Source organism: Zophobas morio, unplaced genomic scaffold, assembly GCF_036711695.1.
Source record: "Zophobas morio isolate AGI-343-1 ecotype UQ-CSIRO unplaced genomic scaffold, CSIRO_AGI_Zmor_V1 ptg000229l, whole genome shotgun sequence".
Taxonomy (NCBI): Eukaryota; Metazoa; Arthropoda; class Insecta; order Coleoptera; family Tenebrionidae; genus Zophobas; species Zophobas morio.
This window is the reverse complement of record NW_026972333.1, coordinates 24909-169087: the sequence shown is the minus strand read 5'-3', so window position 1 is coordinate 169087 and position 144179 is coordinate 24909. Positions and strand designations below refer to the sequence as shown.

At 26.1% G+C, this 144179-nt stretch overlaps 8 protein-coding genes, 7 long non-coding RNA genes and 2 other non-coding genes across 18 annotated transcripts; 8 read left to right on the top strand and 9 right to left on the bottom strand.

Annotated features, from left to right (window-relative positions):
• Positions 1–8449: 8449 nt before the first annotated feature.
• On the bottom strand, positions 8450–8837 carry LOC135146494 (uncharacterized). The gene is made up of 3 exons (XR_010283842.1): positions 8774–8837; positions 8639–8705; positions 8450–8476 (listed from the first exon to the last, which is right to left on the bottom strand). It is a non-coding gene; the product is annotated as an uncharacterized LOC135146494 (long non-coding RNA).
• A 20448-nt stretch (positions 8838–29285) lies between these two features.
• On the bottom strand, positions 29286–31802 carry LOC135146481 (tubulin beta chain-like). Its single transcript, XM_064078621.1, has 5 exons — positions 31743–31802; positions 31493–31643; positions 31276–31346; positions 30414–30567; positions 29286–30160 (listed from the first exon to the last, which is right to left on the bottom strand). The coding sequence occupies exons 1-5, from the start codon at positions 31797–31799 to the stop codon at positions 29286–29288; spliced, it is 1308 nt and encodes a 435-aa protein (XP_063934691.1). The 5' UTR covers positions 31800–31802.
• Positions 31803–33295: 1493 nt separating this feature from the next.
• On the top strand, positions 33296–35545 carry LOC135146492 (tubulin beta chain-like). The gene is made up of 5 exons (XM_064078632.1): positions 33296–33363; positions 33419–33569; positions 33802–33872; positions 34440–34593; positions 34653–35545. The coding sequence occupies exons 1-5, from the start codon at positions 33307–33309 to the stop codon at positions 35543–35545; spliced, it is 1326 nt and encodes a 441-aa protein (XP_063934702.1). The 5' UTR covers positions 33296–33306.
• Positions 35546–39386: 3841 nt separating this feature from the next.
• LOC135146491 (tRNA (uracil-5-)-methyltransferase homolog A-like) lies at positions 39387–45173 on the bottom strand. The gene is made up of 12 exons (XM_064078631.1): positions 45111–45173; positions 44739–44825; positions 42572–42713; positions 42305–42364; positions 41829–41925; positions 41414–41547; positions 41243–41340; positions 41129–41185; positions 40937–41073; positions 40719–40874; positions 39562–39655; positions 39387–39501 (listed from the first exon to the last, which is right to left on the bottom strand). The coding sequence occupies exons 2-12, from the start codon at positions 44771–44773 to the stop codon at positions 39387–39389; spliced, it is 1125 nt and encodes a 374-aa protein (XP_063934701.1). The 5' UTR covers positions 44774–44825; positions 45111–45173.
• A 35-nt stretch (positions 45174–45208) lies between these two features.
• On the bottom strand, positions 45209–46438 carry LOC135146483 (uncharacterized). Its single transcript, XR_010283840.1, has 3 exons — positions 46359–46438; positions 46167–46271; positions 45209–45286 (listed from the first exon to the last, which is right to left on the bottom strand). It is a non-coding gene; the product is annotated as an uncharacterized LOC135146483 (long non-coding RNA).
• Positions 46439–50854: 4416 nt separating this feature from the next.
• Positions 50855–52685, bottom strand: LOC135146480 (tubulin beta chain-like). Its single transcript, XM_064078620.1, has 5 exons — positions 52602–52685; positions 52425–52453; positions 52139–52363; positions 51874–52027; positions 50855–51824 (listed from the first exon to the last, which is right to left on the bottom strand). The coding sequence occupies exons 1-5, from the start codon at positions 52627–52629 to the stop codon at positions 50932–50934; spliced, it is 1329 nt and encodes a 442-aa protein (XP_063934690.1). The 5' UTR covers positions 52630–52685; the 3' UTR covers positions 50855–50931.
• Positions 52686–55319: 2634 nt separating this feature from the next.
• On the bottom strand, positions 55320–56311 carry LOC135146477 (uncharacterized). Its single transcript, XR_010283838.1, has 3 exons — positions 56165–56311; positions 55455–55515; positions 55320–55403 (listed from the first exon to the last, which is right to left on the bottom strand). It is a non-coding gene; the product is annotated as an uncharacterized LOC135146477 (long non-coding RNA).
• A 12969-nt stretch (positions 56312–69280) lies between these two features.
• On the bottom strand, positions 69281–72790 carry LOC135146485 (uncharacterized). Its single transcript, XM_064078624.1, has 19 exons — positions 72745–72790; positions 72579–72639; positions 72311–72401; positions 72128–72254; positions 71931–72068; positions 71825–71874; positions 71520–71573; positions 71322–71433; positions 71070–71195; positions 70794–70987; positions 70623–70724; positions 70471–70544; positions 70320–70413; positions 70209–70241; positions 69995–70065; positions 69865–69914; positions 69744–69807; positions 69445–69481; positions 69281–69381 (listed from the first exon to the last, which is right to left on the bottom strand). Exons 2-19 carry the CDS (start codon positions 72588–72590, stop codon positions 69314–69316), a joined length of 1497 nt encoding a protein of 498 aa, XP_063934694.1. The 5' UTR covers positions 72591–72639; positions 72745–72790; the 3' UTR covers positions 69281–69313.
• A 5147-nt stretch (positions 72791–77937) lies between these two features.
• LOC135146490 (AP-1 complex subunit beta-1-like) lies at positions 77938–97682 on the top strand. Its single transcript, XM_064078630.1, has 19 exons — positions 77938–78014; positions 78122–78241; positions 78299–78390; positions 78483–78626; positions 79257–79388; positions 81714–81832; positions 82905–83040; positions 84638–84715; positions 85798–85899; positions 85952–86044; positions 86749–86858; positions 88905–88981; positions 89114–89304; positions 89357–89441; positions 90388–90497; positions 90743–90869; positions 95641–95707; positions 96580–96642; positions 97568–97682. The coding sequence occupies exons 1-19, from the start codon at positions 77978–77980 to the stop codon at positions 97680–97682; spliced, it is 1998 nt and encodes a 665-aa protein (XP_063934700.1). The 5' UTR covers positions 77938–77977.
• Positions 97683–99174: 1492 nt separating this feature from the next.
• LOC135146489 (WD repeat-containing protein 5-like) lies at positions 99175–107892 on the bottom strand. The gene is made up of 11 exons (XM_064078629.1): positions 107858–107892; positions 107747–107795; positions 106241–106366; positions 105769–105870; positions 105514–105636; positions 104313–104419; positions 103914–103978; positions 103527–103584; positions 102250–102364; positions 102044–102125; positions 99175–99275 (listed from the first exon to the last, which is right to left on the bottom strand). The coding sequence occupies exons 2-11, from the start codon at positions 107783–107785 to the stop codon at positions 99175–99177; spliced, it is 918 nt and encodes a 305-aa protein (XP_063934699.1). The 5' UTR covers positions 107786–107795; positions 107858–107892.
• A 517-nt stretch (positions 107893–108409) lies between these two features.
• Positions 108410–108492, top strand: Trnal-uaa (transfer RNA leucine (anticodon UAA)). Its single transcript has one exon. It is a non-coding gene; the product is annotated as a tRNA-Leu (tRNA).
• A 668-nt stretch (positions 108493–109160) lies between these two features.
• On the top strand, positions 109161–114746 carry LOC135146475 (uncharacterized). Its single transcript, XR_010283836.1, has 4 exons — positions 109161–109236; positions 109643–109803; positions 112931–113035; positions 114660–114746. It is a non-coding gene; the product is annotated as an uncharacterized LOC135146475 (long non-coding RNA).
• Positions 114747–118466: 3720 nt separating this feature from the next.
• On the top strand, positions 118467–118698 carry LOC135146476 (uncharacterized). The gene is made up of 2 exons (XR_010283837.1): positions 118467–118516; positions 118606–118698. It is a non-coding gene; the product is annotated as an uncharacterized LOC135146476 (long non-coding RNA).
• Positions 118699–121101: 2403 nt separating this feature from the next.
• On the top strand, positions 121102–121174 carry Trnar-acg (transfer RNA arginine (anticodon ACG)). Its single transcript has one exon. It is a non-coding gene; the product is annotated as a tRNA-Arg (tRNA).
• Positions 121175–123835: 2661 nt separating this feature from the next.
• On the bottom strand, positions 123836–129658 carry LOC135146484 (V-type proton ATPase 21 kDa proteolipid subunit c''-like). Of its 2 annotated transcripts, none has more exons than XM_064078623.1 (7): positions 129621–129658; positions 129309–129482; positions 128501–128543; positions 126402–126541; positions 126142–126222; positions 123947–124056; positions 123836–123888 (listed from the first exon to the last, which is right to left on the bottom strand). In XM_064078623.1, the coding sequence occupies exons 2-7, from the start codon at positions 129400–129402 to the stop codon at positions 123862–123864; spliced, it is 495 nt and encodes a 164-aa protein (XP_063934693.1). In that variant the 5' UTR covers positions 129403–129482; positions 129621–129658; the 3' UTR covers positions 123836–123861. The 2 variants fall into 2 exon arrangements, with proteins under 2 accessions (XP_063934693.1, XP_063934692.1); XM_064078622.1 differs by having other exon boundaries at positions 129595–129636.
• A 423-nt stretch (positions 129659–130081) lies between these two features.
• LOC135146473 (uncharacterized) lies at positions 130082–131366 on the top strand. Its single transcript, XR_010283834.1, has 6 exons — positions 130082–130142; positions 130723–130815; positions 130871–130909; positions 130967–131073; positions 131161–131221; positions 131281–131366. It is a non-coding gene; the product is annotated as an uncharacterized LOC135146473 (long non-coding RNA).
• Positions 131367–133938: 2572 nt separating this feature from the next.
• Positions 133939–134335, top strand: LOC135146478 (uncharacterized). The gene is made up of 3 exons (XR_010283839.1): positions 133939–134023; positions 134079–134213; positions 134265–134335. It is a non-coding gene; the product is annotated as an uncharacterized LOC135146478 (long non-coding RNA).
• The last annotated feature ends 9844 nt before the right edge of the window (positions 134336–144179 follow it).

Below are 144179 nucleotides of genomic sequence, written 5' to 3'. Positions count from 1 at the left end.
TCACTTTAACTTATTTCAATTTTTTATATAGGTATCTTCACGTAAATAGCATATCATCAATAGAGGATAGCTCTTTTGCCGAACTAAGCACTTTAGAATATTTGTAAAAGCCCGTTATAAATTTATTTTCTAATATTGTGGCTAACTGCTCTTGCATTGTACAAAAAGAGATTTACATGGAAACCAACTTACTGCCCTCCGAAAAGCAATGTTCTCCTCCTTGCAAAATTTAAAAGATTTGTAAGTAAACATCAGAAGGGTTGATTTTATATTTAAAGGAATTCATAGTTAGTAATAACTCGAGTTTTTAAACAAATTTACTCACCTATAAGTCTACAACTGTATAAACCGCACCCAACCATTTAAAAACTAGGAAAGGTCTAGTTTAGTAATAGTGAAGTGTGATAGAATATTACCTTTCTTTTCTCTTTGCCTTATAAATGCTTTATCGATATTCACTTTAACTTATTACACTTTTTTATTTAGATATCTTTACAGAAATAGCATATCATCAATAGAAGATAGCTCCTTTGCCGAACTAGGCGCCTTAACGTATTTGTAATAGCTCGTTATAAATTTCTTTTCTAATATTAAGGCTAATATTTTATGCGTTCCACAAAAAGACATTTAAGTGAAAACCAACTTACTGCCCTCCGAAAAGCTATGTTCTCCTTACAAAATTTAAAAGAATTGTAAGTGAACATCAAAAATAAAGTGGTTGATTTTATATTTAAAGGAATTCATTGTTAGTAATAACTCGAGTTTTCTAACAAATTTACTCACTTATAAGTCTACAACTGCTTAACCGCACCCAACCATATAAAAGCTAGGAAAAGTCTAGTTTAGTAATAGTGAAGTGTGAAAGAGTATTTCCTTTCTTTTTCCTTTGCCTTATAAAATGCTTTATCGATATTCACTTTAACCTATTCCACTTTTTTATTTAGGTATCTTGACAGAAATAGAATAGCATCAATAGAGGATAGTTCCTTTGTCGAACTAACCGCTTTAGAATATTTGTATAAGCTCTTTATAAATTTATTTTATAATATTAAGGCTAACTGCTCTTGCATTGTACAAAAAGAAATTTATATCTATGGAAACCAACTTACTGCCCTCCGAAATCCAATGTTCTCGTCCTTGCAAAATTTATTATCTTCGTAAGTAAGCATCAGAATGGTTGATTTTTTTTATATTTATAGGAATTCATTGTTAGTAATAACTACAGTTTTCTAACAAATTTACTCACTTATAAGTCTACAACTGCCAAAGCCCCACTCAACCATTTAATAACAATAATAAGTCTGGTCTTACTATAAATCCTTATTTAAATAAAGTATTTACAAATCTAAAGTCTTTTCTATAGTTGTACGCTTTCTGATTTATTCGCACAAAAGGAAAGATATAAATGAATTTATCTTTTTAATTTTATTTTCTGACTTATAATAGGGACTTAGAAGGTAACATAACAATTGAAATTGAGCCTGAAGCTTTTATTAATAAAACTAGAATGTAAGCAAAATAGTGGTTTTTTATTATGTTCTGTCCTATCTCTAAGTTTAATCTAAACGTCTGTAAGATTTATTACTCTTGATGAAAATTTTCTTTGCTGCTCTCGTCTTCATTATGAGAATTTAAGTTACTAAAGTGAACAATGCACTTATGAGGGCGAAATTAAAGGATACAACACTTTTGATAGTAATAAATGTAATGCTTGGAAAACTCCCAGTTCTACTTATCAAAGTACGTTTACTCCCGACCATCCCCCGACGGACCTGCCCTCCTCTTTACACAGCACTCAAACCACTACACCGATGATCCCAGCTCTTTCCTCAACACCCAGGGCAGCGGCAGCATTTAGAATTTCTAATTTTTATGTATCGCTAGCGCTAGGCTTGGTCCTTTCCTGCTTATCTTAAGTTAACATAATAAATTGCGTGTTTTCATAAATTCGTTCTTTACCTGGTCTTTCTATCAGAATTTTGGTTTGTAGAGAAGGTCTTACACGTAACTACCAGACCAGAAAAATGCGTGTTGTGACAGACGGATCGTATCCGCCGCCTTGAGACTGAGCGACAAAATGTCTAACCACTGAGCTACGCTGACGACTCACATCTTCGGTCCTTAACTTAATGTATATACAACTTTTATTACCCTTCGTTCCCTTTAGTCTTATAAAGCTGTGTTACTCAGGATATATAAATTCCCGCATGATGACTAAGACCTTCGAAATGGAAGGGTAAGAAAGAGTGACCATTTTATTGTCCCCTAAAGAAGAGGTAGTCATTATCTTCTGTTTTTTTTTTTTTAAAGACTTTGGCGGGTCGCCGGTAAGTTAAGCGCAGGCTATTGAAAAAAGAGTAACTTGGTGATAATACCAAATTTGCATTGTGGAGACAAAAATTACCTCCTGTGGATTCTTATAGTTAAAATTTTTAACGTTACAAACCTTACAAATATTGTCTACTAAAATATTGTTATAATGAACTAACCATAATAGTTAAAAACTTTGAACTACAACTTTGTACTTTTATAAAGCCTACAGCTACAAATTCTTAAATTATTAACTCCGACTTAGGGGAAAAATAGAATTAAAAAATGAAATAAAAAGTGGATAATCATATATCTAAATATAAAGAAAATGTAACATAAACAGTTAAATAACCAAGACGGCAAAAGACCCGCAGAGTTGTGTCTCTTATTTACTTGGATTTTCATTCTTAGTCTCGTCTTCGCTACTGAAGGCATGTTATTTTCGAACACTTATCCTTTGTGATATACTTGAACAGCTTAATTTATTAAGAGAAAGAGCACAAGCTATACTGATCATGGTGGTTATTGAATCCAAGCTCAAAACGACGCGCAGAACATTCCACTCTATTGAGATAGATTGAACCTAGGATGACAGAGATTTTTAGTAAAAAGGAAAAAAAGCAGCACCATTGAAAATGCCATACAGTAGACAAATAATTCTCTCAGGATTTTTTTAAAAGGAAAGTTTTAGTAGATATTAGATTATAGAAGCTGTGGACACATTTTTGTGCCACCCATTAACCCTGCGAGGCAAACAGTATAAATTTTAATAATAAAAAATAAATCCCGTATAAAGTTAAAATAAATAAACAAGGCAGTTATTGTCAACTATATGATATCTTCTTACAACCATAGAATTTAGTTGACACCGAACTTGATAGGTACAATTTAATTGAACCCCTGTGTTTAATTTAATTTTTTTTTTAAGTATATATATATATAATTTTACGATGATTAAATAAGAGGGTTTTTCTCTTTTATTCCTGTTTTTTGCCTGTAGTTGTCTGCGAGGTATTTTGCCTTGCTTGTTTATTATTGGCAACCTGGCAATTCAATGAAGGATATTGCACAGGTTCGGTTTAAGAAAAAACCTTGTGGACAGACTATAGATAAAACCCCATGGATATTTCAACATTAATTTCGATTTAATTTAGTATAAACTTCATAGTTAAATGACCCTAACCCTAAAGGACTAAATATACTTTCGGCTTCAAAAGTAAAGTCAAAGTCTGTTTGAGTGACGAGCTTTCAAGTGCCTATAAAAAAATATAACTAATAAAAATAAGGAATTAAATAAAAATTTATAATGAAAATTAACACAGAATTAAAACTTTAAAAATAAAAAAAAAGTTTAAGGGGAGTTATATTTTACATAAAAATTTGCTCGATAGCTAGATTTTTATGTAATTATATTCCTAGTGCATATTTATAACTGTTTTTTCTTATATATATAATATTTCAATATCTTTTTTTTGTATTGTAAAGATTATAAATTCCTTTCTATTTTTTATACTTTATACATATTTTTTTTTAATAAATATTATTACATTTTCTCTTTTTCCTTAACCATACTTTACTATGTAATATACTTATGTATATATTACACATATAATGTTATTAGAAAATTTAATTTTTAAAAGTATAAATTTTTTTTGTTAATATTAACTTTTTGTAAGCACGCGCGGCGGTCACACGTGAATCTCAATGGCGAATCGAATTTTTTTTATCGTTTACTTTGCGCCAGCAGCAAACTATCGTGCTGCGCTATTTTGCGTTGTGAGGCCGGCCACTCATAAAATATGCACCTGCTGTCTAAGCCAATAGTCTCTTCGCTGCACATGGGCCATAACAAGCTTGTCTCGCTCGATGCCGGAGGCGATGTGGAATATTTGAAACGATACTTTACATCGTTGCCATATAATTTATGAACGGTTTCTTCTTTCCTCGACACACCACCCAAAAACTCGCAAAAAAAAACTAATGTACCAATTATTGGAGAGCGTTTCGTTAGCGCCCACTGCTTCTTAGGCGTCTAGAATTTTTGTTGTATGTATAATACAGGAGAGCGAGAGGTAACAAGATATATAAATATATATATAATTTTGTTATCAAAATGTATATAAAAAAGATAATAATATATATTAATATCTAGCATCTTTATCTCATATTGAAAGGAATGATTAACTAATCTGGGTATGAACACTATTTTACCCCTCCAAAGGGTGGTATTTTGTATATTTAAGCCCTTCAAAAAGCATGTATAAGAGAATGGGAAAACCTCCTTTCTCGATGCTCGCGCCGGTGCCAGCGTTCTTATCTTTTAATATCCTCAACGCTTGTCTTGCGCGGGCATCTTTCATTGCCATGTGGTCACAGCGATCTAGGATATTATTTGGTCTTAATCTAAAGTTAGTTAGATCGTAAGGCCAGTGTTATACCTCAGCTTAGGTGGTTGGGCTCTGAGTAGGAGACCTGGCTGTTGGCTATCCTCGGCGCTTTCCTGCAATGTTGTACACTCTTAATAAAGTAACGATTTAACACAACAACGGCGTAGGTTACTATCGTTAAGCGACCGAAGAAAATTAGCCCTAAGGTGGAATTCCTCGTTGGACTCAACCTATAGGATCCGGTGTGACTTCAAACTTCACCCTATGATGTATATGTGTCGGACGCCATCCAAGGAAAAACGGCAAGTGAAATGTAGTCACTATATTGAAGGGTGCTGACTAACTATATTTCGAACTACTTGACTTGACTTGAGCTGAAATTATACAGTAGGCTCTCGTAATTAATCATCCTATCTCTTCAGTTATATGATCAGAACACAGTAGGCAGTAACATGGTTATCGTGCTTTTGAGGGTAAGTGATTAGAGTTACCGTGCACTTTGATGAGTCTTAGGGGAGAATAGTCTAGTCCAACAGCCAAAAGTCTTCTTGGGCCGATAGACTGCTCTTAAAAATGAGAAAACTAATAAGTCACTTGAGCTCTTTAAAAGGTCCCATTTTTTTAAGTTCATTAAGGGTTATGGCGAACGGTGTCAGACTAGAAAGGATTTACAACTTAGCTTTTAGCTTACTAACATTCTCTCGATAATCAAACCGGTGTTGATATACTAGGACTATTGCCTACTCAACCGTTTTTTTTAGACAAAGGTGTAGGTAGGTCCTTTGATTTTGTGTAATATAAGGCTAAGTGGTAGCAATGCCTGCATCTGGAGTGAATAGGTGCGTCCGAAAGCCTGTGGTATTTTCTTGAAGTATATCTTTGTCTTGTACTGTTCGGAACTTTGAAGGTTGCTAGCATGGGTACCATAGATAACACTATTTGCATCGATTCAAGAAGCTTTAGGATTACCTTGAAACCGGTTCTGAAATAGTACATAATCCTATTATCACACTAAAAATTGCATTAGTCCAGCAAAGTGAGAAGCTTATTAACTAAATCATAACATTTACATTTAGATTGGCACGGTTTAAACTTACTTCGAACTACATCGAGGCTGAATATATGTACAGTTTGTTGTGGTGCGCTAAAGAGAGCTTACATCTCATAAACGGTAGCGTCCTAGAATAGCATTAGGACATTACAGTATACGGATAGTATTATTTACTAGTATATACTATATTAAACGTGGCCGATCCCAGCCTAATGCGCCTCTGCGAAACCGCTCATTCATTTTGGACAGTCACGATAACCCTTTGGGAAAAGGCACTGGTGAATAATAATTTATTAACCCCCGAGGCGGGGGAATTTAAATCAGATTTTACAGTGCTTCTAAATTAGACAGTAGTAAGCCAGTATTGAAAAAAAAAGATAAAAACATTCTTGAAAGGTCATGCCGTTAAGTGCCCATTGACCTTATAAAAAAACGAACACCATAATTTACACAACATAAATAAAGTCTTTAGATTTTTTAGCAGAGCTTGACCCTTTAAAGAGAGTTGTTGATAAAACTAAAAAGTATATTTTTGTGGGAGAACCATAAATTTTATTACTTTTTATTTTTCCTATTGGTTGATGGCTTTGTTTATATTTGTTCTGGGTTAAAATTAAACTGTGATGGTGAATTGGAATTTTGTATGCCCTTGTTTCAGGGTTCATTTGTGTATCTTTTTTCACTTTAAAAAAAAAAAAAATGTTATCCCTACCTTTTGTTTATTACAATCTATGTTTTCAGCTATATATTTTATATACACTCCAAACTATATATCCTTTTGAAATAGGTTTTGAGACCATGTGAACCGTTTTACAAACTTTTGTTGGTATATCTATTAGTAGTAGTATAAATAATTTACTAAGTGACTACATTACTTTTTTTTTTAATTACTTTTTTTCTTAGCACTTCTAGTGTCCTTTTTATTTAGTAACTCTTTATTCTTTGACTTTATTTTACTTCGTCGAAGCTCTTATATTTATCCGTTTTATAGAATCTATTATATCTTAATTGTTGGTCATACAAAATCTAGATTTTGCAGGTGTAATAAAAGCAAAAATAACTGACGTTACCTTTAAAATTATTAGTAATTCTTAAAATTTAGTATTGTTTGCATATTTATAACTCTAAAAAAAATTATAGCTTTTTAAAACCTAATTTATAACCTAATTTATAAGTTCAACTTAGTTAAACAAAATATTTTAAATAAAGACTTAAGCAAAACCTTAGAGAGATTCACTAAATTGTAGGTGTTAGTGTAGCTTACAATATACAATTATTTTGTAAAGTGTAATACACCTAATTTACTTAGCAACTAAAGTTCCATTCAAACCTAAAAAGAAGAACTCTCTTAGATTACTGTAACCAGATTTATGAAATCCTATAACCAAGATTAAATAATTTACCTAATTCTAACTTAAACTATAAAAAAATTTAAAAAACTATAATTTTTGTCTATAAAAAGAAGATAAATAACAGAAGTTCAGCTTTATAGTTATTTTTTAATATAAGCTTTATTGATAATAATGATTTTATTACTTTCAGTATAGAACTGTAAAAATAGTTTGAAATCTTATAGTATATAAATAAATTTTAGAGCCTTGCTAACTAAAATATTTTATTGATAATAAGGCCCGCCTCAATAATTTTATCTGCAGAGGTTAAATAACAGGCCCTGGGAGTGTGTTTATAATTTATTGTAAAAACATTCAAACCCTCAAAACGCCTAACAACCCCAAACTTTTGGAGACCTGAAAAAACCCCGGGGCATTACAGAACTTGGAACCCAAACTGGTATTTCTAACTTTTCTCGTGAAAACCGGTTCTCTAGGGGTAAGAGCATGTTTCTTTAGTGTACCAACCGATGTAGTAACTTAAAAACTTTTTAGTATACACACTATGTCATAAATTCTTTGAAGTTAGTATATAATTTTTGTTAGTGGCTATCACAAGCGTAATTTAATTGGTGCATCTATTTATTCATCTTCCATCATTGGCTTTCATAATGACATCGTTAACAAAAATTCTATTAATTTTTAAACATTTGCGTAGCGTTTATTGCATATCAAATGAAAATAAAATATTGGTGTTGGATCGACTGCTTGATACAAAAGTTCAGCTTTTGGTACAAACGTGCGCTCCTAGCCTGCGTGACGGGAGTGTCAGATTGTCGGACTAAGAACTCGGCAAGGTTGCAATTCTATACCCCCTATAAAGAAACGTTCATTTTATTAAGTTATTTTGTATAGCTGCAAAATGATGAAGTAATTAAATATTAATCCTCTTTATTATCCTCAAGATCAGAGTCCAAGTAGAACTGTTTATAAAACGCCAGTAAGAGAATCTACTGAATAAAGCGACCAAACACAATAACAATTTACTTGATCAATATTTTCTTTCGTAAATGCCAACTCGGTAATCTCCTCCAAGTAAAGAGCGTCGTTGCAACACTTTAATAACAATTCTTCCTTGTTATCCCAAAATGCATGCAGGACCTTCAAGACTTTTAATATTTATAATATTCATTGTAATTGATTTAATTGCTAACCTTCTCAGAGCATAAACGCAGTTACTAAAAGCTTCCCCGCGGGATATTAATAAATTATACAGGGACAAAAACCCTCGAATATGGTGAGGAGCTATTCCTAATAATTTAATTAAAAATTAAAAAAAGCTTGCTTCGGTCACCATATAATATGGAGTACCCAAAGGGGTCTCCTCAACTTCAGTGCTGGAGATAGAAGGGTTAACAATATTAGGCAATATTAACAAAATAGTAACGGGTATATAAAGTAATTTTAAAGTTAAATTTTTTTTAGTACTCTTATTTTAGTGCAAGTGCACTTAAGGTTGTAAGTTCAGAGAAAATAATTAAAAATATAAATGAACTGACCTTTCCGGATACTGCAAAAAGGAAACAAACAATTCTACTGTTAAAATGCTTGCTATAAAGGGAAGGCCTATTTATAAAAAATTAGCAGGTTTCCTCGGTATAATATCTTTTTTAGTTATTTTTTTTTTAGTCAACCTTTTATCCTGTTAAACTAAAACTGCGACATTGTATTACTTATATGTAGATTAAGGTAGAGGAAAGTTTTTACAAAAAGGTATTTTATTAGCACACGATTATTATATATTGCAAGCCCATAATTGCAATAGCTTAAAAAAAAAAAGTTAAAATTATAAGGGACGCCCACCATTGCATTATTGTGAATACTGAAGGAAGCTAGGCAGTAACATGTAGTAATTAGAGTGCATTCATAGTAGCAAAGTCAAGTTTTTTGATTTGATTAGGATGATATACTAGTGGTCGAAAATAGGCCTGGCCTCGTCAATGTGCACTACTGGTCCAATGTTCTGCTTTCAAAGAACTTGATGTAGATAATTAGCAAAGAGTCACATTAACGGTTTGTATAAATATTATGTTCACTGGAGCCACAACATCCGAACTAAAGTAACAAACTTAAATGAAAATAATTAAAATATTCAATTAAAACCTTTTTCTATACCGACTACTATCATAATTTTATCTTAATAATAGTTTTTTAATAACTCAAGCGTTTTTTAAATAGGATTATCGTAATTTCAATGGCGCATAACCACAAAAGAATCGAAACCCAAAGCGGCATTCATACAAATCTATTAGTTTATCCTCAACAGATGAAGCTTAATAAAATCTAAAAGCTGCTTAACTTTATCATGAGCCTGGCAAAGGACAGTGGGCAACCACCTGCTTTCACGACTATCAGTTAGCAAGAATACAGCGTGTTCGATGACAAGTTCTTCCAACCTAACCCTTTCACCTTCAATAATTTAAATATTTAAAAAAAGTCAACTCACCTTAGTAGGTAAACTTAACGTCTACGCTAGCAGAACCATGGAAGTAAATCAATAAAACTTTTCTCATGTTAAAAAATCGTTTGTTAGAAAGTTGCACGATTTTCAAAACTATTGACCAAATGGGAATTGCAAGACTTACTAGATATTGTAATCTCTCCTCAACCTTAACAGTAAACTTCCATGCTTTACTCGTTTACAAAGCTGAACCAAAATACTCTCGTATAACATCGCAGTGATACGTAAAATAGAGCTTAACAGACTAAACAAGAAAAAAGAATACTATTTATTTTGCTACAAATAATTTTATTTAACTAAAATGTGACAAACCCACCCTAGCTTGAGGTAAAAGAGCCTCTGTAATAAGTACAATGATTAATGACACTATTTAGTTCACGTTGCTTCGATCAGTTAGCTAGGTCGACCTTAACAACATGTCACTAACACTGATGCACTCCGACACCTTAGCCAAGACAGTATTAGTTCAAGGTTACTTGACCTATCACTAGATACATAAGCCAAATGCCGAAATGCACCGTTGACCTAGCAACGAGGCATACTATTATTAGTCACCGCTCATCGCCAGAGCAGCCACAAAGTTCGCTTTTGTCTTTGTAACTTGCGCCGACAGTGTGTTTTACTCTGGCAACTTAGCCAATATTGCTAATGTTTCAGTAAAGGCTCAAAATGCTCTTCATTTACTAAGTCTAAGAATAAATAGCTTCAGAAGTCAATGCCAGAATACCTCACTTCGGCGTTATTCTAAAAAGTTCAAGGTTAATTAGCCTTTACTAATTAATAGTCAATACCCTCTTAAGGTTGGTCATAGAGCTATACGGTTCTAATACCAAACACGAAGGCACCAGGCGCAAGGCTTGTGCATAACCATCACGTACGCTCCTTGACGCAAGGAAGATGACATCTGCCAAAGAAGTCAAGCTAATATGAAGGTTTTACCAATTTTAAAGGTCTATCTTTCGATACGACCAGTAAAGAAATTACAGCTTTCCAGAGTAACGTGCAGCCCTGAGCTTAAAGCACACCGCAGGAAGGTAACATAATCACGGTCCATTGGTTTGTAATTCCATTAAGTAACCCAAAGCATTAACTCGGATACTGCCATAATTTGCTATGAATGAGAATTAATAAGCAGTGAGCTTCCAAGAACAGCCGCCATGCACTGCCGAACAGAAGAGGGTGACCTGAGCCGCGGCAGATAAGCCTACATTTGCACGCCATTTCATCTCTGGATAGCACCCAATAGCAACACTACACCGAAATCCATCGTGAAGCCTAAAAGAATACCATCCATGGTAGACGCTTTTTTATATAGGGATGATTTTTTCCGACCTCTTGACGACAATGGCTTCGCGGCAAAAAGCAATCCTCGCTCCATTAATGAGTGTACGCCAGCACCGAGGATTGCTAACAGTCAAAGGCCTCAAAAGAAGTCTAGTGCTACCACTAACAGCCTAACCTACACAGCTGCCAAAATTGAATCTTTAAAGGATAGTCGACGCGTACCTCGCTGTGGTCGAGCCAATGGAGGATGCGACGCCAGCTCCTGCGCTGATACAAAAGATGCCACGTGCAGGAGAGAAAGAGCTAATTAGCTTTTATCACTTATACGGGTTTTTAAACGACTTAATTCGTTAATAACACGCCCAAAGTGTCAAAGACAGTGCTTATACCCGTAGAAAGATAGCAGGTTAAAGTTTTTGATGCTTATGGGTAAATAACACTAAACTAAAGACTAAAATAAGGTGTTGGCTAGGTTTCAACTGGCTTCTTCGCTCGGAGAGTTTTAGCAGTTAAAATTAACACCATACAAAATAAATTAATCAATATGGTCGCCTTATATATATAGTACTAGTAGCTAAGACTATAGTAACACACATTATTACAGTGGAGTTACACACCGACCAACAAGTCCAATGAGACAAGGGAAGAACCTAAGCTACAAGGAGAATCAGTCGCCGGCGGCCCTGGAAGGAGGCAAACAATCTTTTCTATCATCGCTCATTGCTAAACTAGGTTTCATGTTTGCTTTTGACCGCACCTAATTGCACTGAACAAGATCTTAATTTAGCAACTTAGCACAGCCCACCAAGGCTTCAGCCAAGGATTTCCATGCTTTTCCTCGGTATGTTACAAAAAACTGCCCCGGAAGGCAATGCTAGTACTCAAAGCGGAGCTGTCCTAATAAGTGAAACAGTGTGATCTTTTTGTGTGTTTATTATTAGGGTTTAACTATAAAGTTCACTTAGATTTCATCCGTTTAGGACCAAGTCTCGTTAGTGAGCAATACGTTACTAACCATAATGTTAAAACCTAAGATACAGATAAGATTTAACCTCCCGAAGGTCTTTACCCAACCTAGAGTTTCTACCAGTTTTAAAAGCAGATCTTTCGACCTGTGCGTCCTTAGTATATGTTTGATTGATTAAGTCAGCTAGTTATTGCAACTGTAGAACTCTCCGAAGTACTGCAGAAACCTCACAACACAGAACTCTAATAAGGAAGTTACCATAATCACGCTGCATTGGATTTCACTGTTAATTAACCGTTAGTGTCATAGCTGATCTCAAGTAGATTGCTTCAGTTTTTACTGACACTAAGTTCTGGCTAGGTTGCAGAGTAGAGATATAAATGACCCGTTGAAGTTAAGTTTACTTGCCCGCAGCATTCCACTCTTTGGGTGGCAACCCATTAAGTAACCTAGATCGAAACCATCGAAAACTCGTTGGGACTAACGCCTAAGTTGAGCGCTAATTTAATATATAGGGCCAATCTTTTTTGAACACTTTACGATAACGCTCTGGCGGCAAAAAGCAATCTTTGCACAGTTAAAGCATGTACAGTGAAATCCCGAAGCTTCATCAGTTAGGTTCAATTAAACGGTCAAAGGCACCAAAAGAGCACCTAATGCTACCATTAAATTGCACCAGCCTGCATAGCGGCCATGTATGGATCTTTAAAGGATAACTGACGCTAGCCTCGCTGTGGTCGCAGCGATAACCAAGGAAGCCTTGGACGTCCCGCGCTAAAAATATGATAAAAAGATTCAAAAGTTAAGATAAAATACTCGCACCGGACGAGCGAGTGCAACGAGGCCCGAGCGAAAAGCTCCTATTTCATATACGAGCGATTCTGATGTTTAAATATACTAGATAATAGCTCTGTTTTAAATAATAATAAAAAAGTTTAATAACATTGAGTATTATTAGTAGGTAACAGCACTCAAGAAACGTCACTTAACAATTATAACGATAACAATCAAGGATACTTTCTAGTTAAAAATAATCGCACTTACTTGCACGGAACACGAGCTTAACTGAGTAACTTAGCATGTTCACAAAAGTGTTCAACAAGGAAATCCCAAGACCTTTCTAAGCAAATTAAGGTTAAAACTGTATCTAAAGGGAGGTTAGTAGTCAACGCGAAGCTTCAAATTAAGTGAAAGGGTTGTTATCTCTTTGTGTGTTACTTAACTTTAAAGCAACATGGTCATAACTCTAACAAAACAAATCTAGTTAGAGAACGCAAAGGCGTCAAGCACAAGGTAAGCACCTTGAATGGATGCAAATAAATCTGTTAGAGGTAGCTATCAATGCAGAATGATAAAGATAAAGCTCAAGGACTCCCCACCTCACTGAACTTAATGAAATTTAGAGATCACTGTCCAGATCTATAGACCACTCGTCGATACTCGGAAATAAGTACAAGATTACTACCACACGAAGGAGATTCAGAAACAGGCAGCAGAGTCTCGATTTTGACTAGGGTCAAAGTTAGAAACCAAGATTACTTCCTAGTTGGTGAGATTATTACTAGTATCGACCTATTGAAGTTGAAGTTTTTAAGTAAGTTCTTTCACCTTGGAAGGGCATAAGACTCTTTTGGATTTGAACTCGAATGAGTAAAGTAGGACTCGAGTTGGGATAGCTTAATAAAACATATAAGATGAAGTATGCAAAAAGACCCTCCAAAAGGCAAAAACAGTACTATTACCCATAAAAGTGGAAGGAGGGGCCGCTACTTTTGTTTGCATTAGTAAAGGAAACAATACTATCATACTACTTTCTCTGATAAGTACTATCCTAAACTGCTGCCATTCATGATAATAAGTACTCTTTTATTATTCACAACTAACTCCACAAGTGCCCAGTCAGATTTAGCTCAAAGCTACAGTAGTTAGACACTACTTAGCCAATTTCATCAAGACTTTTCTTTAGCTACGGAGAATAATTAGGATATTTTTAGTTTATTTCGAATTGACACTTTTCATTATTATTCTTGGAGTATGATGCTAGAATTATAACCTATATAAGTAAGCACTATTTAAATTCTAAGAAAGGCGGTGCAAACTACGGTCTAACCATTAATAACTAGAGTTATACCCCTAAAGCTACCGTTAGCATGAAAGTCTAGTACCGAAATCCTGCTACTACTCTATTGAAGCCTAGTACCAAGTTCTAACTCTAGCATAATATTAATATTTTTTTTACAAGTAGTTCATTGCTAGTTTCCAGCTAGTCATAAAGCATCTCGAATCGATGCGAAGAGTATTTACTGACTTGACACTAAGCTAAAAGGAGTCAAAGTTAATCTAAAAATTAGCCTTAAAATTAGTCAAAATCAGCACAAATTTTAGCCAAATCAGTCTAACTCGTTAAGCACATCTCACAAATGGCAGATATGGAAATGAGTAAAATAGTGCACAATACAATGTTAGAAACAAGCATCTCGAACCGATGTTTATTGTGTTATTTAATACCACTCATCATAGCAACCCTCTTATTAGGGTAACCCAAAACGCTCTGTTTTTAGTTCAGTTAGTTAGCCAAACTTTATTCCAGAGTACAATAGAAGCTTTTGTCCGCAGCCGTTCACCATAGGTAGTCACTGGACATACTAGAGTCTCTAACTTAGCCAAAGACTAGACAAAGTCGAATGGATCTTACTAACCGTCGTGATAATGTCACTAACTAATACACTACTTTGAAGCTAGCTCGATACAAAGATACTTTAACTAGATAGTTAATTTTAATTTGACCTCGTAGAGTCCTTAGATGCTTTTAAAAATAGCGGAACGACAACTGATTGACTTCAGTCAAATAAGGATAAATTCTCCATAATATAACGACTATAACTATCTCTTATCTCTAATGTACCACTCAGCTTAAGCAAAACTAAACAGTAAATCTTTAGCTATCTTTTTGATTAACCTAGGTCACTGTGTTCGGGTAGTCCGTTATCGGCTACCGCTACACAAGGCGAAGGCTGATGCTGAATAATGTCATCTGGAGCCATAGTCACGCCTTACTGTGTTCAACTATTACCTTGAATGTAAGATTGAATAAAATAGCCCACTTTATCTTTTCAGCTAGAGTCAAAGAAAGCAGTAAATCAAAGAAATTGTTCACTTCAACTCGATTCTATTATTTTGCTATATTAATTAGATTATTTATTATTTTATTTCATTTTAATCATTTATAAGATAGTTAAAGAGAGTGGTAGAGAAAACTCTAACTAAGCCAGACAGAAAGGTTATTTTTCCTACTTTAATCGTAGTATTTGGGTTTTCCTAGTTTTTTTATTGGAGGATCAAAAACTATTATCCTTATAATCTTGTACTGGCCAGAGTCGAACTAGCTTCTTACTTTGAAATTTTACCATCTAAACACCAATACTAATTTTACTACTTTATTCATGAAACTATTCCAACTCTAGTGGGTTCCTAACATTAACTCATATGCTAACTTTAGTACTGGTGTTTTAGAAGTCCTTGACGACCAAATGGCCCCAACGCTGTATATATCCACAATGTCAGGGGTAAAAGCCACTCTTTTAACGTATACTCAAGGGAAACTTTAGCGCCTTTAAATAAAGTTAAAGTAGGTGTTTTTCTCCCTTTTAGACTTCGAAGTAGGCAATATATATATTTCCTACTCGAACGAGGTCTTTTTTTTCAATTGTTGATTGAGGTTTTTGCTTGACCGAGGACTTGAAGTTTTCGACGGGTTCTCTAAATGTCCCAAGTGTGAAGAAGAGGGATCTCAAATTTCACTAATAACATCTGCAAGACAAAGCACTCTTTTGCGGGGAGTAAAGATCAGAAGATATGTTTCTTTGCCGAGAGAATAACGATTTATGAACCGTTATTAAGACATCAGTCCTCACTCTCGAAAACTTAAGTATTGATGAACTTGAGGGGCCAACTCTTTTAGAACATATTTCTTGTAGAAGGGGAGATTGTACCAGCGCAGAAGTGTGCGCAAATAAAGAAAAGCTGTTCTTTAGACTTTAAAAAATATAACAAAACTGGTTATTTTTACATGTGGCATTCATTTACATTTTATTCTATGCCAAAAGAAGGCCGCCCCTTAACTAGTATGAAAGTTATCTATATGGCCTTGTGCAAAAAGATCTTCTGACTAAAAAATATGATAAAAAAATGGAATCTATTACTTTACTTACCATAAAGTGTTAATAAAAAAAATTTTAACTTTTTATTACTTTTTAAAACCAACAAAAAAATAGCCTTAGAATTTCCCCACTGCCTTTTATAAAAAAATTATAATTTTAAAAAAAAAGTTTTTTTAGTTACTTTTTCCTACTAAAGTAATAGCATATAAATTATTGGTCTTTTAGACACTATATATAACTTTTTAAGATATTATTAAATGCACAGCAATTTGCATAAAACAAAGAAAATCAAAAACTTACAAGTTAGAAAGTCACTACTTTAAAGATCCATAAGAAAAATTTAACCTATGTAAATCACAATTTGTATAATAGAACCAACCACCATGGGCAATTCAAGCTGAGAACTTTAGATCTTGACAACACTTTCCTAGCCCTGCTTACATCGCAACATGCAATAGCAGGTCCACGTCTTATTTTAGCAGGTCGGGTTTTTATTTGGTTTAATTAAATTTATTTTGAGCTTTCGGATTAGTCTGAAACATTTAATTGCAACAATTTAAATTCTGTTTTAAAAAATTACAAGCCCCACCCTAGGCAACCTGAAAAAGCTACTATTATTTTTAGGAATTACCAGCGTACTGATAAACCTACTAATGTTAAAGGCTCGACACCCGACGCTTAAATTCCAAATTTACTAGAGTCTTTGGAAGGAGATGAACAACCCCTTTTAGATTATAGATTTTTTTGAATGTCTTAGTCGAAAGTGTTTAAATAAAGTATCTAAATCTGTTTAAAAAAAATATATTTAGTAAAAGTATTTAACTTAGTATTTACTTAGTTGTCCTCTAGACTACTAAGCTATTTTTTAACTTCAGCTATAACGCCCTCTAGACGTTTAGTCTTTGTTTTACCTTTCTACACTAAAATTGTAACCTTTATAATATCACTGGTTCCTCTAGACCAAACGTAAAACTTAAACACTAAAGACCCGGTAAAAACCGAAAAGAAAGAAGGGAAGAAAGAGCAAAAAATATATGGCGAGCCATCTGTTTTATTAAAAGAAATTTGTATATACCATACATACCTTAGCAATAGATTATTAAAGGTACCTAATAAACATATAGTTACCCTTAAAAATTCAAATTTTGAATCCGTGCTGTGAGGTGGTAATTAAATACTGGTAAAAAAAGGGTTGATAGCATTACCGTGGATAAACAAGAGGGGACGTTAGGGCACGGCATAAGAGGTCTGAGGACAGAAGTCATAAAGTTGATTATTGCATTTTGGGAGTATCTCCTGATATGGGCCCTACTAGAAATCTAGTTAGACTACATAAAATAATAGAAGAAATACAAATGTTCTGGCTCTTTTACTTTAGGAGGATTTCTAAATATATTGTTTGATGCCCGTCGCAGGCCACCTGTAGATTTTATACGAGAAATTTTTATATTTTTAAGTAGATTTTGGCCTTTAAAAAAAAGTTGTTGATAAAATTAAAAAAGTATTTTTTTGTGGATAATCCATAAATTTTATTGCTTTTCGTTTTTCCTAATGGTTGATGGCTTTCATTATTTTTGGTCTGGGTTAAAGTTAAACTGTGATGAATTAGAATTTTGTATGCCTTTGTTTTAGGGCCCATTGGTGTGTTTTTTTTCCCCTTAAAATAAATGTTATCTCTACCTTTTGTTCATTACATACTATGTTATCAGATATATATTTTATATATACTTCAAACTATAAAATCATTTAAGGTAGATTTTTGCGACCAAGTGAATTGTTTACATACTTCTGTGGGTATATCTATTAGTAATGGTATAAATAATTTACTTGACTACATTACATTTTTTTGAATTACTTTTTGTCTTAGCACTTTAAGTGTTCCTTGCTATTTAGTACTCTTTACTCTTTGACTTTATTATCCTTCCGTCGAGGCCTTATATTTATCTCATTACAAGATCTTTTATAGCTATATAGCTTATCGTACCAAGTCTATATTTCGCAGGTGTACTAAAAGCAAAACAAACTGACATTACCTTTCAAATTTTTAATAACTGATTAAATTTAGTATTGTTTGCATATTTATAATTCAAAAAAATTCTTTTCTATAACATCTAATTTATAACCTCAAAATATTAGTAAAAAAAAAAGATAATATGTTAAATAAATAAGGACTTAAGTTGAACCTTCGAGTAGGTCTAGGAAAACTATAGGTGTTAGTGTAGCTTACACTATATAGTTGTTTCGTAAAGGTGTAATACACCTAAAGTACTAAGAAATTGAAGGTTCCTTTCAAACCTAAAAAGAAAAGTTCACTGAGGTTACAGTAATCAGATTTTTGAAATCCTATAACTAAGATTAAATAATTTACCTACTTCTAACTTTAACTATAAAAGAAGTAAATAAAAGATGTGAAAACCTGTGATTGTTGTAGACGATTAAAGATACATAACAGAAGTTTAGCTTTATGGCTATTTTTAATATTAGCTTTATTGGGTAATAATGACTTTTTATTACTTCCCAAATTGATTTGCTAAAATAGTTTGAAATCTTATAGTATATGAATAGATTTATAAACTTTCCCTAACTATAAAAATATTTTATTGATAATGAGACCTGTCTCAATAATTTTATCTGCAGAGGTTGACCAACAAGCCATGAGAGAGTGTGTTTGTAACGACATTTTTAGTAAAACATTCAAACCCTCAAAACTCCTATCACAGCCAACCCCAACCCTAGGGAGACCTGAAAAAACCCCTGGAATAGTGGGTCACCAAATCATTGAGAGTAAATGATGAAGCAAAAGTATTTGGATTGCGCTTGTTGGCTTCCTTAATCACTTATTGAAATTTATTCCAGCCCGTATACCTCTGTATATATTTCAAAGGGTTAAACTCTGAAGGTCAATTTCGTAAAGCACGGGGAAAAGGCCCGAGGAGAGATCCACTAGCGTGGTTAAGTTTGAGTTATTTCGTTATGTTTTTTATAATGGCAATATCAAGTACATCTGAGACCCCCTTTGTAAATATGAGTATCTGTTCTAAAAGACAGGAAACAAGAAAGCCTCTTTTTTCAGCGTAGTTGTACAGTTTAATCCATTAGGGTTTCCCACTTTACTATTCCAAGAAGGATATTTGCAGTTCAAATCCCTGGAAAGAATTCCAGTTACACGTTGGTTAAAAGTACTGACCAGTTCTTTAGGTAACAAAAGCAGTCCCAGAGACTTGCATGCAGGAACGATAGCCATGTTCCCTTGGCCATAAAGATTGACCTTGATAGTCACTGCTTCAATAAGTTTTAAGTTGGCAAGCGGTGTAAATAAATGAGCTATCTGCTTTTTAATTATAATAGCTGCTTCTCCTTTTCTCAAGTAGGTCCGTGTCAGTAAATCTCGTAATTAGAAAAAGTTATAAGATGTGTCCTGATTTTAGATGGTTCTCACTTTTTAAGGTATTATCAATTTTCTAACTATTAAGAAAGTGTTGGAATCCTTCTCTTTTGCACAAAAGACCGTCCGCGTTCCAAAATAACATGCGAGCATATTTAGCTGACATTGAGAGGTTATCATAAAAACTTTAGAAGAAGATCATATAACATTCTTGCCATTGCTAAAATGGTCGTTTTTATATTCTTTAAATGATGTTCATAGTCCTTTGACTTTGGCTTCATGTTAACGGCAATTGCGTAGCTCTTCTTGTGGGCTAGTGAATATTTTCTGAGAAAAAAGTTCTTTATTTTGAAAATTCTTGGAATATGTGCAATTAATTGTCTGGGAGTATGGCTCTGTTGTGATTTGTTGAGGTGCGCATTTGAGAATTTCTTGGGTGATAAGGGCAACCTCGACAGTCAATGATGTGCTTGCCTTGACAGTTAGCGCTATTCGGAGAGACATCAGGCGTCTTTGTGCAGCTACCATTTTCCTGGTTGCTTCCACATTTAATACACTTAAAGGCAGAGGTACAGAAGGTATAATTATGGCCAAAAAGTTGACAGCGGTGGCACCGGCAAATTACGTTTGAATTCTTGAGTCCTTCAAACGTAATTTAATAACGAACTGAAGTTATTTTATATACCGAGCCTTCAGATTTTGGCGGGTGTACGAGTACTAAAATAAGAACCTTTCGTTCTTTCCAATAACTTTCATACGAACAACCTTTAATGGATGAAAATGTTGACTGCGTAAATCTTCCTCAACTGCGCTACTGTCAAGTTCGGGAAAAATTACTTTTAGTACCGCTTTCAAAAGCCTATCCCCAGGAAACCGATAAGCTGTAAAACTCGTAATTACTTTCTAATAATAATTTTCTGGGTCAGTTGAAAATTATTAGAGGAAGACAGCAATAAGGATATTTTTAGAAGAAAAATGGTCACGTTTCTTATACGTAATAGGGAACTACACCTGGCCAACGTTGTTTCTCACGAATATTTTAAGGTGAAACATTTTCTTTGTCTCCGGAAAGTTTTTCGCAGTTGATATGTTAAGTTTTCTGTTCTGTGGGGTGTTGTCGATTGGAAAACTGAGTGATTGAGTTTTGAGTAGTTAAATCACTCAGTAAAGACGGTAATCCGTTTATATCAGTGCTTTGGCCTTGTAAGATAGACCAGAAAATGAATCTGAGCAGGCAGTGGGTAAAGGAGCAGGTTTGCAAGAGAATGAAATAGCATTTAGCTTGTTTTTGCTAATAGCTGTAAAGGGAACAGATTCTAGCTCGTTAATACTTTTTATAGCTTTTCATTTATGGCTAGTATCTCAGTGATGTAAGCTGCGGGATCTTTATCAGAAGAAACAAGAGACATGTTAAGCAATATATATAAGTAAATAAAGTGATATAGTAAAAAATAAAAATTAATATATCTAAGTTAATTGAGTAAGACAGATATATATATAAAGAGTATTGGCTTAGGCTTAGTTTATATATTAAAATAGAGTAGTGATTAAAGTTTTCGTTGTAGTAATAAAACATGTAAATAAGTATGTTATTAATAGCAAATCCGTAGTAAAAAGTAGAGGTGCACAGGTCACATCCAAAATCGGCAAGAGGACTGGGCAAGAAAAACGTTTCTATAAAGAATCCTGAGAACCTTTTAGCTTTATTAAAAGATATCAAACTAGAAAGTAAAGACATTATAGAACCGCTTTATACAAGTATTCCAATAGAAAATTGATGGATTTCTGTAGCATTCTTTCTAAAAGGGCCTCCAGTCCAAATTTTTTTTTTGTACATACTATGAAGCGATCCATCTTTTAATACATAATAATGTCTTTAATGTTATGTTATACCAAGAACTAAACGGGGAATCCTATGGGCAATTCCGCTGCCTCCAGCATTGGTTACTTCATATTCAGTGTATTATGAAGCTTTAAAGTTTCATAAATTCTCTCCTTATATAAAGTTATATGAAAGAAATATGGATGATATACATTGCTCATATGGTTAAAAAAAAAGTTCAACTTTCGGACTTAATCAGCCATATTTCAGATTGTACTAAGCTAAGCTGGCCTTTAGAGGTAAACCAGAACAATTCCATTTTTTTTTAAATTTATATATTTGGAAAGATAATAATAGAATTATTCATACAACTAATGAAATGGAACTCAATTTATATCTTTATTAGCACTCAACTTTTGTCCCGCACCCCCTTTTCTAACCATGAAAGATTACGAAGAAGCCTTTGACAACATGATGAGAGGAATCAGCTTAGCATTCCACTTTGATGATTTCTCTAATAATTTTGTCAAAAGCAATGTCAATGTGTCCAATAAAAATCTTCATACAGGACAATGTCCCGGGAGAGGTTATTGATACTTTCAGATGTCTAAAAGTTAATTTTTTAGACCACGTTCGAAAGTTTTACAAGAATAGAAAAACTATTCAAGTAGAATTTAAAATCTACTCAAACAATTTTCTTAAAGGAATTTAAGAATAACAAATATCTGAAAGTGATCAATACTGATAAAAACCAAGGCCCTGCATTAATGACCACAATACAGTATGTAAAATGGTGTAGCGACCATTTACAAATAAAAATTCTTATTTCGAAATTCAGAAGCGCAATAAAGAGGAGATATTGACAACGCGTCGAGATAAGATTCTAGGTTTTTATAAGCAGGTAAAAAGAACATTGGATAAAAATAATGACTTTATGAAACTGACCAGAATCATTTTACATCATCTGGAGAAGACTAAACTTTATTATTTTTACGGGTTAGCCAAGGTACACAAAAAAGGTTTTCAGTAGATGTGCACCAGACATTACATCATTAGCTGCTTGTGTTAATACACTTATTCCTGGTCTGTCGAAATGGTTCCAAGATCCCTTCTTATATCAGGAATTCTGATGATATCCTGACTGCTATTCCGGGTACCATTTTGTCGTCTCATCATGAAGTAATGTCTAGATATTTCAGCCTTATATACTTCCATTCCCCCATGGAAGCATATAAAGAGATTAAAAAATATATTCTAGAGCATTTTGTACCAATTCATGGTGGTTTGTTTGTAGAAGCTCTTCGTTTAATTCTGAGTACTGGTTATTTTGAATTCTATGACAAGCTCTACATTCAAACGAACGGCATTCCTATAGGGGGTCCAGCAGTCCCCAGTATAGCAACCCTTTATGTTGCTTCCTATGAATCTACCAAATTATACCCTCTTTTAAAATCCAATCTCATCCTATATAAAAGATATTTCGATGATACATTGGTGATTTTGAATGACAATGGTAGATTCTTAGAGAAAAAGATGCTGGCCATCCTTAACAGTATTCCTTGTCTGAAAGACTAAAGAACCAATGAAGGATGGTAAATTACTATTCCTGGACATCTGTATTCATACAGATGGTAAGATGGTATGGACAACATCGGCGGAAAAGGATACAAATTTATTTCTATATCCTACCCCTCATTCGGCACATCCGCCAGGAGTTGTAGAAGGTGTGGTGAGAAGCTTAGTTTCTAAATATTACCGACAAAATCCTTTTCGCTAGGATTTTGTATCATGTAACAAACTTTTTGCAAGGTTAATGGAGAGGGGACATTCCAAAAAAAGATTATATGTAATATTTAGATACGCTTTCTCAATGTTATCTAAAAAGGACAACAACGATAACAACCATACCTTTACGAAACGTTTCTTTTTTCATATCCGATATGACCCGAACGGACCGAGGCGAAGTTGGATTAGAAATGCGCTCGCTACGAATGTCATATCAGCTATGACAAATAATTGCCCTATAACGATTGGATATTCCAGACCTCGGAATATTAATGAATTATTGGGTTCGAATCGTTTCGTAAACTCGGAAAGTGGAGTATTATAAATTAGAGAAGGAGGATAGCTAGCTAGCACTGATTCTTTTTTATAATGTTCCTAAACCTAATATTAAAGTCATATGCTTTTTTATATGCTTTTTTATATGAAATGTCCCCGAACATTTCTAATTATTCTGGAAACCACTTTCCGAGTATAAACCTGAAAAGGTATAAAAGAGACTGAAAAGACCTCTTCTAGAACTTTTCGCTTTTTCGCTTATCAAGTGCCCTCAAATTCCACTGAAGAAGCCCAGGCAGCAGAAAGGATCCTGATTCAAGATACTTTTTTGAACAATCCGTCAAGCTTGATTCAAGGATACCTCTGGAGATTTTAGCGAAAAACTTTTATTAATAAAACTATTCTATACCGCATACGAAGGTTTATTGATAAAAGAAATAGTTTGAGTATCTTCAAGAAGCTTTAAGATAATTTTTGTTTGCAAAGATTATCATTACATCCAACCCTAACCCTAACCCTAACCTAACCCTAACCCCCTAACCCAATTAAAAGTTAAAAATTTTTGCATATATATTTTGAGCATCCTAGCTTTTTAAAAAAAATATATAACTGATTAATAATTATTAGGTTTTCGTCAATTACGTATAAAACTTACAAGCTTTTTAAACGCTGTGTAAATGTTAACATATATCTTTTAATAAGTTACCAGGTTTGCCTTTAAAAATTAAAGGAAGTTCATTCTTTTTTTTTTACTTTATATAAGATATATATTTATTTATACGGTGTATAAAAGCTGGATTTTCTTATTTTAATCTGATAGCTTTTCAATTTTAAAAGTTTATTATTTAATTGAAAATATACATTAATTTGGAAATTCCAAACTTTATTAAAAAATGTAAATTAAAATTACTAAATACTTTATATCTAGTAGCTCTGATGTTAAAATACTTCCAATATATGTTTTTTTGTTTGTATCAGCTTTATGTATCCTGTCTATAATTATATTCTGTATAACTAATAGAGTGTCTAGATGAAAAAGTCAGCTAAGTTTCTTAAAGTCTAATAAGTCTTATCCACAAAGTTTTATGGTTTTTTTTTTCATGACTTGTTCAAAAGTAACTGCTCTAGTAGACAATTTAAATGATTCTACGCTATATAAAAGAGTGTTCTTTTTTTTAAGTATGCTCACAGGTTTATCCATATTTAATAAGCTTATTGTTTTTAATCATAAACATTTAAATTAGAATAAGGACTGTCAACTAAAAACTTTAAGTTAATTACTATAATATGCAATCTCTTTCGTTCTTCGCACAAATAAGCGTAACTCAAACTTTTTTTTCAGAGTGTGGCCAGGCTCACGTACTAAACTATTAAAGAATGCGATAATATTACTTACTTGAAAAAGAGTTATCAATACTGAAACTTTAAAGTTCATGTCATCAATTTACATAAATTTAACGTAAAATTAACTTAAATAACTAAAATACTTCGGGTAAAATGTAGTACTACTCTTTTGATATTGTAGTTCCTAGACGGAAAATAAAAATTTTGAAACTTTTTTTTTTCAAATACTAATATAAATAAAGTGTAAATAATTTTAGAGTTACATGTTCTAGTTTAATAATGAAGCGAACAGAAAAGTGGTAAGATTAACATACTAAAATATAAACCTTATAAAGCTATTTTACAAAAATGAAAGTTCTTTGTGTTTCATAGAAGAATTCATTAAAAATAATTGAGAAAATTATATGTATATCCAATTGAGAAAATACTTATGCAACCTTTTTCGTTATAGAGCATAAGTATTATAATCTTAAAAAACCTCTACTTTTTATTATACCCAATTTAAGTTTTAAAATAAAGCAAATAGCTATTATTGCAAACCTTTCTAACTTCAGTAAATATATAAGAAATGAATAGCATCAAGTTGGTTGTCCCAATGGAATAAATTGCCCATCTTAAGGGTTTAAAGTATTAAACCAGTTCAACTAAATAGGTAATATGTTAAAAAATTCTACCATTGCAAAATATTGATACTTTAGATTCTAAGATAATAAAATAGCTCTTAAATTATATCTATTATTTGAAAATATTGGAGAGATTTTATCTATTTCCTGCAAATTTAGATCATCTGATTATAAATAACTTAATTTATAATAAAAACGTTCTCTATAATAAAGCTTGTTCAAGATAAGATATATAGGCTTAATCAAAAAATAGCGCTTCGCAAATATAACACTCGAAAGAACTGAGGAGAAGGAACGAAATAGATTACTTTAATTAGTCTTCTTTATAAGTTATATAATATAACGTTGATGGGTTTAGCTTTAGATTTTATATTTTAATAATTAGTTTATGGTGGTCTCTTCTGGTAAAAAGGATCGAATTTTTTTTTTATAATAGTAGTTTGTCTCACTACAATATTTTGAGATTAGAAATCGGTTTATAAAATAGGATTGTTTCTTTAAAAAAGTATAATGGTTTTTTTATGTAAATTTACTAAGCTATATGGTTGTAAAGTTCTGTTACTCTCTGAGGGGGTAATTTATAGCAAATCTTATTATTAGCTCGTTTACATTAATGTTGCAAAAGAAATTGACTTAAACTTTTTATTATAATTAAAATTCTATAGAAATTTTATTATAATCATAAATATTAAAATAATCCAAATTGTAAAAAACTTTGCTTGTCCAGGGGGGTTTTTACAGATAAATAATTATCACAGGATTCTAAGGCAATCTATATACTTTAAACCTCTAAATTTTTAATTAATATATAAGAACTGTACAAAGATATATATATTAGAAAGTAATTAGAAATTATAATTTTTTCCAAAAATTAAAAAGTTGGCTAACCCTTTGCACTGTGTTTTTCATTTTACTGCAGACAGAAAGCCAACAAAAAAAAATTTTAAAATTTTAGCTAGGAAAAATGATTGGACGTTTATGTTATAATATATTCCTAATTTAGATAGCCCCTCTCCTTCAAATTTTAAAAAAAGAAATTGATTCGTAGACATTGTTAATCTACCATATTTTTTTAGCCATATTTGTGTTGGATGTATCACTTGCTTCTATATATATATATTATCTAGACTAGTACCTGCCCTCTACTCTCTCGTCTTTCGTTCTCTCACTTGCCTTCTGGGAATGTTTGTTTGCTGCTTAAAAGTAATTTACTAGTAATATTCTTTCTTTAAAGATATTTACTCGAAAAAGCAATACCCTAAAGATTGTTAACGTCAAAAGCTAGAAAATTAACATAAATGCTTCTACTATCATAGAATAATGGATTGTTTTACGTGCCTACTTCGGGAAGAAGCGGAGGATACAAAAGTACATACAAAAAAAAAAGAAAAAGGATTTAAGGATTTAAAAATGAACTCTCGCTCTGAAAAGAAGCAAAAGCAAAGTAAGTCTGCGTCTTCTTCTTGCACACAAACCTCTTTAAAACTTGAGTTCAATGAAGAAATTATGGCGAAAACTTTACCTCCATCCCCAGGAGATTTTATGTTTTGCACAAGATATCCAACAGAAAAGGAAAAAAAGAGGAAACAGCTGTTTCCTATGAAATGGTGGAAAGCACTCACTAGCAGAGCTGCTTGTCTACCACCGGAAGTAGTCCACCGAGAATTCCTAGAGAAGTTAACAATTATAGAAAACACTTTCGTTTTAAGAGAAGGTTTTACTATCTAATTGTTCTAGGTGGCTAGGTATGAAATGGTTTACCTTTTTTTTGTATTCAATAAATTGCCCATAAAATTTTCTGAAATATATTTTATTTTAAATTAGAATACACTAGCTTCCTAAAGTAGCACTTTGTGTTTGACTTTAGGTTTATTCCAGTCATTATGTGTACTCTCCTCTCTCCCTAACTTATAGTAGTAGTTTGCTGGAGGCAGCGTTACCTATTTAATCTAGGACATTGGTTCATTATTCTTCTTGGTTTAATATGCGTTCTCTATGCGTAAAACTTATTATACATGATCAAATACTGTATATTATTTAAGTTTGGCATAATGACTTCATAATAGTTAAAACTGATAACACTTGGTCAATTGAGGGGGGTTTGCATTTATAAAAGTCATAAATCTTTACAATATAAAAGTTTAGTTTCTACATATGTATATGTTACTTTTCTTTATTATACTAACTAAGCGGTAAACAACGTTTGCTCACTTTTTTAACTTAATAAAAAGTTTTGCTTATAGTTCATAGATATTCATCGTAGTTAGATCTATGAAACCAATGTATATTTATAATTAAGTTTTAAATTTGGAAGTAAATATATTTGTATTATGCCTCTTTGCTATTTTTATTAATTTAATTCTCACTAAACTAAACCAACACTAAAAATTCAATGTTTACAGACTATGAAGGATACCCACCAACTAATAGTGGTAAGTGGGTGCCCAGGGAGTTGCTTCTGTTAAAGTTATTTTCATTAGGGTGGCATCTCTTTTATTAAGGATTATGAGAGGATGAAGTTTTTAAAGCTTACGGGTGTTAGGTTCGAAACGAAAAGTTACAATTTAGCCGTATTTTACCTGCTGAGCAAAATTTCTTCAGTAAGAAAATAACTGATATTTTCTCACATTTCTCGTGAGTTGCCTGTTATTAATCTTAAAAATTTTTTCTAAAATTTTTTAAACCGTTAAACAATTAGGTTTGTCTTTAAAATTATATACAATAGTTTAGATGAAAAGTGAAGGAGTACAATTTATGATTAGTGAAAGACCCAGAAATAAACGAAGTAACATTAAAAGCATAAATTATTATGTCATGTAAGAAACCTCTTTACGCAATCCTAATATACCTTCTAATGAGTTAAAGAATTTTTTAAAACTATTTTAAATCAAAAATCCTGTAATTATTAAGTTATAATTGTGTAATGTTTATATTTTTGCTGGTAAGTAACCAAAGAAAGGTCTACTGAACAACAAGCCCTTTACATACAACTTAGACTATTGAACATATAATTATTTACAATAGTAAGAGATAATGCATTTTTTAATACTAATAACAAAATATTATAATACACATAGTGTGTTAGAAAGAAGCTATCAAATGTTTACTATTACTTTCACCTTATTTACATTTACAATCTTTTTAAAGGAATGCTTGTCCCATTTAGAAAGGCACTCTATATATGACGTTGCGAGTGTGCCATAATAAATATTGTTAAATTTTACTATATACTGTTACTTGCTTGTTTTTAGTTCTAAACTTGCAAGTGTAAACACACATATCACAACTTAAGGGGGATTTACTTCGCTAGTTTTGTAATAAAGTTTAGTTTCTGTACCTGCCACTTTAGAATTTTAAAACTCAGAAATTTATTAGATTTTATTTTTTTTAGACCAATTAAAGTAAGTCTACATTTTCATGATAAAATTATATATAATAATTGTAATCCAATATTGCTAATAGTGTGGACACAGTTTGACACAACCTAGTATTTATCACGTAAGGAAGAAAATTTTCAAGTTACCTTGCATTTTATTATATTATTTAGAAGATTTACTATTATGAACAAGGTTTTGTAGTAAACACACTTGAGCTCCTTAGCTTAAACTATACGATAACTTTACGGGTTAGTGAATTTTTTTTCATATATGTGATGTGAAAGTTACTAAAGTTGACTTGCTTATGTATTTCGTAAGTTTAGTTTTATACATCTTTAAAAGGTAGTTACTCTAAGCTTTCAGAGAATAATTTAAGCAGTTATTATATGTAAAGGTTGCTAATATCGACGTTACTATGAGGAAAGGCTCCTAGTTGCTGGTTTTAATATTAACTAGTATGGAAAGCTGGTCCACAAATACTTAAACTATAAATTTAATTAACTTCTAAGCCAGGTTCTATAAATGGAAGTTATATACTAATCATATATTAGTATATATAAAGACTACTTTCTCAAAAAATAAAGTTATACAAGTTAAAATTTCTTAAATTTTGATCACATTTCGGCGTAAAATTTCATATTATTTTCCCAAAACAAAACATTTTATTCCTCTTCACTACAGTTATCATCAGCTCTTTCATATTGTTGATACTCCGAAATTAAGTCAATAATATTTTCTTCTGCTTCCGTGAATTCCATCTCATCCATACCTTCATTAGTGTACCAATGTATATAAGCTTTCCTTTTAAACATTGCTGAAAACTGATCTTTAAGTCTGATAAAGAGGCTTTGTAGCGATGTACTGTTTCCAAGGAAAGTAGCTGCCATCAATTCATTTAAAGGATTTACATCACAAAACGCAGTTTTAACGTTATTTGGAATCCAGTATACAAAGTTGTCCGCCTGTTTCTTTTGAATTTCAAGAAGACGCTCTTCAGCTACTGTCATGGGCATCTTACCACGAAACATAGCCGCTACGGTAAGGTACTTTCCTTGGGTCGGGTTACAGGCAACCATCATATTGTCAGCGTTAAAGAGTTGCTGCAACAGGTCAAAAACAGTTACATTCTCAAATGATCTAGAACTGCTCGAAAGCAAAGGAGCGTGGCCGCACAGCAAAAAATGAAGCCGGGGAAAAGGTACCATGTTGACTGCCAACTTACGTAGGTCGGCATTTAGCTGGCCGGGAAAGCGCAAGCAAGTGGTGACCCCGGACATTACTTTAGAAATCAGCTCGTTCATATTAGCAAAACTGGGGCTGGAAAGTTTAAGTGTTTTGGTGCAAATGTTGTACAGCGCTTGATTGTCTAAACAAATTGTCTGATTGGAATGCTCAATCAACTGATGCATGGAAAAAGCAGAATTGTATGGCTCAACGACAGTGTCGGAATTTTGAAGCGAAGGCACTATAGAGTAAGTGCACATCATGCGATCAGGATATTCTTCACATATTTTGGAAAGCAATAAAGTTCCAAGGCCTGTATATGGTTAAAAATAATATAAATTAGTTGCAAAATTAAATATACGAAGGATAGGCTAAGCACAAATATATATTTTTTTAATTTAAAGACTCATATGTTAGAAGCTTTAACTACATAGTACTAGTAGAAAATATCGCCTTTACATAAACTAATTAAGCTGAAATACAAACTTTCTTTTACTCTAACGCCGTTAGTTTACAGTTTACCTTCCTTTTTAAATAAACTTTAACAAAAATTAATGCACTTTGACCTGAACCAGTTCCACCGCCTAAAGAGTGGGTAAGTTGAAAGCCTTGCAAGCACTCCGTCCGTTCCGTTTCCTTGCGAATAACTTCCAAAACGCTCTCTGCTAGTTCAGCGCCTTCTGTATAGAAGCCTTTCGCCCAGTTGTTCCCTGCTCCAGACTAGCAAGGATAATAAGTTCAACTAGTTTATCAAATTTAAAAAAATTTTCGCCTAATTTCATAAAAAGCTACTTTTGTTTTCAACTTAAGAAAAACATGAAGGACAACTTATGGCTATCTTAGGGGAGGGAGGATAATAGGAAAAGAACAATCTGTGCGTTTTATCACGATTTGTCAAGATTGACAAAAAATAAAGCAATTGAGCATTTGCTTTGCAAATTTTACTAGTCAAGGAAGGAAAACGTATGTTAAGTAAAAATATTTCCTACTTCATGAAATTATATGCTTACTTTATATCCTTAAAGATTTTTTTTCGAGGGGCAAATTCTATAAATTTATAAAAATTTATAACAAAAGATTTTATTGGAATGAAAAAATTGTTCTTTTTTTTATAATTTAAAATGGTTCAATTATCAATCTAAAATAGGGATCATACAGAGAGCTTGCACTAAAAGATTTTCTAAGATTTCGTATAAAAATGTATGCCCACAGATATTTACTTGTAAAGTAACAGAAGATAAGGAAAGCTTACTTGGAATTAATATTTTGCACTTAAGTTAACTTTGCCGTAGAAATATTAAACTTATATTTTATATTTTAGAGGGTGGAAATTTTACGACGAGCATTTAAGCTCAAGTTGAATTTTAGATAAAGTTCTTTAGGAGAAAATAAAAGGAGCAATATAATTAATTTTAAAAATAAATTTACCTCGCCACAAACAATGTTGTCTGGATGAAAAAGTGTTCCGTACTTACTTTGTTTTATTACGTCAGTCGTCCCTATTTTAGTTATTATACAAGAATATTTAATAAAATATTATAACAAACACAATTTTTTGTATCCGAAGAAGATTTAGTATATTAGTAAATAGAAGTTGTTCATGTAAAGAAAGAGAAAAAGAAAATATATTAACTGTTTTAATAACCTGGTTCCAAGTCCACTAATACAGCTCGTGGGACCCACTTATTGTTTCTTCCAGGATTGAAATAGACATCTAACCTTTCTTTTTGGCAAGAATTACCTGTAAAAGTTCCATCTTCCTGAATTCCATGTTCCTGGGATATCGTTTTCCAGAACTTATATTTACATTGTTACTTTTTTTTTTTTAAATCTCCATAACATTTAAAAAAAACTAGAGATGGTCATGCTATACTTATTATAGGTCGCAAGTTTACCTCAGTGCTTATTTGGTTTCCACATTGACCCACTTGGAGGTGGAGTATTTCAGGCATTTTGAGTATTTAACTTATATACTTGTTGCTAAGTAACGAGCGTAATTAATAAAAAAATAAAAAAATAAAAAAATAATAGTTTTATAAACCTATACGACTTCAGTATATCTTATTTATATATACTTAAAATTTATTATACATGATAAACAATTATTCAAAAAAAATCATAGCAAGATTATAAAAGAGTGGTGAGTGGTCGAAACGTTTTCCAGATAAAGAAATTGTTATCTCTATAAATTATTACAAATAGTTTTAGAAAATTGTATAATTATTCATTTTATATTGTTCAAATATATATTGATAATAATATTATATTTTTATATTATAATTGTTTATATTAATAATAATATATATTAATTATTATTATTATTTTTTATTTTAGCAGTAACGAATTTATGTTAATTATTACTGCTATTTATAATGCTCATAATGGGGGGCTAGTATCAAGTTTAGGTTTCTTACGGCAAACTTAACTCTATTAAACTCGGCATCTTTGAATAATAGGTAGTAATAACTCGAGCTTTTAACCATTAAAAAACACTCGTAATGCCTTGAACCCTTTTGGTTGTTTATTATTATTTAAAAAAAACAGATATAAATAGTTAATTAATTGCGCATTAGACTTTGCCGAGAATTATCTTTTCAATAAAAAACGTAAAATATTATAATTAATTATTTATCTTAGCTTTAAAAAAAAAGCTACAATTTTAACAATATACTGGCTTTACCATTAAAGAATATATATAATAGCAAGAAAACGGAAAGCAAAATTCCTGCTGATATTACTAATACATTATTAACAAGTTGAGTATATGCACTCTCTGCCCTCTTTTAGAGAATAGAAGTTATTCAAATACATTTCCTAAGCAATGCTAATATAATTGGAACAAGAAATCAATGAAGTAAAAATCTTAATAACGTGTGCAAACCCTTAACTAGCATGAAAACGGTTGGAAAGTAAAAAAATTCGAAACAGTCCACGATGAAGATCCCTTTACGGTTGCCCTTTTTCTACTGTTTTAGAATTTTTTTTTTTGAACTCTTCTGCTCGAGCTTTACTGACCTCTGTTTTCGAGATAAAGGCAATATTTATCAAAAAATTTTTACCTATGCGGATTATTTAATGGAAACTGTAAATACTAAATTTTAATTAAGTAATAAAGAAGGTTAGGGCAGATCAACGTAAACTATTGTTAGAAGCAATATATAGTAAAAGTTTTGCAATCATGAGCCACCACCTTTTTTTTGCTTTTACTTATTTTCAATACTTATATTTTTAGATTCATTATTTATGTAGCTATTTTTTAAACTTTAAAGCATTTTATAATAAAATCTTTTGTAAATACGCCTTTTTTTTTAACTTTACCTAACTTTACTACGTATAGTTTCTTTCTAAATTCTTATATATGATTATTACTATTTAATTTGGCTTTTTTCATTCTCTGGTTTTTTTAAAACAAACAAATTTTTTCTCTCTTACATCCTTTTCATTACTTAGTAGTAACAAATGCCAGAAATTATACATATTCAAGCTGGTCAGTGTGGTAATCAAATTAGCAATGAGGTAAAATTTTAACTTTTTTTCTATGTTTTCTTGTAGCACCCTTAACGTTTATAAGTTCTGGGAAACAATTTCTAAAGAGCACGGAATCCAAGAAGATGGTTCTTTTTTAGGAACGCAACTTCAAAGAGATCGTTTGGATGTTTACTACAGTCGAGGAATGGATAATAAGTGGGTCCCCCGTGCGGTGCTAGTTGACCTTGAGCCAGGTTTTACTCACTATAATAGATTATATGCAATTATTATAATAAAATTACGTGAATATTATTATATGAAATAAATATTTAATATAAGCTGATTTAATTTAATATATTTTAAATTATGAATTAATAATTTAATAATTTTTAATTAAAATTATATTAAATACAATATTCCGAATAAATTATCATTTCAATTTTAAACCTGAATTATATTTTTTTCAATATTATTATTTGCGTGAAGGTACTATGGATCTTGTAAAAACGGGAAAATATGGAAACTTATTTCATCCCGATAATATCGTCTCGGGACAAGTAAGACTTCTATATACATAAATTTCATTTGATACCTTTATATATTTTTATTATTAATATATTTAGAATATATTTATATTCAAACTTATTTACTTTTCAAATATATTTATCGTCTCTGAGCAAGTAAGCTCCTGATATATATGTATTAAGTTTATTATTATATCTAAAATATTTTTAATATTAAAAATTCATTCCTTTTTTTAAAATAATTATCTGTTTTTTTTTGGAAGTATGATTTATACATATATAACTTTTATTAAGTATTATTACTATAATATTTATGCTTTATTCTAAACTTTGTTTAATATACTAGAAATTTTTCTTAACATTTATCTAAAAACTTATATACGTTATTATTATTGTTATATTAGATAATATTTCCTTTTATATATTTTATTTATCGTCTTTGGGAAGTAATTTTATATGCGTATAACTTTTAATTATTATTATTACTTTTCTTATAATATACTCTATATCCATTCTTTCTTTTAATATACTATAAATATTCTTTTAAATCTTTTTTCCAAATATTTTTTTTCTCAAAAGTTCTCATAAACTCTACTACAGTCTGGAGCTGGGAACAACTGGGCTAAAGGATACTACACTGAAGGGGCCGAACTCGTTGATCATGTCTTAGAAATTATTCGTAAGGAAGCAGAAAACGCGGACTGCTTGCAAGGCTTCCAGTTGTGTCATTCTCTAGGTGGAGGCACAGGCTCCGGTCTGAATCTCATGCTCTTGGATTTTGAATTTTGAATTTTTTTTTAACTTTTTTCAAAGGACTGGGCACGTTGCTGATTTCGAAAATTCGCGAAGAGTATCCGGATCGCATGCTATGCACTTACTCAGTGGTGCCTTCGCCACGTGTTTCTGACACGGTGGTAGAGCCCTACAACGCCACTCTTTCGGTGCACCAGCTCGTCGAATTCACCGATCAGACTTTTTGCATCGACAATCAGGCGCTCTACGAGATTTGCAGGAACACATTAAGACAAGCGGATCCTTCTTATGCGGATTTAAACGCGCTCATTTCGAACGTGATGTCCGGAGTCACCACCTGTCTCCGTTTTCCTGGCCAATTAAATGCTGATCTGCGCAAACTAGCTGTAAATATGGTGCCATTTCCGCGTCTGCACTTTTTTATGACCGGCTTTGCGCCTTTAACGTCGGGCGCTTCCCAGTCTTTCCGAAATGTTACGGTTTCTGATTTAGTGCAGCAGATGTTTTCAGCCAATAATATGATGGCTGCTTGCGATCCGGCGCACGGAAAGTACTTGACCGTCGCTGCGGTGTTTCGCGGGTGTATTTCCATGAAAGAAATCGACCAGCAACTTTTAGACGTGCAAAACAAGCGTCGCAGTTTATTTGTAGACTGGATTCCGAATAACGTTAAGACGGCCGTTTGCGACATCCCGCCCATTAAGCACGACTTGGCCGCCACTTTTATAGGCAATAGCACTGCTATTCAGGAGGTTTTCAAGAGAGTAAGTGAGCAGTTCAGCGCCATGTTCCGTAGAAAAGCGTATCTGCACTGGTACACCAACGAAGGAATGGACGAGATGGAATTTACCGAGGCGGAGTCAAATATGAATGATCTCATATCGGAGTATCAGCAATATCAGGAGGCTACTAACGATTACGAGGAAGACGAGGAAGTAATTCTTGACGAATAATTCTCATAGACCTTTAAATAAAAGTTTTAGATTCCTTTGTATTGCTATTATTATGAGTAAATTTTTTAAACTCTTTATCATTTATAATAAGAGGGAGATATCCCTGACAAATAATTTTCACTGAGCTCTAAATAAAAATTTAAATCCTTTTGTATTGTTATTTATTACAATATATTTAAACCCTTAAGTAATATTACATTAGATATAATAAGACAAGGAACAAATTCATGACGAAAATTTCTTTGAAGCAAATAATAAAAATTTAGATTCATGTCCTTTATTTTATTATTATTAACTTAAACTCTTTAGTGTTATTATTAATCATAAAACGAGGACATTCTCGACCAACAGATTTCAGTGAAGCATTCAATAGAAATTTAGATGCTTATATTATTTTTTATTATAAGACGAAGAAGACATTCTTGACGAATGAATTCAGTGAAGCATAAAATATTTAAATTATTTGTAGTTATTAATCGTAAATAATTTAGGGTTATAGTTAAACATTTTATATAAATTAGACTCTTTAGTTTTTTATTTATTATAAGACGGAGACATTCTTGACGAGTAAATTTTTTAAAGCACAAAGTAGTAAAAATTAGATTTTTTTTGTATTATTAACTAAAGGTAATTTATAGCCAAAGTCATGGAATTAATTACTATTTAGACTCGTTAATATTATATATCATAAATTATCTGTAATTATAATCATTTCTAAGCAATAAATTTTAATTTAGATCCTTTAGCAATATTAATAATTAATAAGGCCATTCAAGCAATAAATAAATTTTAAAAAAATCTTTTACGATACTATATACTAGTAGTAAATTAAAGTTCCAGCCGAGCAATAAGTAAAAATAAGACTTTAGTGTTATTAATAAGTAATCCTTAGCGTCAATTAAGCATTAGATATAATTTTAGAATATATCGTGTAATTTTTTTTTAGCCTTATTCTAAAGTTCTTATCAAGCAATAAAAATAAGTTAAATTCTTTTGCTTTATAAAATGTTAGTATTAACCTGACGTATCAATTTTAATAACTAACACAAAATTTTCATCAAAATTAAATTAGAAACACGTTACTATTTATAATCGGTATTCTAAAGTATTGTACAAGCAATAAATATATTGTAGATTCTTTAACAATATTATCGGTAGTAACGTGACGTATCAATTATTATAAGTACTCCGGCTTTCCATCTACGCAAGAAATTTAATATCGCGTAATTTATTATCGGTATTCTAAAGTATTTTTCAAGCAGTAATAAGAATTTAGATTCTTTTGCATCAGTTATTAGTAGTAATCTAACATATTATCTACTATGAGACTATTAAGTACTCCAACCGTGTATCTAACCAAAAAATTTAGATTCGCGTTACCAATAATAATCGGTATTCTAAACTATTTTTTTAAGCAATAAAAATAAATTTCTCGAGTATCGCTGAAAATTTTAAGTAATAGTAAGTTCAATTCAAGCATAAAAAAAAAAATTAAGATCTTTTGCAATAATACATAATATCATTTCAAGTCCCAATCGAGCCAATATAAAATTCACGACTCTAGCACTATGCTATTATCAGTCTACTAAAAAAGGGCGAGTAGTGTTTCTTTACCGCTAATTTCAATATTTTTTTTGTAAACCCAAGGGCAAAACCCTAGAGGGCTAGATGTTGAATGTACATATATGATGGCGTGCGATGAGGATTTTTTTAATTAATAATGGTTTTCGCTTTGGGAGCGGTGCTTACCAGGAGATTTTATTTTTAATCTTATAAAATAAGTTATTACTTTGAAGTCTTAAATAATTCCTATACTATAGTAACTTCATGCTTATAACATACTTTATTAATGTATTATGTAATTTATAGTTTACCATATATATTAGCTTTTAGGCTTAAGACTAGTGAAATCAACAAACTCGATAATTACTGTCTTAAATTATACAGAAAAAAAAAATTGAAGGCAGTAACAGTTGCTATGAATTTGATTTTCTTGCTAACGGTGTTGTAGCTCAAAACTATAAAAAAAAAGTTGCTTCTTTTTTCTTAAAGCCAAAGTAATCGTGCTGTATTTATGCTTAAAATTTATTTTTTTTGGATAAGTCATCAACTTTAATTACTTGAAAAGGTGGCAAAGTATCTCTATTTTAACTAGAAATTTTATTGTACTGGAGATAAAAAATAAATAATAAATCTACTTTTTCATAGTATATAAAAGATTATATAATAGTCTAAAATTTATAACTAAAATAGAGTCTTATAGAAGGATAACGAGTATAATAGAAAAATAGTGATAAATGAAAATATAGTTTCATAGTGTAGCTAATCTCGTCCATCTTTACTTTATGCAAAGCCTTAACATAGTACAAAGAAGCGGTATATATACTTTAAGATAAAAATTAAACAATTAATTATTTTTTAAAAAAATAAACAAATGAGCAATGAAAAAAATTATAAAATCTTCCTTTCTTATCAAGTGGTGACTATTAGAAATTTTGATCTTTTTTAAGCAAAACTTTAATTACTCGGTTTAAAGATAAAGGAAAAGTACAGATCATCTAAAAAAAAATTATGATCGTAATTATTTTGTAGGTAATGAAACTTCGTTATATAAATTCCTAATCAAGTATATATGTAGAATATAATAATAAAACAACTTAATTAAATAATAAAATTTTTAAAAACTAGTAACGAACTACAAAGTTCCTATAAATTAAATTTAGTAGAAAAAAATAGCAAACAGAGTAGTAAAAAGCCTTAAGATTGAACAAGCCGTGGAGGAAGGTAAAAAAATAAAAAATTAGATAAGTTAATTAATTATAAAAATTTTAAAATCACAAATAAAATTTAAAAGTAATAATTAACCAGAAATTTTACTTTTAAAAAATTTATTTAACTAAAAATATTTATAAAATTTTTTTTAAAAATTAAAAAAGTAAATCAGAAATTTTTTTTTTAAATAAAATTTAGAATCATAAATTTATTTTTTTCAATATAAATTAAAAAAAAGAAAAATTATTACTTTAAATAAAAATTTTAACTTATATTATATATTTCATTTAAAAATAAAAATTATTAAAATTTATAATCTTTAAGAAATTTTTTTTAAATAAATAAAAAATATATAAGTTTTATTTATTATAAAAAATTATAATCTTTCTATTAAAAAGTTTTATATTTCTTTCCTTTTAGAAAAAGCTCTACTCAATATGGTGAGATAATTATTTTTTTTTCAATTTATACATTAAATCAAAAATTTATTTTATTCTAAAAATTTAGCATAAAAAATCAGATTTTATATAAAAGTTAATTTTTTTGAATTTTAAAATAAAAACAATATAAATATAAAATTTGTATCAAGGAAATTTAATACATTTATAGTATAATCAAAAGAAATTTTTTTTTAATAAAAAATTAAGTCAGATTTTCTATATAAATACATTTTGTACCGAAAATATTTAATTCATTTATAAATAAATAAATAAATAATTTTTTTAAAATAAAAACAAAATAAGATTATATGGAAAAATAGATTTGAATCGAAAAAATAATTCAACTATTTTTTATAATCAAGAAAACATTTATTTTTAATAAAAAACTGATTCAGATACAATACAATAATATATTCCTTAACCAAAAAAATTAAATTCAATTAAAATTTAAAAACAAGAAAAAAAGTATTTCTCAAAATAAAAACTAAAACAGATTTCGTATTAATATATATTTTTAGTGTAGAAGATTAGAACCATTTAGAACTTGAAAATAAAATTTCCAAATAAAAAAATCAGAAATTTAATTCTTTTATAAAAAATTTATGTTCTTCCCACTATAAAATTTTTTTTTAATTACGTTCAAAAAGGAGCACCAACTCAGTATGGTGAGTGTGCGGGAAAAGATCTACAGCGCAATATTTTTTTAGCTCAAAAGGCGGAGCGCCTCCATCTTCTTTGCAAAGGCTATTAGAAATTTAATATAAAAAAAAAAGTTTATAAAATTAGAAATTAATTTAAATTTACTTTATAAAGTTAGACTTCGCCTGCTTATAATCACAAGAAACATAAATCAATTTTTTTAAGGAACTTTTGCGAAATGCTCGGATTAAGGAGGGATCTTTGGAAAAAATTAACATTTAAAAAAAATGTAATAAAAAGTTCTGCGAAATGTTAAAGTTATCTACATAAGGTAAAAAGAAAATTCTCCGAAAAGCCCGAATTCGTAATGAAGCTTTAAAAAAATCAAAAATAATTAAAATAATAATTCATAATTAACTACTATTAACAAAAATGAAAGTTTTGCAAAAAGCTCGAAAATTTTAATTTAAAAAATTAAATTAAAATTATTTAAACAAATTAAACAGCAATAAATATTTGCGAAAAGCGCGTATCAGTAACAAATCTTTTGGTATAAAAAATTAATATAAATTGAAAAAAAAACTTTTAAGAAGAGCTCGAATAATGAAAGATTATTTAGAAGTTTAAGAGAAAAATTAATTTAATTTAGACCAAACAAAATAAAAAAAATAAAACTTTTGCAAAAGGCTCGAATCAGTAATGGATCTTTGAAAAAATTTTAATAATTTAAATTATATAAAAATAATTTAATTTATTTTAATTAAAAAATAGAATAAAAGTCTTTCGCGAAAAGTGCAAATAAATAAATTTTTATTATAAGAATAATTTTAATGAAATGGAAAGTAAAGTTAATTATTTTAAACAAATTAAAAACTCATATAAATAAAATAAAAATATTTTAAATATATATAAAATGAATTTAACAAATTAAAAAAAAAAAACGAGCGAAAAGTTTAGCTAAAAAAAATCTTTTTAAAAATAATTAATTTTAAATAAAATTTGATTAAATTAAATTTACACAACTTATAAAAAAAATTTCTAAAAGCCCGAATAAAAAGGAATTATTTTTAATTCAATTTAAATAAATTAATAATACTTTTGCGAAAAGTGAGGGATCTTTAAAAAAATAAAAACAAATTAAAAATAAATTTCTAAAAGTTCAAAATTAATGAAAATCTTTATAAAAAAATTTATACCAAATTAAACAAATTTGAAAAAAGAATGAGAAAATCTCGATTAAAACTGAAATATTTTTAATGATTCAAAAAATATATTAAATAATTTAAACCATTAAAAAAAAATCTACTATAAAAAAAACGTACGTAAACCCGCGCGAGGGGGATCGACCACGCCGACGCAATCAGATACGGAGGCGTACTTGTCCAAAACACGCGGCAAGGTGGCTTCCGCATGCCCACAAAAAAATTCCACGTTGTTGATACCATTTAAGGAAGCGTTGAAGTTGGCATCGTTAACGGCTTATCAATACAAAGAAACCACGTGACCAGGCCATCGTTAAAAAAGGACAAGACAACAAAACCGGATTGAACAAGCTCTAAGCCAATAACTTTTGGGACTTTGGAGGACAGAGAAAGGCCAATGGTGCCTGTGCCGCAGCAGATGTCCAATAAGACAGAACTTTCGGATAATCCGCACCAATCCTCTATTAGTTTGTATCTTTACAAATTATTTGTATTATTATTAATAATGTTATTATTATTATTATCATTACAATTTCTCAGTGGCAGGAACGTTTACTTGAAAAAATGAAGTTATCGAGATGCGAAAACTAGGAAAATATATATTAACCATTAAAGAAAAAGAAAAGTACAGGAATAATATTTACGTTAAATTTAATAACGATTCATATATATAGGGAGAGTCGCCGTAAATGAGTTCAATAGGATCGTCAGGGAATATACCAACAGTTCTTTTTGAATAAAGCTTTTATGAGGATAATAATAAATATACAAAGTTATTAATAATAAATATAATGGTAACAAATGAAAATAATAACTTGAAAGAAACCACAAGAAAGTTTTATGCGTTCATTTAAGCATAAATTCTGGTAAAAATTGTATACGGCCGCACAAGCTTCACTAATTTCTTCGCTAGAAAGTTGTTGGGGGTGGAATTGTACTAGCGCCATTACTAAATAAAAAAATTCGGGGATGGAAATAAGATATATTTGGAAAAAACTGCCACAAAAAAATTAAGATATAATGATTCAACTATTATTTGATTCCGGTTCACAAAGTTTTTTTTAATTGCTGTAAAAAAATTAATTGAGGTCCAACTAAATGCGCAGTAACAATAATTCAAAGTAATCAATGAAAGTTTCGGAAATAGCAACACGCAAGTACGCATTAGTTAATCAGGATATACTCCAAAAAGCGGTGAAAATGGGGTTTAGAAATTTTTTTTAGGAATACCTTCACCCCTTTGGGAAGTGCGAAGGACGAGTTGTCTAAAGTGTCCTTCTTCTTTCAACGAATCGTAACCGTGAAAAGGCAAGGTCGCCAAAAATTCCTAATCGTTTTGTTATATAATAATGAAGTTATATAAAAGTAAAACGTTCGCTTTACGTTATTATTATTGACTTTAAATAAATGTCAAAGATACAAACTGTAAGCGTTTAACAATATATAAAGGCAAAATGCAGCGTTAAAATTTATAATCAATAAAATAAATAAAATTATTTGGAATTCAAAATTAATAATTAATAAAATATCATAAAAAATAAGAAGTTTTATAAAATATTAGAAAAGTTTAATACATACAAAAATTTTTTATAAATTTTAATATAAAAAAATTGTAAAATTGCTATCAATATTATTACTACTATAATTATTATTATTACTATTATTGTTGTTATTATAATTTCCACAATAATAACATTATCAAAAACCTGGAAGTTTAAAGCAATCTTTTTCATGAGCTCAGAAACATGTGGACAGTCCTTTCCACTCTAAATAAAAACAATTTCAATAAATTAATTATTATATATAGTAAAAGTTTATTATATAAAATATTATACAATAAAAAAATAAAAAAAGGCATTAACAATAAGGAAAAGTATACATAAAAAAATAAAACTTTATATATATAAAAAAGAGTTTGTAGTAAATTATTTTCCAAAAAAATTTAATAATAATACAAAGTAGGCGCAGAGTACCACAATTTCCACAGTTCCGTCCTCATTCCGACCCAAATAAAACCCAACTTGCCCGTTTAGGCCACAAGCAAACTCGCATTTGTTCCGGTAACCCCAAATGTTGGGGGATTCGATAATTGGCGATTTTAAGTTCATTAAGTCTCTTAGAATTGTGTAATCATAATAATGAAAACAAAAAAAATTATACTAAATTATGACTTATTAAATTTTTGAGATTAATAATAAATGGTGTAAAAGATATGAAATAACAAAAATAATTTTATTTCTAATGAAAAAATTCATTATAAATTTTAAATAAAATATTATTTCGCAAAACAATAAAAAAAATTACTTTAAAAACTTTTATATTTAACAAAATTTTTGTAAAAAATGTAATTTTTCATAATAAATAAAAATAATACATGTGAAAAAGTAATAAACAACTTTTTTAACCAAATTTAATAATTTTTTTTATAAGTTTTATAGGAATTATTATTTTTTAATGAAAATAGAAATGGATGTAAAAAATATGAAATAAAAATATATTGAGCAACAAAAAGAAGTAAAAAATAAAAAAATAGTAAATATAAAAGACAGTATATTTTTATTATAAAAAATTATTTTATTAAAAATTTTATAGATGTTATTCTTTATAAAATATAAAAATAAAATTTCTAACAAAAAATTATTTTTAAATGAAAAAAATTATAATCATATTTTTTTTTATTATATTTCTTTAATAAAAAATTTTAAGAAAAAGTAAAAAAAAAAATATAAAAACATTAAACTTTATTATTTATTTATAATGAATTTTTTATATAATAAAAATTTATTAATCAGTGTCTTTAGTATAAAAAATTTTTATAATAAATTTCAAACAAAAAAGATTTCAGAAAGTAATAAATAAAATAAATATTTAAATTTTTCTTTTTTAAATATATATATAATAATAAAACAAAAAAGTAAAAAAATAATTTTCTAAAAATATACAAAATAAGATATTTATATTTATATTATAATAATAAAAAAGTTTTCAAAAAATTTAATGTAAAAAAATTTTTTAAACCCAGGAAAGTATAAAAGATTTTTTTATATATATATAAAAAATAAATATTAATAGAATAATAAAAATAATATTTTAAAACAAAAAAGAAAAAAAATATATTTTTCAAAAAATTGTATAAAATATATATTAATAAGAATATACATATAAAAAAATAGTTATAAAATTTTTCAAACAAACAAAAAAGTGAAAAAAAAAGTTTTAATAAATTTATATATAAAAAAAAATAAAATACAGAAAAGTAAATAATAATAATAAAATTTTCAATAATTTTGTAAATAAAAAAAAAATTAAAACACAGAAAAGTAAAAAATAAAAATTTTAAAAGAATTATTTAATATAAAATATACTAACAGAGAAGGTAAGTAATAACAAGAAAAGTTTCAAAATATTTTATATATAAAAAATTTTAAAACAAAAAGGAAGAAAAGTATATAAAATATGTATCATTTTAAAAAATTATAAAATAGGAGAAGTAAATATTAATAAAAAATGTTTCAAAAAATTTTGCAGACAAAAACATTCTAAACACAGAAAAGTAAAAAATAAAAGTTTTTAAAAAAATATATAATAAAAAAAAATAAAATATAAAAGATTCGAATGAAAAATATATAATAATTATTATTAATAAAAATAAATAATAAAAGAATATTTAAAGAAAATTATAAAACTATATTAAAAATAGAAAATTTAAAATGATAAATAATAATTAAAGAGTTTAAAAATTAAATAAAAATAGTAAATATATTAATGATATACAGATAATTAAAAATAAATAAATAACAATATAAAAATATAGTTATAATAATAATAATAAAATGATAATAATATAAAGATATTAAAAAATAAATAATAAAAAATATATTAATAATATAAAATTTAAAAAAAAAAATAAGTAATAATAAAAAAATATCAAAATAATAAGAAAATGGTTAAAAAAAAAAATAATAAAATATATATAAAAAATAAATAATAACAAAAATATATATTAATAATAATAAAATATATATAATAAATAGATATTAATAAAAAATATATTAGTAAGAATATATAAAAAATAATAATAAAAAAATATTTAAGTAAATAAATGATAATAATAAATATATAATAATATGAGTAAAATACTTTTTCAGCTTCATTTCTAAAGCCAAACTCTTCATATATTTATCTACTTCCGAACTTTTTATCTCCACCTGCTCTGCATAAGTGTGTCTAATATTAATATATTTAACAAAGAATAAAAAAATAAAAAAATTGACTTTAACAAAAAGCAATAAAAGTTGTAGATTATAAACTGTAATAATAAAAAGTAAAAAAAGTAAAAATACTTTCACAAAATAATTTAAAAATAATAATATTAATAATAAAATATATTTTCTTTAAAGGCATCAAAAAAATAATAAAGTTAAAAGAAATTATAAAATATAATAATAATAGAAAGTAAAATAAAAAAGTTAAAATTAAATTTATAATTATAATTATTTATTTAAAAAAAACCTCCACAAACCACAAAGTTTATTATTTAACTGATCAGAAAAATTTATATTGTGCTTAACAAAATCCACTTTTTTGGATTTCGAGTAAATCACGAAAATTTCTTTTACATTTAGACGTTGACGTTTAAAATTTAGAGTCAAAAGTTTTTCTTTGGCCTTTTGTTTATCTTCGCAAGTCTAAAAAATAAATAAGTTTTTACAAAAATAATTAAAAAGTAAATTTTAAAAATAAGTAAAAATCGACAACAGAACTAAAAAAGATAAAAACTAAAATTATCAAAATTATATAGAAATAAACTTAACGATTAGTAATAAAAAGTAGTTAAAGTCATAATAATAATTAGATAATAATTTAAAGTTTATTAATAACTATATATATAAAATTTGATTATGAATGCGTAAAAAATAAAAAGAAAAATATAAAAAAAAAAATTTTTTTTGATAAGATTTTTTAATTAATAGTATATAAAAACAAATAACTGAACACATAAGAACTTAAAAAACAAAAACTAAATTTGTAAATTCTAATTATTATAAAATTAAATTAACTAATAAAATAAAATATGAAATATTAAATAAGAAAATTTTCAGATAAATTTATTTTTAATATTATTTGTAAAATTTAGTGAAAAGTAATTTACTATATAATTAATTAAATCTTATAATATAAAAAAATAAATTATAAAATTAATTATAATGTAAAATTATTTTTAATAATATTTTTAATCATAAAACTTAAAAATATTAAAATTAAATTGGTAATTTATTATAAAATTAAATTAACGAATAAAGTCAAAAAAAAATAGATTAGTAATAGTTAATGTAATGGTTAAAAGTTGAAAAAATATACAAAATTGACAAAACATACACATTATTAATTCTTTTTTAAATTTAGAAAATAAAACAATTATAAAAAAGTTAAATTTTTCTAATAAATAAGTTAATTTTCTCCTAAATTTTTTTTTCAATATTATAAATTGCATTTTGAACACTTTACTATATTTAAAAAAACAAAAAAAAATTATAAAATAAATAATATTATTATTTATAAACTTACATTAAATTTTAAGATGAAAAAATTTTGGTTATCACGCTTCAAAACTTTTGCTCCAAGAATTTTATTTTTCTTAACCCACTTTTTAAGTACACCCACACCTACAAACTATGTGAGTTAGTTAAAAGAGAAAAAAAAAATTTATATAATAAACAAGCAGAAAGTATAACAATATTTATAAATGAAAAATAAAACTTTTGGAATTTTCTCCACTTTCAGCCCTAATGGAACATTTTCTATACTCTCACATGGATTTTTCAATTCGTCTTCATGAACTATTTTATTAAAATATATAAAAAATTAAAAGTAAAAATATAAATCTAATAATCTAGCAAAAAATAGTTTACACCCCCCGCAACAGAATTACAGAGTTTTTCTTCTGTCATAAGTACGGAACTAAAAAAGTTTACTTTATTTCTAAAAGCTGTTATAAAGAAAGTTTAGTGTGTATTTAAAAATAAGGTATATAATAAAAAATTATACAAAACTTATTTGAAAAAAAATAAGCAAGACGCCAAGACGGAGGTATTAATAACATCAGCTAATAAAAAATACTAAAACTAAATTTACTACTAGTTAGTAAAAAAGTCATGTGCTCAGTAAAACGCTTTCTTACATTAACGAAGTAATTTTTTTTGTCGAGGTTAAACGTTTGTTGCTATGCAAAAGGAGTGGATGTTGTTTTTTATTTAACAAAGATTTTTATTTTGGACACTGCTAGTGCCGTGCTAAAGCAAATGTCGTTAATTTCTATGGAATTTTGAACTTAGTAATTTGCCTTTCATTTTAACATTGAATAAGTTATGTTTGAAGTCCGCAAAAACACTACTGTTATGCAGAGTTACTTGCCGTTAATGACATGGAAATAAAAAACTTAGTCTGCCTGCTTTTTTAATTAGAAAATGTTGTGATAGCTCTGAAAAGATGATAGTAAGAGTTTTTAGAAGACACCAAAAACAGCTCTTTTGTTAAAATTTTTAACCGAATTATCACCTGTACAGCTCTGGTTAAAACTAAGATCTAAAGTCTAGATGTTAAGCGCCCACAATTAAACTTTTGAGAGCTAAAGGTTAATAGTAAAGAAGCCAAAAAAAAAGTAAAATAACAAAAACCTAGACAAGAGTGAAGCTAAGATACAACTTAGTCAAAGTTTTGCGCAAGCGAGATGAGGACTTTTAAACAAGAGCTTTTTTATAGAAATAGAACTTAGAATTTGGAAATAGTAAAAGATGAAATTTTAATAACTGAGTGAAAGGCGTATCATTATTAACGTAACAGTATTAGACTCTTATTTTAGGTGGTAAGCCTTAAAAATATTTGTTTAGGAAATATAATTATGGACAATTTAAAAATGTATTAGTCTCAACTAATTTGATTCATCTAAAGAAAGTAAAGCTGAAGGTGCATGCTATCTTGATTACCACTACCTTCACGGTCGAAAATTTAAATTACACTTAAAAATACATTAAAAAAGTCATAAAGAAGCCAACACTAGACAACTAAAAAAGAAAAAATTAATTTAAGGTTATGTCTACTTAGGTTTAAATTTTGTATTCATTAGTTTTTAAAATGTCCCGGATGATACTTGAAATACTGAAGATTTAAAATTTTCGGAATACTTCGTAGTCTTTTAGGACATTACACTTATGCAAAGGAACTTCCGAGCTTTCTTTGCCTCTAATAGGGCCAGCTCTCATGGCAATGGAAAAGTTTTCAGCGGAGTTTAAAGACGCCCGCTATTAGGAGCTATATATCCTTAGATACTACGAGGTTTTCATTTATATACCGAGGCACGAGTAGGTTTAAGAATTTTCATCGCAATGTTAAAGTTCGTGTTCTTTTACATGGATTGGTTTGGATTTGGTTATTACTTCTATAATAAAGAGGCTTTAACTCTTTCCTCTAGTTTGTTTCTTGTTTTTTTGTTTAGTTTCTTTATTAGCCTTGTAGTAGTAAATGAGCCCCTTTCGTTTATTTAACTTGCAAGTCACACTTGCGACACGGTCGCCTTCGATGTTGCCGTTTTTGGTATTGATTTCTTCTCTTTATTTTATCTTTGCCTTTTTGCAGCTCTGCGTGAGCTACAGTTAACTATAGTCAATTCTTGCACCCAAGTCGCCTGATGCGCCAGTGATACGACAATTTACTCCGTCACTGAACCGCCAGCCTTCTCGTGCTAGTGTTAGCAGTGCTACCAAAACGCGCTTGGAGGCTATATAAACGTAGCGAAAATTAACTCACTAATTGCTACGAAGAATCGCACTGCTGACCTGCAGTGCTATTCTTAAGCTAACTATTTGAAAATCATATCGAACTATAAATCATCACAAAGCCGGCTGCATAACAATTGTTGGTTGGATGTATTGGTATATTTGGTTAGTCATAAGGTAACGCTTTTGTTGCATTGGCCTACTGTTTACTAGATTATTTCGTTAAATAAGTGACAAAACAAGCTATTGCGTTGAGATACCGACCGCACCGTATTATGTGAGGCGAAATGCTTTATAATACTATAGTTTAATAATATTTTCCTTGTAAGTACTCCCAACCATAATTTTTTTACTAGGTTTTTTCAAGTCTACATCATGGACAAAAAGAATAAAACGGATTTTTTTAAGAATTTTCCTATATCTTTCTTAGTTGAGAAATAGAAAAACAGTTTTCGCTCATCGGATTTTTCACGTCATGTTAGCCCCTTTGAAAAGGATTAGCCAGTTTTACAAATCATCTACTGGCAGACGGGGTTAACTACTAACAATGGGATTAATCTCCTCCCACATCAAGTGAAGCGCTTTGAGTTTTTGTTAAGGATGGAGGGAGTGTTCCATAAAATAAGTTTAGGTTAAAAGTTTGTAGCTTGAGAGTTCACCCGTCGGTTTTTGTGCCAGCTTGTATCCGAGACTACTTTTCACAGCTTTTGAGCTTTTAGATCCAGAAGAGCGTGTAGATTCTAACATTTTTATTCCAATAAACCTACAAATTACAATTTTTATTACTATTACGTGTAATGCAAGCCCTGAAGAGGTAAAACTTATTAAAGTTTAATGACTTCCGGTTAGTATTGTTTTCATATGCCCGCCACTATACGGTCTACGCAGATTTTCTTAGTTTAAAAAACAAAAATAAAAGTCAGGAATATGAATTTTTATTTCTTCTTACCTTACCGTTCCTTTTTACTCTCTTAAGTTTTAAAAAAAGAGATAGCCTTATTTTCAGCGCCAAAAAAATGTATAGACCCTTTTTTAATAGTGAAGTTTCCATCATGTTTATGCCCTGCCTTTAAGTGCGTCTTACACCACATTTGCAACTAAACTTTCTCTAGCAGCAGTTCGTTTTTATTGCAGTTTGCCGCACGTGTTGTGTAACAAGAGTTTTTTGTTTTTGCCGTAAAAAGTTCGTATCCGAAGTTTGAGTCAGTGGGATTTAATTTTTAACGTTGACAAAATATTCTCCCAAAGTAAAATATGTTGGTAAGCAAAATAGAGAGGATGCTTTTAAGAGGAAAAGGGATTAATAGTAAGGACATAAAACTAGTAACATTTTACTTACGCAAATTTTCGCTTACCTACTACAGTTTATATATAGTTTTTACGAATATAAGTTTTTTTCCAAATAACTTTAAAAATTCCTGAATTTACAAAATTAATTGATCGTATATACACGGTCTGATTTTTACAAGAATGGTCTTTTAATGCAGGCGTCAAGTTTTTCTTTACCATACCTTTTCCGAACTACGCGTTTATTATTAGTTCAATATAATTATTTATTGCGTAAACGTAAATTTCTTTATGTTTCCAGTTATTCTCGCATGTAACAAAAAAGAATGAACTTTGTTAAGTTAAAATTATAATCAACAAATATTTATTAAAGTTTTAATATGTAATTTATTATGGCCTTTAGTGACCATTAAAAAAAGTGAGGCAATTAGTGGTGCTCTGGCACGCAATACTAAAATTACTATGTATCGCCATCTATAGGAGTTTAAGATGTGGTTATCTATTTTTTAAGCTAATATTTAAAATTTGTTAATTTCTATATTATAAACTTTTTCTCTTTAGCGATTTTGATTAAAAATGTATCCATACTTTTTATGAATGAAACTGCCAAACTGCCATCAATATGATGATTGATTTCGTTTTAAGCTGACTTATATCTACCATTCCATATTTGTGAAAACAGTATAAATAGTTTTAAAACTTATGCAAGTGGATCAACTTCATGAATTATAAAAATTCTATTTTATAAGAACCGCTAACTATATATAACTCTTCTCTTCGATGTTATAACCCTTTCAGCACCAAATAAGAAGTTGAAAAAAACTATAAAGATAATTTATATTAGCCTAAATGCAATTTATATAAAATTTGCTACTAAAAAAAAAGAATAATTAAAATAAACGATTTTGCCATGTTATCACAGAAGCCATTAATAAAAAACTTTTAAATTCTATTTTATTTATGAAACTTAATAGCTCACAAGCGACTAATTATAATAGTAAAATGCATAAAGTGAACCCGCACAGAAACAGATAGCATCTATAAACGCAGTGCAACGCCCCAAAATTACACTCCTTCAGTAGAACCCACGCCCCGCATGGGGCAAAGTTATGTATAAATAATAATAATAATAATAAAAGTAGGATTCAGCATAAACATGTAAGAAAATAATTATTTCGTATATACATTTATAATAAACCAAATGAAAATTTACCAATACATTAAAACAAATGATTCTACTTAACAGTTAAAAAAACCACAAGAGCATGGTTTCATTCGTTGTAGTCCTCGTCTTCGTCCTCCTCGTAGTCCTCTGTGGCATCCTGGTACTGCTGATATTCAGAAATGAGGTCGTTCATATTGGATTCCGCCTCGGTGAATTCCATCTCGTCCATGCCCTCGCTGATGTACCAATGCAAGTAAGCCTTCCGCCGAAACATGGCGGTAAACTGCTCGTTGACTCGCTTAAACAAATCCTGAATGGCTGTGCTGTTTCCAATAAAAGTCACGGCCATGTCTAGATCGACGGGGGGAATGTCGCACACCGCTGTTTTTACGTTATTGGGAATCCATGAGACAAAGCGGTCGGCATTCTTCGCTTGGACGTTCATCATCTGCTCATCAACGTCCTTCATAGAAACGGCCCCGCGAAACATGGCGGCAACCGTCAAATACTTGCCGTGAACGGGATCGCAAGCAGCCATCATGTTGCTGGCAGAGAAAATTTGCTGAGTTAGATCCGCAACAGTGATGTTTCTGAAAGACTTCGACGCGCCAGAAGTGAGAGGAGCAAAGCCCGGCATAAAGAAGTGCAGTCGAGGAAATGGCACCATGTTGACTGCTAATTTGCGCAGATCAGCGTTCAATTGGCCAGGAAAGCGGAGACAGGTGGTGACGCCTGACATGACTTTAGAGACGAGGCTGTTTAGTTGGGAGTAGGAGGGGTCCGTCAGCTTTAAAGTGCTCTTGCAAATGTCGTAGAGTGCTTGATTGTCGATGCAGAACGTTTGATCCGTGTTTTCAACGAGCTGATGGAGAGAAAGCGTGGCGTTGTAGGGCTCCACAACGGTGTCAGACACTTTGGGAGAGGGCACTACAGAATAGGTACAAAGCATGCGATCTGGGAATTCTTCTCTGATTTTCGACACCAGGAGAGTGCCCATGCCTGTAAAAAAAATAGTAGCAAAATTAAATTAAAAAAGGCAGTCTATTACCTGATCCTGTCCCTCCTCCCAGAGAGTGAGTCAGTTGAAATCCTTGCAAACAATCAGTGTTCTCCGCTTCCTTTCTAACGATATCCATAACGGCATCGACTAACTCTGCTCCTTCAGTATAGTGCCCCTTAGCCCAGTTATTACCAGCGCCATTCTGAGCAAGATTAAACAAAAATTATAAGCAATTACTCGTACACTAAAAAAAATATAAATCGTAATAGTTATTGAAAAGTTGTAAATTTCATATATATATATATATATATACTTGTCCAAAGACGAAGTTGTTGGGATGGAAAAGATTTCCGTAAGGGCCGGCCATTATAGTATCCTTTGTTCCAGGTTCCAAGTCTACTAATATGGCTCTCGGCACATATTTTCCGTTATTGCCTTCAGTATAGTAAACATCAAGTCTTTCTTTTTGCTTGGGATTCGTGCCGCAATAAGTTCCATCCGGTAGAATGCCGTGCTCCTCGGAAATAGTTTTCCAAAACTATAAGCAAAAAGCTTAATTTTTTAAAATAAAAAACTATCTAAGTAATTTTTTGTTAAACCTCATTACTAATCTGATTGCCGCATTGGCCTATTTATATAAAAAAGTAAGTAGTGCGTTAAAAATTCGTATAACAATAGAAAAAAAGTTATAAAAGACTGAAATTTATAAAGTTTTGACAAGCGCTCTTCAAAAATAATTCTACTACTAAAAATATGAAAAACGTTTTTCTTTAAACCAGCTTGCAAATGAATAATCTCTGGCATCGAGTGGTAGCCTTCTAGAGAGCGTTAAAAGCAGAAAGAGATGTGAAGAAAAAAAGGTGGCCAAGAAAGAGGGGTGGGCGCAAGGATCAGCTGGTTTTATAGTTTAAAAAATTTGGAAAAAAAAAATTGAGGGAAGGGGAGGGGCGGGCAAGGATGAAATTTATTTTTCTATTTTAAGCTTCGTACTAATTAGAAGTTTAAAGTTTCTTTCATAAAATATAAATTTGTATAAAGTCCTCTTCCTTTATAGTTTATATATATTTGTAAAAAATTGAAATACAAAAGATCTTTTTGTATAGCAAGTTTTTGACTTTAAGCAATGCGATAAAGTAAACTTTTGGAGCAATTTGCAAGATCTTATTAATAAACGGCGCATTTTTATTATATTTTAAGTTCGAGACTACCATCCTACCTTCTCATATTTAGTGGTACTAACCTATTATTTACGAAATTTTTACTTACAGTATACTTTTTAGCCCACAAACTTACTAGTTATTTCTTTAACTAAATTTATAAGAACATAGTGCTCTCTTAATATTATCAATAATGATATTAATATTAATGTTATGTTTTGGAGCTTCACTGCGTAATATTTTAATTTATAGAAGTCTACTTGTATAAAATTTTAAAAAAATAAAAATAACTGTTTATTTTGGTTTTCATTAGGCAAAAAGGTTCGCAAAGTTGCCTTTTTTTTAAATTGAGAGGAAGGGACTTCTTGTATTATACAGCATACGATATATTTTTAACTCAGAAGGGGCCCACATTGAATTTTGATCGACAACATTTGTAAAGGGCTAATTATTTTTAAGTCTTTTCTGCAATAATTATTATCAGGTTCGTCCATAGCAAGTTACATAAATGCAAACATTAAAGTTATAAGAGACTATAATAATTTCCATAAAATTTTGCTAAGGTAGCTGCTTTATAAAACATATCCCTGCTCTTTTTATTATTCTAAATTTATAACTTTAACTCCGTATCCCCGTCACAGTAATTTTAAGCAGCCCTTGGATAAAAGGAGCTTATTTTATATTATAAATCTTATTACACTTTTAATTTTCAAAATAGTTTTATAATGAGCTGGCTCCCCACAAAATGGGTAAACCGATTTAACTTTTCCTGTTCTTTTGAATGGAAAACTACTTTATTAAAGTTTTGTTATTTTTAGATAGATTAAATATTTTGAAAAAACTCTAAATTAAATGCAGAAGGTAAGCTTAACTATACTTCTAATTAAGTGTATTTTAAGATATATTGTTACTTTCAACTTATACATAAATTAAACAAGCATGAAACTTGTAGGAAATTATTGTTTATTTTAAGTATATTTGTTACGTTCAACTTATACATATAGCCAACGCAATCTATTAATTTTATTTATATTTCCTGGTGCTCGATCGGGTCTTAAAAGAAAACACCGAATTTAGGAGCTCTCAACAAGGTGATATTCTACACACTAACTTTAAGCTTGTGTTAAAGCAATCTTATGTTTATATATATATATTAAAAATCATTCTACCCCTAACCTATACTATATATTTACAGTCCATTGCGCGATAGGCGATAGCATTGCGGTGAAAAAACGTTACGCAGAGGTTCAGTGTGGAGGTCTTTATGTAAGGTATCGTTACGAACAAACCGCAGAGCGCCCGTCATAAAGTGTAGCAGCTTATTTTGTCTCACTTGAAGCGAAGAGACAACTGCCGGCGACTATGCCCAGGTAATAGACGCGTAAACCATGACCTGTGGGATGGACAACAAATACAAGGGACATTTGTTGTGCAGCGAGAGTTTGTTTTGGACACAAAGCAAAGAGTAAAGAGTTTTATCCGCCGTCTTGAACTTCTCCGCGAAATAGTTGACGTGCGGCCGCCACGAGATCTTTATGTCGATAACGAGACCCTCAGGTACATCGCCTGAGGACATCGAGGGACTTCCTATTTTGAAAGGTCGTCGGCGGTAGTAGCGTAGTGCGCTTCTTCGTGTTAAAAAAGATTGCGTTCTTTTCCGCATTAATAGAAATTTTTTAACGAAGAAAGCAGTTGGCAAGGGTCACTAGATAGTCCTACAGATGCTGGCGCAATAGGGCAGGTGACTTTGACGAGGAGTAAAGCGCCGTGACATCCGCGTGTGTGGGGTCATAAGGCTGGGGCACGTCGCGTAGATAAAGTGGCAAAGAGTAAGGGTGATAAAAGAGAACTTGGTGGGACCCCGGCTGTAATTGGTCTTAGGGGTGAGAGCGGATAGCCCACTCGTATACCAAAGACGCCGTCCTCTAGGTAAGATTTGATCACTTTAAAAAGAAAAGTAGGAAGGGCTACGCCGCGTAATTCGTAGAGCAAGTCCTTGTGCTAAACTCGACCTAAAGCTTTTTCGATATCAAGTAAAACGGCGCTCGTTGCCTTCTTAAATTAAATTTCCGGGCCGTCCACTCTTGCAAGCGAAAAGTTGTTGAGTAGAGGAGTGTCCTTGTCGAAATCCAAATTAAAATCTGGCAGGGAGTACTTGCACTAACTAAGTTTTTTATGGTGTTAATGTTAACTATACACTTGTATAAAGATGCGTTAAAAAAAGAGCATTAACAAAGTTTATTATATCCCCTTGAAAATAAGCTGAAACTTATTTAATTAATTCTCAACTTTATAAGTAAAATATTTATTCAGCATTTAATCTTTGAAGTAATTTAACTGGTCGTTCAGGAGCTGAACAAGATGTATCATAATAAAACTTTGTTACGTAGTCGTGATCCCAACTGAGAGTGACCAAATCTCCTATTATACAAATTTAATATATTATAATATTAATAGTTAATTATTTTTTACCGGGATTCAAAGTTTTGGCCAAGTCATAATATTTATTAAGGCTTTTTTTAGAAGTCGCATGCTTTAATATAATAAAATAATTAATATATTATATATATATGGATAAAAATAGTATTGTAGTGACATAAAGTATTAGTTATTATTATGGAATGTTTATTATAAATTATTATTAGTAAAAAAATTATAAATATTTTTTGCAAGCTGCTTATTTATTAAAAAAAAGTAAAAGCGTACATGTAATACTTATTTTACAAACTTTTATTACAAGGTAGAAATAAATTAAGGCGAAAAGTGAAGTCGAAATTTGTTAAACTAAAAAAAAATCTTAACAAGTTGATGCGTGAAAAAAGGTATATTTAAAACAAGTAAACCTTAAGGCAAATATTTTGTAAATATAAGTCGATAGTTGACGGAAGAGTATAAAGTTTGGTAGAAAAAAACAGGGAGCAATAAAAAGATATTAGTCCAACAAAACCCAACAAAAATCTAGAAACCGTGCTTACTTAGAGCACGCATAAAAACAAAAGTTGCGAGCTTTAATAAAATATTTTCTATGAAAATAATAATTAAAACAAACCAAGACTTTCTCCTTTATTTATTTTTATTAACTTATATTACTTTGAAAAATAGTTTAGAGAAAAGTTTTTTCAATACAATAATACTTATTAGCTATAATAAATAATATAATTGATAAAAAAAGTGCGACTCACCTTATCACCTTCCTTAAGAACGGAAATGTCCTTTAAATGGGAGGAATTATTATTTACTTTACTTTTTACCAATTTTAACTTAAACGTAAAAAATTCAGTTTCGTGATTGCATCTATCGGGGCAAAGTGACGTCTTAAACAAGCATTTTCGCTGTAAAAACTCTGATAGTAAATTTTAAAAAAAAATAAAAGTAAACATTGAAAACTTTAAAATTTTAAAACAAGGGAAAATAATACAAAGGATGACCTTCAAGATGTATCTACAAAAATTTATGTATCTCTTATAAGTCTTTTCGAAAATTGTATGGAATTAGATTTTTAAATTTAAAATATTTAAATAATGAAAAACTAACTTGTAGAAAAAAATTTTGCATAACTTTGACACTAAGCTAAGTTATGTTATAACTATAAATCTGTGTTTAACTTGCTTTAACCAGTACAAAAAGCTAAAAAGAGATTTTTGTTTAATCGAATTTTATATATAACAAAGTGAAAGACTGTCTGCCTGGGCGCAGAAGAACGCAAAAGTAGTTGTTGTATTTACTAAAGCTACTTGAGTTGGAAAGGCAGTAGATAGAGCGGTTTTTAAACTTACTATAATACAACTGGGAAACACTAGAAATAAAAAACCAAGAAAAACTTTAACTATTAAGAACTCAAAATTTTAAAGGAACTAAAGTAATATTTAACTTCATACATAACCTGCAACGCCACAAAAATAATTTATAAGGAAAAAAAACTCTCTACCAGCTACGTTTTAGCAAAAGGATGCATTAAATATCTTACGGTATAGCGAACTGCAGTCACAATAACTACATTTTTCATTACCCGAAAGCAAACGCCCGCCTCAAGGGAGAAAAAAAAAGGTCAGCAAGGTCGATTATTAACTATTTTTACTTTAAATAATTGCTAGAGCAAAATTGCAATAGAGAACCTGGAAAGAACAGAACATCTTGTATTTAAGCTAGCGTTGACCTGGTAAACTATCGCAATCGTTTGTTTTCATTTAGATTAGCATGTTCCCTCCATTTGACTTTATGTACTTATACTTCTCTTATAATTAATAGTTATATTTTAACATATTTTCAGCTACTACTTTACCGTTAATAGAGAAACTAATTTTTTTTATTATAATTTTGTCTTTCTATAACCCCTACAAAATGATATTTTAACATAAACTTACCCCTAATAAATTATTAACAAACTGCCGTTAAGTTTTTATGTAATATCACATGATAAATAATTATCACCTTCAAAAGCTGCAGTGGTTTCATAGGAAACTATATTTTCTCGGATTTCTGATACTTCAGACATAATAAATCAAATATAAATTATATATTAAAATACTAATGATTGGAAAATTTTAATACTGAGTGCTACACTCCTAATAAAAAATGAACATTTACTTAAGTTATCTAAATTAACCATGCGTGTTAACGAAACAAAGGAACTGGTTGTAATTTTTATAATAAAACTTATAAAAGGTAACATTAATCTATATGTGGTCTTTAAAATAATTTGGGCTATGCTTTTGTATATAATTTTGCTGTGTACAATGATTGACAGCCAATAAAACTTTTTATTAATTTTTTTTTTATAAAGCAGGAATATGTGTCTGATATAAGATTTATCGTGAAGGCTAGTGGCTAGAAATTTAATAGCATCACGACAACGGAAAGATGCCGAGGGGAGCTTCATTATTACTATCAGCAGCATCTCAATGTATTTTCCGTTTTTGGCCGAGAGATTCAGTTTCTATATAGTACTCACTTACCATGATACTATTTTATTAGTATACTTACTCATTATGCTAGAGTTGTAAAAATATAGAAAGAAGGCACTATTAAATTTGAGCAATTATTTAGCCAGACAAATAGGATAGCGCTATCTAATCAATTATCAATTGGTCAAGAATCACGAAGTATCTCCTCTTATACTATATGCTACATTTAATACTCCTAAGCCAAGTACAAGTTAACTAAGAAGCATTAATGCAGCCTAGCATGAGACTAGAATCAAATATTAATTCAAACTAATTCGTAAATAGCTTATCTGCATTTAAAGTTGATGCGAATAGTATTATTAACTATGTCACCCATTAAAGGTTTCGGTATGCCTAAAGGGCCTAAAAAAAAGTTTTTGTTACAGTCGACATTGTTAAACCCAAGTCTTAGCTACTTGAGCCAATGTCCAGTTAGTAAAGTAAATTTACAGGATTCAAGGATAATGTATCATCGTGAACTAGTAAGTTAACAGCAGATTTACTGATCAATCATACATTAGCGCAAGACTAGTAACACAGTCTTACTACTAAAATCATGTATGACCCTGTCTCATTACAAACGGCAGTACCCTACATGTTAAGATAAAAGATAAACTAAAACCTTTCACAGGTCCATTGTCCGCTCGAGTTTTTTCTAATGCTAAGAGTAAATCTGGTGAACCGTAAGTTAAAACAACTATAGAACTCTCTCGATCTTCGTTAACGCTGATAATATTGCCCCAAAATAGGGAACCATCTTCATAGCACGATTCTTTATAATTGTAATATAAAGTACACTAAAGCCTACTGAAGTGTAGAAGCAGGTCTCTTAAAGGGTTATTAACCGTCACTTTGAAGATTTACTACAGTTTTTACCGTAGAATCAACCCGAGGACGGTAATCCACCCAGACAAAGTAATTCTGAAGACATAGAGATTTTACAGCTAATGTCACTCTTTCGAACAGTTTAGTGAAGCCTAACTCAAGGCAGAATTACTGAATTTTATAATATGCTTGTCGCTTACAAGCATTTGTACAATAGAGACCACTGGAAACAAGGTTATCCTCTAAATTTTAGAACGTGTACGACAGGACGAAAGCTAAAAAGACCAAAGCTAACACTCAAAAGCACCAAAATATGCCTAGTGCTTTCGCTAAGAGTTCTACCTCCACCACTACCAATAAAGATCTTTAGAGGAGGATAGTTTTTGCGTACCTCTCGGTGACCAAAGCCCAAGAGATTGCATCGAAAAATCACACAGACACTAACATATACACATACACACAAACAAAACTATGTAACATAAAAATTATAATTAAAAGATAAATCACTTAAATACATCATTAACTAAAAAAAAAATTTTTTAAAAACGAAATTTTATACGGTTTGGCAGAAGCTATGAAAACCAAATATCTATTAATATCCATTATATAAATATAATAATTATCTTTTAAATTCGAAACCGAAGTAAACTCAGCTAAGAAACCTTGGATTGATCCAAAAATACATATATATCTGGAATGCTTTTTCAACCATTTGTAAAGGTATAACATAAACGGCTTGATTGCTTATAATAAACATCTCCGGTTCTTTTTGCTCTCGCCTTTCTTGTTGTTAGTGTTGTTAGCTTGCCCACGCAGCTGTTTGCTTGTAAAAGAAAAAAAAATAAAGCAGGCACAGGCGCGGGAAATGGACGTTGCTGTCTTCTTATACACGATATATGTAATTTAGCGGTGTCACCCAGTGAGTACAGTAATATGATGGTATTTATCATATTTATTTATAAAGCAATAAAAATTAGTCCACTGCAATCAGACAAAACTATTGCTTAAGCAAGGACTATTTTATAAGCATCATGAGCTAATGTCCAACGAAGGCTTCGTAGATTGTTAGAAGATAACACTAATAACTTACTGGAACTTAATCCAAATACTAAGATTAGGCCCTCTACTAACTTTTGAGTGTACGGAGGCTGCTTTTAAATAGTACTAATTATCTTTTAACCAAAGGGAAGTTTACGTGCGTTTTAACTACTTCCATGTAATCTTTAATGGATCAGAGATAAAAGCACTTAAATCACGGAGTAGTCAATACAGCTAGTAAGTCAAGGATAAAAGCAGATTTTAGCTTCATTTCGTTTCTCAAAGAAAATGCACCAAGAGACTGCGGAACCATAGCTTAATAATACCAGAAGGGAAACGGGGGTAAGCCATCTATTAAAGTATTAGAGCACCTTACTCACTTAAATTAAATATTTATTTATAATACTTTTATCTTAGTTTCTAAGTTCCATCCTAGACTGCACCAATTTAGAGATGATTACCGACCTATTTTAAGTCTTATTAACCATAGAAGTTACGGTTTTGTTCAAGAAAAATGTTTTTACTACTGCCATGCTATATTCAATTAAGGTAGCCATTATTCTGCTCGAATGTTTTCTTTTGTTTTTATTTTTAATTAACAAGTTTTACTATTGTTGAATTCTAACTTTGTAGCTTTTAACTAATCTAGCTTTATAATAGATTTTTTTAAATTTAATGCCCCTAGACCCAATTGTAATACCAGCTGAGGACGAGTTTTAAAATTACCAGGAGTATTTAAAGGAAAATAATAATACTTTTGGCCCTAAATAGTTTAATATACTAACAGTTTTCAAGTTGCTATACATTAAGAATTATAGAGAGCTACTGTTACACAAACTATCACAAAAATTGTTATTACAAGTTCAAATAGTGCAATCTAGTAAGAAAGGGGTGCAAGCTATGAGCATTTTAGCTAAACTGACTTTAATGGTACATTACGGGTAGATGCGCATCCAATTAAAAAATCGGAGTTAAGGATTACGTATACATACCAAGTGAAAACCAATGACTTCAATTATAAACACGTTTATATGCGCGTGTTTGCAAGCAGCGTGTGAAACCTTAATAGTAAGTACTTGCTTGAGAGATTAAAATCTTTCGGGTGTAGTATAATATGATTCAGTAAAAGTTCTGCTTCAACCTTCCTTTATTATACTTAATTGTGAAATGTATTATTAAATTAGAACCGGTACTACAACTGAAGGAGTCTCATTTTAAAAATTGATATATCATTAAAACTTCCTTCTCTGTAATATAATTTTATAATTAAAACCAATACCGTGGGTACCCTCAATTCAGCTCAGAACAGCATAAAAATTAGTAAGAATTTTGAGCTTAAGTGGGTCAGCATGGTGGATAGTTTTAAGCTCTATTCCTTATATTTTACAATAAGACGAGGGTATAACTAGTAAACAAGAAAGTATTAAGTAAAACCCCAAGCCAAAAAAAGTGGCTCCTCTTGGATTAAACTTCCATTTAAAATATCTTTTATACTTCCTCTCGTAATACTCTACGCGCTCGTTCTTCTCTTGGGCTTAACGTGTTTAACAAATATTACCTTTAATTGGTAGACAAACTCTCTCACTGTCAAGCCAGTAGCCCTGTACCATAATTTCCTTACTGCTAAGTACTTAGCTTAAAATTAAATTATAACCTTTAAAAAAGGCGGAAAGTATTTTTTTTGTTTTAGCTTTACTACTTAGTCTCATGGTAGAAATGAGATACTGAAGTTACTACCCAAATGGTGAAATGCTTCACTCGGATAGCAGTTGTCCGTGAAACACTGAACCTAGATTAGAAGTGTATTAGTAAGAAAGGTTGCGTTCCTAACAATACCGTTCCAAAAGATGAAAAGAAGGCCACTAAGTAACTGGCATTGCCTTTCTTAAGTTTGTTTTCTTGGAAGGTGGTTCAATTATTGCTAAGAGAGGCCTTTGACTAGTAAATTCTAATCCAAAGTATTTATTTAGCAATGATTGCGTCAGGAGAAACAACGGTTTTATCTGCGTTAGAATAAAACTAGTTTTAAGAGATGCTAATCTTGGTAGTTATAAAAGCCCCTTCTCAACTATTGTATTAGATGTTCTAACTAATTAGCACAATTAGAGTGTTAAAATTATTTATGGGGTTATAACTAAAATATGTCCACTAGGTTTTTTTCAAAGCAGTAATTACTAGATTTTCCTTTAAACCAAACCTTTGTACTGCTGGCCGTAGATAATAAACCAATGAAGAGTAAAAAAACATCCAGCAAACAACTAGAGGCAAAAAAAACGGAGCCTATAAAGAAAAAACCTATTTTTTTTTTTTTTTTTTTTGGCATCCACGGCCGGTCTCCCACAGACCTAAAGCCGCTTAAGCTGAATCCACCTCTTCTGCAGGGGCTGAAACACGAAGTGCCCACCAAAGTCGCTCTCGAGCGAGTTAAAAACTTCGAATACTCGAGCTCTCAATTAGGAAAGATCGCAGATATATCACAAAAAGCATTCTGGGTGTCATTAATTTTTTGCATTAACAAAAAAAAACTAACATTTAAGCGCGTCACGTGGGCGGTGATAACGTGCCCCGCCCAATGGCTAGTAAATAAGTTCACTCACCAGAAGGCGATTAGTGTGCCTAATGAACCTGTCGTAAAGGACCACGGCATGGCGTTGGAAGACAATGTTTAAAAGGTTTAGCTGAAAGTCCTAGGGGAGGGCCTCCTTTCCCACAAACCTCGGCGCCTTTGTCAGAACACCCAGCAATTTTGTTCTGTCGCACTTGAAGTGACAACGCTATCACAGTGGAGTCGTAGGTCCAAGCACCAGACGCGTAATGTTATTATTGGCTCGATGTAAGACCAATACAGTTGCCGTTTGTTTCGCAGAGAAAGCTTGCCCTTACCGCAAAGTAAAGAATAAAGCGGCGTGGTGGCTGCTATAACCTTCGCCGCTACATAGTTCACGTGAGGCGGCCAGGAAAATATGTTGCCTATAATGATTGCCTATAATGATTCCCCATTATTTCGCTTAAGGACACCATGGAATCCTCACGCTATTAAAAGCTTAGGGCGCCAAGAAAGGGACGCGTTTCCTTGAAGTTAATAGCTTTGCTCTTCTTCGCATTTATAGTAACCTTCTAATACGGCACCAGACGAAAAGATAGCGCTGTAGATGCTTGCATAGCAAGGCGAGAGACTTCGAGGAGGAATATACGGCCATATCACCAGCGTAGAGGGCGATTTGTGTGTGTGAGTCGGACGGCAAGGGCGCGTCGCTCATGTAAACCACGAATAAAAGGGGCGAGAGGAGGGATCCCTGAAAGACACCTGCTCTCAGAGATGGAAGCGGCGACCGAATGTCTCCCGCGCGCACGCTAAAGACGCGACCACCCAGATTTGAGTTCAGCACGTTGTAATGGCCGTGAGGGTCGGATAACGAGAGCAGTTTGTACAGCGGGCCTTCATGCCAAACTTGATGAAATACCTTTTAATCGTCGAGGAAGAGAGCGCCTGTTGCCTTCTTATGGTTCACAGTGCAAGTGGTCCATTCAGTTAAGCGGAGGAGCTGCTGTGTCGTTGAGTGCCCTTGCCGAAATCCAAACTGAAACTCCGGTAAAGCTTTCCGAGCGTCAACGACATCTTTAAGACAGAGCAATAAAACGGCCTCACCTACTGTGGGCCGCTAACAGTAGGCTGATGGGCCGGTACTTGCTAGATGCTGATTCCGGTTTAAGCGTTTTTGGTAGTATCAAAAAGATCGCCGTCTTCCATCGAAACGGAAAGGTACCTAGGAGCATCGAAGATTTTATAAAGAGGTAAAGATAATTCATCCCTATTAATGGTATTTCTTCAGCATCCCATTAGTGCTGACATCGCGGCCAGGCATTTTTCGTTTAGGTAGCGCGAAGACTACCGATTGCGCCTTGTCAACATTAACTAGATTAAGTGGTTCGTAGTTAACGGGGAGGGGTAAGCTCAGCTGAGGGAACGCATCATCACTAGCAGTATATTGAGCAGCTGGCACGTTTTGGATAGCAAGAAAGCGTAGCTTTATCTCCATCACTCTCAGTCACTATATTTCCTTCACGGAGGGGAGGTATTAGTGCAAGCCCCCGATTTTTGATCCTTTTTAAAAATTTCCAAAAGGAGGAGCGACTGCTGCTGCCTGATTCTGATATACGATACAGTTTGCTCTTCCATTTATTGTTAAAATGGGCCACCAGCTTTTTGCAAATGCACCTGTGAAGTCGATTAAGCGCAATTTTGTCTTAGGCACTCTGCGACAACAGGGCTAGTCGAATAGGACGTCGACCTTGGCAGATGAGTACCTTTAGTAAGTCAGGCAGGCGATTGGAGTGGTACGTTACTTCACGAGTTGACGAGGCAGTAGTGTGAGCTATGGTTCAGTGCGGTTTCGAAAAGGGCAACAGCACCATCCAGCAGGGCAGGCGTGGACGGTAATGACGGACACGGCGACAGGTTGGTTTATAATACATCAGCATATTTGTCAGTCGGTAAAAATACTGGTAATGGTCTTTGGTGAGTCCTTGGAGAATAACTGGAAGGTGATCGAAGGACGGTTCTTAAAGCGCTTCAATCGCTGTAAAGAGACGTATATCTTCAAGTATGGCAATATTCCAGTACGTCCGCTGTGGCTGTAGTCACCAAGTGTGTTGGTTGCCGGGGGCCTAGCACGCACAGCCCACGCTCATCAGTATTAACCTCAGGCATGTGGCCATTAGAATTAGCGGCTCGGCTGCTCTATGTAGGGTGATTGCAATTAAAATCCACGCACAAAAAAGAAGAAGAGGCACTCCTAGAGGGACTCCCAAGGATGGCGCCCAAATCGAAGGGACGGAAATAGTAGCTTCCTAGGGTTTTTTAGACAGCGATTACAAACATGGCCCCTGGCCGGCCATAGATAGGGAAATCCCCACTGTCTCGACACCTTGTAGAGCTGGCATAGAGATCGAATGATGTCGTATAATCTGTTTCACCAAAACAGTCATGCTCCGCCGCGTGCATCAATTCTGTGTTGGCGATATGTAACAAAGTTGCACAAATTAAATACAACGTTAGGAAAGAGGTGTCTCTCGTTGATGGCGCACACATAAATTCTTTCTCGTAGTAACAGCTCATGAAGCTCGTGCTTCATACTCTGAACACCATTTGCACTCCATAAGGAGTCGAATGTGGCGGCGCATCTTTGGCTTAGAAAACGTTTGCAAAAAGGTTCGTCCTTTCACAGTTTCAAGCATGCTAGATAAATTTCGTCGTTAAAATTGCTAACATCTGCCGTATTGCCGGCTGCGACTGTTCAGCTTTCGCAGTAGAAGCGTGACCAGGGGCTTTAGAACCTAACTGGATATTAAGCAAATTTTGATGAGCATTTATCCTCAAACGAGACTCGTAAGAGACTCACGGGGTAGAAGTATTGTTTGTTGGCGCCGACGAAGTAAACTTTGCGGGTTGGCTGGATGCCTTACGCGGATAATGTTTGCAGCCTTCATAATTAGCGGTAGTATGTTCCTCGCCACAATTCGCACATCTAGCAGGCGAGTCTCGTGATTTGGTACACTTTGCGGTAAAATGACCCTCCCCGCAATAACGCATCGAGGCGCCGCAACGCTGAAGCTTGCAGCGTTGCCAAAGGTTTGGTAGCGGTGGAACCGGCCGTTGCGACTGCTTTTTCGAAGTTCTTCTATTTTGATTTGAAGATGGAAAATGATCATCTCTAAAAGCTTTTGACGCTCCGTTCTGGGTACATGCCCCAGCACTAGTGGTAACGATTGTTTCTTCCACTCATCATTGACAGTGTCCTCTATGTGCATCGCTGCTACTCGGAGTTGTGTGATGCATTGCGCGCGCAGGTCCGCCTCGAGGGTGGAGATATCGAGTTCGCAATAAATTCCACAAATAACAAATATGTGTAACTTGTCTTCTGGTAATTGATAGGTAAAATGTTGTAATACTTGCTTGCGCATAATCGCTGTGGTCGCACGGTATTTTTGAGCTGTTAACGGAAATATTTAATTCCAAAACGCGTAGCTCTTGACCTAGGGATCATGACACCTTTGACTAGCAAAAGTTGTACAAAAAGGGGCCACATTTGTTTTTCGCAAGGGTAATAGGAGGGTTTTTTTTTTTTCTCTTTACAAGTTCGCAGTGGGGTGGTTCTGCAGTAGATGGTCGTTTATTTAATAGAGGGACAGTGTCAGAAGCGCTGCCAATCTCTATGTCTACGGTGTATTGTAAAGTTTTTGTGGGCTTTTCTAAGTCGCTAATGATTTTCGCATTTCCATTACCCTAAATGGGGGGAAACTTACTGGGGTAAACTTACTATCATTATTATTAATATTTCCCTTTTTATTACTAGATATATTTTTATTGCTGTTACTGTTATTGCTAATTATTATATTATTATTATTAATGACGCCAGTATAAGAACTATTAGTCATGAAGTTATTGCTAATACTACTACTACTACTATCCTTAATATTAGATATTTTCCCGTAACTAGACTCGTCTATTGTACCTTCAGAGTCTAGCTATCTTCCAGTACTCTTCCAGTACCCTTTTAGAAGCATCTGGTTGATTTAGAAGTTGTAAGGTCGAAAACAAATTATTATTGTTAGTTGTATTATCAAAAGGCTCCTTCCGCTTTTTAAACTTATTTTGTCTTGGATCTTTTTAGTAACGTCTAAAAGTTTTGCCTTTGTAAAATATAACTTTTTTTCTTAATTCTACATAAATAACCAACACGTTAGCAATGAAATGCTCGAAGTTCTTCAGAGTACAAACTCATAATTAATATAAAGATAAATTAAAATTTAAAAAAATGGGGGTTAAAAGGGAGAAAAAAATAATTATAATAAAAAAATATATAATATATGTAAGGTCTGTAATATAAGATCAGTAGATATAATTTATGTAATTTAAATTTCCTAAGATGTATAAGTATATAAGTAGATTTTAAAATAAATCGCTAAAAAAGTAGGTTAAATAAATATCGCAAATCCAAAGCAAGAAGAAGTAAGAAGTTAGGTGCGCGAGTCAAAATTACAGCCCGGCGGTTAAAGCAAAAAAAAAAGTTACTCTACCTTTTGCTTTATTAATCGTAATCATATATGCTCCAAAAATAGTAAATTAAAGGCACGTGGTTAATTGCGTACAATGAAAATTAACTTATTTAGAATGTATTAATTAAATTCGGTGTCAACTAAATTGCATGCTGAAAGATGCTCATATAGTTGCCATAAAGATTAAGACACCAAAGGCCAAGAAAGTTAGAAGTAAAACCTTTTTTAAAATTTGATTTATTTACTTTACCATAAAGGAGGTAGCGAACTACCGTAGCCGGCATCTCTCTCTAAGTGTAAGTTAGTAAAAACCAAACATCAAAAAATTTAATTGAAAGAATAACTCAGATTAGCAGAGGCAGCCTAACCAATAAAACTAAAAAGCAAGCAAGCAAACCCGTAGGATGCTTTAGATCAGACACTTTCCTAAACTTGTTCTACTTACGTGTAACGAAAACCCTTCTAGTCAAAAGTGTGGAGCTACAAAATTTCTAAATATCGGATTTCGGTGCCAATTCATATAGTGCTAAAAAGATAGGTGAACACACTGAGCGGTGAAGTAGTTCGGCGCAAAAATTCGATTTTCAACGATTTGTCGACCACAAGATCTTCGGCGCTCTTTCCAATTGGGCAGAGTAATTGGCTAAATGCTAGTGCTCTTCGATAGACGTCGATGTCTTAAATAAAAAAATACTTCCAGTTCGTGGTGCAAGCAAAATATTGGTGTTTGACCATTTAGGGTGGAGGCAGTGATGAATTCAATAAATAGCGATATTAAGATACAGTTAAGTAGAAAAATTAATCAGAAAATAGAATCAAGAAGATCTCTATTTTATTAGTCCCATGTTCAAGATACCATACTTATTCTTAGTTCGTTAACTTACTTTTCTGCGGCTGATGTGGTAACAACTAATCGACGGCTCTACATATGAACCAAAACAATAATTTTTTTGTAAGGTTTTAATCTTAATGTTTAACACCCTTTTATCTTTAAAAAAAAAAAAATTTAAAAATACACTGAATTAATTAAGTTCTATTTTCGTTACTATTTACTTTATTATTTAAAAATATAATTAAAAAAGTTGAACGGTCAAGTAAAAACCAACACTAAAACTTAAAGGAGAGAAAATAGTCATCTTTATATTAATCTAAATCTTTTTTTCAAGTTTTCCTAATATTTCGAAATATTATGGTTGAGAATTTAGAATCTTCAAATTTATAAAAACCGCTTGCTGGTTATCACGCTGTTTTCAACATTGTTGATTTTGCAGGCTATAAGCCCTCGAGGACTTGTGTATTACATACAAAATAATAATGTACGGGTGATATAAAGTAAAATACAAAAAAGTCGAAGCACTAGGCGCGCCAAGCGCATCTGTACGAGAAACAAAGAAAAAGAGTAACCAGCTGTGCGCGAGCCAATCACATGTGCACTTCCCCTTAACATATAAACCGCTTATAAGATGAGAGCAAATGGTGTGTTCGTGGGAGCAGCGTGCGCGCAATTCAGCCAAACTCCTCTTTTTTTTCTTGTACCTTCTCCTTTTGAGTGTCTGAAAAAAAGATAGTTTACTATTATATCGGCTTAAAATAGAAGAGACTAACAATCTAAAAAATTGAAATAATTGTCTTTAGTTAAGGTTATTACTATAACCTAAAAAATAAGTTGTCGTTGCTTTCTCTTTTTCTTCTGCTTTAGTTTTGTCAATAGTTTGGCAAATTTAAAGTAGAGTGATGAAAAGATTTTGAAGGCGTATTGCATTAGTCATTTTTAGGGGTCTGCAACTATTTACTTTATGAAGATTTTTTTAAGTTCCATTTTCATTTAGCATTTGTCTTTTTCTCTTTATAAAAATTTTGAAGAGATACCTGAAATTTTTTGGCCTTTAATATTTTTTTTGTGATAGGCACATAGTTATCTATTGACTTCAGTATTTAATTCCTATTTACTTTTTTAGTAGTATTTTAGAAACATCTTTAGCTTAACTACTTATATTACCAACATGAACAATAATAAAGACTAATCATAATGTTTATAACTTCAATTCTATAAAACTTCAGACATTATGCTTATCGATTTTATAATACAGATAAGATAAACTTATTATTGCTAAAATGCAAGGAGGGGTTAGGAAGTCTGTTGTAGTTATTAATCGCATTGTTAGTATAAAAAGTTAATATTGGCTTATACATCGGGTAATCGTTGCACCAGCTTGAAATACTTCTAAGTTTTATTTGTAACTGTTTTTTTTTATTTACTTGGTTAAATGTTAAATATAGTTTAAAAGTGTAAGGCATATATAAGGGATGTTATCATCAAGAATTTATTTTGAACGCTAAATTTATAGTGTATGAGTTTGGAAGAAAGCAATATGCATATAGTTGAGTTATTATGTTAGTTTTTTATTGACCGATAAGTTTTGTTTCTTTCATAAATAAAATTTTTAAGTACAAAATATTTTTATATTAAGAATTTAATAATTGAGTATTTTGATAAAACTTTGGAGGAGTAAGTAAATTTTCCTTAGAGTCGCCTTTATATATTAGTTAACTTGGTGAGTCACAAGTGGGATAAAAGATATTATTTAGGGAGAAACCATTATTTTTAAAGCCGGAACTTTTGCTTTCTCTCACCTACAATTTATATAAAAAAATGCACTATAGTTTATAAAGTTAAAAAAAAAAAATTTAATAATTATTAAAAAACATATAAAATTAGTATTAACTAGATATGAAATATGACGTAATACAAAAAATCATTTCAAAAAAAAATCTAATTAACTCTCACTATGATAATTACGAATAATGAAACTATTATATAAAGAACAATACTAGAATTAATTACACATACATTTATTTAAATCCTATTAAAAGTTTATATGCTAAACAAAATTACTTTTGGGTAGCTGGAGATGACGTCTTTTTTCATTTTTGGAGTTGAGCTTACCAAAAGGTTACCACTAAATATTTATGGGTTTCTAGTAATTCGTTTAGAACAAAAATTTATTAAAAAGTACTTTAAATAGTTGGGCAAAAAGATTACAGTTAAGTTTTTACAATATTTCACCTGAATAGGTTATTAAACAATTTCAAGATGAGTTAATAGTTCATAATAAAATTTTGTTAATCAAATATATTATAAAGGACCGTAAAATCGCCTGAATTTAAAGAGGGTAAACTTAAGGATTCCAAGGCCATATTATTAAACATTAAGAAGTCTATCAATAATAGAGATGGTAAGCTACTGCACAGTAAAAGTAAGACTAGGTTTATACTCTACGCTGTTTGATTAGAAAATATCTTTAGTATGACTGTTACATTTTTGGAACTTTAGAAAAACCATCGATATATTTATAAATACCAGAAGTTGTTAAGTTTTCGAAATGTAAGCTTTCTATTATTAAGGAAAATTTTAAAAAATGATTAAAATTGGGAACTTTGTCTTAGTAGACTTTTGAATAATAAAAATTACTTAGATTATAATTTCCTATAAAAGTCATATGCTGTGCATTCTGAGCAGTGGAGATGACGTTTGACAGTCCCCACGTATTTATAATTACCATACTCTTAATTAAAAAAAAATTTTATTAATAAAAGCTGATTTTGCTTAAAAAGTAATTAACCCCTTGATTGACAATGCTCGTAAGCTTCAGACTGTGAAGGCCTTTAACATTAATAATCTTGAGAACAGCTACACCTGAAAAAAAAGTTTTTTACCTTTAAGTAAACTAAAAAGAAAAACAAACACACTAAATTAATTATCTCGTCTACTAACATTTCAAAAGGGGTAGCACTAAATCGGTAAGAGTAAATTCCAGTTTATCTAAATAAATGCAGTTGACGGAATTTAGAGCTGGAAAATCTAATTGTTCTATTACTGAAAAGTTTATATATGGAAGTTAAAAATTATCATTAAAAACAAACATTAGTAAAGAGAAATAATTACTTTTAGAATTAGTAATCAAAAATATGTCACACTTCACCAACCCCGGAAATATAAGCTTTACAGGCTTGTTAGAAGCCAGCTTATCTATATCTATTTTTTCTAGAGTTCTTAAGAGAGATGCTTTCAAAAGTATTAAACTTGTGTTTAAAAATTTGAGCAACTTGGTTCTAACAAGTAAAGGCAAGTCTATAGTGCTGTATAAAAAAAAAATAAGAAATGAAAGGCCCTTATAAGAAGTGTGAGATGGTTATTGGCTTGCATGAATGAAGGAATTACTTAAAACTTGAGTTAACAACTTGTATTTCATTGTTAAATTTCAAAGAGCTAAAGTTCAGCGTTTTCATGCAGTTTGAATGAAAATTTTCAAATATTATTTTATCTATTTTTTCGATAACAGGTAATCTGTTGCAAATATTAACACATATTTAAGTAATCTTTAGCCAATTTTTGTATGTATATGTAAACTTTTGACTTAAAAATTTTAAAATAATTACTTTTGTAAAAGTAACAAATAATAGAGTTAAAAACCGTATAGCAATGCATGATGGAAATACGAGTGGAAGCCCGTAAGGCCCCCTTACTAAAACCTGTCGCAAGTTTTTGAGGCTTGGAAAGGTTATTTCTGTGGAGTTTATTAAACCTAAAGCGAATATTATTTTTTTTGTTTTAGAAAAACATAAATTTATTAATAAATTCTCATATAATAGAGTGCAAACACTTCGTTACTAAATATGCATATCCAACGCTTAGGAGAGGTTTCTACACGTTTTATTTGAAGACCTAAAAAGTTCCAGCATTTTTCAATATAAACAATTTATGTAGTCTTATGAGGTTCTTACTAATAATCTTATGTATCTAACATAAATTTAGCTTATTTCTCATTATATTATATAATAAAATTAGCTCAAGTTATTCAGGTAATACACTACTAATCCATTATATGAGTAGCTTTGCTGAATAAAAATGCTTACATTTTCGTTAAATTTACTTGAATTTATGTTATGTTGGTATTTGAACCTTATTATTGTTACCTTTATAGAAAACTTTAAGCATTCCAATCGATTGCACGTAAGGGAAATGCCTACAAATATATACAATTACTATTATTATACAATAGTGTAGCAAGTAATAAGTAACAGTGGGCCTTCCATGTCGCTAATTGTCAAATAATCAAAATACAGGCATTGTATATGGCTTTCATAAGCACTTTTAGTATTTACTACATGGACTCCACAATTTATATTAAGGTTAAATAAAGGTCTTAATCTCGAAATCCTAAATAAAGGAAAAGTAAAATAATTGCATTAATGCTGAATAAAATGCGATGGAGCTACCCCATTATTAAAGAAACACCACAAAGCAAAAATATGAAATTGAGAACAATCATCCATTTCGTGTAGCATGCTTCTATTAATTCACTTATTTCTGGTAGCAAATTAATATAGCTTTTTGGTTTCCAGGCTGGTAACATCATATGGTATAAATAGTATAGGAGGTATGATTTTCAAAAAACATACTACTTTCCACAAAAGCTAATTTTTTTAGTTTGTTGTCGCGGGCAATCAGTCTTTTAATAAATATTTCACGCCAAACTGTTTTCTCTTCCAGCTGTTTACAGAAATGTATGTTGTAAATGCCATCACGCTAGCTATAGGCACTTAAAGCTTTTATATTAATAATAAAATATGGAAACTATATAATAGTTGTTATCCTAAAAGCTGAACACTAATAATAATAGGAGCAAGAACTACTCTTTTTAGGTTAAAAAAAATTATTATTATGTACCATTGGCTCCATAAAAAAATAAAATTGTAGTAACAGTGTGTATAGGTGCAGTGTGTTCCAGCTGTAGAGTATGGATATTTAAATTTTATTACTAAGTGTAACAACATAATAAAAAAATATTTTTAAACTCTTTTTTTTTTAAAAAAAAGTATATAAAAAAATATACAGGTTAGTTTTTTTCCGCTTTATAGTTTACATAGAGTTTAGTAAAGCCTAAACTGTTTTATAAAGGTCAACAAACATCCCCCATCACAAGTAAACAAATTGATGACTTTACAAGCAAATAGATTGGCCGAACGCTCGTGCGTTCCAGTTGGCATTTTTCTTCAAAAATTTAAACTTTTAAAACGCCAATTCTATTTAGTAGGATGTGACATCAAATGTTAAGTAAAATAAAATAATTACTAAATGCAAAGAGTAATTTATGCCTTCTTTGACCACTTAAACTAACAGGTTAAATTTCGTCTAATTGTTATTATAGCATTCTAATAACTTTTTTTCTTAATTTTTTGGTGTCAAAGAATTTTCTTTATCGGTAATTAGTCAACCGCCACATTAATAAGGTGATCTTTTACTGGTTCACTACCATAAAAGGGGGTAGAATGTAGAACCGAATCATCTGCGTTAATAGCTGAACTAATTTTAGCTAAAAGTCCTTTTTTTTCGAAAAAAATATTCTACTAACTTTTTATATAAAAAATTTATTTGCATCTTATATTTTTACTTAACCAAAGTACCTACAATCTAAAGACACATTTTTTTTAACCCTTTATTAAGCAGTCAAATTTCAACCACTTGTAGCACTTTGCATACCGGCTGATGGTGGAACCTTTTCAGAGTAAGTTTCAATAAAAAATTTATGAAAAATATGATTTTTCAATAAGCCCCCAGAAGAATGAGATTACTCAAGAATATGTAATGTCTTGTCATTCGTTTCTATATATAAACAAGCAACTACTGATAATTAAGGTCATACAGTTATAGAGATTCTAATAAGCAAGCCACACGCCAAAAGATCTAACATATACGGAAAAAATATAACTATCGAAAAGGAGCTTTTGAAAACACAACTTGTAGTAAAAGGAGAAAAAAAGATTTAGAGTAAATGTTGAAGCGTACTATTTAAAATACTCAAAAAAACACATTAATGCATTAAATATCTTCCCACAAACTTGGGTTGGTAGAACATTTTGCAATTTTTTCTTCTTAAAGTGTAAAACGCAAATAGTTTTTTTTATAGATAGTAATTGTCAAACAAGGAAATTGTGAATGTGTAACAAAATAAGTATTGCTCATTCATGTGCTTTGGGGAGGTAAAATTTAGATTAGATATTGGTAAAGTCATCTAATGAAATTAGAGGGAAGTCTTAAATAATTATAGCATTTTATAACAAATGAGTGCCATCTTATTTCGTTTTTGTTTTCTTAAAAGTGTATGTTTTAAAAATTTTATTATTAGTAATTATGCAAATATTATTAAGCTCATTTTATGAAACTTACTATACCTCTATATTTTTATTAATCATGAATATTCGGTTTACAATTTTTTGTTAGAGGCGGAATGAGGGAGAAAATTAGTAGCGCAATTATATATATAACTTTCCTTCAAACTTTAGGCAAAAGGAAATGGGATAGCTAAGTTGCCTCGCGTGTTTCTTAAATAAAGAAAGTGTATTAAATTCTATTAAAATACAACTTAGCACCCCCAAAAGTACTAGTTCGTGGTGTACACCAAAAAAAAACTTTTTTTTAACCTAACTTTTAATGTTGGGGCTTTACTAAATTTTTTAAAGTTCATTAAATAAACTTCATGAATTACCCAGTAATTTATTTTGAAGATGTACTAAAATTAAGTGACTAAAAAGCGTGATAAAAATCCTCTGTGTATATTATGATACTTATAATCTTAGCAGACATGTAATGATGACTGTTTAGAGAGTTGAACCACTACAGCACGGATCTAATATTGAATGAATTCCATTAAGATGTATAGTATATTTATATATTTTTATTAAAATATGTGTGACGTTAATTTTTTTCTCCGCTCTTTCTTTCTTTTTCGATTTTTACTGCGTCTTCATTGCTGTAGTTTTAAGTGGGCCTCGAAGACCAGCAACATTATAAAGGTAAAAGTTTTAGTCTAGAGGGCTAGAACGAAGACTAAACGTCTAGCGAGATTGAAGTTAATAAGTAGCTTAATAATCTATTGAACAACTAAATGAATACTTAGTTAACTAGTTTTCCTTTATATTTTATACAGATAAGAAAAACTTAGTTAAGCAATAACAAAAGCAGGAATGCACATCATTGCACAAGAAGACAATAAGCTCCCACGACGCATAGCTTACACTAATATTTCCAGCATAATGCTCTTGGTAATTAGGCTGTTCCTCCTTTTGAACAGATCATTATTATGCTGCAGTGGCTTATAAAATCATTTGCTTCGTAATAACTTTTTCTTTAAATCTTCAACTTGTGCATGGATAAAGCAATATAACAGCACTTTTCTTCTTGATACTAAAACGATAACTGACCATATATCTTTTAGAATTAGTAAAAACGAAGGCTTTAAAGTAGCGTTTTCGCGTATACGGTTGAACTCTCAACACCGTTCTACTAATATTAACACCATGTGTAGTTGTTAATTATTATAAATACGAAGTATTTATTTGGTTAACATTAGGGAGGCAACTTTTAGGGGGGCAACTTTAATTCAACTGTATACATAAAATAAGGAGGAGCCTACAAAGCTAATAGAGATAAGGAGGAGGCAGAGACGGACCAAAAAAAATAAAATATAGCTTGTATAGCTCACTTTATATTCGAAAAACAGAAAGGTCTGAGAAACTTTTTATGTGAACTTTTTCTTTGGTTTAGAAAACAAAAAAATAATTAAATTACTGTATAAAGGAAAATTGTAAGAAAGTTTAGTTTTGACTTGAGCGCTAGTGTTTCGAAACAAAAATTTAGTTTTATCAAATAATATTTTTATAAAGTTAGTAATACTGAAAAAATAAAATTATGGTGTTACAGAATTTCTTAACTATTAACTTTTATATATATACCCTACTTAAGATATAAATAACGGCTATTACAAGCTAAAATAAAGTTTTATCTGGCAATTCGCCTTAACGTGGACTATAAACCTTCATTTAACTATATAACAGTTATTAATCCTTTGTTTATAAGCTTTTGTACAAATTACTAAACATTAATACGTTTGCAGCTGCCGTTATAATAGCAAAAGGGTAGTTCCTTTACTTGTCGCGTTGTAGTTTACTTTTTTACTTAGAGTCTTGGAGAGTGACTGAAAACATGTTACAAAACGAACAGAAATGATAATTACAAAATAAATTGTGTTAATTTATATTTCTTATGAAAATAACTATTTTGGATAAAATAAAAGCCTATGTCGACTATAGTAGAAAATATTTCTCTGCTTAATACTTAAATGTTCATCTTAGACTGAAAGAAAAAGAGAGTTCGGAGTTTTTGTTCTACCTAATTTGTAATTTATTGTTTTCCTCATGATTAATAAAATTTTAATGAAATCCTGGAGGAAATGACAAAGACATTAAGTATAAAGGAATCATAAAGGGCGTTTTTATCTTTTTTATTAAAATTTTAAATTCATAGAAGAAATTTGACAATTGGAAGATTTACAACATAATTAATTATTAATAAACTTAAGCCCAAATAAACATAAAGAGAAGTTATTTTTTTAATTATATATCTTGTAAAATCTTTTTGTACCGACAATCGAAAGTAAAAAGAAAAATTACTTTTTTAAAAAGTATTAAGTATGATTTAGACTCTTGATGTAATTCTACTTAATAATGCATCGCAAACTGTCAGTGCTCAATAGTATGTGCGGCTCTCGTCGTAGATGAGTCAAATTTGACAAACAGTATATGAAATAGATAGCAAATGTAACTTGCCTATTTAACTTTTTACAAACATAAGTTTAAACCAAATTACATCGGTTAAAAAAAGGAATATCATTCCTAATTACTTAAATGCCATAAGCAAGTGTTTTTCTGGAGTTATTATTGTCTGTGACTGTTATCTATTTTACCGTTATTCATTTAAAAAAATTAGTTATAACAATCCTTTACCTACTCAAGGTATTTCCTTTTAATTGTAATTCTTGAGACAATTACTTGGCGAATCTTATCTCTTTGGTTTTTTTAATTTATTGAGCTAATATACTTCAACACTGGCTTTCGATATTCAAAAAACTGTTGAGATCTATACAATGTAAGAGGCGACAAGAGATAAAAGTTATAAAGTTTCTTTTTAAATGAGAAAATATTATTGCTACCTAATACTACAGAAAGGAAACTTAATGGCTGCTCAATCTTTGCTAATTCTGAAACATTAAAAAAATAATATTAATTTTTTTGAAGTGTAGCAAGCCAAGTTCCTAACTGAAATCAAATTTAAGCTGTCTCTTATTTCTACTTTGAAAGTGTTATAGTAATATGTTTTTTATAATAAAAGTTAGTTCGTTCTGGTGTGTAGTGCAAGTTAAAAAGTCGTTTAAACATTAACAAAAAACTGGTGGAAAGCATCCTAGATGTTTATGTAAAATAATGCTAGAAAGTCAAAGATCTAAGCAGGTACAGCCCCGATTGGGTTTATTTCTTTTTTATAAAGTAGCATTTTTATAGTTAAATTTTTTTTTTAAGAGAAGAATCAGCAAAGTTTAGTACACAATTATTTTTTTTTCTTTCAATTAACAGTTAAATTCTAATTTAGTAAAGTAAATTAAATAGAGGCTTAACTATTTTAATCACTTGATTTTAGTAGCAAAAAACTTTTAGAATCCAAAAAGAAAGGAAATTGTAGATTCTGGTTAATTAAGAACTATACTTTAAACAGAATTTCCTTCGTAGAAACCAAAAAAAAATAGCTAAGCTTTTCTCTTAAAAGATCCAACAACGATAGCTTTGTCCAATTTTATAGTTCGTCATTACTTTAAACGAGACTTAAGTGAGAAGGAGTCCGTAAACAAGTTAATAAACATTTTAAATCTTTTAACAAACTAATCTATTTTAAAAAAGAGTACAGCTTGACTTTTGCTAAAGGTCCTTTGGTTAGTAAGTAATATTCACTGTAAGACTCTAAGACCACCCACTTTTCAATTTTTAACCAAAAAAAATAAGATGCGCATATTTTTCTATTAACTTTTTTATGTTTTTATTTTTAACTTTTTATTTCATATCATTATAGGACTTACACATACTTTCTCATTAACTTTTCTATAACAAGTTTTTTAAGGGGGAACTTGCTGAGGCTGCGTCGACTACTTTACAGGAGCGTTAACGGAGGCTATTTTGATTGGCTTGCCTGTTATTAAGTCAAATTTTTACGAGTTTTTTTTTTTAAATTTTTAAAAAATGGTTGGCTCTAAGTATTTTACAACTACAAAAAAAGGTTGTACTTTTGAACTATTTTATTAATACATTATAAATATTTATAAAAACACAATAATTATTGATCTTGTAGTTAAAAAAATAAAAAGTAAAAATATTATTTGTTAGGTGAAATTTATGAACTTAAAGATGATCTAAACAGCGATAACAAAAAAACTAGAACGGAAGCTGTGAAAAAGGTTATTGCAAACATGACCGTTGGCAAAGATGTTTCATCTTTATTTCCAGGTTTTTTAAGTTTAGAAATCACTTTTTTTTAATAATAAAAAAATCCACTTTTACAAGATGTGGTTAACTGCTTGCAAACGGAAGATTTAGTTTTAAAAAAGTTAGTATACTTATATTTGCTGAATCACGCTAAAACACAACCAGACTTGGTATTATAAGATACAATTAAGTACTAATTAATTAATTTTAATTATTTTATTATAAAAAAGGTTTCTTTTCCTTATTTTTAAATATTTTTAAGGCTTTGTTGGCTGTGAATACTTTTCAAAAGGATTCTGATGATAGTAATCCGCTTATACGTGCTCTTGCCATTCGGACTATGAGTTGCATTCGCGTTGATAAAATTTCCGAGTATTTGTGCAATCCGTTAAGAAAATGCTTAAAGGTTTTCGATTAATATAATTTTTTTTTAAAGTAAAATAAAAAATTAATTTCTTGAGATGTAATAATTTAATTATCTTATATAAAATAATATATTTAAATTACTAAAGCCAACAAATAATTTGAAATTATGGGTTATATAATTAACAATAGATTTTACGTAACGAAAATAATTTATAATAATATTTTTAAAGATTTTATTATATTTACTAAACGCCGCTCATAGCTAATTATACTCTAAATTTTTTTAAAAAATCAGAATCTAACTTCCGAGTTAAATATTCTTAATATTTTTATTCATAAATTAAAAAAATTAATCTCGACTCAAATTTATTTTGAAGATAGTTAAAAAAATAATTTAATAAACTACTTATAAAACTAATGGATTAGAGATTTATAAGCTTTATATTTGAAAGAATTATAGTATAATTTTATTAATAAAAATTTTTATAAAAATTAGTATTAAACAATACTAATATTTTAAAAATAAATTAAAAAAATTATTTTTAAATTTTTTAATTTCAAAAAATCAATTTGTTAACGAATTAATTTTTTTTTTCGGAAAAATAAAATATGTTAGAATATTTTTTACAATAATTACTAAAGATTTTTATATTTTTTTAATTTTTTTCAGGATGAGGATCCTTATGTTAGAAAGACTGCAGCAATTTGCGTTGCAAAATTATATAATATAAATCCTCAGCTTGTGGAAGATCAAGGATTTCTTATAACGCTTAGAGAATTCTTAAGCGATTCCAATCCAGTGGTACGGTTAATGTGGTTTTTGGAATTTTTTTCATGTGTATTAAAATTTTTACTTTATTACTACAATATTTGCAAATAAATTAAAATTGAAATCTTTTTAGAATAAATTTTTATTTATAAATCTATAGTTGAGAGTTATTTTTATAGTTTTTATTTATAAATTTATATAAATTTTCTTGTAAAATCAATTTTAAAGTTATTTTTTTATTTTTTATTTTATTATAACAATAATATTGTAATTTAAAGTTAATTCAAGTTTCTTAATTTTTTTTAATTTTGAGTTTAAAAATTCTAACAGATTTATAATAATATTAAAGTAAATTTGTACTTAATTTTTATTCTAGCTTTTTACTTTGCTATGCTAAAGTATAAGTTATAGTTAATCTAAACTTTTAATTATCTGAATTTTTTTTACTTGACCTCATATAGTGTTGCCAGCTATCAATAAATTTAGATATTTTATATAAAATTTTACTTTATTATTATAATAATTACAGTTAAATATAAAGCCGCAATCTTTTTTAGAGTTAACTTTTTAGTTTTTACTTATAATTTATAGTAAAAATAATTTTTAAAGTCATTTTTTCAAGTTAATTTAAATTATTGTAATTTTATTTAATGTTAATTTTTATTTTTCTACTTGATTTATATTAATAAAAAAGTAAATTTGTACTTAATTTCATTCTTTTTATTACTTTTCTTTGATAAAGTTAATCTCAGTTTTTATTTTTTTCAATTTTTTATATATATTAAAAATAACTTAAATATATAGTTAATAAAAATACTTACTTATTATAATATAAATTTTTTAAAAATTAAATTTGAATGCTTTCAGTTTATTTTTATTTTTTGTTTGAAGTTAATTTAATTTTTAAAATTATTTTAGTTAACTTTTAAGTTTTTATTTTTTTTTAATGATAATATATAATTTTAATTTTCAAGTTTTTAAATTATTTTTATTGTACATTTATAATTAATTTAAATTTTGAGTTTGCTTTTTAGTTGAATTCTTAGTTTTTACTTTATTTATAATAATTATATATAATACTAATTTTAAAATCTTTAAGTTAATTTTATTGTGTATATTAAATTAATTGAAATTTATAATTATTTCTAGTTAACGTTTGAGTTTCTACTTTTTTTAAAAAAATAATAATTATATACAATTTTAAAGTTGTTATTGTGGATTTATAATTAATTTAAATTTTGAATTCGGTTTTAGTTATTTTTAAAGTTTTTACTTTATTTGTAATAATAATTATATATAGAGTAAGTTTTGTATTTTTTTAATCAAATTTATAAAAATATAATAATTATAAAATTTAAAATCATATTAGTAAACTATTAAGTTTTTACTTTATTTATTATAATGATAAATATATATCCAATTTAATTTTATAATCTTTATATTATTTTTTTGTATAATCAACGTTTATTAAAAATTTTTAATCATTTTTATAATCATTTAATTAATATATACTTAATTTAAAGTAATAATAAAATTAATTTGATTTTTCTAATGTTTTTATAAAGATTTTTTTTTAAATCTATAATCAAGTAAATTTTAATTTTTTTAATTTCTATAGTTTTTAAAAAATATTATTTTTACGAAATTTAATTAAATAAATTAAATTATTTATTTTATAAATTTTTTAAAAAGTATTTTGGTTTAAACGTCTTTTTCAAAAGTTAAGACTTTATAACTTATTTTTAAGGAATTATTAAAAGGTTATAATATTATTATTTTATAGTAAAATTACTTATAACTTTTATTATTACTTTTCTTCTTTTTGTTATTTATAAAACTTTTTATACACGGAACTAGTAGTATTTATTTTTTTTTCTAAAATTTAGAATACCCAATTTTTTATTATATTTAGTTTTACTAAATATTAATACTATTAATATTTTATTATTACTATTATTATTATTCTTTATTCTTCCTTATTATTTAAATCAGAAATATTATTAATACTTTTATTTATCCTACTTTATTATATATATAAGAAATATTATTATTTTTACTATCAACATTATTATTTTTTAATATTATTTATACTAATAAAATTTATAATTATTATTTTCATAATTTATTCTTCTTTATTTTCTTAATCCAGCAATATTCTTATTAAATAATATTATTTATTGTTATCTATTTTTCTTTATTATTTAAAATCAGTAATATTAATACTATAATTACTCTTAATATTATCATTATTATTAATATTTTATATTATATATAATAAAACTTTTATTATTATTATTATTTATATTTATTTTTAAATTCAGAAATTTTATCATTATTATAATTATTACTGTTAATGAGGTTGTCGCTAATTCTGTTGCTGCGCTTTGCGAAATCAACGCGGTTTCTGAAGAAGACGTGGTTCTGCTAAACTCTGGAACTTTATATAAACTTCTGGCAGCTCTCAATGAGTGCACGGAGTAAAACTTCTATAATTATTAATTTTTTATATTAATAACAGTATCTTTTTTCACCGGTATTCTAATATCTTAAAATAATGAAAACTTTTTTTTAAGGCTTTTTATTGACTATTAATATTTCGTAATTTTTTTAATGTTACATATCAAATATATTATTAAAACTTTGTATTATTTATTATTAATATATTTCAATTCCTTTAAGATAATATAAATAATATAAACTTTTTTTATCAAGATTTTATATAAAATATATTTTATAAAACATTTATAACTTTTATTATCTTGTAGTAAAATAAAAACTTTTTTTCATAATTACCTTAAAATTTTTTAATAGTATTTAAATTATTGACTATTTTTTTATAATATAAAATATTTATTGATTATTATCAATATTTTCAAATTCATATAATATTTTATAAATAGTATAAACTTTTTATTATCAATCATTTAAACTATATTGTATAAAACTTTTATTATTATTATTTTCTATTTTATTAATGTTATAGTAATAAAAACTTTTTTATGAAATAAATATCATATATATATCTATTTAAAGTATTCATTATAAAAATAATATTTTAATTAAAACTTCTTAAAGTATATGAAAATATACGAAAAGTGAATTAATATACTAAGCTTACGCGTAATAAGTATAAGGATAACTCATTATTTTTAAAACTTTTTATTGATTATTATTAATATTTTATAAATTATTAAATTTTTTTTTCATAAATATAGATAAATTATAGTCTTTAAATCTTTTTATTAATAATTATAATTCTTTAATATTATAAAACTTTTTCTCATCAATATCACATAGAAATTATTTTATTTAGAAACATTTATCTAATTATTTAATATTTTATAATTCTTATCATATTATATAAATAATAAAAACTTTTTTTACTTGTACTATTTTATAATTCTTCACTTTATATAAATAATAAAAACTCTTTTCCATAAATATTATATATAAAACCTTTTACTAATTATTATTAATATTTTTATATAATTCATTCCATATAAATATTAAAAACTTTTTTCACCAATATTATATATAAAATATATATAGATGGGGCCAAATATTTATTCTTGACTGTCTCGCGACTATCGAACCGAAGAATTCTCGCGAGGCTGAAGGTATATGCCAGCGGGTCCTCCCTCGCCTCCAGCACGCAAACCCCGCAGTAGTCCTCTCCGCTGTAAAAGTATTATTACCATTTATTATGAGAAACATTTATCTATTAACTTTCTATATAGTTATTTTTATTATTTATTATAATTATATATTTATTGTTATTTATTTGTTGTTAGTAATATTTATATATTTACTATATATATATACAGTTATTTATGGTTATTTATTGCTTTCTTATATTTATAAATTATTGTTTTTTATTACTTTTTATTATAATTATATATTTATTATTATTTATTATTAATATTTTATATTTATTAATATTTCTATATTTACACATCACTTGTTTATTATTTATTTATATTATTTATTTGTTTATTATTTATTTATTAATACTATTTTTATATATATATTTATTAATATTATTTATTATTAACATTTACATGTTTACATACTATTTAGTTTTTTATTTTTTATTTTTAAACATTTTCTTATTAATTTTATTATTACTTTTTATTATTATAATATTTTTTATTATTTTAAATTTTTTATATTTTATTATTTTTATTAATATTATTTCTTCTTATAAATACTTTTATATTTACATTATTAATATTATTATTTTATTAATCTTATTTCTATTATAATTTTTTTATTATTATTAACATTTATATATTTACTTATGTATTTATCTTTTTATTATTATTTTTAAATATTAATTTATTATCACCATTTATATGTTTATTATTATTATGTATCATCATCATTATCTTTTAAGTATTATTATTTATTTCTAAATACTATTATTTATTAATTTATAATTATTGATTTATTTGCTTTTCTTATAATTATTTATTATTTTATTATTTTATTATAGCTTTTTTATAAATATTATTTATTTTATATTATTTATATAAAAATAAATTATTATTAAACTTCAAGAAAACTTTATTGGTATATTTAGTGTACAAAATTATAATAGGTAAAACTATTATAGTTTTACGGATAATAACAAAAAGAAAAAAAATTTATAAAACAATATTAAGTGAATATTTTCTTTATTTTTTAATTTAATTTTGATATAAATAATAGTAATAATTATAAGTAAAACAAAATATATTAAAAATTTTAATAAAAATAGTAATGAGTAAAGCATATATTTATAGAAATATACATAATTTTACTTCTTAAAATATCAAAATTTTTATTATAATAATAAGTAAAACATTTAGTATATATAAATCGTTTTAACAATAATAATAATAAAAGTAAAACCGAAATAATAAATATTACTTTTTACGTAAAATAAAACTTTTATTAACAATTTATATATAAAAAACTAAATTTTTTTATTATAAAAAAGTTTCTGCTAACTTTTTTGTTTAATAAAAATAATAAGCAAATTTGTTTATCATAAAAATGTTTTAATAATATTAAGTAAAACCCAATTAGTATAAAGTTTTCTTTAGTAACTTTAATACAATAATAATAAGTAAAATAAATATTTTAGGTTTGGCTTTTTAGTATATAAAGTATACTTAAATATTATAATAATAAGTAAAAATAAATTTATTAAGTATAACTTTTTAGTATATAAAGCTTTTTTAAATAAAATTTTATATAATAATAAGTAAAACTTTTATTATTATTAACTTTGATATGAAAAGGTTGTGCTAAAGTTCGTCGACTTTATAAGTGATGATGAATTTTTGAATGCGCTGAACAAAAAACTTTCACCTCCTTTAGTGCGTTAATTTTTTATACATATTATTATCGTATCGTATTACTTTCTTTTATTATTTATTTATATATATTTATTATTATTTACTTTTATTAGTTTTTATTTTTTTTTTTCAAGAGCGGCTCGGTATATATATATACACTGGGGAAGAACACTATTTAGTACCTGCTGCCATCAAACGACACTAAACCGCCGCTCGATACAAGTAACTACGCTAGTATAACAGTACTAATACCATATAATACTATTACACCAGCGGCTCTGGATCAGAGCAGTAGTGTTCTTAATCATCACTCATCAGCTAGTTCTTGTTCTGGCGGTGTTTGTCTTTGCTACCAACCTTCAACCGAGAATAGTACTAGCCCACTTAGCAAGTTACAGCCCAAGTGGTCCACAAGGGTTTCACAGGCTCAACCTAAGCAAACTAGATATAGAACCGCTTCGGATGGAAATGCTAGTGTACGTTAGTAAGGTTTTACTTCCGCGAGGTTTATGAGCCTGTTGGCTTCGAATTCAGCATAAGTCATTTTTATAGCTCAAAGTTCTCGTGAACTAACCAGTTTTTTATTACACTTTTATGTGCAAAACAAAAAAAATTTCTTCCTTTTTTTACGTATATATTTATATTTTTTTATTTATTTTACATATTTTTTATTAGTTTTTATATAATTTACAATTTATTTATTATAAATAAAGTATACATATTCATATTTATCTGCACTGAAAAAAAAACTTTCCCCTCTTTAGTGCTTTGCTTCTTTTTTTTTGTGTAAATTCTTATGTTATTATATATTCTCTAATTTTTTTTTATATCTTTATATTTACTTTTCATATTATATATCGTTTTTATATTTTTTTTTAGTATTAATGTATTTTATAACTTTTTTAATATACATAAAGTAAACTTGTTACTATTAATATGTGTGCCTAATAAAAGCTTTTTTTTTTGCTTTAATGCGTTGCTTATATAAATATATATATTTACCTTTTTAATAGTTTTTATATAAATTTTTATATGAGTTTTCTTGTTTTAAAACCTTTTTTTTATAAATAAAGTAAAATTATATGAATTTATATGTAAAAAAGGTCACACTTTTGTCTTCCGAAGCCGAAGTGCAGTACGTTGCGCTTTGCAATATAAATATAATCATACAAAAGTTTCCTTCTATTCTTCAGCGGGAAATAAAAGTATTATAAAAGTTTATTATTATTTTCAGTATTATTATTGATTTTTTTTCAGTCTTTTTTCGTGAAATATAACGATCCACCCTATGTGAAATTGGAAAAGCTTAAAATAATGATGCTATTGGCTTCGGAGTATAACGTGGCGCAGGTGAACTTTGATTTATTATTATTACTGCTTTTATAGTATAATCATTATATTCCTTTCAACGTTCTTCCTTATTGTTAATATAATATTTTAGAGTTAAAATAGCTGTATTCATTCTTATTATATTTTATTATTTTTAATGAGCTTTGAATTCATTATTTTGTTATTATTATTATTCTTATTATTTTATTACATTTTTTTTAATGAACATTAAAATAGTTTTATTTCTTATATTTTTTCATTATTATTATATTAATATAATTATTATATAAATATATATTTGTAATATTTTTTAAAAGCAATGCTGTATTTTATATTTATTAGTATTTACATTTTATTTTATATATATTTTTCCTTAGAAAATATAAAATAATTGTATTTATAATTATATATTTTTCATATTATACTATTTATATATCATTATTAAATTTGTACAAACATTTACTTAATTGTATATATTATTATTTTCATATTTACTGTTTATACTTTTTTTAATTTTAATTAATTATATTTTTATATATATTTATTAAGTGCATTTGACTCTGTATTATTATATTGTTAAAATAAATATTAAACATATTATCATTATTATATAATTTTTTTAAAACTTTATTATTATTATTATTATTATTATTATTATTATTATTATTATTATTATTATTATTATTATTATTATTATTATTATTATTATATACGAAAATAAAAAGATTTTATCTGAACTGAAAGAATATTCAACGGAAGTGGACGTCGACTTTGTGCGGAAAGCCGTAAATTCTATTGGTCAGTGCGCTATAAAAATAGAAAGTTGTGCGGAAAGGTGAAAATTTATTATTATTATCTATAAAAATTTACTTTTTATTATTAATATTTATTTCTTTTAAAAAAAAGATAATTGCTTGTAGTTACTTTTTTATTTTGTTTATTGTATATACTTTTTATTATCTATAAAGATATTTACTTTGAATTATTCTTGTATTACTATTTTTATTCTAATATATTTTTTTCTAATTGTTGTTATATATATAATTTTTTTTATAATATATAATATTTTCACTTTTATTTATAATAATAATTATAATTATTATATATAAATATATTGTTACCATATTTTTTTAATATTTATTATAAATTTATATTTAATCCCATATAAAATTTACTTTTTTTTTATTATCAAAATTATATTATTATTTTATTTTTTATTATATTTATTATTATATATTAATACTATTTACTTTCTATTATTATTATTATAGTTCTATTTCACTTATTATAATTATTATTATATATGTTAATATTTTCTTTAAAAGATATATTACTTATAAAAGTTCTAACCATAGAAAACGTATAGCAAAAGAAACTTTTATAGTATAAAAAATAATAATATTATTATAAACTTATGTTATAAAAATACAAATATATATGATAATACCCTTTTTTATTCTTTTATTATTTTTTATTATTTTATAGTTTTTATTATTGTTTTTATAAATATTATTAGTCTTATAAACTTTTGTATATGAATATATAATAAAAATATAATCAAATTTTATTTCATATTTTTATTATTATTATTTTATAAAGCTTTTATTATTTTTTTATTGAAAATATAACAGTAAACTTTTTATATATTTTTTTTTCATATTTATATTAATATTTATGAAGTTTTTTTTTTAGTATACCAATTTTTTTTATTAATAAATGTTCTTATGTTTAAAAAAAGAATTTATTAACAATATCATTTTAAAAAAAGTTATTATTATAGTTTATAATAAAATGATATTAAAGGAAATATTAAAAAAATTATTATAATATAAAGTAATGGATTCTAATAATAGTATAAATAATAAAAATGTATTGATAATGATAGTAATAATATAGAAGATGTATTATTTTTAATAGAAATAATTAGTAGAAAAGTATAAATAATAATTTTAGAAAAGTTTTTATTATAATTTTTAAACTAAGTAGAAAAAAGTATAATAGTGTTCATAATAATAATAAAATATTTATTAATAAAAATAATGAAAGAGTATCAAGAATGTTAATAAATAAAATTTCTTTATAACTAATGAATAACGAAATATATTAATAATAAAAATCATATAAAAGCTTTTATTATTAAAAATAATAACAAAAAAATATAGTAATAGTGAAAATTATATTATAAAATAAAAAAAATTGAACAAATAAGAAAGTAAAGTTTTTATGTAGGAAATGGATAACAGAAATAATAGTGATAGAAAAGTTTTTATTATAATATCTGAAATTTTGAAAAAGAATAAAAAAGTTGATAATATTTAAAGTTTGTATTACGATTTCAAAAATAAATAGTAAGAGTATAAATGTTTATTAAATATTAGAAAAAAGATTTTATTATAATATGAAACATATATAATAAAAAGTATTAAGTTTTATATAAAAAGTTAATAAAAAAGTATTTATTAATAATGTCTACAACAAAAATTATTAATTTTTTTTTAAAAAAAAAAGTTAATAATAAAATATAAATAATAATTATAATAATAGAAAAGTTTTTATTATAATATAAAAAATATATAAATAATGTTTATAATAATACGAGTAAAATTATTTTTCTATATAATAATAACTTATATTTTTTATCTTTATATAAATAACATATAGATAAAAATTTATTAATAAAAAAGTAGTTTAATGTTTATTTTTGAAGAAGTAATAAGTAAGATAAAAATAATACTAATACAATACTCATCACCTTTATTATATTAAAAAGTATATCACAATTAAAAAATAATACTAATTAAAAATTATATATATTTTTTATTTATATAAAGAAGTATAATAAAAATATAATACCAATAAAAAAGTTATTCATATAAAAAAGATGCGTCGAGGCGCTTATGGAGTTGATACAAACAAAGGTAAGTTATATCGTTCAGGAGGCTGTCATAGTTATAAAAGGTTATTATTATTATTATTATTATTATTATTATTATTATTATTATTATTATTATTATTATTATTATTATTATTATTATTATTATTATTATTATTATTATTATTATTATTATTATTATTATTATTCTGTATAAGATATTCTTCGTAAATATCCGAACCAATACGAGCGCGTTATTCCTAAAATTTGTGGTTATTTGGATGCCCTTGACGACATTGATGCTAAAACTTCAATAATTTGGATCATTGGTGAGTACCCGCAGCGAGTAGAAAACGCGGACGAGCTGTTGAGTTCGTTTCTCGATAGTTTTGTAGAGGAACCCGCACAGGCACGCTTTTTATCATTATTATTACTATTATTGTTTATTACTATTCTGAAAGGTTCAACTTCAGTTACTTTCTGCGACTGTTAAACTTTTTCTGAATAAACCACAAACCACACAGTCCCTCCTCCAAAGAGTTTTGGGTATTATTTGTATTTATTATTATTATTATTACCTAAAAACTTTAAAATTATTATAAGTTCGGTTTTTCTTTATTCTTAAATATTTTATAATTTTTTTTTAGTAATTTTTTGTTACAATTTATACGTTATTCTATTGGCCTATAATTATTCCAGTTTATATTGGTTGTTTATTTTATTAATAGTAATTTATTGTCAATTAAAATAATCTTTTTTTTATTTTGATTAATTACTTTTTTGCTGGCTTATAACTATTTTTATTATTAGTGGAGGTTTATATAAGGCTATTCATATTATTATATCATTTTAATTATTTTAAAACCATTTTTTAATACTTTTTTAGTTGTTTATTTAGGAAAAAAGTATTATTACTATTTTTATTTTTGTTTCTTATCATTTTCATTAAAAAATAAGTACTCAAAATTAATAAGTTAACATTTCTTTATTTTCCTAATAACATCTGATTTATTCTACTCCATACCTATTCCATTGGCTGATAACTCTACAAATTTATAATGGAAAATAATACACCTTAGTTTCCTGATTTGTTTTTTAGTACCGATGTATAATTATTTGATTGGCCTATAAAGTTTTAGTTATTTTTTTATTGGCTTTCAAATCCCTCCCCTTCAAATATCTTTATATGAAATTTTTTACAATAATATAACAACTATTCGTCATTTTTAAAATTGTCTCTCATCGGTTATATAATAATATTGATCCGTTTTCATTATTTTATCTACACTTTAAAGGATAAAGATCGTTTTTCTGACGTAAATTAGACTGTTCTTTCACTTAGTAATACTTAAATATCGTTTCGTTATATGTTTACTTAAATATAACATGGCTTCTATAATATTTAAACAGTACCTAGACAATGTCACCCGAATTAAGTGCAAAAAATAAACCAATTATAGATGTTCTCATTTATTTTTCTATGACGTCATAGAATTATCCACCAATGCGGATAATCCGGACTTGAGGGACCGCGCGTATATTTACTGGCGGCTTTTATCGGCCGATCCAAACGCTGCACGCGCTGTTGTTCTAAAGGAAAAGGTTATAATTAATTATATTTCATTATTAGTTACTTATTATTATTATTTACTCTTAAACTGTCTTTTGTTTATCAATCAGAGTATTATAAAACTTGCTTAAAAATTTATATAATTATAATATTTATTATAACGCTTATAAGTAAGGTATTAGTACTTCCTTTTTCAAAAAAGTATATGAAGATATAATTATATAACGATTACTATTATTATTGCTATGAATATTATTATATTTTACTTTCTTTATAGCCTTCTATATCTCCTCAATACAATTTTATTGAGCCTTCATTACTTGATGAACTTATAAGAAATATTGGAACGCTTTCTTCCGTTTACCAGAAACCCGCGAGTGCCTTCTACAGCGGCAGAATTACGGGTTTTTTATTATTATTACTATGAATTATATATTTTATAGTAGTATTAAAATTATCTAGTATTAACATTTTTTAACTTTGTATTATTTTTATAAAAAATTTGATAATAACTTTTTTTTATTTTTTTTAAAAAGTTTAATTCTTATTTATAATATTCTTATTTTTATAAATTTTTATCTATTATATAAACATTTTGATATTTTTTTGGTAATAAAAAAATGTTTTTATTTTTAGGCCATATTTATACCTATAAAATAAAATATTTATAATAATTAGTTGAAAAAGTTTCTAATAATATATAAAATTTCTTTATTTTTAAAGTAGTATAGTATTATAAATTATACTTATTTATAATGAAAAGCCATAAATTAATGTATTTTTAATGAACCTAAAAAAATATATCAGTACTTTTTATGAAGTAAATTTTTTTATAAGTACTTTTCAAAACTTTTGGGATGAGAAACTTTATTAAAAGATTTTTGTTATAAAAGTTAATAATTTAGTATTAATAAATTAAAGAGTATATAAAGTATATCAAAGTTAAAAAAAAAATGAATATTATTTTTATTACAAAAAAAAAATTATGAAATATTACTATATATAATTTATAACATTTTATTTATACTTTTACAAAACTTTAATGTGAATTTCTGAAGTTAAAAATTTTTAACATAAAATATTTCTTTTTTTTTTTTAGAGTTTCAAAAGGAATAAAGAAAATATTTAGAATAGACAGGAAAATAAAATATTTTGCTAAAAAGTTTTACTTTATAACAAAAAATTCATAAAATAGTTGTGATATAAATTTTTATTCTAATATTTTATCAAAAGTAATGATGGATAAGTATATTTATTCCAAAAAAGTCTTAAAATTATATTCAAATTTTGCTAAAAGTTAAATATTATATATCAAACTTGTTTAAATCACTTTTATGCAAATAATTTTATATTAAAAAAAATAAATACATAATTTTTTATAAAAAAAGTTTTATATACTATTAAAAAAATTAGTAATGTTAATTTTGTTAGCTACGTTCATCAGTAAATAAATAAAAATTCGGATTAAGCTTTTACTATAAAATTTTTACTAAGTTAAATTAATAAATTTATTACGGAAAATTTGTATGATAATTTTATTAAAAATTATAATTCTGCAAAAATAATTATTATTAGAAATAAAAAATTCATTCAATAAAGTTTTTATTATAAAATATTTAAACAAAATTTTTATATACTATTAAAAATTCGCTAAAAAAAGTTTAACTTTATAAGAATTGTAGTAATTTTTTGTTAATAATTTCTTTTTTGCAAATATTTTTAGAATTAAAATAAAAAAAAAAACTTTCAATAAATTATTATTATAAAATCCTTAAAAATTAAAAAAAAAAAATAAAATCAATATAAGTTTTTATATATAATCAAAAAATTTACTAAAAGTATAAATTTAACAAAAATTGTATGATATTTTTGTTAATAATTACTTTTTATACAAATATTTTTATTAAAAATAGTAATAACTTTTATAAAGTCTTTATTATAAAATATTTAAAAATTAAAAAAAAACTAATTAATTCATTACGAAAAGTTTTATATAATAAAAAATTGCTAAAAAATTAAACTTTATAAAAAAATTTGTAATATATTTTATATGAAATATTATTATTCTAATATTATTAATTAAAAAAAAATATTAGTTACTAAGAAACTTTTAAAGTTCTGTTAATAAATTTTTAAGGAATAATTTTTATTTATAAAAAATTAAATAAAATTGTTCCATTTTTTTGACTATTTGGAAAAATTTCTATTCAGTTAAATTTACTTTTTTTGTAATATAATTGCAATAAAATTATTCTTATGCGGACATTTAAGAAAATAAAAGAAAGGAAAAACTTAAAAACTTTTTAAATCAAATTTAATAAAAAAATTAATATATATTTTTTAGCGTAAAAAGTCAACGTAACTTTTATTGTGCAACATTGAAGGTTTTCTTTGAAACTAAACTCAAAAAATATCGTACTGATTAATTTTATATTAATAATTTTTTTTGTAATATAATTTTAATAAGAATAATTTTTAAGCGGATATTTAAAAATAAAATAAAAAAACTTTATAAAAAATTATTTTTTAGCAAAAAAAATTAAAATATTTAAGTTACTTTCTATAACAACATTTCCTATGTAAGTATACCCTTAAAGTTTTTTGTAATAATTAATAAAGATATTTTCTTTTGCATTTTTATTAATACAATTAAAAATATAAATTATTCATAAATATTTTAGTTTGGTTATTATATTAAAACTACTTTAATAATAAATTTTTCCAAAAAAAAAATATATTATATTAAATGTACTTTCTTTAATAATACTTTCTTTATTTATATTATATAATTTATAAATATTCGTAAAATATTTTTTTTTATTTTTACCAAAGCAGTAAGTTACCATTATTTACTTAATATTAAGACTTAATTTTTTTAGTTTTGACAAAGATATTTATTAAAATTATATTATTTTAGTAAATTTTATATAATAAAATATAAAAATTAAACTTTTATTAAAAAAAATGTTTGTAAAGTCTTCAAGGAAAAATTGCAAATATTTATATTTTTGGTTGAAAATTTTTTTATATATTTTTAAAAAAATATATTATTTTTCTGTAAAAAATTTGAATAGTTTTTAAAAAAAAATTCATTATAATTATTTCAAGTTGTTATTTATTATGAAGATTTGAAAAAAAAATCGTAACTTTTATTAAAATATTATATAAATTTAAACAAATTTAGTAAAATATATAACTTTAATTTCTTCTCTAAAATTAAAAAAAATAAAATAAAATTTTCATTATATTTATTTTCAATAGTAAATTATTATTAAGAATTTTATACAACTTTGAAATTTTTTCTTTAAAAATATTTCTATTGTTCGAACTTAAAAAAAAATTCCGTTATTTTATATAAATTTGTAAATTTCATTATTACTAATACTTTAATAATTTTTTTTTATAAATTTATATAGTTTTAGAGGAAAAGCATTAGAATTAGTCAAATTAAAAAAATTTTTAAAAAAAATAAAAATTGAATTCTCTTTATAAAAAAAAACAAAGTTTTTAATAGTATAAAAATTTCATTATTATCATTTTTTATTGTAAATGTTTAGTTAAACTTTTTTATATTTCCAAACAAATTTTTAAAAAGAAATAAATATAGTTTTATTTTATTAAAAAAATTACAAGTTTTTTAAAAGCATAAGAATTTCATAATCATTATTATTTTATTATTAATATTTAGTATAAATTTTCGTACAATTTCCCAAACAAATTTTTTCTAAATAATTTAAAAATTTATAATAATTTGAAAAAAAAGTAAAAGTTTTTCAAAAAGCATAAAAATATCATTATTATTACATTTTGTGTAAATATTTAGTAAAGAATATGTAATATATATAACAAATTTTTTTATAAAATAAAAATTTATGTTCACTTTAAAAAGTTTCGAAAGCATAGAAATTTTCATAATTATTTTGATAATTTTTCCAACAAACTTTATAAAATTTATAAATTTTAAAAGTAAAAGAAATTTAATTATTTTTTAATGTAATATTTATTGTAAATTTTATAAAATTTCATTAATATTTTTGAAAATATATTAAATTTCATTATTTTTATATTCTCGTTTGTAATTTTTATCAAATATTTTATAGCGTATTAATAATTTTGTGTTAAACAAAATTTTCTAAGAAAATAATATTTTTTTTCGTAATAAAGTTTAGAAATTATTTTCATCTGTATTATTTCGAATTCTAAATTTTTTTAATCAAGAATTCTATATAATTTCAACTTTTTAAGCAAAAAATTCACCATTGTTATTGTATAATTTAACATTTTATTAAAACAATATTTTTTATATTTATAAAAGAAATTTAAGTTTTTAGTGCAAAAAAATTATTATAATCTTTATTTTTGCATAAAAATTTTTGGAAGCTTTTAAGCCAATGAAATTCATTTTAAAATTTTTTTATATAAAATATTTTTTTATTATAAAATTTACTTTTTTTTTTCGTTTGTTATTATAAACATTTTGAAAAGTTGTTTTTCTCCATAATATATTAAATTTTAGAGGAAGTGTTAATATAGTAATAATCAATAAACAGAACAATACTAAAAGTAAAAAATATACTTATAAAAGTTCCCTTATGCCAAATTTAAGAATTTATTTTTGAAAATTCTGGTATTAAAAAATTTTTGATATTGCTGTTCTTATAATAATAATATCAAGTTTTTATACAAAAACGTCAAAATAATGAATAATTATACATTAAATATATATAAATTTTGTTATTTTAGTAATATATAAAAATATGATCTTTAATAACTTATAAATAATAATAATAAGAAAATATTTATTAATAAAAAAAATATAAATAAAAAGATTAAAAATAATTTTCTTGATGTAAAAATAATTTATAGTTAAAATATTTATTTAAATTATGAAAATTAAAATTTAATAACAAAGATTTAATTTTTATATATTTATATCCATTATAATAATAGTGAAATGTACTTTATAATATTTATAATATACATAAATAAAATTTTTTCGTTATAATAATTTTTATTGCTAAATATTAACTTCTTTTTTTATTTTTATTTTTTATATGAAACAAAAATTTTTATAAATTTTTCTTCATCAAGTTTTTCAAATAAAATTTTATTTCACTATTAAATTAATATATAAAAATAGTGAATTATAAGTGTATTTTTATATATATTTTACAGGATTTTCTTATAAACGTCTTTCTCCATCCGAAATTGAAAATTCTCCGATGGATGATACTTCCGCAGTGTACTTTTATTAGTATTTTATACATATAAATTCGTTTTTTTACATGTAAAAAACTTTTTTTATATTTATTTCATGAATTTTATAAGCATTAGCGGTTTTTTTTTAAATTTTATACTTTTTATATATTAATTTATTATAAATATTTTTTTATAAATATTTATTATTTTCATCCCTTCTAGTTTAAGAAAGTCAGCTTAACTATTACTATTTATAATATCTTCATTAAAAAAAATTATTTAAAAAAAAAATGTTTTTCTGAATATCTGTTGGCTATAAACTTTTCACTAAAATTCTAATTTTTATAATTTTTAATCAACAATATTTTCAATTTTATTAATTATTATAAATAACTTTTAAAAGTTCCTTTTAGTTTATTAATTCATTTATATTTATTAATACGAATAATAACAATAATAATATATAATAGTTTAAAAAATATATTTTTCTTTAGCTTATATACTAAATAATATATAGTTATTGTAATTAACTTAAACTTTACTTATTATTAAGTATTTATTTTTATTTACTTTTTTACTAAATATATTATAGTTTTAACTAGCTTTAAAATATTTCACTATGTAAAGAAGTTATTTTTATATTCTGTTATAATTAATATTAATAAGTAATAAGTAACTATAATTATTTGAATTTATACGATATAATTGTAAGCAATAACATTATTTACTATATAGTAAGCAACTCATAATTGACTGCTTCTTTATGGAATAATTATTAATAATAATAAATAATTATTTACTTTTTGATAAGCAAATGGTAATTATTTGCTTTTATAAGAAATTATAATGATTAGTAATAATAATTAAAAATTAGAGCGTAAACATTTACTTTTTACTATTTTTCATTCTATGCAGAAGCGCTCCAACTTTAATTGAGGATTTGATGAATTTCAGTATAAACAATTACAACGAATCCTCGTAACTTTTATTTTTTTTAGCATTTTTTATTGGTTTTTTTGGTATTTTTATTATTTTTTTAAATTTTTCATATTCATTACTAAATATATATATATATTACTTTAAAATTTTGTAATTTTTATGATTTTTATAGAAAATTTTATATAATAAATATTCTTTTTATGTAAGTTTTATTATTAAGTTTTTTATATATATACAAGAAAATAAATATTATTAATATATTATTTTTCATGATATTTTTTTATTCATTATATTTTATATACATTCATTATTTTTGATAATTTTTAATTTTTATTTTTGTTAGGAAAGTTTATAATAAAATATTTTTTTTATAAATTTGCATATTTTATTATATTTTATATATTTTTTAAAATATATATTAATTTTTATAATATTTATTAATTTTTTAAACTTATAAACGCATTACTTTTCATGTATGTTAATCATTTCTTAATTTTATAAATTTTATTATATTTAAATTATTTATTAAATTAAAAAGAATATAACTTTTCGTTATTTCTTTTTACTAAATTTTTAAATATTTCTTTTAAATATATTAAAAATAATATATTTATTATTTTTTTATTTATTATAATTTTTACTATATAAATTAGATCTTTTATATTTTTATTAAATATTAATTTAATAAATTAATTTTTTCCTTTGATATTTATATATTTTTTTGTTTTTATTAAATATATTTTACGTTTTAAACCTGTTGTTAAGTTATTTTTTAACAAATTTATAATTATCATTTTTATTAAATATAAATTAAATTATATTTTTTTTTTTGTTTCTTATTTTTATTATTCTTATTTTATAAATTTTTGTTATAATTATTTTATTTTATTATATATTTTTTTTATTATAGTAAATTTTTTCATATTCTTATTAAAATACATATTATTTATTGTATATATTTAAGGGAAGCGTCTTTTAAATATAACGACGATCCTTCTGAAGAGATCCCTGCAGGTACCGAACTTTCCGGCTCAACGGAAAGAACACAGAAAGACTTGAATTTTTTATTTGAGTTATAAAAAATTATAATAAAAATAATATTCAATTTTTTAATTTTACGTAAAAAAAATTGAATAAAGAAGAGATTTTCATTTACTTAATTTATAAAAAAATATTAAAAATAATATATAAAAATTAATACTCGAAGAATTTTTGTTTTAATAAAAAGGAACTAAAAATTATTTAAAAACAATGTCAATTTTTTTTTTTACTTTTTGGATTTATTTTTTCCGTTAGTTTAAGCCTCCACCAAGTATTGTATTAAGTTATTAATAATAAAGTAATTATATTAAAAAATATTAAAAAAAATTTTAATAATTAGATAATTATATAAAAAAATATAAAAATGTTTACAATAAGGTTATATTAAAAAAAACGTATATAAATAATAAAACAAGGGGAAAACAAAAATATTATATATTAATGGAACCATGGAAAAGTTTCCAGCGTTCTGGAATGGGGAGAAGGAACAAATTCCTCAATTATGGGGTATGTTTAAGCGTAAAATCGGTTCTATTATCTGAATAGCTCGCTTTTTTAGTGGAAGTTGTACATATCACTCCAGTATTTTTTCCAGCGTGCTTTTCGCTAGAGAAATTTTGAGGAGTTGTCCAAATGTAACTTAAAATATAATCAAAAGGAGGTTCTTGAGTGATTTCAAACAATATAAAATTGTCAATACTGATAAAATTTAAGGACCTTTGTTAACGACGAAAACGCAGTAACGCAGTATCTAGATTAAAGTCACATCTTGTCTTTTGGTACTATTATTCAAGAAAAAAAGTGGCTTAAATACTGCAAAGATAAATTTCCTGATTTTAATCAGAACGCTAGAAGGAACAGCGTAAAAGTGGAAAAGTCAAATTCTACAACCAGATAAGCCTTGACTAACGAGATATAAACAGGGAGACCTTAATGAATTATATGAGTTTATAAAAGGGTTTTGTGTTCAACTTTTAAAATATTCATAAAGAGTTGTCGGAGGCTCTTGAATTTTTTAAGCTTGTTTCTCCAAGAAAATAATAAAAGTAAGCAATGTAGCTTGTGTTTACACCACTTTAAAATTTCTCGTTTATTACTGGAGGATTATAAACAAAAAACTACAATTTTTAAAGTGGTTACCTGCTGGCTTACGGAAATTTAAAATATTGTTTTAGCTTCATTCTTTCATTGGAAATTCTCATATCTGATACTATTTTTTAGAGAATTAAATTTTTTTATTAGCTTTCATTTTTTTTTAATAAAATTTATAAAAAAAAATTTGTAATTATATGAATTTTACTGTAGTACGAATTGATAATAGCTTAACTTTATTTGTGCGGGGCAGTTTTATTATTATTAATTAAAAAAATAAAATTATTTTGTGGCTACATCATAATATACATATACAGTAAACTCTCTTTCAGTCAAGATTTTAAAGATGAACAATTTACTTTTTTAATAGTGAAGAAAAATAGAATTTATTTATAACTTTGAGCTAAATTAACGAATCCAGAAATTTATTATAACGAATTAAAACTTTGACTTCCACAACTTTATCGATTTATCCTTTTCTAAACTTCCGGAGGCAATTATATTCTCTGTCGGATGGCAGGCGCAGCTAATGACAACATCTGTATGTCAATGAAAAAAACTAAAATTTAATATCTATAAAACTTTAACTGTAAAAATATAAATATTTATACATTTAAAGAAATTTAAAAAAAAAAAACTCAAGGCCATATATCGTAATATATATAACTATTTTTATGTGGTTGTAAAAATTTATGGGTACAATTATAAAAATTTATACAGAAAAAAAGTTTTACTACAGCTTTAATAAATGTTTAAATTCCAAAATTATTACTATTATTATTATTATTATTATCGACTTTCAAGTAAAAAGTAGAAATATATAAGTAATCTTTAACTGTTGCTGTGAAGCGTGTAAAACAAATTTTTATATAAAAATTATTAATTCTACTTTATAGGAAAGTCATACTACAGTCCCCAAAAACTAAATTATGATATTCAATAAAATTTAATGGCGCGCATATACCATTATATAATCCACAAAGTAGTATAAAATAAAGATGTTTAGAATCTTAGAAGATTTAATAAAGTTCTATGGGTTTTTTTAATTAATTTTAAAAACCAACACACCTAGATGAGAAAAAAATATTTAAATATTACTATTATAAATAGATTTTATTAAATTCTTGTTATACCTAGATATAAAATAATAGATAAAATATTTAATTTTTTTTTGAACTTTTTTATTATATTTGTATATTATTAAATGAGCCGGCTGCTATGGATTTACAATTTTTCGCTAGAAAAAAAAGTTTGAGATTAACTACGAGTTTTATGAAGAATTGCTTAGACTTTTTTAAAAAACATATAGAAAGATTTTATTATATAATTTTTTTTATGAAAAGAATAAAATTTTAGTATGGCAGAGTCTCAGATTAACTTTTTTCCCACTCCTTTTTTTAATAAAAACATTGATTTAGCATTCCTAAAAGTAATACTTATTTAAGAAATATATTTTTTTATATAAATTCACTATAATTTAAAAGATTAATGGCATCGTTTTAACGAGCCTTTCGGGCTAAAACTTTTTTTTATTATACTTATATTGCGATAGTTTTTCTAATTATTGAAAGATTAGGTGACTACTAAAAATTTTAATTTTAAAATTTTGTTTAAGACCACCTTTTTATAATGAAAAGTTAAAATATTACCACAGCAAGTTTCTCTATTTTTTTTGTTTTCTCTTTGTTAATTAGATCTTATTTATAAGGCATTTGTATGTTTAAAAATACTGAATGGCTTACTGGAATTTTTTTTAAACTTCACTAACTAATCTACTTTTATCAAACAATTGTCATACCTATTTTTTTTGTTTTCTCTTTAAATAATTTAAGTTTATATGGCATTCATATTTTAAAAATTATTGAATGACTAGCAAAATACTGGAAATTATTTTTTTAACTTCATCTACAAATATTATTTTTTTATAAAAAAGTTACAAACTAAAGACCATATCGTACTTCTCGGTGTAACTTTTTTTTGTTTTTCATTATTTAATTAATTCTATACGGCACTAGTAAATTATTGAAAGAATCAAAACCTAACAGAAATATTTTAAAAATTTTTTTTTTAGGGTTTTCATATTTTTTCTTCATTATTTGATATTGCGTTCATTTTTTAAAAATAAAAAAAGAACTACAAAACTAATAAAATTACTTTTTAAATAATAATTTTTTATAATCCACTAATAATCTTAATCTCTTTTGCAATTGTGTTTCAAAATTTCTGAATGACTAACAATTTTATAGGTTACAATTTTATTTTTGAGATTTCAAATAATATTATACTCGTTGCGTTCAAGTTTTAAATTATTTTAATGACTTACATATTTATGGGAATTTTTCTTAAAAAAAATTTTTATTTCATAGATTGTTTCAGAAATAACTCTTAGGAAACTATAGCGGATTTTTATAAGTATTAATAACTTATAAAAGCTAAAAACTACTGAAGTGGGAGTGGAAGGCACGTAAACCTCTTACAAAAGCAATGCAATCTTAACTAATTTGGGCATTTCGAATTATACAAGAAAAGATCTTTTTAAAATTAATTAATAATAAATTTGTTAACCCCTAGTTTTTCCTTTATTTGAAATTTATTAACTTTCTCATTAATAATTCATAGTTTTTGAAATCTTTTTTTGGTAGTAAATTAGATTTGTCTAATTATTTAATAAAAATTTCAGTTTTTGCTATCATTTTTAAAAAATTAGACAAAAATCTGTGCGTTGCGAAGTTTTTTAAGCGCCCCCTAGATAATAAAGGATCTCTTTCTTCTAAATTCGTTATAATTTATACTTTTCCGGAGTTTATTAAATACAATTTACTTTTATAAAATATTTATTTTTTATATAGATTAGAATTAGCACAAAAACCACATATCCTCCTGTTCTACCTCTTCAAAGTTTTTTAAAAATTCTAAATTCGTCCAAACTTTTTATAAAAAAATTAAATACTTACAAAAAATTTTGCATCTACTCTCAACCAAAATAATCCAACAGTTAACAACAATGCAGAGTTGCTACCGGGGCAAAAGCTACAAACTCTTTTGTAAATTTTTTTCTTTTTAGAAAATTAAATTAAATAAACTTTATTTCAGTAAAGAAAATAAAAAATAGCTTGATATGGTAAAAAAGTTTTTACTTTACCAAAATTTTTAATACTTTTACAGTTAAATATTTATTATTGTGGCACAAATTTTTATAAAAATACTTAGTATAATAAAAAATTAAATAGTAACACTTTTGAATATGAAAAAGGTAGGCAGTTGCTTTTGAAAAAAAGGAGAAAAGTATATTAAAAAAAAATTCAACCTGAATGGCCTTCAAGTATTTGAACAACTTCTCTTGTTTGAAGATCCCACAAATAAATATTATTATCTTCGCTTCCGCTTACCTAATAATAATAAATAATATAAATAAAAAAGAAAAAATATTTGTAACGCTAGTTGGCTTTTTTAATAGTAATAAGTTAATAAATAGCAAGTTAAAAAAAATGTCATGCATATAATAATAATTACTATCCATTTGCCACCAGAAACGCTAAAGTTTGCAAAAATACTATAAGTCGAATTCACGTGGCCAGAATACTTTTTAAGACATTTGCCGTTAATATAGTCCCAAAGACGTAAACGACTAGCCAATAACAATTTGCTTAAATTAAAACGAGAGTGATTGGTTTATATAAATATAATATTAACAATAAACAAAAAAACGTAACAAATTGTTTAATTAATAAAATTGTGATTGGCTAATATTTAAATAATTAACAGGAAAAAAAGAATGTTAATATTTAATAACGACAAAAAAAGTATTTATAATAAAATTCATGACTTACCAATAGAAAATTGTTTTATTTATAAGGTATATGGTTGGACTATATTACAAAATTAATGAAAAATAAAGATTCATGCATAAAAATGCAGGTTTTAAGTGTGTAATATAATAAAAAAATAAGAAAAAAAAATATATATTTAATATAAAAAATATAAGCACTAAAGACACAATTAATTGGCCAATAAAAAACCAGGCAATAACAAACGTTTGATTGGTTAACATATTTATAACATAAAAGCATTAAAGGAATATATACAAATATATTCAGAAAAATTATAAAATATGGCTAAAAATGATTTAGTTATAATATGATATGATTTGTTTAAAGAACTATAGCAAGCTTAAAATATTAATGACTATGACCATAATTATAAACAAAGACAAATATATTTTAAAGTAGTTATTAAAAGCTTTAATAAAACTAACCAATAAAAAGATTTTTATTAATAAAATAATTAGCTTTTAAGAAAAATTATGAAATTAATAATAATATATATTAATAGTAAAAGTCCAAAAATTTTAGCATTAAAATATACAAAAAATAATGTTTAGTGCTTAAATAAATAACAACCAATGAGAAAGTGTTTAATTATAAAAAAATTGATTGGCTTATAATACAAAAAAGAGGAATGTAGTAACTGATATTCACGTTAAATATACTAAACAAGTAAAATAACATATAATAAACTTTATAATAATAATAATAATAAATAAATAAAAAGAAGTAAAAAAAATTAATTATAATTAAGTGTGAATTGTTTAAGCATTAAAATATTAAAATTTTATAAATAGTTCATCATGAAAATAAAAGATAAGTAAGACTACATAAATATATATATTTAATCTATATATACATGTAATAAATAAAAAATTTAATATATAAAAATAGTCATAATGGGAGAGAAAGTTTTGTACAATACTTTAAGTAAGAAAAAGATTTAAGTATAATATTGTAAACTACCCGTTCAAAGTCCCTACAAGAAGGAACTTCCCGTTGGGAGAAAACCTTGCAAAAGAGACTATTTATATAAATTAATATAATAAAATAAAATAAAATTATTACAAAATATTATAATTTTCAATATAAAGCAGTAAAGATAAGAAACAATTACATAATTATTATCATTTGCTTAAATAAAAATAACTTTCTCTTAATAATATTAATTATCTCATTTATTCATTATACTTTATGTGCGAAGACCGCCCAGAAACCACTAACCAAGCACAACCCTTTTAGTATACTTGAAAAGATACTGTTAAAGTTTTGCTTTTACTATATTTATTATTGTTATTTATTTAATATATATCATTATATTAGCAATACTTTAATATAATTTATAGAAAAAACCTGGAGTATTGCTATCTTCAAGCAAAGCTTTCAGGCACTGGCCAGTCGAAGTGTCCCACACACGACTGAATATTAATAAGTTATTATGTACTTCTATTTAAATGCTTTCCTTAAAAAAATATATAATAATAACATTGAAAATTTACTTGAGCATTAATTTATAAGAATATAAACAAGTAAAAATAAAATTTTTGCTTAGTAAATTTTAATATAACAAAGTTGACTATACTATGATAAAGTTTTTTTAATGATTTCATTACTATTATTTATTATACTTAAATATTATTATAAATATATAAACATGTTAATGATGTAAACAAAAAAACCACTAAAAAACTTTACATTATAAATCTAAACAATGAAATGTTTCATCCAATCAAAAATTCTTTTAAAACTAACCAAATTCCATCGAAGCTCGAAGAGACGATCAGCGTGCCATCGCAAGAAAAGTCGACCGCCGTGACGGGATCGGAGTGGGCCGTCAGACTTTTTATGCACTTTCCTGTCTATCAATAATAATAAGTATAAGTAACAATGTGCTTACTTTTTATATAAAAAGTTGCGTTAAAAATTTTTTTATTCACTATTTTTAAACTTTTATTAATACTTTTCTTTTTTTTTTTAACGTTTGAAGTTTTCATAATAGTATAATTTTTAATACAAAAAAAACTGGATGAAAAAAGTTTTCTGTAATTCAATATTAATACGTTGATATAATACTATTTATTTACTATAATATTAAAAATTTGAGTTAATAATTTTTTAAATTATCATTTTTTTACTTTTTGTTAAAATTATATATAAATAGATCTTAAAAATTTTTCTATCTGAAGTAGTTTAAATAAATATTTTATAAATTATTTTTATTATAAACAATAAAAGTTAAAAAACATAAGTACATCCTCGCCTGCATAAATATTCGTATAAAAGTAAAAATAATAAAAATAGTATAGAAATTTTTTTTATACTTAGTAATAATAATTATTTTCATCCACAAGTTTTATACTTTCTTATAGAAAATCGTAATAACAAGTATAAAAATAAAAACAATATAATATATTTTAATCATATAATAAAAGATGTGCTTGTTTATTGTAATTTTACTTTTTAATAATTACTATTTTGTATAAAATTAATATTTATATTATTATTATGAATATATTATAATTTAAAATAAAAATTTGGCTGGAAAAAACTATAAAAAAAGTTTTTTAAAATAAAACTTTAAAAAAAATTTTTAAAGCAGCAGTAAAAGTTTATATATATATTATAATATTTATTCTTAAATTTTACATTTACTACTAATAATTTATTATTATATCAATATTAAACGAAGATTATATATTTATTATTAGTTTTATTATATTTCATAATTAAATGTTTGCGTAGTTCTATTAAAAATTGTATTATAGTATATAAGTACTTAATAATATATTAAAATTGCTATTTTATGAAAATTTTATAATAAAAGCCAAAATAATTTATAAAAAAGTGATAATAATAAATAAATTAAAGTTATATGAAAAGTCTATCGTTATTATTAGTTATTATTAGTTATTATTATTATTATTATTATTATTATTATTATTATTATTATTACCCGAACATCCCATAGTCGTACCGTTTCATCGAAAGAGCCAGAGACAAGAAGATTGGATGGATAATTATAATTTACGCAAAAAACGTATCCGCCGTGGCCAATAAGCGTTCTCACACAGATACCCTGAATATTGTGACACCCAATAGAAACAGTTTAAAAGAACCAATAAGAATTCTTAAATTAGTAAAGAATTTTATAGTAACTTTTATAACCCAAAAAAGCGTGAAACTAAAAAAATATATATATAAAGAAAACTTCATTAAAATCCCAAATTTTAATGGACATATCGTCGCTGGCGCTGGCAAGGTAGCGCGAATCAGAAGACCAGCAACAATCACTCAGCCCAGCGCTGTGCCCCTTCAAAATTTTATAGTAAATTATAAAAGATATAAAAATATTAAGTTTCTATAGTTGTGAACTATTTTTTAAGGAAAAAATATTAATGGACAAATGAATTATAGTAAATAAAAATTTATTATTGAATTATTCACAATTTTTTTAATCAAATCAACAAAATCAAATATAATAAGAAGTTATTAAGTAATCTTTTACAATCGTATAGAAAACTTTCTAAAAGCTAAAAATATTTTTAAAAAAAATATAATTCTAAACAACTCTTAATAAAACTAATATCGATTGCAAAAAATTTAAAGGTCACGATTTTAAAATTTATTTTTTTTAAAAAAGAATCAATTTAACATCTTTTTATAGTATAAAAAAAATTTACTTCCAGGGTTAAATAAAATTGTCCGTTTTGAGAATCCCAAACTTTTATAGTGGAATCCGCTGAAGAACTGGCCAGCCAACAACCATCAGGACTAAATTTTACTGAGGAAATGGATCTTCTATGTCCCTAAAGAAATGTTTCTAGTTATAAGTTTGTTTTTAATAAACTAAATAATCTATAATGGCTCCAAATTAATTTTACTACTAAAAAGTCAGAAATTATTTTACTTTAAATCAATACAAATTATTTTTAAATTATTTTTCAAAAATGATTTGTTAGAATTGAAAAATTAGTTGAATTATATAAAATATTTTTATTTCTCCAATTAATTTTAAGGAAACCAATTTTCTATAGGTAAAAATTTCTATTAAGTCATATATTTTTAAAAGATCTTCCTTGACCCCAAACTAATTACATCTATGTTTATAATAAGTTAAGTTAATAAATTAATTTTTTTTTGAGTTCTAATGTTATAAAAATTAAATTAAAAATTAATAAATTATTTCGAAATAAATTTAATAAATTAAAATTGAGCTAAATTATATTATTAGTTTATCAAACAGAGGTAACTTAAAGAAAACTTAAATAATCAGTTATTTTTTATAATATTGAAAAGAAATATAAACTATAATTTAATTCTTCTGGTTATAAATTATTGTTAAATAAGTTAAATGATCTTCAGAAGCCCAAATTTATGACTTCATAGTTATAAAATTAATTTAATTAAAATAGTGTATTGCATTATTAGTATTATATATCATAAATAACTTGATAGAAACTCACAATTAAGTTTTCTAATAAAAAAACTTTTCACGTTTACTTTTTTTTTAAGGAAACTTATCTTTAATGAAATATTATTTTTATATATAAATTTTTTTATTAAAAAAAGATATTTTAAAAGGACTAACTTAAATACTTGTACAAAGTTATAATTAAAATATAAAAAATAATATTAGCAACTTCTTTGTTTTAAAAACTTGTAAGAAATAATTAATAAAATAATTTTAGAGCAATTGTTTTTTAAAATTGCTTCGCCCTAGTAAGTTCTTCTTTAATTGAAATAATTTAAAACAAATAATTTTTACTTAAACGTAAATTTCGTATAAAACTATAAAGTTTGTTGTACAAAAATTATAATATTTATTTATTACTAATTTATAAAAAGTTAAAAACGAAATACTAAATCTTTAAAACTAAGATAAAACTTGAATCAGAAATTTTTTTTCATTTAAATAAGACGGCAAATAAACTTGCCATTAAAATTAATTGGAAGCAGTAAAATTTATGCCAGTTATGTTAAACGAAAGAAATGCATTATTTATAAATATTTAAAAAAAAAACTAGGAAAGTACATAATATATAGTAAGCTAACATCAAAAATTTGCTAAAATTCATAAAGTGCCAAACTTTAGTTAGAAAGATAAAAAGTGTATTTATTTCTTTACGAAAATGAAAATTTAATACTAATTATAATATTCAGTAGATAATTTATATTGAGCAACTTACCCGCAATGTGTAACAAATTCTATAATTTGGTTTGACCATTCTCCCTATTCTTCAAGTCCCAAAATATTAGAACATTTAAAAACATAATTATATAAAAACATTTATCAGCACCTTAAAAAATAGGTACTTTTAATTTCTACTTTACTATTAAAGAATTCACTATTTATTGAATAACTGAAACATAGTATTCAGATTCTGATTAAATCACTTTAAGTTAAGTTGTAACAGGATAATCTAAAAAGGTTATAGAAACCAAAGTAGTTACTTTATTCATTATATAAAATATAAGTTAAAAAATTATTATATACCAACTTAAAAGACTAAGCAAAAATGTTAATATTAAATAAATTTATAATAAAATTTATATTTAACAGCACAAAGTTTCTTTGACTGTATGTACTTTTTATCACTATTATTACGAGAAGAAAATTTAAGAAATAAAATTGACCAGTAACGAGAATTGTAAATCCTAAAAGGTAGAATAAAATGTGTACAATAAACGCTTTTATACACGAATTTTTATTATTAAAAAAGGGATTTATAAATGCAAAGTACAAAGAAAGAAGGGGCCGCAGGAAAAAGGTTTTAAATAAGCATGTCACACAAATCATGCTATCGTAAATAAAAAAATAAAAATGCAATAATAGGCCGTGTAGTAGGCCAGCCGGTTTGCCCGAGTGGTCCAAGGGGTTCGACTTAAGATCGAATAGACAACGTCTGCGTGAGTTCGAACCTCACAGCCGGCATTGTTCCTTTTTTCGTCCTTTATTTATAAATTCAGTGTCGAGGAAGTGTGTAAAGAAGATACTTCTTTCAACGGAGCTGTGTTTTTTTTGTTATACCTTAAAAATTATTTCTTTTACAGAAACTAAAATGTTAACAGTTTCTAAAGCGCCAACAGATGGAGTTTCTAATCTGCACTTTTCTACTGATTCAAATCATTTAATTGCCTCCTCTTGGGATAAAGTAAAACTATTAAAAAAAAAAATTAAATTAATTACTATATACTAACAATATATAAATAAAAGGGCCTATATCTATATGACAGTAAAGATGGAAAATTACTACAGAAATTCGAGCTAGGAGGGCCCCAGTTGGACTGCTGTTTTACTTATAACAAAGATGAAGCGGCTTCGGTGGGCATGGATAACAGAGTTAATTTGTGAGCAGCATATATATTTTTATTATCACCTATATTGAGTATCTTATTATAGAGTAAACATAGCTCAAAATAAGGTTCAAAGTTTTGGCAATCACGACGACACTATAAGATGCGTGAAGTTTAATAAACCTCGCAAGTTTATTTAACGTTTAAATTAAACAGTTTTATATTTAATTGACTTCATTTTTTTTGTAATATATTTTATTATATAATTTTTTAAATAAAAAGATAACCAGTTGTTGACTGGAAGTTGGGATAGAACTATCCGAATTTGGGATCCACAATCTTTAGAATTTAAATTAATTTCAACCTTACAGCAACCCGACAGGTTATTTATCAAAGTTGTATTTTACATTTTTATGTGAACAGAGTATTATTAATTTATAATAAAAAGTATAATAAAACTTAAAGTTTAATATTTAAATTCTAAACACAAAGAAATTAAAGAAAAAAAATTAGTTTCAAAATAATACTTTTATGAAAAAGAAATTTAAAAAAATTTATATTGAAGTTATTATGTGCTAACAAACTAACAAATTATTTATTAACAGCATTATAATAAAGTTGAATTTACAATTATTTTATTTTTTAACAATATTCTTTTACATATTGTAATAAGTCAAGCCCACGGGAATTTATGAAAATAATTTATATATGCTATAAATTTATTCTTATAATAATAGTAACTAAAATTAATTTTTTTTTTTAAGATTTTAAATAATTAATTTTTCAAGGGTATATACTTTAAGCACCGTCGAGAATTATTTGGTGGTGGGGACCGCCTCCCGTCACGTGTGGATTTGGGATTTGAGAAATACTTCCCATCCAATTCAGAAAAGAGAGAGTTCTCTAAAGCATCAAACTCGTTATATTTGTTGCTTCCTCAATGGAAAAGGTAAAATATTGGTTTTGATTTAGTTGAAAACTAGAAAAATTTTAATTTTTATTAAAAAAAGAGAATCACAAAATTAAAAAAATATACAAAAAAAGTAATTTCTAATTTTGCATTTTATTTATACATATTAATAATAATGATAAAGCTTAAACTATTAGTAGTTCTTATAGTTGTTGCTCTCCTGTTGGAAAAGGTATAAGAAAATTGATCTGGTTAAAAGTTAAAAGTTTTCTAATAACTTATTTAAAGAAGGAAATTTTAAGAGGATATTACATTAAATTTATTAAAATATATAAATTATAAATAATTTTATTTTTTACATTATTTAACTTTAATACCGTATATTTGCTGCTTAGAAAAATTTGTTTTGGTTTTTGTTTTGGTTTAGGTGAAAGTTAAAAAGTTTTTTAATAAAACTTTAAAAAAGGAAAATAATAAATTTACGATAAAAAAATATTAAATCAATTTAAGAATTTATGTATATTTTTATTTTATAATATATAAACAATAGTTTCAGATTATGTAGTTATTAAACTATTTATACTCCTAAAATTTGCTGCTTTTATCTAGAAAAATCTGTTTGGAATTCAAGTAAAGTAAAAAAGTTTTATAGTAAAGCTATAAAAAAAAAAAAGGAAACCATTAATTAATAAAAAAAAAAAATACTAAATTTTTTTTTAAAATTTTATATATATATTTTTAATTATATTTTATAAATAGTAATTCTGTAAAGTTTAGGTATGAAATTATTTATACGGAGAACATATCATAAGATTTCCTTTTTATAATATTTTTTAAATTTATTAATTTTTTTATTTATTAAGGAATGATTGAAAAATTAGTAATACTTATGAATTTTAAAAATCTACAACTATTTGAAGCTAATAAGTCGTATTTTTTACTTTCTATTATATTTTTTTATTAATTCAATAATAAACATTTTTGCATTTGAAATTTTAATTTTTTGAAAAAAGTATTTTTATTAATATAAAAATCTTTTTTTATTTTCTTTATATTTATGTCTAAATTTATAAATTATAATATTTATATGAACAGCACTAATATTTTTTTATAATAAATTTTTATTATTGTTATGCATATCAACTTTTTCTTTTAAATTATAAAAATGATTATTATTTTTTTTATTAATAAACATTATAAAAAAATAGTTTTGTGTTAAATATAAATTTTATTTTTAATTATTTTTTAATATTTTAATATATATAAATTATAATTTATAAAATTTATTAGTAAATTATTTTTTTAATGAACTTTACATTTTTCACTTATTTTATTGAATTAATTTTAAATTTTTATGAAAAAGTTTCGTAATAATTTATAATTTTAATAAAATATTTTTAATAATAATTTTATTTATATAAACTTTACATGATATTAAGTTAAATTTTATTTTTTATTTACTTTTTATTATTTTTTTCAAAAGATTTTTAACATTTTCCTTCTATAAAAAAATTATTACTATTTTATATATTAATTTTATAAAGATATTTTGTTATAATTAGTTAATGTTTACTTTTTACTCGTAAAATGTTGGAGTTGACTTTGATGAAGCACGTTTACATATATCCTTGTCACCTGTCATAGCACGTGCCCCTATGTTTGTCCCACATTTTCAACATTTTGTATATTTTATGCACTCCTCCTTTTTTTCTCCGTCACAGTTCACCTTAACTTCTTTGCAATATTATTAAATTTCGCACCTTTTTTATTTTCTATTACTAATTTTATACTTATTCTCAATATTTTGAATTTTACTATTTAGAAAGTCTCAACATATTTTTATTTAATTTTTTTATACATATAAAAAATTATTAATTTTTGAAAATAAATTTTTTTAACAAAAACTTTTTTAGTAAATTTTTAAGTTGTTTTTGAAAATGTTTAAATTTTTAAGTGTATTATTTACTTTAATATTAAAAAGAAAAAGTCGTTACATTTTTTTTTAATACAAATTATTCTTACGTTTGATTTAATATAGAAACTTTATTAAAATTGTGTATTTTTTTTAATAAAAATTTTATTTTCTAATTAGTTTTATAGGTTTTAAGTTTTATATAGCAAATACAATTATTTTTATATAAATAAAGTTTTTATATTATTTTTTTACTGAACTATTGAAAATTATTATGATATTAATATTTTTTTTTAATATTCAAGTACTTTATTAGAATTTTTTAATTTTTTTCTATTAAAAGCTGAAAATCATTTAAGAAATAAATGATATAATAATTTTGTTAGAAGGAAATTATTTTGCATTTCTTTTTTTTACTTTTTATAATTAGTTTAGCAATAAAGTAAATTTATTAGAGAAAGAGTAAAAACGTTGCTTGTTGAATATTTTTTATTAAAGAAAATTATATTAAAAGAAATCGTTAATATTATAGTACTATTATAATTCTATTAATAATTATAATAGTTATTATAACTATTATAATATAATATTATATTCTAACAATATTAATATAATAATAAATAATAATTATAATGCAGTAATCTAAATAATAATTATTATAATAATAAGAATGCGCAATTTTTAAGTATAATAGTGTTAGTATAACATAAATATTGTTTAGAAAATAATAAAATATTGAAATAAAAAATTTTATTGCAGTAATAATGATTTTAATAATAACAATATGCGCTTTTACTATAATATAACAACAAAATTAATAAAATACAATATTACACATAATTACAGTAATAATAATAATAATATGCGCACTTATTAAAGTAAAAAATTATTATAATTTTACTAATGAATATTATTTTAAACAATAAATTATATAAAATAATAAAATATTGAAATAAAAAATAATTAGTAGTAAAAATAATGTGTGCGAAAATTACTATTTTCATTATAATAATAATAATAAAATAATAAAATATTCATAATATAAAATATTTTTGTATAACAATGCTAACGCGCAATTACGTAAGTAAAATAATACTCAGCACTAACGAGTACTTTCTTTATTAAAACAATAAAATATTATACTTATAAAAAACAGTTATAAAAGTTGTAGTTCATTACTATAATACTAATAATTAGTGTATAAATAAATAATAAATAGTAGTAAAAACAATAATAAATAATAAATAATAAAAGGCTATGCGCACTGCTCCATTGAAGGGCGAGTGGCTGTTGAATTTTTTGATCTGAACTCTCAATCAAAGCGATATGCTTTTAAGTGCCATCGAAGTGTGAAAGATGGTTTTTATTTTTTTATATAAAAATATTATAATATTTTATATAGATATCAATTTTATAGTAAAAACTATTTTTTTATTTACTTTTTATAAAAAATAGCAAAGAACTTTTTTCTTCTTTATCATTGTATATATTTATTATCGGGTTTACTTTATTGATAGACTCTTTAAAATTGTCTTTAAGCCAATAAAATGGGAAAAAAATAGTTAAAAAAACTTATATTTGGTCGAAAAAAAAATTATTTAAAATTTTATAAAATATTTTTATCACTTTTTTCGCGTATTATTTTTATTGGAGAATAAAAATTCACACATTTTATTGGCCAAATTTTTCGTATCATCTTGCAAATTTAAAGAAAAAGCTTTTCAAATCCGTATTGGCTAAAAAATTTACATTTTCATTATTTCCAATTCATCAAATTTATTTATTAAAAACAGTTTTGGTGAGAATTTTTTTATTAAATATTTTCTTATTAATGGAAAAATAAAAATTATTTTATTTGCTTATAATTACGTCTTAAAAATTAATATAAAATAAAAAAAGTTATAAAATAAAAAATTCGTAAAATATAAAAACTGTTATTTATAAATTTTTCGGCAGACAATATTATATAATCTAAAGTAGTAGCGGTGCAACAATAAAAAGTTTTATTTATTTTATTTTAACCAATCAAATTATATATTATCATCGTTGTTATCATTATTTTGCTGCTGGACTTCTTTCGTTTTGGATAATGAAGGAAACAATAAACTTTATTTATATGTTCAGAAGTAATTGCTACAAAAAGGTAAGTTAGTGCCCTTTTAATAGTGCCGTAGAAATTGATATATTATTGGGAAAAAGGTAATTAATAAAAAATAAAAAGTTTTCACTATTTATTAGTATTTACATTTTATTGTTTTTAAAAATAATTTTACTGGACAAAAAGTTATTTTTTAAGAACTATAGAGTATCAACAAATAAAACTTTTTATTTTTTATAACTATTTTCATCCACATAATTCAAGCGTTTAGTAAAAAATGATGCGTCTTTTATTGTTTTGTCCAATCAGAAATGCTAATTAGACTTTTTATCGTTTATTATATTTTTATTGGCTAAAATTTAGATTTGAAAATTTTTAGTGGTAATTTTATGTACTACTATTTTTATTGTGTTATTTGTAGGAAAATTTGCTACTAATAAGCCGTAACATACTTTATAAGTATTGCTGTACACAAATTTCTTAACAAAAAAAACTTCATAAGTTCAGGTAAACCCGAATATTTTCCTGTCCAATAGAAATTAATAAATATTTTATCCATACAAAACTAATTTCTTATAATTTTATATTTTTTTTTTCTTTTTTATCAATTTTCTTAATTTGCTTAAAAAACTCTATTAGTCCTTTAAATTTTTTTAACTTTGTGTATATTTCTCGATATTATTTTTATATTTTTAAAATTCTTTTAAAATTTTATATATATATAAAATATTAAACTTTTCTTTTTTAGATGTTTAATCAATTATTTTTAAAATAACAATTTTTTATAAAAATTAATTATTTACAAGCAATAATAAATATTATTTTATAAAGTTAAACAATTTTCTGTGCGTTACTTATAAGTTTTTCATTATTTTTGGTTCATAGGGGTGCCCACCATTTATCCAATAAACGCTTTAGCTTTCCATCCAGTTTACCACACCTTGGCTACTGGAGGCAGTGACGGAACTGTTTGTCTTTCATATTTTTATATGATATTTATTATAAGTAAAAATAATATAATGTAAAATTAACTTCAACTAGTATTGTTGTGAACTATTTTTATTAAAATAATAAATAAATATACAAAAAAAGTGATATGAAAAAACATATTTAAATTTTATAAATTATTTTATATCACTAATAATTATGTATCACAATTTTTTTTAATGCAACCTTTTATGTAAATAACAATATCCAAATAATTTTCATTACTTTCTGAAATTTTATGTTATAATAATAATGCATAATTTTTTTGAAATATAGAAAAAGTAGATACAAAATAACATACACAAGAAGTTTTTAATAATATTTTTAATACCTTAACAATATTTTGAAACAATTTTTTTTTCTTGCAAATTTATTATGAAAATAACTTTTAATATAAATATATAATTTTAAACTTTAAAAATAAGAAATAATAACACCTCAAACTTTTTTATAGCAATATATACAATATTAATGAATATTAATGAATATATTAGAAAACATAATAAAGAACATTTTTAATTATAGTTATTACTTATTATACTATATTTAAAAAAGTATTATTGAGTAAATAAACTGATTACTTCTATTTTTATATCTCTACGTTATTCTTTTTTTAATATTATTTGTTATAATAAACAAATTTTTAACGAACTTTCATGGAAAGTATATTTTTATTAAAAAATATAAAGTTGGATATTTCTATAAATAAAGATAAATTATTATAATATTAAACTTATTTATAATTAAAAATATTGTAATAATTTTTTTTATTTATATTATATAAATAAAAAAACAGTTATTATTATATATTGGATTTTTTTAATAACTTTTTCATTGTTGCTTCTTTTATATAAATTTGGTTATTACCATGAATAGATATAAAAAGTTTTTTATATTTTACTTATTACGTATATAAATATTTATATTAAATATATTTTCTATTAGAAAATATTAACAACTTTTCTATTCTCACTTTATATTAATTTGAATATTATTAGAAATAAATATAAAACTTTTTTATATTGTTAACTAATTTATATAAAGTTGAGTAATACTATGAATATATGATAAGTTTTTTTTATTGTTAATTATTTTTTATAAATACCTTTTTTACATTTTTTTTAAAAAAAACATAAAAACTGTTTTTATTATAACTTATTATTTTAAAAAGTATTAAAAAAATATAATTAATAATATTGTTACTTATTTTATATTAAAAATTTAATTTATAATGAAATTTTTTTGAAGTCAAAGAAAAATTGAATATTATTATAAATAAATAAAAAAAACATTTATATTATATTTTGGTTAAAATATTTATAGAAATATTATCATTATTACTTAATTCACCCTAATAAACTTGTTATAAAAGTTATATTACACAGCTTAAAAAATATCAATAAGAATGGAATATATAATTAACATATTCTTATAAAATTCTGGGACGAATCTAAAAATGTACGAAACGTGTAATAATCGTATCAGAATAATATACAATTCACTTCGAACGCGTTAATAAAAAGAGGGATAGTAAGTTCAATACAAGATTAACAGATTAATAATTAAAAATAATAATAAGAAATATAATAAAAGTTGCTTTAATTTTGTATAGTACGGAAGGGCTTATCGACTCAAGACTCTGCCTCGAAGTTATGAGTTGTAAGCCTCAACTAAGGAAAAGATACGCACTAACAGGGAGAAACGCGCCGACTTTTTTTTTTTTAATGAACTATGGAGTAAACGGTGTGGCCTAGCTGACTGCGCTTTTTGCTATACTAAAATGATAGTGTTATTATCCAATATATTATATATATTCGCGCCGTTTCTGGCCGTATACCGACCAGTAGAGTGTCGAAAACGGACACGTAGCCAGTAGGAATCATAGAATTATGTTGCCTATTTTACCCAACGAATCCAAATACAGAAAAGGTACCAAAAAGAGAATACAAATGACCTCCCCTCGTAAATAAGAGTATTGCCCTCGCTCATTACGTCAGTCTTTCACTCTCTTACTAACTAGCAGGTGTAGTGTACCTCGATTGTAGCGCTATATTCTGTGTTCGCAAAAGAGCATTTTATCGGTTCTTATTGGTGAATGTTGACATTTTCAGTGTTTTTACTGCATTTTGCTGGCGTAACCCGGTGCCCCAGCGCGTGACTCATCGTACCACCCAATGACCCGCTTGTTCCAAATAAAATAATAATGAATATTATTTTAAATAAAATATAATTCTTTATTTAGAAAATTTATTTATTAAAAATTATGATAACTTCCATCCTTGTTGCTTATATACTAATTTTTAGTCTTTTGAATATTAAAATAATTCTACATGAGACTTTTAAGAAATATATAAAAGTTTTTCAGTAAATTATTAAAACTTTTTTGTTTATTATTGTATGAACACTAAACAAACTTTTATTATACTTATATTTATATCACTTCTAAAATACTTTGTACAATTATACTCAATAATTAATACATAAGCAAACTCCAATAGATATTAAATATTGCTATTCACTTTTATTAATACTATTATATTTTTTTTTTGTACAGTAAAACTTAATATTTTCTCGAATTTTTATAAATAGTAATAAACTACTTATTAAGCAGTAAATGTAGTAAATTTTTTTTAATAAAAAAATGAAAAACGGTAAACTTTAATATTTAATAATTTTTTATGTTTATATTTATATTTATAAAATACTAATATACATTTATATTTACTATCCTGATAATTTTATTATTTATTTTTTTCTTTTTATTTATAACTTATAAACTTTTTTATAGTGATAACTTTAATATTAATATAAAATTATATTATTATTTACAAATAAGAAAATTTTACTTATGCTTATATTTTATATATTATTTTACTATTTATTAATAATATGTAAACTACTAAAGATATTATTTATAACTATTATTTATAATAACTCTTTTATTATGTTTACTTTTATTAATAATAAATAGTTATATATTTTTTTTAAAAAAAATTAAATAGTCGTATAAAAAATTTTTATACATAATTAATATTAGATAACTTTTATTAAAGCGCTTACTTCTTTATATTTTAATCATATTTCCGAAAAACTATAAAAAATTATACAAAATATCATAAATAATAAATAATATTATTAAATATTTATTTAAAACTTTTATTATAAGTTTTGTAACAAACAACTTTTATAAATAATAAATCTTTTTATTTCTTATGTATATTAAAACTTTTCTTAATATTTATAAAAAAATTTTATAAATTCATATAAAGTATTATAAATAATAAATATATTGCTATTCTATAATTTTTTTTTAAAACGTTCAATATTACTTTTATAAAAAACTTCAGAAAGTTTTATAATAAATATTATACATAACAAACCTTTATTGAAACTTATATAAATATGTTTATATATAACTGAAAGAAACTTCTATAAATAATATAATGTCTTATAAAAACATAATAAAACTTTTTCTTTCTTATTTATTGAAAATTTTATTGCCATTTAAATATAAAAATTGAGGAAAATATTATAAATCATAAATATTATTATATAGTTATTATCAGAAAATTTTTATTACTGGTTTATGTAAAAAACTTTTAAAAGTATTATAAATATATTAATAATGATTATTACTAGATATTTATATTATAAAATGAAACTTTATTTTTCATATATTATTATTATTTTTTTATTTTTGATAAGGTTTATTCTTGGGACCTTTGCGCTAAGCGAAAAATACAACGCCTTGAAAAGTTATTATTACTATTATTATTATTATTACCATTATTATTTTTATAATAGCATTATTATTACCAATATTATTAATACTTTTATTATTAAGCTTTCCTCAAGGGGTTTCTTCTCTTGCATTTACTGGAAACGGAGATGTTTTGGCTGTTTCTTCTTCATATACTTTTGAAGAAGGAGAAAAAGAGTAAACTTTTTGTGCATCTATAAAAATATATATTTATTATTATTATTATTATTATTATTATTATTATTATTATTATTATTATTATTATTATTATTATTATTATTATTAATTATTTTTATTATTATATTAAGGAAACTTTTTTTATTATAAATTCTTCTTATGATTGTTAAAAAACTTTTTTATTTTAATTGTAAATAACTTTTTTAATAACTTAAAAATTTATTTTTTTATTGTTATTATTATTGTTATAAAAAGTTTACAATCTTTTTTAAGAAATCTTAAAGAATATCATGTTGAAATAAAAAAAATAAAAAAAATTTCGAAAAGTTAAAAAAAAAAAGAATCTTTTTTAAGAAAATTGTGATTATTTTTTTTTGAAATTAAATTGATTTATGTTATGATTGTTTGTTGCCACTATTTATAATACTGAATGATTTTTTAACTTAAAATATATTTATTATATTTGTTTGAAATTTTTTTGAATAAAATTTAATTTTTATTATTTATTTTTTATTTAGAATAAAACCAGAAGATGCCATTTTTTTAAAAAAAGTTTTGCCTTCAGAATTTCAAAATTACTAAACTCTAAAATTTGTAAAGCAAAAGTTGTAAAAATTAAGCACGAAATCTATTTTGTAAAATAAATTGATTAATAAAATCTTGTATATTTTTTAACACTAAAAAATTTTTTGAATAATTTTCTGGTTATAAATTTCATAAGATTAATATTAAAAAAAAGATTGGCTACTTTAAACTTATTTTTAACTTAAAATTTATATTTTTCGTTCTACGTTAGAGAAACCGAAGTAAAACTTTTTAGATGAACATCGGAAAAGAGAAAAAATTTACTACAACTTTCATCAAGAAACTTTAATTTCAACTGTAAAAACGACTTCCATATTTCTTTTATAAAGAAATTCTTCGCGTTAAACAGCATTAAAATCTTTTTTGGGGTTTAAATAATTAAGCCGCTATCGATTTTTATTGTAAACTTCTAAGTGACGCGTACTTCACTTTGTATAGAGAATTAATTATAATAAAAGAAGGAATAACTTTTTCTAGAATTGATGAAAAACTAACACAATTATTTAAGTTCAATTTAAAATGAAGGCAAAGCACGGGAAGTCTTATAATAATAAATGAAAGATTTAATTTTGGCTTAATTTTTACCAGCACAAATAGTATATATACAAATTCTAAATCGGTTTGTTTTTATAATTAGTTATATTTAAACAATAAATAAAAAAAATTAACAAGAAATATTGTGCTTTCGGGAAATTGTGTTCTCTATTCTTTATTTAAAAATGCTATTAAGAATTGTTGTGTTGAATTCTTTTTTAAAGAGAAATTTTTGGAAGTTGTTAGTAAATCCTTTAAGAAAACCAGTCTTACTTTTATAACAAGAAAAATATGCGAAACTCTATATATAAGTTTACAAGAGTAAAAAAATTACGACTACGACATTGTTTTAAGAAGTTAAAAAAATAAAATTAAAAGTAGAATATAACATAATTATAACAATTTTAAAAATTATTATAGTAAAAATTATAAGTAAAGTTTTTAAAATTAAGACTGACTCTTGAAATGATTTGCACTTTATTCATCGTTTATATGATAAAAGTCACCTTTTATTTTTCTTAAAGTTTAACAATACTTTTAAAAAGATTTATAGGTAATAATATTAAAATATAATAGTAATAAATTACAAGTAATTATAAAATTAGATATAACTCTTATGAGACTTACAAGATAATCTTTTAATATATTTTAATAAAAATCTTTTTCTTTTTTTAAAATTTAGGATTGGGAGGTAAATAAAATTATAATATAATAATAATGTTATAAGAAAAGTTTTTTAAATTTATAAACTAATTACAATTTTTTCTTTACTTTTTTTATGTTAACTTTTTACTTTTCTCTATCTTCAAGGACATTTTTTAACAAGATAACGTTTAAACTCTGGATAAGCGGAAGACAATCTAGATAGCCATTATTTACTACTACTAATAATTACTTCTCACCATCGATAAGAGGGCATTCTTATGCTAAATAATTACAACTATTCATTAGTCATGCTTAGTTCTTTTTGTAGAAAGTGTAAGAGAGTAGATTTTATTTTTTAAAAAAGAAAAAAGATAGTTAACAAATGGAAAATATAGCTTAAAGCACTTATTTTATTTGTAGTTTAATAAAAATTTAGTATTACGTTAAGTTAATGATTTAATGTACTATATTTTTTTTTAATTTTATTAAAAGTATTACTCTTCTCCTATTACTATAATTAAAATTAATACTATCATTATTTTATAATTATTTAATATCTACACTTTCTGTAAAAAATTTAAACTAATTACTACTACAGTTAGTAACTTTACAACTATATTTTGCAGAGTAGCCCCGGCAGCTTCCGTGGCCTAATGGTTAGGGCGTGTGACTACGAATCATAAGATTGCGGGTTCGAATCCCGCCGGAGGCTGTTTTACTTCCATTTTTACCTGAAAAAGAGTTGTTATTTTAAACAACCGATTTTTATTACTTACCCGAAAAGCCTTCTTTCCTGTTTACAGTACACTTTTGTAGTTTTTAATTATATGCTTAATAAATAGTTTTATATAAAAACTCTATTTCTCTTAGAAAGTTAGATTTTTATAGTTTTATATTAATTTTTTTTAACAATAAATTAATGGTTATCAATATATTCTGAAAACCTTACAATGAGTTTATGTTAACCCCAAACAAATAAGTTAAGGAGTTTGAAGTACCATCATTATATATTTAAGTAACACTACCCTTATAAGTTTTTGCATAAAAATTTTTGTTTCCTCTAATCTTAGTATTTATATATTGAAGGGTCAATCAACGGGAAATATATTTGTAAACCATAGATTATTTGAAAAAATATCAACCATAATTCATTTTTTTTTAACTTATAAGTTATGACGCAACACTATGATTTGTTTTAAGTTACCCAAGTTCTTTCACTCTGGTCTTAAAAAATTAGGTTCAATTTGAAGTATACCGTAATAAATTAAAACTTCGCTAATAGCCTTTTTAGTTAGTCCAACTTAAGCTTATAAACGTAGAATACTTTCAATATTACATATAAAATTCCTTTGCTTAACTAAAAAACGTTTATGAGCAAATTTAACACGCTTACTTTTATAGCCTTACTTTTTGTACGAATTTGTTTGTCTTTAATTTTTAAGAACCTGGACTGCAAAGCAAAACGCTTCTAACTATATATAGTAGAACGACTTTTTTGACCTAAAAAATTTTGCGCACCTATATTTAATGCCTCGATATATTTGCAGAATTTACCCCCTAACACTTTACTTATTCACCCAAGGTATTAAAAAATTTATAAATTATGTATATATTATTATATAATTAAACTTTTTTATATCGACCTTATCTTTCTTTTGTAAACTCAATACTATATAAAAGTAATGCTTTGGATATATGAGTTAGTGTTGATAATTTTTATGAATATAATTCCTTCCCTGGTGGATTACAGACTAAACACAAAGTTTCTTTGGAGTTTCTACTTATTTATTAAAAATAAAAGGCACACGACCTTTTTGCCTACTGGAATTAGCTTTGTTTCTCATTCCTCTAGACTGGACTTTTTCATTGCATTTAAAACGAACTGAACCTTTTTGACAATTAAGTAGTTCAAAAAAGTTCGTACGCTATACTTTACTCTTTGTCTGCGTAGATGATGAAAATTATAACTTTTTTAGAAAAGATTATCAAAAAAACTATAAAATTAAAATAATAGACACAAATTATATTTAATTATAAAACACTTTATGGTTTTGTAAAGAGGTTAGAAATTGTGATACCTTTTAAAAAATAAAATTAAATTAAATTTAGAAGACAAGCAAGAGTTAATCAATTTAATAACCAGACATAGTATAAATTATCATATGATTTTTGCAAAGGCGTTAGAATTAGTATAACTTAAAAAGTATATAACGAAATTTAAAAGTTAGTTGAAGTAATAGAGACAAAATAAAAATACTTGATAATTTTTAAAAAAAAATTTCTAATTAAACTGATAAAAGTGATAAATTTTCTATTTGTAAAATATATTAAGGTTCTGGACAAGTTGTTAGAATTCGCAATAACTTTATGATAAAATATACAATAAAACTCAAGTAAGTAGGAATTAGTAAATTTAGTAGAGAATTTAAATTTAAATATATTACTTTATAAATAAAAAAGTGTGTGCGCTTAAACTTTTTATAACTAAAGTATTGAAATTCGTTCCGTTGAATAGGATACTCTAGCGTAGGGGGAACTAAGAACGGTTTCTGTTTTGTTTTACGGTTGAGGCACTTTAATTTTTTTTTTAAAGCATTGAACACTTCGCTTTTCCGACAAATAACTAAATTATATTATAAAAACTCTTCAGACTACTTATTATTATTTATACAATATCACTATACCTTCCATATTTATCTGATAATTGAGGAGCAAGTTAAAAAATTTATAATAATTTTTACTTCTACTGAAGATAAATCTTTTTTAAATAGGGGACTTGCGTGCTTAAATAAAAGTAAACTTGATTAGTATTATTAAATTGATATTATTTAAAAATTAGAGCTAAAATTGGTAAGGTAATATTATAACGTAGAGCGTCAGGTAGTGAACTTTACCAAGGAAGTAAGATTTATCAAGATGCCAACATGACAAAGCGCTTAATTTATAAATTTGATAAAAGTTTTTAAAATTAGCTACTAAAAAAATCTACAGCTCTCATATATTAAACTATTTATTAGTAAACTTTAAAGCAAATTTGAAAAAAAAGATTTTTGCTTTATTTTAATAAATTAATCAACAAAAGCTAAAAGAATTGATTCAATATAAAAATTGTTTTATTTAACTTCCGATAGTCAAAAGGAGTAATTTGACCTTTAACGCTGTGGTAAAAAGCATTGTCACTTTATGTAGCTAGTGTAAATAATAATAATAGAGTTTTCGTGGGTAAAAAGTTTCTCTTAAGGCTTTATTAATTTAACGTCGAGATTTTCACAAATTTTTATATTAAAGAGAAAAAGCAAAATTTTAAAAAAATTTATAAATCTTTAAAAATTTTTACTCGTAATTTTTTATTATCGCCCATTTTTTCATTATAAAGTAAAAAAAACTAATATAATTATTTTAATCTCCAAACTTTGCGTTGTTTGTCTGCCGATGAAAAAAAATCTTATAAATATTATAATTAAATAAGCCATACAAAGATTACCAAAATAATAGAAACTATAAGCCCAAACAGACCAATAACAGAAGCAAAAATCTCAATGATCAAAATGCGTACAAATAAATTCTTGTTCTGCGCATCCGCTAAAGCACATCCTTTAATTAAAAAAAAAGTTAGCACCGAAATAAATTTTAAATCTACTTAATTGCTCGTGTGAACTTAAAAAATTTTAATGGAATATTTTAATAAAAATATATTAATAATTATTAATCAAATATTATAATCACAAAATAATTATATAAAATTTAAAGGGCTTAAAAGATCTTAAGACTTTACAGTTGAATTACAATATTATATTATTATAAAATCATAAAACATTTACAAATATTGTTATTTTTTACTATTAATTCTTTAAAAGTACTAAATGCTCAAAATAGTTTGCTAGCTACCAAAAACCTTCAAAAAAGGTTAATAGTAATTTAAGGTTAAAAAATGATTCTATACGCGCTAATAAAAATATATGAAATTGTAATAAAGTTGAGTAAAATAATTTTTCCTTCATTACGGTTTTTGTGTAAATTTATATAATATTAATTGAATACTAAAGTTTAAGCAAACGTTTACGTATTTTTTTTTTTTAAATATAAAAAAATTATTAAAAAATTGGTTATTTTTTTAATAATTCTTGTGTGAAAATAAAAAAAATTCTCAATATTTTATAAATTAATTTTAATTTTTTTAACCAAAATTTTTATAAATCAAAAGAAAAATTGTAATATAAAGAAAAGCCAAAAGTTTTATAAATGTGTGTGATTACCACAACTTATAAAAAATAATTATCGCCGTCAGAATTAACAAAAAAATTAAAACAAAATCTAATTTATTGAAAATTTATAAAGTCGTGAAGTAATTTTTTATAAAATCTTAAAAACAATTTTCATATAAATTTCCAAATATTTTTGTTATTTGAAAATCTTTAAAAAAAATTGTTAAAAAGAATTTCAGTAAACAATAAAACGAAAAAGTAAAGTATTGCTGTAATATTTTATACACAATAAAGTCTTTAAAAAAAATTAAATTAAATTTTAAATAACCCGAAAATTCTAAAAGAGCTAAAAACTTCGTACTTTCATCATTAGTAATAATTAATATTATATTAATTATATATTTATTATTTTTTTTATAATTATTATTTTGAATCAAACTCTAAACTGCCTTGAATGCTCTATAAATTCGTGCAAAATTTTATAATAAGATTTTAATATAAAAAATTTTAAGTAATAAATTTATTATCATTAAATTTGATAAAGAAAATTAAATTTTAAACTTTTTATTAAAAAAGCTAATGACGTTATATAAAATATTTTTAGAAGTTAATTAAAATTATCTAACTTTAAAAATATAAATTAATATAAATTTATAACTTTATAAAAAGTAATCTCAAAAAAAATTATATTTATAAATGAAAAAAAATATTTTATATGAAAAGAATTTAGATGAAAAAAATTCAATTATAAAAAAAACCAATAAATGTAAAAAATAAAAAAATATTTAAGAATTTAATTTAAAGAAAATTTAGTTTTTATAAAAAAACAAAAATAATATTCATAATTTAAAAAGAAACAATTTTATGTAAAAAGAATTTGCTATAACAAAATTAGTCTTACTATCCGCTTTTAAAAAAGTTTCACTGCTAATAAAAAATATTATTAATTTAAAAAAACCTAAAAAGTAAAAAAGTAAAAAAAAAAATTATGATAACATAAAAATAAAACATAATTTTTTCTGTCAGAATCTTTAAAAAAAATTTACTATAAATAAAAGTTTACAAATATTATTATTGCATTACTTAGAAAATGTACAAAAGAAATTAATATTTGAATATGAAAGATTAAAAATAAAGTTTTGTTTAACTTTTTTAGCCCGTAAAAAAAAAAGTTTATACAAATAAAAAAAAAATAAACAATTTTGGAAAAGTAAATAAATGATTTATTTTATTACGGGCTAAAAAAAATTAAACAAAACTTTATTATTATTAGTGTTGTATAATTAGTATTATTTATATTATAATTATTACTATTAATATTATCACTGTTATTACTTAATGTTATTATTATTCTTTATTCATATATTGTTATTTATATATTGTTATTATTGCTATCAATACTATTAATGTTATTACTTATACTATTATTATTACTATATTTTTATTATTACAATTAATACTATTATTATTATACCAGCGCCGACCAAACCGACGCAAATTCCGCAAGCCAAATTGCATAACCCGCACGTCAAACCGCCTCCAAAGTAGGCCATGCCTTTAAAAAAAGTAATTATTATAAAATAAAGATTTTCTATAATAAAAAAATAATAATAAAAGTAAATAATTATTTGAAAAAATATTAAAAAAATGATAAAACTAGTAATAGTAATAATATTCTCTAAAGCAATAATAATGTATTGTACTATTAAAAATAATATAATAATAATGAGAAACCTGCAAAAACATTTTTTTCATAGATAATGCTGTTCTCCTGTAAACTTTTTAGTGGAGACAACTCAAACCTTTTTAGGCCGTTTGAAAAAACGATGGCCATAATAAGGCCATAAATGGCCACAGCTTCACAAAAAACTACGCTAAATAATAATAATAATAAAAACCACTGAAAAAGTTAAAACTTAAAAAATAATAACTTATTATAATTATTATTAAAACTATAAATATTCATAATAAATTAGTTATTAATAACAATAACTAAAATATTTTTAATAAAGTTGTTAATAATAATAAATAATCACAAGATAAATAATAATAGTAAATACTAAATACAATAATAATATTTAATAATAACAATAATATATAATTATGCCTATCTGAACAGATAAAAAAGAAAAGCTTGCCACATTTTACTGTAATACTTTTTTATAAGCATTCTTAAATTATTAGTAATGTTACTATTATTACAATATAACCTTTATTAGAAGTATTTACCATATACATTTTTTAAGCGAAAAGCTTTTACATTACAACAAACTTATTTTCTATTTTATTTTCCATGCAAAAAAAAAGTTTTACTAAATAGTATAATAGAATGAAAAGTTTAACTCTTATTAAGTAATTATTTTTTAAAAGTTGGTAAAGTTTATTAATATTAATATTAGCATTTCACAGCTTCAAATATAAAATATATAATTATGAATATTTTTATTATATAGTATTAATGATTTGTATTATTATTTGATAATTTTTCTAAACATTACTTTTGTACTATTTTCTTATTTATTCTTATTATAAATTGCATTAATAATTATATTCTTTTTATATATTATATTAAAAAAATATATAGTAAATAGTATATATATATAAAAAATATAAAGTCAATAAAAGTAAAACTTTTTAACACTTACTTTCTCTCTTATACTTTTCTCTATAATATGAACTTTAAATATTATAATCAGGATAAGGAAGTTTATGTATATAAATACTTAAGAATATAACAATTATAAAAATAAAATAATAACCTTTAAAATAAACAAACTATATTATAAATATAATAAATGGAAAAATATATAAAAATAAAAAAGAATAAGCATTAATATTATTATTCATAGAGTTTAACTCTAACAAAAGTTTATAAATATTAAAATATAATATAATACAAAAAAAGATTTAGCCAGCATAATAATAACAATTCTGTATAAAGAAAAACTAAAATAGATTTAAAAAATTAAACAAGCAAAAATATTTAATAAAAATGTAACATATTTTCTTAATACATAACAACAAGGAAGACAGATAGTAATAAATTATAAAAAAATACTTTTTTCATATAATAAAATAAGTAAAGTTTATACTATAGCATAATAATAATATTAACTTCATTATAAGTATAATTAATAATAATTATAAACAACTTTTTTTTTATATAATATAAAAGTCAAACAAAAAATAAAATATAAAATAAGTTATTAAAATTAAAATAATCAAAAGTATCAAAACAATGTTAATATAGAAAGAAAAAAAATAAAAATAAGCAGAAGAATATCAAAAAATTTAAAAGTTGAGCATAAACAAAAATCTATCACGTAAAAACAATATCAAGTAGTCAATAACTTATATAAAATATTATGAGTATAAAAAAAAATAATAATAAATAGATAAAAAAGTCTACAAATATAATAGTTAAGCATAAACAAAAAAAAGTTTTTAAGGGAAAACAATATTAGTTAAAATAAAAATATTTAATATATAATATAATTAATATTATAAAAAAAGGGAAAAAATAATAATAAACAGATAAAAAAAAGTCTACAAATATAAAATTTAAGTTTAACAAAAAAAATTATTATAAAATTTTATATTTAATATAATTAAAATAAAAAATAATAATAATAACCAGGAAAAAAAGTTTACAAAAAATATAAAAGTTAAAAAAAAAAGTTTTTAAGCAAAAATAACATTAGTTATATTAAAAATCCTTTATTTAGGATATAATTAATTAGAAATGAAATTTAAATTTTATTATTAAATATTTAAGCATTAATAAAATGCGCTTCTTCGCTAAATCTAAACTTATTGTAAAAATAAATATAAACCTTATAAGATTCCTCGTACGAATATGTGGAGCTGCAACGCTTCCTCATTGTTAATTATTATTATAAATATTATTATTGTATAAACTTCAATGATTTTTATGATTCAATAGTAATAGTAAAATATATAACAAAAAGTTGAAAAAAAATTCCTATTGCTTTTTATAATATAAAAATTATAATTTAAATTTCTGTAAGTTAACTGAAAAGTGTTAAAAAATAATAAAAAGTTTCATATTATGAAATATAAACAAAAATATATATATAGACTTGAATAAAAAACAGTTTATAAAGAAAAGTAAAAAAGAAAGTTAACTATTATAAAAACAGCGAATCCTAATTTATCTTTACTTAAAAGATTATTTTATATATAAAAAATTCTATACTTATTCGCGGTCTAGTTTATTTATTATATATATATGAATAAAATTTAGTTTTATGATACGGAAATTATAAAATCATAATTTTCTATTAATCACAATCTTATAATTTTTAAGAAAAGTAGGAAGAGAATGCTTTATAAATGTAATTATAACAAAAAATTACTTACTTTTTGATTAATAGAAATAATTTTCCTATAAAAGATCTTAAAACATTTATTTCTCATAATTATTTTCTTTATAAAATTATGAAAGCAAGTTTTATAATTATTTAAAATTCCTATTTTTACAAATAGAAATTACTTGGAAAAAGTCTGTTTTTAGTACCAACAGAACGAAATAAAGAACATTACTATAGAATTAAAAATTAAAAATTAATAAAAATCAAAAATAGTAAATTTTAACTAAAAATAAATATATATATAAAAAACCTCCAATTATACTGGAACCGGTTATCATGATGCCCCAAGCAGCACCAACAACAGAGAAGGAAATAGCAGAAAAAATTCCAAACGAAGCATACATGTAAGGAGAAACGGATAATAGCAAAGAAGAAAGACCACGCTTTCTTAGATTGTCAGAAAAGCTTGAAAATATTAGAAAGCCTAAGGAAAAGTTAGAAATAAGATTATATATTTATTTAGATCGCCTAAGTAAAGTAAGCTTATAGCACAAGTTTTAACTAACTATTAAATAAAAAGAATAAAAAGACATTACAAGGATTTATTCAATGCAAGTCATACCAGCGAGGAGTGGCAGTGCACATAACCCAGAAATGGAATATTTTTTAGAAAATGATATACTTTGTTTTTTAGAAGACATTACTAAATAATAAAACTAGTAAGACAAGTTTTGATAAAAATACTATTACATAGTATTTAAAAAATAAAGGACCACCGGGAGGATATAATCATACCTTACAATTTTCCGTTTACTATATTATCTTTATACATAAAAGCAAAACGAAGTTGCAAGGATATTCCTTTATTATTTTCCTATTACTGGTAACATAGAGTAATTAAGAAATTTCAAAATGGTATTATCTTATAATAATAACTAGTAAAAAATAACACTTCTGCAATAATATTTAACCACAATCCTTATTGCAACTAGCTAGAAGTACGCACTAGGCGGGAAGATTTTTTGGCTTGTTACTGCAAATACGAAAGACGATTGGATTCAGACTTGCGTTTTTAATAGACTACGCTTATCCTCTTCCTTTCTTTTTTCGTACGAGCTTCTTTTCTTTGATCTTAGTTGTTAAAGTCAGTATCTATACTTCAATTTTCTGTTATTTTCGTTATAATAAATATATAGTTATTAATTTTATCATTACTATTAGTAAAAATATATAAAAAAAATATAAAAAAATTAATGATTTTTAAAAGTTAATTATTTTCACTTAAATTATTTCAGTGTTTTTTCCTTACCTTTTCTTTGACAAGGCTTATCTTCTTATACCTTTTCTTCGTGCAGACTTCTTTGCCATAATATTAGCTTTAACAGTATTAGTACTTCGTTTATGATAATTAATAATTTAACTCTGTTGTCATTATTATTTACTATTTTTATTACTGTTGTACTTCAATGTTTACCCGCTTTTTTTGACAAGCCTTATCCCCTTTACTTTTCTCCTCGTGCGGGCTTCTTTGCCATAATTTTAGTTCAGTCAATATTTTTACTTGAATTATCTGTAAATTTTGTTTAATAATAATACTTTAATTATATGATTACTTTTTATTAAAATATTTAGGTGTATATCTTTTTTTTATTGCCTTATCTCATATCTTACTTTTACCTAAATTTATTTCTTCTTCACATATTTCTTTAACTTCTGTTTACTAGCAATCCACTAAAATCAAAGTTTATAATAAAGCCGATAAGAATCTACAATGATTCCAAGTATGAACACCTTGAAGACTCTTTTTAAAAAAATAGGTATATTTTAATCCTTAAATTTAATAAGTAATTCTTTTATTTAATATTTGAATAGACACAACTGATGCTAAAAGAAAAGCAATTATAGTTTATGGTAACTTACATAAAATTTTTTTATGGGTTACACTTTTTACTTATTTTTTATGTTTAGATTATATTAACTCTCCTAAAGTTCGCGGCGTTGCTCGGCAGTTGGCTATGGATCTCGCGCCTCCTTCTCCCTCTACTTTTCCTCAGTTTAAAAATTCGCTAACTACCGTAATAAATTAAAATCTACTTTCAAATGAATTTTTAAAATTTTATTACCCTTTAAGTTTCTTTGGTTATAATTAATAATAACTCAAGGGAGTTCAATGTCTTCTACAACGAAAATTTCTCGATTTAACTTTTAAAGAATTTATAGCCAGTTATTATAATTATTTTATAAAACAACTGGAAAAATAATTAAAACAATGTTAATTGCAGAAACTTTGGTTGGAGTTGAATTGTACTGCTGGTTTAAATTTGGAGAAGTATTAGGCCGGAAGCATTTGATCGGTTATGCTGATCGATCTCATTAACGTATTTAAAATAAAATTCATTTGTTATGGTCTTTATAATTAATTTTTATGAACTTTTCTTAACTTCTACCAGAAATAGTTTCTGAAATGGGCAATTAATTTTTTAGATGTCCCTAAACTACTTTATGTGTTTATTGATTTTGTGGTTGTTATACAAAACCTTACGCAAAGCTCTTTTTTAAGATCCTAAGTGGAAAGTGACTAGCTTAGCAAAATAAAATTAATTATTTGCCTCTTTAATTGAAGACATCCATAAAAAAATTACTTACTGTTTCCAATTTTTTGGCGCTATTATAGTATTTATAGTTTATAAAAATTAAAATAGCGTAATAATTACTGAACAAGAAAATTACGCCCAATTGTGAATGTCGATGTTGATTTGATAAATAGTAGAGATATTGATTTTTTGTTACGTTGGATAAGAACGGCTTTTCCGGTACACATTTGTAAGAAGTTCCCTAATCTCTAGCTTTAGATTTTCCAATCTGAAAACACCAGAAGAGCCTCTTTATAGTATCATTTGAAATCTATATTAGTAGGCCGAAATCTTGGCATATTTATGCTAACAACAAGTTAACATATATTAGTAAAAAGAAAGAAGCTTTTAAATGTTCTCACCTTAAAAAATATTTTTAGTAAAAACTACAATTAAGTTCAGTTGGAAAAATTAAGGCTGCACTCTTAAAGGTTAAAAAGTAAGGCTAAGAAAAAGTTTAAAAGCAGCGAAATTATGATAAAAATGACGATATTGTTATGTGAGATCAAAATGAAAAAGTTTCAAAAAAGGCTAGCCTAAGCTTAACTGTCTAACTCAAAAAAAGATTAACAGTAATGAACCTTTTGATATAAGTTTTCTTTACTCAACTTTAAAAGGGTTACACAAAACTTTTTACCTCGCAGAACTGAGTCAAGAGAAAATTGGAAATTATTTAAACTTCCGGGACTATCGGTTCAAAACAGTAAGAAGTGATTGATGTTATCCTCTTCGTTTGGGCGCTCTGAGAATTTTCAAGAGCTGCACCCAAAATGATTTAAGAAAAAGTATGATGTAGCGCTACAACGCTAAGTAATCACTTGCTCCTTTGGAACTTCGCCGGAACATATAATTATTTTTTTCAGAAAGCAAAGAAATTGTTTCCTTCTCTAAATCTTACAATTAAGGTTTAGCGCCTAATTTGTAAATTAATAAAGGGAAATGTAAACTAGGCTTATTTTTTAAATACTTCTTTAAATCTCTCGAGCGAGTAAGGGTATGTTAGCTTTAAGATTTTATATAAAGTTCTGAGCAAGCGCAAACTTTAACAAGTTTATAATTACTAATTAGGTTAAGTAGGCCGACTATCTGTTCTAAACCTGATATTTAAGTTCCTTTATATTAAAGTACATCCTAACTAACACTTTCTAAAAATATTAAAAAATAAAAGAGAAATGGCGTTAGTAAGATGTAAGAGTTACATGGTCGGGCAGTGTACCGCAATAAATTTTTACTAGGAAGAAAATTGTACGCATTTATACAGAGGTCAAGTAGTACCAGAATATATGCAACAACAAAAATTTAAAAATAGCCCATGCGGGTAAATGTATAATATAAATTGGTTGATGAACGTGAACAAATATTACTACTAACTAAAAAAAAGGTACTAGTAGTAGGTAAGGCAGAGACACCGAGTTGCAAGATTAGACGGGCTCCGCCCCAGTACTTTTTTCTCTTTTCTTTCCTCTAAACATAAAACACGTTTAAACTCGGTTTGGCCACCACTAAAAAAGGTAAAAACCCTTCTTTATTTAAAGCGTAATACCAGTCTTTTTTTAAAAAAAGAGATTCCATTCTGAAAAGAGTTATGGAGTGCTCATGAAATTTATATTAATAGTAAAAAATAAAGTTTTGTCATGTATTATTATCAAGCGCTTATCGTCGGGGAAAGCTCTTGCAGACTTACCGCGACTTCTACTTACCCATCTGCTTTAGGAAACGTTCCTTCTAGAAATACTGAACAAGAACATTTTATTCAAAAAGATTGTCCTCTTACTAAGGAATTTGCGAGCACTTTAAAAATAAGCTCTGAAGAAAATGTGAATTCTAGTAGTAATCTTTGTCCTACTGAAAGTACTGTTAACTGCAACACTAACGGCGGCACACTCAATAATCGTAATAGCTTTGACCGCAATTTTTATAGAGTCTTGGAAGGTCAGCTCTCAGTAAGATTTGAAAATTCAGTCAAACGAAATCACTCAATACTTAAGAGATTTGTAATTTATGTGACGAACAATAAAAATTCAAGTAAACTTGGCCCCTTTAAAAAAGTTAGAGGAGCTGTATACCTTACTTCAAACTCAGTGTAACGAGTTGTATAATTTTATTCTTTCTCCTATTTATCGTTGTTTAATTAGAATTTTTTTTTTTACAGTTCCAACTGCTTTATAGGGCATATCTCCTTCTATAATCCTAGTCTTACTTACGACTTAAACCCTAATTTTTTTTCAAGTGCAAAAGGTGTAACAGCTAAAAGCCTGTAAACTATTAAATTCTAATATTAACAAAGAGGTGGTTGGCATAATATACGTGAAGATAATTGAAGAAAACCTTCCTGAGCCGATTATTCGAGTGAAATCAATTTTCACTGATATTATTAAAGCTTTAAAATTCGGTTATATTATTTTCTTAATTAGTCCATTTTAATTAATAATTAACTCCAAACTTAGATTTGCTTAAGCAGTACGAGCAGTACTTGCAGATTACTGACTCTGGAAGTCTACGCCCTCCAACTTATGAGGATGTTCAGTTGTGGATCTCCAACGCATTGCTTAATTCTTACACTTTGCCTCCTGTAACACCAGGTCGGTTTTCTTTGCGATTTTTTATATAATTTTACTATATTTCTTTTTTAGAAAATCTTGAAGAGAGCGTTAGTGAACTCAGCTCTTTTTTTAGCTCTGTTAGCGTAGCTAACAACGGCGACTTGGAGTAGTAGAAATTGATTACACCTTTTAAAAAAATTAAACTTTTATTTGGCAAACTTTATATTTAAAAGAAAATTAAAAATTCTAAGCAACTGTAGTTATAGCTCATTAACAAGTTTAGATTCATCAAAGCACATTTATATAATCCAAAGCAATGAACTTTAGTAAAAATAGAAATTCTTTTCGCAGTAGTCGTTATTAAAAAAAAAAATTCAATATAAGAACTCCTTAAAATCAGTTTAAAAACGCTAAAGTCCGAAACTTTTGAATTTAATTTCTTATAAAATACTTAAATTACGTTTAATTATTTTCCCAAGTAAACCTTCCGCGAACTTTTTTAAAAAAGTAAGATAAACCATAGAAGCCCACAACGCAATATGCAGCAAAAAGCGCATAATCAACGTCATCTTCATTACTAAATATATATTTATAAGTTAATTAAAAAATAATCTTTATAAAATCTATAAATGGAATTAATGTTTTACTTATCAACTTTTTTATTCAAAAGAGTTAAAATTTAATTATAGTCATGAGCTAACTTTTATAAGTCTTCTCAGTATTAAGTTTTAAAATAAATTTATTTAGAATTTTAAATGATTGGATTCAAAGTAAGTAGTGTATATTATTCATTGATATAATAAATATATATAAACGTAAAAGTACTATAAAACTATCATTTTGTACTAAATTAAAACTTTTTCTTAGGTAGAGCAACTGCAATTAAGTCCGTTAACTTTGGAATTTAATTTTGATTTAACTTTTTAAATATAATAACAAAAATAACTATTTTTATAAATTAGTTAAATTTATAATTAAATTATAATTTAAAAAGGTAAACAATAAATTATTGTAAATATCCTATAAAAAGTAAAGTAAATATATTCTTTACATTATATTAAGAGCAAAGTTTAATGAGGTAACCAATTCTTTTTAAAAAACGTTTAAGACTATTAAAGAAAGTAGTATACCCTAATTCGACTTTAAAAAAAGTAAAAAAGCAAATTAATAAATTTTTAGTATGGCCATAACTCAATTTCACCCCAAAAAATAAGAACAAAATTCCGGTAAATATTTTTCTATTATAGTAAATTTAAGACAATTTACTCAAGTATTTATATAAAACGCTGTTGCTAATAAAAAGTAGAATTTATGATAAATACAGTTTTTTATATTTTTAAAGGCTTTTGCTATAGATTTTATACTTATGATAAATTCAATAAACTTTTAAAATGCGGTAACCCAATTTTTTAAAATATAAACAACTAAAAAAAAATTCTTTATTTTAGGCAAATGCCTTCCGTCAAAATTAATTTTCTATACAAAAAGAAAAGTCACTTAAGGCAAAAAGTAAATACATTGAAAACAATTAGTACAAAAAATTAAAAAATTAAAATAAATTCTTGAATTTTAAATAAATTACTTAAGCGATGAGTTTTTATAGTTATACTGGACGATGCAGGAAAGCTCGTCTTCTATAAGACACTGCGTTTGGCGCAATGGACGACACGTCGTCAAACGGGAAATATAATTAACAACATCCTACGTGAAAAAAAGTATAATAATTCAATTTAGAAAAAAGAATCTATATTTAAATTATTTATAACGGAGTAAAAAAAATATAAAATAGAAAAATTATAAATTAATTAAAACTATAATATTTATTTAATAAAATATAAAAAATACAAAATATTAAATCCTTATAAGTTTTTAATTAATTTAGAATTTTAAGTACAAAAATTCATTTTATAACCAGAATCTAAAATAAAATACAATTTGTTGTAAATAAATTAGTTACAAAATTTCAATTATTACTTTTAAGAGAACTCCTTTTTTACCAATTTTAAAATCAAGCTTGGTAAAAAGAAGTTTTTACCTTTTGTTAAAAGTATGTTATAAAAGTACTTCTTTAAAAAAAAAATTAAAAAATTATAAATTACTTACTTTTTTGTTAATAATATTAAATAAAAAAAAAGTTTGGTATAGAAATTAGAAAAATACATCAAACTTTTTATAAAAAGTTTATAAATTAAAATTTCAAGAGATTAATCTTCAACATTTTATATTAAGAAAAAAGAAAAAAAAGTTTTATTTCAAATTTCTTAAATTATATTTGCGTTAATTTTAAAGATCTTTATTCATATGTAATAATTAAAAATGTTAAAAAAAAATTTATGTTTATAGAGATTTGAATGTTTTTTTAAAAAAAGTAAGCATTTAATTACAACTAAAAAATCAAAGTATGACAAAGTTTAAAAAAATTAATTATCAAAAAATTAATATTCATTTAAGTATTATTGTATAACCTCGTACGTTTGATCGCCGTTATACTTATCAAAAAGTAAATTTTCTTTGAAAATCAGCAATTTGGGAAGTGACGAAACAAATATAAATTGATTCTTAAAATTGAATCGTTCACTAATAAAAATTAAATTATGAAAAAAAATTGTAAAAAATTAATTTTAAGAAATATTTATTACTTGTAATGAAAAACAACTGCGTAAAGATTTTCTTAAGACTTTACGATAAACTTTTAAACAAGTCAATTTATTTAATTAATAAAACTCTTCAAATTATTAAAATAAATTTTAAAAAAATTTATTATTTGAAGTAAATAATATATTTTTAATTAAATTGATTTATTTATTAACATTAAGTTTATTTGTTAATTTAGTGTTTAAATTAAAATTTATAAAAGATGTTTGTTGCTTTTGAATTTTTTTAATGTATTTGTTTAAAATAACTTATTATTTAACGTAATTAAGTTATTTTTAATAAAAATTATTTTTATTTATTTAGTTTATTGATAAAAAAAAAAAAATTAGTGATTTACTAAAAATTTAGAACAAAAATATATATTTGTTACTTTTTAATTTTCTTTTTATTATTTGTTTAAAATGATTTTAAAACTAATTAAGTCACTTATAAAAATTAAATTTTGTCAATAAAATAACAAATTACAATTTTTAAATTTTAAATTATTTTTAATGTTTTATTTAAAATGTTTTATAAAAATTGCATTAACAATTTTTTTACTTACAAATTTAATAAACGTTATTTTACTAATTAATAGTACTTTAAAAAAATAAAGTTTTAATACTTCATAAATTTCCTTAATAACGTTACTTTTAATTAAATTTAATTTGAAATCTTTTTTAACAGTATTTGCTTTATAAATTTTTGATTGAGTTTGGTTTTTATAATTCTCTTCGTAATTATATAATTTATATATTATTATGGCTTTGGGTATTTTGTTATATAACTTTATACGTATTTTTGAAATTTTATTCAATGTTATTGCTTAAAATAAATCATAAAATTAAAAAGTTCACTAACAAAAAATAAATTAGATGCAAAAAATTATTTTTATATAATTTTAAAAAAACTTTTATGGAAGTTTTCTTTATACTGAATTATTAAATTTACAGTTTGTTAAAGGTTTAAGTTTACTATACACTTTGTAAACAAGTAGTTACAATAAGTTAAATTATAACACTTTTATAAACCATAGAAATAAAATATAGACTAACAGCGTACATAAAATAAACAATTTTTTTCTTTATATAATAAAATATTTTTCAAAATTAAAAAGAATTTATTCAATTGCTTAATAGCTAAATCTGAAGAGAGCAAAAACAAAAAAAACAAAAGTAAATTGTTTTAAAAAAAGAATTACTAAAAAACTTGAGAAGAATACAATTCAAATTTGATAAATTAAAAAAACTTCAAGCACCAAAAATAATGATGATATAAATTGTTAAAATTTGTATTAAAATATTTTGGGGCTACAGATATAAAACTTTGATTTAGGTGTTCACCATTTTATATAAATTATAGCAATTTTTAACAAGAAAAAGTTTTAACGTACAAAAGTTAAAAAAATAATTCAATCTCCGTTTTTTACAATGCTGTAAACGTCGACGTAGTAAATTATATGAAAAAAAAATTCCATTAAAAACTCAAATTTATTTTTAAATAAAGTTTAAAATATAATATATTACGCTATAAAATGTGTTTATAATTTAATAATATTAAGTAAGGCCCAACGCAAAACTCTAAATATAAAAATTTCGAAAAAAAATTAAATATACGAATGTAAATCCTTTGGTGAAAAAAACGATTTATAACTTAGGTTTTATAAAAACTATATATTTATGTTGTATAAACTTGAATTTTTTTTTAAAGACCTCCAAATTAACTTTTCTTTTTCATTATCTATTATTATTAATTATTACATACTCTTAACTATTATAAATAATTTTTATCTTTAAAAAAATACCTGAAGAATAACAAAAATTTTAAGAACAAGTTAAACGTTTAACTTCGCAAAATTAATTAATTTATTTAAATAAAGTATACAAAAATAATATAACCTATTTTTGTCATAAGGTACAAAAATAAATTGGAACATAGGAAAAGTTCTCGCGACAGAGCACATTGTTATAAAAAATCTTCTGGAAAAACCATCCCGAGCTAAATTTGAATATATTAAGAGCAAAGTGACTTCCGATCTATGTAATGAAAAATTTTAAAGGCTTTTAAAAAATAGGTTTATAACACAACTTTTAACTAAATTATATTTTAATTTAACAAAAATATTTTAAAATTTAAGTATAATAAAGTTTATTTCTTGTCACTACAAAAACTAATTGATTTCATATAAAATAGTTTTTCAGTTTTAAAGATTTAACCAAAGTTATATAATAATGGTGCGTTTAGAACTCTTCAATAACCTAATAGATATTTAAACACTAACACATAATTTTATATTATAAACTTCCTACTAAAACGTAAATATCTACAGTTATCTTTTTTTTAAAAAATATATATACTAATAACTTTTATGTGAAAAATTAACTAGAGCAAACTTAAACAAATAGTTGTAAAATTTTTATAAAGAGTATTAAAGAAAATATGCAACAATATAAATACCAACAAAGTTTGCATTAAAAAATTGTTTAAGTACTACTTTACAGTAAATTTAAAATAATAGTTATAAATTTATGATAAGTTCAAATTTATTATTAGTTTCCATACTAGAGTAAAAATGAATTAGAATAAACAAAGCAAAAACATAAGAACATAAACGTAAAACTTAATTAAATTATAAACTGTAGTATATTTATGGCTATAAACAACAATCCAAAGTAGAAAAAAAACATGTAATTAGCAATTAACAAGTAATAAATAATAGAATCACTTTTATTTCTTAAGAACATTTAAAATACCTTTTTTTTAAAAAAAACCATACTCAGAAGTTAGTTAAGTAAAAGTAACATTTTTAGGAAAAAAAACAGGAAATACAATATTTCTGAAACGCCGTTAGCGACTATATAAAATACTTTTTATAATTAAAAAAAGAAACTTAAAACCAAATAACTTAAAAAAAATTAGATAATAAAAAATTATTACATTTTTAAGTTTTCATAACATATACATTTTTATGTTTAGTTAAATACAAATACATACTTGACAGTTAGCAAGTGTAAAGTAACTGAATTAATAAAATAATTCTTTTTTGTATTAGTAGTAGTATATAAAAGTTGAATTTTTGGATTTCAAACCTCCTAAGAAGTAAAGGCACATTTTTTAAAGTTGTCTCGATAACTACGTTGTTATGATTTCTGTTCACAATGTAATTTGGGCTGCTTTGATTAAATAAACTAAAGACTTTTTGTTTTTTTAACAACGTCTTCAAAGAGGGACAACTTTTAGGGTCAAAAGGTGAAGGTTTCAAATTAAAAAGTAAGCTATCTTGTGAAGTTCTATCTAAACTTAAATCAGAGGCTTTCGCTTTAATAATAGAAAAAAAAATTGAACTTAATAACAAAACAATAACCCAGGAAAGGCATATAAAGAAGTTATAGAAAAGTATGCGCCTTCTCATTTTTTAACTCGAAAAGTATTGAAGCATGTAAAAGACAATTGTATTTTGGTACAGTTACAAATCGGATAGACTAATGGTAAACACAACGTAAAGCAAAGTTGTGGTTTTTAAATTTGAAATCTACCGCCCCTCGTTCCTCAAATTGACTCATAAAACACTTATTGAAATTGCCAAATAAATACCTGCCTATCTATTAGAATTTTTAAGGGCGAGGTTAAATACGCAACCATCAACGCCTCGAAAAAGAGTTGTGTGGGTGGGAAGCAAATTTACGGCCTTTAATTTGCCCGTCATTGTTCTTAACCTATCAGCTCTTTTCTGGCAGTTAACAATGTAGCAGAAGTCGCTATATTACAGGGAAGGCATGCGGCCTTCTAGAGTTTTAAGTTGGAGTTCGGCAATGACATTTCAACCACGCAACAGCTTCTCCGCATATGATCCCTGTCTTCAAGTTGAAGGAGACAACAGGCGCCGTTTATTTTGGATGTCGAAAAAAAGTTTGACCCGAGTTTGGCACAAGGGGTTGCCTTATTAACGCGCCCCATAATCCTCCCTACACTGTGCTCATAACTTGTCAATAATATATTTGTACGCAACATAAGTGTAACAAAACAGGTAGAGACAAGAAACCACGAAACGACAAGAGAATAAAATGAGAACAAACTATATTAGGGTTCATGCCGTAAATCTTCGTATATGCCCCACTTGTTTTTAGGGCGCTAAACCTTGATGAATAACCATGATCAACTAAATAACGTTGTTCTATAATTATTACAAACTAATAGAACATACCTTATAGACCGCATCTTTAATATGTGTGGCGATGCATACTCTTCCCATAAATTATTATCAGCGGGGGTGCGCAATATGGAAAATCACAACAAGCAGACGGCCTCTTCCGTGGATAGTACAGTGGTTTCCTGTTAGTCGAAGTCCCCACTTTTATTGCAACAGCTTTTCCAGTACTATCTAGCCAGATTCGCCAATTGATCTCCTCATAGATGGTAAATTCAGTCTCTCTGGGTGAGAGCGAGACCGCAGGCAGACTAAAGCGGGCAAAATAAGGCTTGTTTGTTTTTTTATTATTTACTAATTTGAATAAATGTTAAGTAGATTTAGCACGGATTGCTTAGTTTTGCTAACTTAATTATATCGCGTAGTTGGTGTTCATCCTTATCTCATCATTTCATATGTATATATACATATCTGAGTAGAAGTTCTCAAACAATAAATGTGCGCTTATCCAGGGGTTCGTATGTTTTAAGTTTTTGGGCCCAATGGTGTTTGCAATTTCGAAAAAGACTATGTCGTACGCCAACCATCAGGGGCAGGAACTTAAAATTTTTTCCAAGTGCAATCCAAAGATGAGTAGAACGCACGGGCATTTTCTACAGGCGCAGTTTATTGCGCAAGGACGTTGTGCTCTTTGCAGCGGTTAGATTGCGTGGAATTGTCACTTAGACATTAACCGCAACGAATGCTCCATGTGTCGCCAAGTTAGTCACTTATCAAACGTAACGCACAGGTATTTGACCTAAGAACCTCACAGGATCTGGACACCTTGACAGTTGGAAGGCAAAGGAAGTGCAATGTATTCTCTTGAAATGAGAATCGCTATGCTTTTCTCTGCATTAATGCTTACTCCCTACTGCCGATACCAGTTGGCAAGCGTACCAAGTAGCGTTGTAGGTCTTGCCGTTGTGTCATCGGCGTAGGACGCGCTGCGGATGTAAAAATTCGCAGGGAGTGGGCTTTTTGTAGCGTGTACAGCACGAGTCAACGGTCAATTCTTTTTCGAATATCCGCAGCCTTTACAACGTCGAGAAAACAACAGCCGTTGATTTCTTGATATTGAAATTCCATGTTGTTTACTCAACAAAGCGCAAAAGTTGTGTTGTCGAGTGGCCTATTCGAAATCCAGATTGCAATTCTGGAAGCCTCCACTTTTTCTCCCATTGCTGAAGCCCAAGAAGTCTTGGGTAGCTTCACGACAACGACTGTTGTCCGTAGGTTCGAAAGGAGCAAGCTTGCAGAAGTTGCAAAACTGCAAAGGTGGTTAATCGCCACCAGCGGCAAGTTTTTAGCATCTCGTTAGTAATGCCGTCAAGGTCAAGCGCTCTCCGTTCGCGAGAGTGCAGAGACTATATCAATGATAGGCTTGCACCTTCTTTCCTGTGTCCTATAAGGCAGCCGAGGTTGAAGGCACGCAGTGAACAGCTAGATCGGCAACGAGTGCCGCCTTATAAATGTTGCTTTCAGTCACTATGACGCCATTATGAAGGGGGTGGCTGAGGTGGTATCTAACGACGATTCTTAATTTGTTTGACAAAGGTTTAAAAAGATTGTCCCGTCGGCCGTTACAGACGCGTGCTGCAGCTTGATTTCCCAAAAATTACTGTGAAAAGCTACCAGCTCTTTTAAATGTGATATGAAGACGGTTTAGCCTGTTTGTCGTCGGGACCCCGCGTAGCAATGGCTAGGCGTATTAATCGCCAACGTTGACGAAAAGATTCCTTAGTTAATCCGGTGGAAGACTAGAACGACAAGCAACTTCGCTGCTGGTTGTTGCCGCAGTATAAGCAGTCGTCAGTGCGCCCTCATAACTATTATTGCTTTTTATAATAATAAAAAAAGTCTGAGAGGGTGTTAGGTCGGGAAAAAACGATGTTTCAACAGCAACTGAAAGTTTTGTCTATGATTGACCGTGTCCAGAGGTTCTCTGTAGCCTTGCCTTCGCCTGACTCCAGTAATAAGAGCAGGTGACCCAACAAGAACTCATCCAGCTTGGCGATCAATATCGACTAGTGGTTGTCGATAGGACTTCCGAAATTACTGATGCTTTTGTCGGAAGTTGCCAGCACACGGACAATGTGTTGGTCCGCGTACTCCTCAAGTATTCCCCCTTTTTTGTTTTCAGTTCGTCTGTTCCAAGCAGGGTGTTTCCCACAGGACGGGAGCCTTCTTTAACGAGCTTATTTAGATCAATTGTAAGTGGGGGAAGTTTGTAGACAGGAACACATCAGTCGGCCTCGTGTCAGCCAAATTACGATGGATCTTTACGGCCTTCCCGCCTTTTAGGTTTAAAAGAGCAGTCGGATGGAGCGGAAGAACTCAGGCCCTGCATCGAAATAGCCACTCTTCCGTCGCTTCTTTCAAGACGGTACGTTGTGTAGTTGCAGAATACCAACAGAGCGCCCGCTTTCATTTGCGTCTCCCTTAATAACTGAACGTCTACGTCTTCACTCTGCAACAGTAGCAGAGGTTCGTCCTTTTTGCAGTGCACGCAGTAGAACTTCTCTAAAAGGGTTTTAGGTGGCGCGATAAGCGAAACCTTGACAACCATTTGCGGTCTTTAGGTTTCTCATCGCTCGAAAAAATGTTTCCAAAGCAGTTGCGAGTAGTACCCAGTATCTCGTTTATTTGTCTCGAAAAAATCAGTCGTCACTGTTATGCGGGTGGTTTTACAACCAAAGTAAAGAATATAAAGGATTATAGCGTTCTATGGAGATAAAAAGGCGCGCAAGTAACAGCAATTAGAGTAATAGAAATTCAAAAACTTATTAAAAATAATAAAGCAACTATATTTAAATTAACACTAAGAAAATAAGAAAAGAGCAATTAAATTAAATTAAAACTCAAGAACAAATAGGAAACAAATAAGAGTTATGCAGAACAGTCAAGAACAAAAGTAACAAAACGCTTTATTTTTAAGAATATAACACTACCTAAAATTCTCGCGTCAGGAGGGAGGCTTGATATAAACTTATCAGAGCAACAAAATTGCTCGTGCTCGCCAAATTAGGTGCAAGGTGCAGACCCTTTAGGTCTATATCGAAATTTGTTTAAACGTATATAAAAGTATAATTAAAGCAAGTACTGATATATTGACAAGTTTCGGTCTGTGTTTATACCTTTAGAAAAGGTCAAAGTATGTTTCTTTCCATATATATATAGTAAAT

What these genes read in the sequence shown, in the direction of transcription:
- LOC135146490 (XM_064078630.1), top strand. Translation starts at nt 77,978, where the DNA reads ATGGTTGGCTCTAAGTATTTTACAACTACAAAAAAAG. An exon ending in CTAAAACACAACCAGACTTG is followed by an intron (nt 78,391 to 78,482) that starts GTATTATAAGAT and finishes AATATTTTTAAG; the next exon opens with GCTTTGTTGGCTGTGAATAC. An exon ending in TTCTTCAGCGGGAAATAAAA is followed by an intron (nt 85,900 to 85,951) that starts GTATTATAAAAG and finishes ATTTTTTTTCAG; the next exon opens with TCTTTTTTCGTGAAATATAA.
- LOC135146492 (XM_064078632.1), top strand. Translation starts at nt 33,307, where the DNA reads ATGCCAGAAATTATACATATTCAAGCTGGTCAGTGTGGTAATCAAATT. An exon ending in GTAATCAAATTAGCAATGAG is followed by an intron (nt 33,364 to 33,418) that starts GTAAAATTTTAA and finishes AACGTTTATAAG; the next exon opens with TTCTGGGAAACAATTTCTAA. An exon ending in ATAATATCGTCTCGGGACAA is followed by an intron (nt 33,873 to 34,439) that starts GTAAGACTTCTA and finishes ACTCTACTACAG; the next exon opens with TCTGGAGCTGGGAACAACTG.
- LOC135146485 (XM_064078624.1), bottom strand. An exon ending in CCATCATGCATTGCTATACG is followed by an intron (nt 71,196 to 71,321) that starts GTTTTTAACTCT and finishes TATTTGCAACAG; the next exon opens with ATTACCTGTTATCGAAAAAA. An exon ending in TTTTTGCCCAACTATTTAAA is followed by an intron (nt 69,808 to 69,864) that starts GTACTTTTTAAT and finishes ATAAATATTTAG; the next exon opens with TGGTAACCTTTTGGTAAGCT.
- LOC135146489 (XM_064078629.1), bottom strand. Translation starts at nt 107,785, where the DNA reads ATGGTCAAACCAAATTATAGAATTTGTTACACATTGCGG. An exon ending in GAATTTGTTACACATTGCGG is followed by an intron (nt 106,367 to 107,746) that starts GTAAGTTGCTCA and finishes ACATTTCTTTAG; the next exon opens with GGACATAGAAGATCCATTTC. An exon ending in TCGAGCTTCGATGGAATTTG is followed by an intron (nt 103,979 to 104,312) that starts GTTAGTTTTAAA and finishes ATTAATATTCAG; the next exon opens with TCGTGTGTGGGACACTTCGA.
- LOC135146491 (XM_064078631.1), bottom strand. Translation starts at nt 44,773, where the DNA reads ATGAAGAGTTTGGCTTTAGAAATGAAGCTGAAAAA. An exon ending in TTTCTTGTGGTTTCTTTCAA is followed by an intron (nt 41,341 to 41,413) that starts GTTATTATTTTC and finishes TCCTCATAAAAG; the next exon opens with CTTTATTCAAAAAGAACTGT. An exon ending in TCCCCCTCGCGCGGGTTTAC is followed by an intron (nt 39,656 to 40,718) that starts GTACGTTTTTTT and finishes TTTTTTCCAAAG; the next exon opens with ATCCCTCCTTAATCCGAGCA.
- LOC135146484 (XM_064078623.1), bottom strand. Translation starts at nt 129,402, where the DNA reads ATGTATGCTTCGTTTGGAATTTTTTCTGCTATTTCCTTCTCTGTTGTT. An exon ending in TGAAAAAAATGTTTTTGCAG is followed by an intron (nt 126,223 to 126,401) that starts GTTTCTCATTAT and finishes CTTTTTTTAAAG; the next exon opens with GCATGGCCTACTTTGGAGGC. An exon ending in CGTCGGTTTGGTCGGCGCTG is followed by an intron (nt 124,057 to 126,141) that starts GTATAATAATAA and finishes TTTTAATTAAAG; the next exon opens with GATGTGCTTTAGCGGATGCG.
- LOC135146480 (XM_064078620.1), bottom strand. Translation starts at nt 52,629, where the DNA reads ATGCCAGAGATTATTCATTTGCAAGCTG. An exon ending in GATTATTCATTTGCAAGCTG is followed by an intron (nt 52,454 to 52,601) that starts GTTTAAAGAAAA and finishes TTATATAAATAG; the next exon opens with GCCAATGCGGCAATCAGATT. An exon ending in GCAATCAGATTAGTAATGAG is followed by an intron (nt 52,364 to 52,424) that starts GTTTAACAAAAA and finishes TTTTGCTTATAG; the next exon opens with TTTTGGAAAACTATTTCCGA.
- LOC135146481 (XM_064078621.1), bottom strand. Translation starts at nt 31,799, where the DNA reads ATGCCTGAAATACTCCACCTCCAAGTGGGTCAATGTGGAAACCAAATA. An exon ending in ATTAGTGGACTTGGAACCAG is followed by an intron (nt 31,347 to 31,492) that starts GTTATTAAAACA and finishes TAACTAAAATAG; the next exon opens with GGACGACTGACGTAATAAAA. An exon ending in AGGCGGTGGAACTGGTTCAG is followed by an intron (nt 30,161 to 30,413) that starts GTCAAAGTGCAT and finishes AACCATATACAG; the next exon opens with GCCTTGGAACTTTATTGCTT.